Source organism: Canis lupus, chromosome 38, assembly GCF_003254725.2.
Source record: "Canis lupus dingo isolate Sandy chromosome 38, ASM325472v2, whole genome shotgun sequence".
NCBI classification, from domain to species: domain Eukaryota; kingdom Metazoa; phylum Chordata; class Mammalia; order Carnivora; family Canidae; genus Canis; species Canis lupus.
Window position 1 is genome coordinate 14,605,857 of NC_064280.1, and position 144,179 is coordinate 14,750,035.

The following is a 144,179-nucleotide window of genomic DNA, read 5'->3' on the forward strand; positions in this document are numbered from 1 at the left end:
ACAAGGATCTTAAATCTGGGAAGACACAAGTTTGAGGTGAAGCTCAGAATCTCAAGCTTCCGGGACTGCTCTTGTATCTGCTCAAAATGGTTTTCATTCAGGTAGAGGAACAAACCAGGAACTAATCCCAGGATACGTGGGGAAATCTGAAGTAACATAAGAACTCCTAATCAGTAAAGACTCCAAAGGGCTACAGTCCAAATCCCAGAAGTATTTGAGGGTTTGGGTTTTTTGTTTTGTTCTGTTTTTGAAATGAAATAGTTGGGACATGCCCTGTCTTATTTTTGTGAGCTAAAGTGCAAATGTGTAACAGTTAAGGACCGGGACTTTGGAGTCAGGCCCAATATGTGAGCCCAGGCTCTACAAATGGCTGGCAGTATGCTCTTGAGCCAAGTTCCTTACCGTTTTGAGCTCCACTGGCAAAACAGATAGCAATAGGACAGAGTTTTATGGGAATGTACTAATGACAGCGCTTGGCACCTACTAAGTCCCAATGAATTTCAGCTATGTAGTATCACTATTAGTATATATGATCTACATTACATCAGCATATTATTAGGCTTCTGATTTTCTGCTGTCTCAGAGCATGGCGTGATGTGCAGCCAGGTTCTCTGGCAATAATGGAGTTTTAACAGTAGAAGTCAAAGCCTTACCTGGCATTATCTCCAAGTGGCTTCTCCTAGTATAACACTGCCCTCTTCTCACCTGGCTCTTGAAAGTTATCGAGAGTTCGTATGTGGAAGGCAGGCCTAAAGATAAAAGTACTTCTTAAGAATTGGTTGTCAGAGGTCAGTCCACCCCAGTCCGTCCATCCTCTAGAATGACTTCATTCTCAGTACTCTCAGCTGACGATCTATAGGCTTTAGTGAAATGACTCAGAGTTCCTTTCGGATCTGGTGAACTAATGGCATGTAGGACCATTCCCATAGACAGCATTGGTACAACACTGCGATTGCATAGAGCTTGTCTTGGCAACTGACCCATGATGTTAAGCAACCTAGTCACTTGGGAGTAGGGTGAGTACCATGTACAAATAAAAGATAAGTTGGAATTGCTTAAACATGATGCAAACTACAATGAATGGAAGACTAGAGTTTAACAGCACTTAAAGTTCTCCTGGGTTGTTTGATGAATTTTACATGAGGAAAGAGCCATTTGAGGGGTCTACAGCCCTCGGCATTAAAAGATGTCTATGGTTAGGTCTTTATCAACAAGGTAATCCTACTTGTTTTCAGTAGTTTAAAACTTGTGATAAAATGTACATAGAATCTACCATTTTAATCATTTTTAAGTGTAGAGTTCAGTAACATTAAATACATCTGCAACGTCGTAAAACCATCATCACTATTTCCAGAAATTTTTTCATCATCCCAAACAGAAACTCTATGCCCATTAAACAACAGCTCCTCACCGATCCTTCTTCCCCTTTGCTTTTGGTAATCACTGCCCTCCTTTCTGTCTTTAGGAATTTGCTTCTTCTAGGAATCTCACCTAAGTGGGATCATTCAATATTTATCCTTTCGTGTCTGGCTTATTTCACTTGGTATAGTGTTTCCAAGGGTCATGGAAATTGTAGCATGTATCAGAATTCCTTTCCTTTTTAGGGCTGAATAATACTCCATTGCACATGTTTACATTTTGTTTTCCATCCATCCATTGATGGCCAGTTGGGTTGCTTCCACCTTTTGGCTACTGTGAATAAGGAACACTGGTATGCCAACATCTCTTTTGAGCTCCTGCTTTCATTTCTTCACGACCCAAAGTAGATTGCTAGATCATACGGTAACCCTTTAACTTTTTGTGGAGCAACTGAACTGCTTCCATGGCTGCTGCACCATTTCACCTCTCCATCAGCAATGCATGCACAAGAGTTCCAATTTCTCCACATCACCACCGACATTTATTTTGTTCTTGTTTTTCTGATAATAACCACCTTGGTGGGTGTGACATGGTCCCTCCTTAGAACTGCTGTGCGAACCATTTCTTTAAAACTACAGAGCAAAAAAATAAAATAATAAAATAAAATAATAAAATAAAATAATAAAATAAATAAAATAAAACTACAGAGCTATTACAACACTTGTCTTAGCTTGAATATAAAAGCCACAAACGTCCTGTGCAAGGCCCAAAAGTGGAAGGTCAAATATGATTATATCTGCTCAATTCTGAGCAGAATAACACCAATTATATCTGCTAAATTTTGAGCAAAATAACACCAATATCTCTCCACATAAAATATAAGCCAATCTTGAGGATCCCTGGCTGGCTCAGTGGTTGAGGGGCTCCTTCAGCCCCGGGCGTGATCCTGGAGACCCGGGATCGAGTCCCACGTCGGGCTCGGCACGGAGCCTGCTTCTCCCTCTGCCTGTGTCTCTCTCTCTCATGAATAAATAAATAAAATCTTAAAAAAAAAAAAGGCAATCCCGAATTCTGGGATTGCAGCTAAAAATCCTACAGTAAATAAACAGGCCGCTTAGGCTTACCGAAAAGCTGTCACCTGCACAAAACCACCCTCCGCATAACCAAAGCGTCAGGGCTGCAAGACCCGCCTCTGACTTGACCAGAGGGGCAGGACCGCAGCAGCTCCAGCGCGCATGCGCGGCGCGAGGAGCGCCCCCTGCGTCCCTACGTGCGCGGGCCCGCGCGGCGAAGGGGCGGGGCTACGGCGGAGGGCGGGGCTGCGGCGAAGGAGCGGGGCAGCGGCGAAGGGGCGGGGCCGCAGAGAAGGGGCGGGGCCAAGAAGGGGCGGGGCTGCGGCGGAGGGGCGGGGTTGCGGTGAAGGAGCGGGGCTGCAGCGAAGGGGCGGGGCCGCGGTGGAGGGGCGGGGCTACGAAGGGGCGGGGTTGCGGCGAAGGGGCGGGGCTGCGCCGGAGGGGCGGGGCCGCGGCGGAGGGGCGGGGCTACGAAGGGGCGGGGCTCCGCACTCCTGTGGCGGCAGCGATGGCGGCTGTGTCGGGTTCCGTCCGCTTGCAGCGCTGCGTGTCGTCGCCGGCCGGGAGGCACAGCGCCTCCCTGATCTTCCTGCACGGCTCAGGTGGATTACGCCCTAGTTTTCTCCTTGGGGAGCGTCCTGCCCTCGGGTCCCCCAGTGTTGCCGTCGTGGAAGAGTCGCCCCCCCCTTCAGGGCTCCGTGGACTCGGAGAGGGCGACCCTCCCCGCTCGCTGGCCCCGCGCGGGGGGACCCGCCGCCTTCCCCGCCGCGGGTTCCCTCTGCCTGGCGGTGCTCGGCCCGTCGTCCTGCTGGTGGCCCTCGTGCCCCCCCCCCGGGCCATCCCCCACCCACAACACTGTCTCCACTGCAGCCCTTGCTACCGTGCCCCCCTCCCCCCCCCGGGTTCTCCCTCAAGTCTAAACAGAGCGAGTTAGTAAGGTAAGTTTTCTGCAAGAGACACATAAATTACTTAGTACTCTCCAGGGCCAGCTAGTAGGGATTGGGGTTTTCAGCCGCCTTGGATTCTGTGCCACTTCCTTCCTCCAGCCTCGTACTCCTGTAGACGGGGGAGATGCTGGAGTGGTTTATGGATTATGTCCTTTGTGCGAGGCCCTGTGCCAGGGTCGGAGCGCTTTCTCCCAGTCCTGTCGCCCCTGCTGCTCCTTCTGCCTGTTCCTCTTTCCCCCTCTTGTCCTTACTTAAACCCCCGAGATGGAGCACAAGGTCACCCCCATCTGTAATTGCTTAACGCCTGTCCTCCCCACTTCGCCTGTCCTTCCTCAAGAGTAAGGACCCTTGTGTGTGTGTGTGTGTGTGTGTTTTAAAGGACCCTTGTTTTAATCTTTGCATCCCTAGTGCCCGGCCCAGGGTGAGTTCTTGGGAAATTTTTTTTTTTTTTTTTTTTTTTTTTTTTTGAGAAATGAGATGCAGCCGGTGTCCTCAGGGCGCCTACCTAAAGTCAAAAAACAAAAACAATTCAATTAGTTTGAGTCAGCAGTGGATGGGAGATCACAAGATGGTGCGTGATTTACTGCCAAGAGGATCGTAAGGAGAAAACTGTGGTTAGGCCTATTAAGCATTTGGAAGATGAAGAGCTTGTCGGATTTGAGCGAGAACGTGGGCTCTCAAGCCGGGACTTCTCCTGTAGGCCTAAAGAGGATGGTGGTTGGTTAGTGCGAGGGGATTGGGAAGGTACAAAGGGGAGGCCTCCAATGGGCCAGTTGTGGGAAGTATTTTCATTTTAAAAACAAGTCCAGAGAAGTTGAACAGCTTGCCCAAGGCCACTTGATGTTTCTGTGAGTGTAGTAGGTTTAGGATCTGCACCCAGATCTCTCTGACCCCCCCCCCCCCCCCAGAAGGGGTAAGGCGGAAAAACTCTGAGCTAGGCTGTATCATTTTGGAAATAGGGAAGAAATGGGCCAAAGATGTTGAAAGGGAAAGACTTGGCTGATGAAATATATTTAGAAGATGAAGCCAGATGTCTTAAGAGGACATCGATGCTTTACAATTAAGAGACTTATTCCTGGTACTGTTTGGGGCTCCAGGGGTGTTCATTTATAAGCATCCAGAAATGCCCCGATGCTGTAGTCTTTGTAATAAATAAGCTGATTATCTCATAATATCTTTTTTTTTTTTTTAGATTTTATTTATTTATTCATAGAGACAGAGAGAGAGAGAGAGGCAGAGACACAGGCAGAGGGAGAAGCAGGCTCCATGCATGGAGCCCAACGTGGGACTCGATCCCAGGTCTCCAGGATCCCAGCCTGGGCTGCCCGGCACTAGACCGCTGAGCCATCCCGGCTGCCTCCTATCTCATAATATCTTTAGGAAATACTCCTAGACTTTTCTTTGGTCCATGGCCACTTTGCTTAAAGTACTATCCTTACTCTTTTCAATTTCAAATTACTGACCTTTTTTATAGGTTGTAAGCCCAGACTTGTACAATATAAAAAATATATATATTTTTTCCCTTTGTACTTTGGAACAAAGAATTTATCCAAAGAATTCGCCAATTATGCAAATGAAATGCAATTCCTATATAGTTAGAGCTCCATTGCAGTAAATTGAAACCCTTACTGGAAGTCCGATTTTAACGTTTGACTTTATGTGGTTATGTTGTAGATGCTTGGGTTCTGCTTAATCCAAATACGGGCAGACCAGTTTTAACAGTCTTAGCAAAGCTCCTAGAATAAAGTGCTGGTTTTTTAAAAAGTGCACCTTGTGAATGGATGACTGGAGGTTACTTTGTAGCATTAAGTTTTGCTTTTCAAGGTTGAAAAAGTGTATTTAGAGGCAGATTTTTTTTTTTTTTAATCTTAAAAGGCTGAAGTTCTCTGCTAGGAGATAGCAGCCATAGAAAAACATATGGGAATGTAATATATAGCCAACTTAGTTTGAGCCTTTCCTACTCCTAAAATACCAAAGAAGTACTTTCTTTCAGGATGATAAAAACAATAGTTTAATTTAGCTTTGTTCAGCTTCCCAACTTAGATTAATTCATTCTATTGTATGCTACCTTAGAACACTATGGTTCTTCTTTTAATGGTATTTTCATGTGTAATTACCAAATTTAATGTCTATATTCCACACTACACCATAAGGTTAACACAGACCCGAACCATGGTATTTTGCTTTCTGCCCTTGTAGTCAGTCTCAGTGAACCAAGTTGACTGTCACTAAAGTTACTAGTAAACCTCTGTGTTGCTAAATGTGGTGAATGTTTTCCAGTCATCTTATTTGAACTGTCAGCAACATTCAGTGTTCTGGAAACACTTGATTCTTTCTACCTATTTATTTCTTTTGATTTATTTTGCAGACTCATCCTCTTCTTTCTGTCCATTAATGTTGGGGTTCCTCAGAATTTGGTCCTAGGACCTCTTTTTTCATTTTGCATTTTTCTCTCCAGGCTAATGTGCATATATACCTGAGGATTCTATTTTTTCCACCATACGATGACATAAATTTGTGTCTCTATTTTAGGTTTCCTTTGTGCTCTGGACATGTTTATCCACCTGCATAATAAGTGTTCATTCATTAATCTGTTCATTCAAGAAATATCTGTTATATGGCCAGCAGTGGCACTGTTCTAGGCTCTAGGCATGTATTGATGAATGAAACAAACAAAAATCCCTGTTCTTGTGGAACTTACATTCCAGTGGAGGAAGGAAATTTTATATAGTGGGTAGAGGTCCAATGGGGGGAAAAAAGTAGGACAAAGAGGATGGGAGGTGCCAGGGGTGATAGTTTTAGATAAGGTGGTCAGAGTAGGCCTCACTATGAGGGTGACACTTCAGCACCTAGACTTGAGTGAGGGAATCATGTGGATGTTGGGTTAGACTTATTGTGGACAAGGGAGAAGCCAGGACAAAGGCCCTGAAGTAGGTTCCCTAACATTCATGGAACAGCAGTCAGGCGTGTGTGTCTGGAGTGAGATGAGCAGGCCAGGATCTTCAAAAGGGTACTGGCACAGATGGTATGGGGCAGGGGTCAGTAAACTCTCCATAAAGGGTCAGATAGCAACTATTTTAGGTTTTGTGAGCCAGATAGGTTTCTTTGACATTTTTCTTTTCTGCTTACTTTCCCTTTTCAATCCTTGTTCTTTCTTTCTTTATTTATTTATTTTAGCAACTCTTTAAAAATGTAAAAACCATTCATAGTTTATGACGTTTGTCTTCCACCTGGCTATACTTTGCTCAACTCCGGGTAGAAGACCCTGTAGACAGTAGAGCAAGTATAGACCTACTGATTCATGTGTTTCCTGTCTCAATGTATAGTTCTATTGTTCATTCATTTGTCCTGGCCAGAAACCTCACGGTTATCCTTGTAACCTTCTACCACTGACCCATCATAATGAACCTATTACTAATCTCTATTAATTTTATCTTCTAAGTATCCTTGTACCTATTTCTGTACATTCCAGCAGCCCCGGTGGCTTAGTGGCGTAGCGCCACCTTCGGCCCGGGGCATGATCCTGGGGACCTGGGATGGAGTCCCACATCAGGCTCCCTGCATGGAGGCTGCTTCTCCCTCTGCCTGTGTCTCTGCCTCTCTCTGTGTGTGTCTCTCGCGAGTAAATAAAATCTTAAAAAATAAAGACTTAATTCTGTACATTCCATTGCTGGACCCCTAATATAAGCATCTGTCACCTGAACAGTAGGCTCCTAAATGAACTCCCCACACCCACTTTTGTCCCTCTCTCCTGTCCACACAGCTGCCAGAGTGACCCTTAGAAGATGGCATCCTTTCTGCCAAAAAGTAGCTCCACACTCTTAGGAATTGTCACATCCCCACAGTTTCTCTTGCCTCATCTTGCACTCCCTGCTCTTTCTCATTCTTTAGTGTCCTCCTCCCCCTTCCTATAAAGAATCTTAGCACTTGCCATATTCTGTCCAAGATACTCTTACCTTGTGCACTTCACTTTTCACCATCCTGTAGATCTGAAAACTGTGTCAGTTTGTGTCATTTGTGATCTAAGCATTAAATGAATAAAACTCAGTGGGTAAAATACAAAATGAACTTTGCTTCCCAGAGCTTTTATTCTAGTAATTGTATCCCCGAACTCCTTAGCTGGGTCAGTTCTGAATATAATAAACCCTGGCAGCACCAAGTGTCTCATCTTCGCAGTGGTTACATTTGTCTCTCATATTTATGTATGATTATTTAACTCATGTCTGTTTCTCATAATAAACTGTATCCTCAGTGAGATTAGGGACTCTTTCTTCCTCATCTTGCCATCATTGCCTCTCTAGTAGTGAGCACAGCACCTGACACATTATAATAGGTATTCAGTAGATATATTTTTAGTTGATGTCTTAATGAACTGATTTAAAAAATTAAAAGTTGTTACCTTTAAAATTTTCTCTTCAAGACCACATAACATGGACCTGTATTACCTTCCCTTTTTTTTTTTTTATGGAAATATCCATACATTAATTCTTACATGGATTTTGGTTATTTTTCAGCCTTGGGATGTATAATCAATATTTTACATGATGTAAACCTATTATCAAAATAAATTTAGATTTCTTCAAGTGAGGGGTGCCTGAGTGGCTCTGTGGTTGAGCATTGGCCTTTGGCTCAGGTCCTGATCCCGGGGTCTTGGAATCGAGTCCCTGTGGGGAGCCTGCTTCTCCCTCTGCCTATGTCTCTGCCTCTCTCTGTATGTCTCTCATGAATAAATAAATAAGTATTTTTTTAAATAAAAAAGAAAGATTTCTTCAAGTTAAAGTAAGCTGAATACCCCTTTTGAAAAATTTTGTTATTTTTACCAAAAAAATTGCTTTAGGTTGTTTAACTACAAAAGTTTATATGCACCTCAGAAATTTACTGTTTTTATGAATAAGATGAGAAATGACAGTATTTAAAATCAGATACAGAAATAATTTTTTTTTAGAAAAAAATAATTTACTTCATGTATTTGTGCCTGTTATACCCTTTAAACAAACAAGGAACTGAAAATTCAAACAAGGTCTTTATTTATTTATTTATTTATTTATTTATTTATTTATTTATTTATCTATTTATTTATTTTTTAAGATTTTATTTCTTTATCCATGAGAGACACAGAGAGAGAGAGGCCAAGACACAGGTAGAGGAGAAGCAGGCTCATGCAGGGAGCCTGACGCGGGACTTGATCTCGGATCTCCTGGACCATGCTCTGGGCTGAAGGCAGTTGCTAAACCGCTGCGCCACCCAGGGATCCCTCAAAACAAGGTCTTTAAGGTGATTGTGGTGTAATTATTTTTACATATGGAGATTTTTTTTGTATTCCTTGTTCCAGCCTCTGCGTGTTATGAAATTTACATAGACTGCTTTTAAATATGCTGTGTTATCAAAATGATTTCTCTTTATATTTTGTGATCCATCAGGTGATTCTGGACAAGGATTGAGAACATGGATCAAGCAGGTTTTAAATCAAGAGTTAACATTCCAACACATAAAAATTATTTATCCAACAGCTCCTCCCAGGTATGCAATAATTTATCTCACTGCTTAGTATAACTGTGGCATAAAATGTATATAAGTAGATGTACCAGCTAAATGTTCTTTAAACGTAATTCTGTATTTAAAATATTTTGAATTGGGGTACCTTTTGCCCAGAACTTTTTTTTTTCCAATTCCACAATTGGGCCAAGTTTTACGAGACGAAAAATTTCTTCACTCTTTGTAAAGCATTCCCTGAAGCTCTTAACTTAGACTTTGTCCTAAGCACAGCCTATAGAACTCTGCTTCCTTTGTCCCTAAGATTGCTCATCTTTCAAATTCTCTTTTCCCTTTGTTTACTCCTAAAAGAAACTGCTCTTAACAAATATAAGCTTTCTAATAATTTAGTTATGCCAGAGTCCATAATTTCTGGCAAAGGGTTTCATGGCATTCTTTCTATACTTAAAAAGATTTAGAAACAATGTTAAGCTTTTTGAATCAGTAAACCAGAATAGGAATGTGATATTGACTACTTAATAAAATATTTAGATTATATAGTCAGTAGATGTGTTTAATAAAAATACACGGTCAGGAGATTGGTATAGTTTTAAAGTCATACTGTTTTTTATAATTATTAGCATCTGCATAGGCTTTTTATCCTGAGCACATATTTTAAACTGGGGTTTGCAAATACTTTTTTTGGGTAAGCAAACTAATGTGCTGAGCTGTGCATCCCTATCTGATTTCCCATTATCTGTTCCTGATTTGTTCTTATTAATTATGCTGTGTGCTTATGCAAATCCATTTTGGTTTTTTGATTGTTGTGTGTTTTTTTTTTTTTTTTTCCTAAGTTGTATTGAGAATCAGAACCAGAACTTCAAGGACCTTCTTATGTGCAATTAAGATTTTACTTATCTCAATTGATAGACTCGAAAGAGGTAGAACAATAAAATAATTTTGTTGTAAAATTTAAGATTCAAAAAGTTATTTCAATATAATCTTAAACTGGTTTAGTAGTTTGGTAGTGCAAATAAAAGACTAATAACCAAGGGGTTATTTTTGTATTTTAACTCAGATGTTTTTGAAATGTCAAAAGAGCTTGTCATTTGCTATTGGTTTTCAGAGTAAGTGAAGTTTAGAAGGAGAAAGACTGTGATATTTCCTATGGAGATGGGAAAGATAAGTTCATTTCATCCTAAATGTAAATATAATTGATAAAATTGAATGGAAGATCATTAGAAACAGATTCTAGAATTAATACTTTCAGCTTATGAATTTTATATCATTACCAGCTTTGATAGGTGTTCCAGGCCAGTGTACCTCAAAATGTAGGCCAGAAATATTTCTGAGAATCCAAAAATCTTCATGTGCACTCAGTATTATTTGTGGATGCTGTTGTGTTTAAGTAAAATATAAAATCACTCAACTCTTTCACTGAATTCATGGTAACATTTTGATATTATATATTTTCATTGTCACCTGTTTGAACAGGCTGTCAAACATTTTGAACCATGCTGACCAATGAAATGTAATACGTGAATTTAAATTTTCTTGGCACCACATTAAAAAAAGGAAAAACAAGTAAATTGATTTTAATAATATATTTTACTTAACTTACTATATCCAAATTATTATCATATCAACATATAATCAATATAAAATTATTAAAGTAACAATTTACATTCTTTTATTCATTCTAAATCTTTGAAATCTGGTATATATATCTTACATGCGCAGTACATCTCAATTTGGATGCTGATCAATTAAATTTCTATTAAATAATTATTTACTCAAAACAAAAACACTAATTTGAAAAGAAATATGCCCACCCGTGGGTTTATTATTGCAGCATTATTTACAGTAATGAAGATATGGAAGCAGCCCAAGTGCCACCGAAAAATGAATGGATAAAGATTTGGCGTGTGTGTGTGTGTGTGTGTGTGTGTGTGTGTGTGTGTGACACTGGAGTATTACTCAGCCATAAAAATGAGTGAGATCTTGCCACTTGCAGCAAGATGGATGGACCTAAAGGGTATTATGCTAAGTGAAATAAGTCAGACAAATACCATATGATCTCATTTTCATGTGGAACATTAAAAAACAAATAGAAACAAAAAAACAGACTTAAATGCAGAGAACAAACTGATAGTTGCCAGAGAGGAGGTGAGTGGGGGGATCAGTGAAGCAGACAAAGGGGATTAAGAGGTAGAAATTTCCATTTATAAAGTAAATAAATCACATCATCTTCACAGAGATGAAGAGTACAGCATAGAGAATATAGTCAATAATGTAATAACATTTGGTGACAGATGGTGACTGCACTCATCATGGTGAACACCGAGCAATGTATAGAATTGTTGAATCACGTTGTATATCTGAAACTAATATAACACTGTATGTTACTTATACTTCAATTAAAAAATTACCTTAAATAAAAGTGAAAGTTCAGTGGCTGGTTAAATTACGTGCATTTTTAAATGCTATATAGCTCTATGTGGCTAGAAATTACCATTTGGGACAGTATAATTTGAGACTTTAAAGAGGAGGTCCCATATATTATAGTACATTAAAGATGACTATCCTAGATCAAATCATCATTTTTACTTAAATTTCTCATGGATTATAGTGCTTGGAGTTGTTAGATTTCTTTTGTTGAAATGATGAAGTGATTTAAATTGTTAGTTCTCAAGCACAGATGGTTCTCCCTCAGAGAACATTTGCAATGTTGGGAGACATTTTTGGTTCTCAGAACTGGCCGGAGAGGCAGCATAAGAGGCTACTGGCATCTTGGGTAGAAACCTGGGATGCTGCTAAACGTCCTACACAGCAAGAGACAGCCCCCACAACAGAGAATAATCCAGCCCCAAATCTCAGTAGTGCCCAGCCTGAGAAACCCTGCTTTAAATTACACCTTTCTCCCACACATACTAGATGATTAGTATCTTGATTCTCTGTTAGAGGGAAAAAAAAAAATGTTGCAGTGTGGTCAGCTGTTTATATTTTAGAAAAACAAATATATGAGGTAATTAAAATATGAATGGTATCATTGTCTTTGAATCAATACAAAAAGAAGTTGAGATTGCACCTAAGAACAGTTCTTTATGTACTAGGCTTTCTTTATTTTTAGATTTAATTACTCTAGGTCAGAAACGTTAAATACAAAATTCAACTTTCCTTCAAAATTTACTCTTGAGAGCATGGGATTGTGAAGCTTTGCTTCCTTGTTTTCACTGGTTATAAGATTCCTAAAAGGGAGAAATTAAAACCTCACAATTGAGTAAACTTTGCAGTTTTCCATTCAGAAACTTGAGAGCTTTTCAAAAATTTTCAGAAAGAGTGTGTTTATATGTTTTTAGTCCAAATAAGATCTACATTGTGGGTTATTACATCTCAGACCCCTATCCTTGGTTAGAGGCATCATATATGACAGTGAAATGAAACACATTATAATTGAGGATAGTAATGCCAGTTAATTTGCTATCAATATACAAATCAAGTAAGTTTGTAAAATGTTTGTTGCTTTCAAACATAAATACCAGAACCCTCAACTGACCTAGAAAAGTTATTTTGTGTCAGATATTCAGCAAGTTGTACATTCTGTAGCTCTGCTGTATTTCATTGGTCCTTTCCCACATTGGAAATCAAATGTCACTGATCAAGGATTACCAATGGCTCCAGACATTTCAACTTTATGATCTTCTAAATGTTGGAAGGGATCTTATAACGAGCCAGTATAACAAGCAAGAACTGGTTCAATGTTTTATTATATTAGAAAATCTATTTCAACATTGTGAAATAGTGTGAAATCATTTTTCTTTTGTTCTGTGAACAGTGAAGAAATCAGCAAATCTTCCAAATGTCTCAGACTCTCAGAGCAATTAGAAACTTTATTTAATATGTAATTTAAAGTTACAAGATCTGAACTATTTCACTTTCAAAAATGAACCACATCCTTATTGATTGAGGATTTTGCAGTCTTAGTTCATCTTACATCTCATTGAAGTTTTGGTACATGCTATTTCCTTTCTGTTTTAATGTGTTTCAAGATTATTTTGACTTAAGTACATGGGCCCAGAATCGAAGTAGTTAGGACACTAGATACTAGTGTTTAAATACTTCATTCTCTTGTCCTTTTTGAAATTGGTAACGATGCTTTCTTTAGTTTCATAGTGAATTAAGTGTAATACATTTTAAGCATTTTCGTATTTTTAGACCTAATTCTCTGTCTCACAAATAATCGTTTCTTATTTTTTTTCCCATTAAATCGTGTTTGGTAGTTATGTAGTATGACTCCTGTTCACAATCTGACCTCTTTTCCCTATGCTTTTTCCAGACTGTTCAATCAGTCCGGCTCTAGTGCCCTTAGATTTTAGCACTATTAGTGGTGATTTTATATAAATATAGTTAATAAAAATTTGTCCTAGAGGAACAATATTTTGGAGCCTTTTTACATTTTCCTAACTAAAAATAAAAACTTGAGTAAACCACAAGTATCGTAAAAAGTAAATGGCCACTATTAAGACTATCATCCTATCTTTAATATCTTTAATGTCTTAAGTGTTTATTTAGTTGTGCAAATGTGAGTTCATACTAAACATATGATTATAAATTCTGCCTTTTTTCACTTAAAACTGTATTTAATGATTTCTTCCTATAATGATTTCAATTCCTTTTGTTTAGGGAGTTAACTTTTCTAAATTGTTTTTCAAGAATGGACAGTTTACAGTATTACTAACAGTAATATTTAGCATTAATTTATTTTAAAAAACATTTTCTCATTTTATTACTGAAGCTCTCTGAGGTTTATCAGTTATCATATAAACAGTGCTTTCTATATCACTAATTCAACTTAGCAGTTTACTGAACTAATGTGTTTAGGTAAAAATATAGATAAGTGATTTTTTTTCCTTGTACACTCAAAATTCTTTAAATATTTTTTCTTGGTCACAAAATTGTTGCCTTTACAATGATATCTACCTTATAATTTAACAGCATCTGACACATAACAGACTGAGAATTAAAATACATAAAAATATCAAAACAGGAACAGAGTACTAATTTGTTGATTAATTCTAAGCTTAGTTAATGGATAAAAGCTTTGCAAATATGTGTAGTTATATTTACGTTTTATTCATTTTTGTGCCATTTATATTTAAGTTTATTATATATTAGTAAAAGTAAAAGTTATGTGGTACATATTCAGAGTAACAAATAATAGTAATATATAAGCAATAAATTCACTTGTTATTCTTCTGATTACTTTGAATCAGCAATCTGATATGTGCTGTACAATGTAGAACCTTTGAGAAACCAATACTTCAGTTAAGAAGGAAAAATGAAGACATTTAGAGATAGGTCATCTAATTCTCATTTAAAATAAAATTGTGAAGGCTATTAATGCAGAATTTATCAGTTTTAGGTCTTAAAATTTGCATGTCTAAAATGAACAGATTGGCCTGGATCTCCAAAATCCTTTACAGTCATTGACTTTTTGAATTTTAGGTCTCTTAAGATTTTATGCAGTATAAGAAAGAACCAGTAATGTAATACTCTTCTTTTGTGCCACAGTGTTAGACCAATAGGTCAGGGAAATATCCAAGATATACTATTGTTCAGCAGGCTATTGAAGATAGAATTATTGTAGTACAGTAGTTAAGAATATGATCTTTTGATTAGCCTGCCTGGGTCTGAATCAAGATTTTTCTACATAGGCTTTAAGATCTTGAGCAAGGTATTTCACCTCTCTAATGGTGTCACAACTTCCTGAAATGCAAAATAGAGGTGGTAATTGTATTTACCTCAAAGGGTTATCATGAGAATATATGATGTTATTGAGTATATATGTAAATTCTCCAACATGATGTCTGACATAAAACAAGCACTCAATAAATGTTAGTTATTAGTAGTAATCTATGGTATCCCTGTGAGCAGGATGTAGAAATATTATCCAAAGGATTAATCGCTGATAATTCTTGAAGAAATTTTCCAGACCTATGTGTGTGGGTTGTATTGTCAAGGACTATTTGGGTTAGCAGTTTTATTTTCACATACATGAGTTTTATCTTCATACTGTTCAAATTCCCAGATGACATAAAGCTGAGAAAAATAATGAATATATTGAATAATAAAATGGAAATCTGAAATGATCTGATAGTCTAGAATAGGATGAGCATACTATAGCCTGTGGGTTTAATATGGCCAAACACCTATTTTTGTAAATAAAGTTTTATTGGAATACAACCACACTCTCTCACTTACATATTATCTATGGTTGCTTTTGTGCTATAAAATGGAGATCAGTAGTTGTCAAAGAGACTATATGGTCCACAGAGCCTAAAAGTATTTACTCTGTGGCTTTTACAGAAAAGGTTTGCTGACCCCTGGCCTAATGCAGTAGCTTTCAGAATTTTTAAACTCCAGCTCACAATGGGTTATATATTTTACTTGCTGATCCTGTACATACATTTCAGTGATTAAAGTATTATAAATACTAGGGCATAGGGTTGCCAGCTCTATTTAGCAATGAAGAAACAATATTTGAGACATATTTATACTAAAATAGTATTTATTGTTTATCTGAAATTAAAATTTAACTGGTGTCCTGTATTTTATCTGCAACTCCATCTGGTTGTTACCCCCAGAGAGTTTGATTTAATTGGTTTGGGATGTGGCCAAGGCAGAAAGATTTTTAAAAGCTTCATTTCTTATTCTTATATGCAGCCAAAGGTGAGATCCACTGGTCTAGCAATCATAAAAGTTTGAACTAGGTCACTGTGGTGGAAATGCAATATAAGCAGTCAATTCAGTAGAGATTCACACAGCAGAAACTGGGAAAAATTGAAAATTAGGGGAAAGGAGAAGGTGGTGATGTTAATTTAGGGAATCTATGAGAAGATTATACATTCAATGACTTAATATGCAATGTGTTTTGTATGGGGCATTTTAAATTTAGCATTTGGCCTGATATTCATGAGGTAGCACCCATGGAATTTTTTTTTTTTTTTTTTTTTTTTTTTTTTTTTTTTTTACTCTACAGTTTATTGAAAAATTGGAGTTTTAAACTGGAAGACAAATGTTTTTAAAATATACTGTTCCCAGTAAGAATCATCTGGGAAATTATTCAGTCTCTCAAATTCTGATTGAGAATAGGTATGAGACAGAGCTCATAATTTGCGTCTTAAAGAGCACCACTTCTGATGTAGGTAGATTCAAAGGGTCTGTCAACCATTTGTACTCAAGTATACCAGCATGTTTATAAAAAAAAAAAAATTACAGAATCTTTCTTCCCACTTCTGAAAACTGAAATAGATTTTGAGAGTGATCTGGCTCCCTGTGTCGTTTTTCTGCATCAAAATTTGAGAGCTCTTACTTTGGAAAATATAGGTTAAATTGAAATAGAGTTTCAAAAACATTTTTGCAGGAGATAACTTTTTAAAATATCTCTATTACTTCTGTGCTTGAGATTGTTTGAGATATTTTAAGTTTGGAAAAAGATACTAATGAAAACAAAGTAAAAGAAGGGGAAAAGATATGTTATATAAACAGTAAACATAGGGAAGTTGACATACTATATTATTATTAAATAAAGTATACTACAAGGTGGTATTACCAGAGATAAAAATGAACATTTATAAGCTAAAAGTAGATGTTAAAGAGGAAGACCATGGGCAAGTCCTTAATAATATTGCTTATATGCACGTGCATAGAAAAAGGATAGAACTAAAGAGAGAAGCAGACTAATCTTTAATCATTGTTGAAGATTTTAATCCTCATTCTTCAGGATCTAATAAGATAGATCTAATAGACTAGAATAATAGAACAATTTAGGAAAAGAATGTGGCTAAGCAGATACAAAATTTGATTAGTACTATAACTATTTTGAACATTGACATTTATAGAACTCTATATAAAAAAAGCTTGTAGGACAGTCACCAAGAAATGACATAGAAAAAAGATCATAAGGATGGATGAGTATCAAAAGACGGAAATTGCACAGAATATTTTCTGTGATAAGAATGGGATGAAATTAGAAGTCAACAGCAATAGGATATTTAGAATACTTCCAAATATTTGGAAATTAACAACATTTCTAAATGTGAAAATAAATAAAGGATATCAACACAAATCCTAAAGGGAATAAAGGGAACTATCATGAACAGCTTTATACTAATAAATTTGAACAGTTACAAAAAAAGATAAAAATTCAATGAGAAATACAAATAACAAAAATAAAGTAAAAATCAAAATACCCTCATTATTATGAAAGAAATTAAATTTATTATCAGCACCTTCACACAAGAAACCTTCTGGTCCAAATAATTACACTAGTAAATATTATTGAACATTGAAGTAAGAAACAAACTCAGGAAACAGGAGCATTTCCTAAAACATCTTAAGAGACCAGTATAAACCTGATAACAAAACTTAACAGACATTCAAGAAAAGGAAACTACAAATCAATATCTCTCATGAACAAATATGTAAAATTCCTTAAAAAATACTAGCAAATCAAATTCAGCTACATATAAAATGGATAATACATTGTGACCAGATGGAGTTTATCCCAGGATTGAAGAGTTAGCTTTACATTTGAAAAGCCATCAATGTAATCACTGTGTTAATAAAATGAAAGATCAAAAATCATGTTTATTTCAAAGGATACAGAAAAGCATTTAACCAATTCATAAAGAAAACTCTGAGCTAATAAGGTAAAGAATGAAATTTCCTCAACATAATAAAAGGTGCATAGGAAAAAACTTGTAACTAACACCATATTTAATGATGAAGTACTGAATGCTTCCCCTCAAAGATTACGTAGGAGGAGTCCTTTAATTCTGTTCAACAATGTATGGAAGTTCAAACATAAGGCAAGACAATGAAATAAAAAGAAGAGAAAGTAACGGTGCCTTTATTCCCAGATAATATAACTGTTTACACAAAGATCATAAGGAATCTACTAAATAACTAGAAATAAGTGAATTTAGGAAGACATCAGGTTGCAAGAGTAAGATACTAAAATTAAATCCATTTTTATGTATTCACAACAAATAATAGTATGTCTTTTTTCATCTTTTTACTTTTAGCCAGTGTATCATTATATTTAAAGTGGGTTTCTTACAGACCTATATTTTTGAGCTTTGTTTTTTGTCTTTAACCAATGTGATAGCTTCTTTTAAGTGATTTGTTTAGACCATTTACATTTAATATAATTATTGATAATGTTTGGTTTAAGTCTACAGCTTTTTGTTCCTCTTTCTCCCTCTGCCATCTTCTTTATGGATAATTTGGATATTTTTAATACTCCATTTCACTTATCTATTTTAATTTTTTCCCAATTGCTCTAGGGATTACAAGAAATATAAACTTTTCACATAGTTAGATTTTTACCACTTTACATGAAATGTGGGAAGCATACAACCATATCGTTTCCTTTATCTCCTCCCTTGTTGTGCTTGTCATGTGTATTTCATTTATGTATGTTGAAAACTCTATCAAAACGCAGTTATAAATTTTGTTTTCAATAGTCATACATATTTTAAAGAGCTGAAGGGGAGAACAATAGTCTATTATATTTATCAAGTTGTAGTCTATTACAGCATGTCAGTATGTTTTGATTAAATTGTAAATTGCCATTATGACTATAAGGTATTCCTTTTCCTCAACCCTATTTAATAGATGTTTTTAATCAGCTAAGTTAGGGGAACGTTAAGTAAAAGTCAGCAATTAACTTGCCATGTTGATTTAAATGGAAAATATTGCTTCACTTTTTTCATTATTAATTTGGACTTCATTTAATTGAAGTGCTCAATAAAGATTTTTGTTTCTCTAACATACTTTAGTTGTATTTGTAATTAGAGGTTTTCTTGTTTTGGGCTTACTATTAGAATTTCCATTTTAAAAATAATAGCAATTTTTTAACAAGCCAATTAATAACTTATATGATGATATAAATTGCTCTGTGTTTTGAAAAATTCTAAAAGTAGTAAGATTTGCATAGTGCCTCTACCGTTTGATTACTATTTTTCCAGTGAAGTGAATATTTTTTATTAAATGTATTCCAAAATAGGGTTAGATACTTTTGATTTAGGTATAGATAACAATGGATTCATTTTTGTTCTCTCACTTGGGATTCAGTTCCTATCTGATGCTCAATATTAGGAGATTGCTGTCCTGATACCAATAAACCTGTACTTCCAAGTACACTTCACTGATAAGGAACCTACTAAAAACAGCTATTTTGAAGAAGTAATTTTGAAGAAATAATTTTACTTCTTTGGTAATTATTTTAAATAGCACACTTAAATACTCATAAGTAAAAACTTTTCTTAGAAACATGTGTATAGGGCAGCCCTGGTGGCTCAGCGGTTTGGCACCATCTTCAGCCCAGGGTGGGATCCTGGATACATGGGATCAAGTCCCATGTCGGGCTCCCTGCATGGAGCCTGCTTCTCCCTCTGCCTGTGTCGCTGCCTCTCTCTCTCTCTCTCTCTCTCTCTGTGTCTCTCATGCATAGATAAATAGAATCTTAAAAAAAAAAAAAAAAGAAAGAAACGTGTATGTTTGGGTTTTTTTAAACAACAAAAGAAAAATTTGACCTTTTCTTAGAAATTGCAGAATGGATTTTACAGAAATTAAAGTCAAAGGATATTCAGAGCAAAATAGGCCAATATTAGATACTCTCTTATTTCTTGCTGACCGAAATTATTCCCAGTGACATAAATGATTATTGATATTCATCATTTGACAAATACTTGTTCTTGGCACTGAGGGTATTGCTGTGGAAAAGAAATGGAAAATAAAAGAGCAACTAAATATATTCATTTCAAATAATGATAAATTCTATGAAGACAGTTAAATAGGGTAATGGAATAGAGTGTGTGTGTGTGTGTGTGTGTGTGTGTGTGTGTGTGTTTTAGGGTGGAGGAGAGGTACACTTTAAATCATAGGGTCAAAGAAGGCTTTCCTAAGGAAGAGACATTTGATCTGAGCCCTAAGTGATCCGTGGAAGCCCACCATGTGGAAGTGTGGTGCAGAGCATTCCAGGTAGAGAGAATATCAGATGCAAAGTCACTGGATCAATAATGAGGCAGTCCTGTTTGAAGAAAAACAAGAGGGAAATGGACCTGGACCTGGTAATTGCTGGGGAAGTTCTATGAAATGACACAGAGGAAGACTGGAGCCACATGATGTTATCTTAAAGGTTGTGAATGACCTTTTGATTTTATGACTTTTAGAAAATACAGATCAAAACAGAACTTGGTATCAAGCTGAATGTTCACTCTTGTTTTTCAGCCTTGGACATTTTATTCCAGCTTAATATTTTACCAGTATGTTTGATTGATTGATTGATTTAGGAGCCACACAGATGTTCTTTTGCCAAGCATATTTATTTATTGTGGTAATGTCTGAGCTATTTTATACTAGCTAATAAAGTGATTTATTTGAGGGAAAAGGTGAATGAGTATAACATATGTGCCAGTTTGTTTAGCTGTTTTGAGAATCAGTCTTATTTTTATGCTTTCTTTAAAGATTATTCTAACATATTAAGAGAATTATGCATTCTTGATTATGTTTTCTTAACAAAAAAGTTCTAAATTATTCTTTGCCTCATTAAATTTTCCCAATTATCTCCTTTGAACAAATTCTAATTCTGTTAGAGAATTGAGGGAACAAAAAACTACTATGTTCGTGAAATTTACATTGGGATTCCACCTCCGTGGAGTATCTATGACTGATTAAGGCACTGTCAAAGACAAAAAGTTAAGTGAGTGTCATTTTTTTCTGTTAATGGCTGAGTTCCCAGAATGATTCAGATTTTAGCCTATGATATCATCCTTATTTAAGTGTTTAGACAGACAAATAAATACTTAGAGAAATAGCAGAATAAAATGAGGGAAGTAGAAATCTAAAAGAGTAACAGTCTGATTCAAGTTTTTAAGTGAATGCTGTATATTCCGTTTTCATTCAGAACATTGTGATTTCGATGACAAATTGAATGCAGTTTGGGATTTCATTTTGTCTGACACTGACATTAATACTAGTGGAAAGCACCTGCTTTCATTTTCAGAGTACTTTAAGAAAGTTAATCCTGAGAAAGGGATTCTGGGAGATGGGAGGCTTGAATGCTTTCTGTGTTCTCTCCCCTTCTGATTCCAATTTATTTACCTCTCTTGAGCCAAGCAGCTTCTGAGGTCAGAAGGCCTGCGGGAATGAGGGAGAAAGCAGGTTCTGTGGAGTCCTAGTAAAAATCTGATGCAGAATTTTATCTTCTATGGACCCCTTGAAAGCCTGGAGAACAATGTAAGAGAATCCCCATATGAGTGTGGCAGATCGTAGGAAGAGCTCAATCTGCAAAAATATTCCCTCCTCTCACTTTTTTGTCATTAAATGTTAATTCACAGACAATAATGCAGTATTAATTAAAATTCCACAAGGACTGTCAAGGAGAATTATTTGAAATTATTTTTAAATTACTAAATATGTGATTAATTGCTTAAATAGAAACTGATGGATGCCTGAGAATAAACAGGACAAGTCTGAAAAAGAGACTGGTTTTGATGATGATAGGGAGAGAGTAACTAATATTACTCAACTTTAGAACACACTCTAAAGCCACTTCAGTACAATCAGTATGATCCTAACAGAAGGATAAATACTTCTTAGAACAAAATAGAACCTTTCTCAACTAGAGTTCTTCACCTGAATCACAGAGCTCAGGAAATGATTTATTATTGTTTTCTTGATTTCCTCATGAATAATATAGAGCTAGTATCATTCTAGATGCATTGGAGAGAAGTCCATTTATTATATATAGTGTATGTGTTAGACATCAGGACTTCATTCTTCCACAGAATCTAGGTTGAGAGAGACTAGATAACTCAGAACTATAAAATTAAATATGTAGTGAGGATGGAATTTCACCTTTGTGAAAGATTTTTTTTTCTTTTGGTAATAGTACAGACACAATTAACTATCCATATGGGAGAAAATGAACCCTTATGGCACTTCCATGTATGAAATAAAATTCCAGGAACTCTCGAGACTTAAATCTAAAAAAACAAAAATCTTAGAAGAAAATTTTGAATTCCATGTGTAAAAAAGTATGGATTAGGAAGAGTCTCTAAGATCAGGAGATCTAGAAATTTCAATCTTTTTCAAAGATTTTATTTATTTATTCATGAGAAACATAGAGAGAGAGAAGCAGAGACCAGGCAGAGGGCAAAGCAGGCTCCATGCAGGGAGCCTGACATGGGACTCAATCCTGGGTCTCCAGGGCCATGCCCTGGACTGAACGCGATGCTAAAAACCACTGAGCCACCAAGGCTGCCCTATTGTCTTTTTTTTTTTTTTAAGGACAAATTATATCAAATGCAATGGCTTTATCTGAATTTTTAAGAAGGCATTATAAATATGTAATGTCAATATGTAAAAAATAGATGTTAAAAATACTTGAAATATAAATGATTACTATTTAAGTGTCAATTATAAACCAAGTCTTCTTCTAAACTAGTAAGAGAGTTCTTCTTCTAAACTAGTAAGTAAGAGAGTTCTTCTTCTAAACTAGTAAGAGAGTTATGTAGAGTTCTAGAACAGTAAACAGTAATCTATAGTAATAAAAACCACACCATGGTTACCTGGGAAGTGAGTGGAAATTGCTGGCAAAGCGGCATAATGGAATTTTCTAAGAGGATATTCTGTGTCGTTGTGGAGATGATTACATTGGCAGGTCTTGGACCTGTGTACTTAAATGTGTACTTTAATGTATGTAAGTTATACTTCAGGAAAGTTGATTTAAAATATAATTGATACCCTTAAATGCTAATATTTTTAATGATCTGAACACCTGTTGTTAGGGCTGTGGACAAAAGAATTTTCTCTTTTCTTGCACAAAACTGAATTTTTATAGCCTAAATGGTAGCAACTTTGAAATATCTAAGAAGATAAAAATATATTTCAACCCAGCAGTCCTGTTTCTTGGACTTTTCCATGGGAATAAAAGTCTCCGTACATAAAAACACGTACACAAATATGTTCAATGCAGCACCGTTCTTAGTGCTAAAACCTGTGTAACCTGATGCATGTAAGAAAAGCAAATAGACCATTGCATTTTTGAAAACCAAATAGTGCTCTGAAAAAAAATATCCTATAAAGATGCATGTTTTAATGTATGTGCACAAAACAAAGCAAAAACATTCAAGGATATATTCTAGATCCTAAACATGGTTTGCCTAGCATAAAGGTTGGGGTGTAAGAGGGGTGGAAGGATAAAGCAGCAGTGAAGAAGAGGAGTGGTACACTGAAGAAGATTTGTACAAAAAACACCAAAACAGCACAAAGAATTTCTCATCTTTGCAAAATACCATGTATCTCATAAGCTAGAAGAAAATTTAGGTTTTTGTTCTATCTTAACAGGGATATTTAAAATAGATGTTCAGAGTTTAGAAAGATGTTGCAAAATGTTTATGACATTCTTCTAATTTAGTAAATTAACAAGATCCTCTGTAGGTGAGGTGTTTTCAGACTGCTTTCAGTTTCCCTGAGAAACTTTCCAAATACAATCCTCTTGATTTCCAGGCACCGAAAGTGGACGTCCATTTATTCTGGAGTCGTATGATCTATACAGAAAAAGGAGTTCTCCTGTTGGTCCCAAGGGCAGATCTGCACAGATTGGAGAGTCCTTTTGATACAGTGGATGAAAGAATGAGAATTGACTATTCCTAGCCCTTTAGATTTGTGGAGATTCTACTTGGTTTTTCACTAGAGAACATATGGGGAAGCACTGTCAGGTCTCTGTTGGTATCTTTCAGCCCTTCCCCCCCAACACCTGTACATATTTCATACTTTTATTTCACTGACTTTGGAGGGTGAGAGTCTATAACTAACTCTGACATGGGCAAGGTAGTAAATGTAGGAGGAATTCTACATCTGTGGTCATCACTGGTTTAGATTTCTTTGAAGTTATGATGGGTACTTTTAGCACTGGTTGTGTTTTCTAGGGCCTTCTTACATTAGACATAAATCCTATTTTCACTGTCATGGAAGGGAAAAGCACAGATTGCCATGTGGAAAAGTTTCCTTGTACCGTACTATCCTTCATCTTTGGAAAACTTTCATTTTCCATGTTTATCTTCTATATCCTGCTATACCTCTGTGTTTGCTTACAAGAACGTCTAAGATTGTTTTCCTTCCCCTTCATTTATTTACCTTTACCAACATAGGACCTGAACACAAGAACCCTTAACCCCATTGTAATTGTTGAAAACAGTACATTTAGAATACCTTGTCATACGCACACACTCACTCACTTTAGCAGAGAATTCCAGAGTAGAAATATACATTGAATAAGATTTACTAATACTATAACCATCCCACCTCATATGTAAATATAGAGCATCTTGTAAGATGAGTTTTGTTCAACAGAGCACAGCACCAAGTTCAGAGCATCTTATCACATAAAACATAAGTTCAAGGAGGCACCTGATTTGAGACCCAAATGATGCAAACAGTATGGAATATCTTTAAGATGAGGATTTCCAAAGATTATTTGTACCCCATTAAATTCTCATTTCGAGGTTCCAGAGGAGACCAAAAAAATAGAAGTTCCAACTCTTGATTAAAAAGAAAAATCAAGCCCGCATTCTAAGGATGATCTGGGTGTGTTTTAGAAAGCTCTTAAATCATTAACTCATCTTTCATACTTAAGTGCTACAAACTAGCCACTTTTTAAAAGCATTTTGGCGAATCATTTTTTTCCACTCTTGAGATATTAAACTTTTTGCAGGGACAAACATTATTCACGTGGCTCTGAATACTAAAATATTGATCCTACATTAAAGGGAGGGAAGGGACTAAAGTAAATCAAAACAAATTGAAATAAAAAATGGTAGACTTGATCAAGTAGTCATTTAAATTGAACAGAAAAAAATACACATATGCACATTATGTATAAATCACACATGTATAAATACATATATATACATATATATATATTTCTCTTTCTCATGGGGATTCTCTGGAGCATTTATGAATCTGAGAAGATAGAATAAAGAAAAGATGATGAGTTGGCCTTAGGAAATGTTGATGGGATCAGTGTAAGTATAGGCAAGTTAATGCAATATGCATGAGGCTGCTTTTAATATGAACTCTTTAACTTATAAAACTTAGAGGAAATTGAAATTATTCAACACACTAGTGTTTGAATTTGAAATTGAAAGATCCATTTAATAACATTCCCTTTTCCTTTATTTTCTTCTTTTTTTGTTTTGTTTTGTTTTGGTTTGGTTTTAAACAGGCCATATACTCCTATGAAAGGAGGAATCTCCAATGTATGGTTTGACAGACTTAAAATATCTAATGACTGTCCAGAACACCTTGAATCAATCAATGTAATGTGTCAAGTGCTTACAGATTTGATTGATGATGAAGTAAAAAGTGGCATCAAGAAGAATAGGATATTAGTAGGTAAGACCTTTAAATATTGGTGATTTAAATTTCTTTCACTCTTGTATATTTCTGTACATTGAAATTTACTTGAAATATTATTTAGAAACGCTCGTATATCACTTGACCTGTTCATAGTTTCAAACCAAGTTTACATATTAAGGGTTTTAAAAATGGTAAACAACAGCTCATGAAACTTTAATTTATTTTCTTTTTAATGATAACATAATTTGAGAATTCCATGCTTAATTTTCAATTAAGAGATAATTCATTTCAGTTTTTAAAATATTTTATTTAAATGAGCTTAAGTTTTATAAACATGTTTAAACTACTATGGCCATGATTGAGGTAGCATATACAGTCAAAATATAATATAAAATTCATGAAAAGTAAACTTCAGAGTTAGTAATAGGAATAGGGCATTTATAAACTCCTGTTAAATATATCTTCAGCAATTTCTGTTTCCAGGGGGATACAGTGTGCCTTTATATAAGCTGTTTATTCTACTTAATGCCCTTTTCTTTTTCTGTAATCATTAAATACATAAACTATAAAATCTCTATTTCTATAATGCATAAGAAAATGAGATTGGCTGGGTAGAATGGATGTTGCAGGACATATTTTGGTGAAGGAGTTTTATTTTCAAATATAACTTCAATTTATAATGAGTTGTATTTAATGATGAAATTATAAAGCAGATTGGCTATCTCTGTCATATTCTAAATAACATTAAAATACACATTGGAAAAAAAATAATAAAATACACATTGGGATCCAATATAGAAAAGATTTGGGTACATCAATAAACTTCCTTTGTGTTTATTGAAGTACTGAACAAGTCATTGAGTTGAGAGGCAGTATAATATAATCCGTAAAATCCATTCTCTTCTGCCTTGCCTTCAGCTTCCACTTTCGTTAGTTAAAAGCAGTGTGTATGGGATCCCTGGGTGGCGTAGCGGTTTAGCGCCTGCCTTTGGCCCAGGGCGCGATCCTGGAGACCCGGGATCGAATCCCACGTCGGGCTCCTGGTGCATGGAGCCTGCTTCTCCCTCTGCCTGTGTCTCTGCCTCTCTCTCTCTCACTGTGTGCCTATCATAAGTAAATAAAAATTAAAAAAAAAAAAAAGCAGTGTGCCATCCAGCCCAGCAACATCCCTTTTCTGGTCTTCTGTTTCAGCATCGAAATAGATAACAAAATGAGAGTGCTGGAGAGACCACGAGGAAGGGCACCCAGCTCAGTCTGGGGGTACATTATAAAACACTTAACAAGATAGAATTCAGAATGTGAGAATGTACAGCAGGGTTCGTCATTCATCATTTAGCAAATATTTTCTAAGTTCCTGTTGCGTGCCAAGCGATGTTAAATGCCCAAAGGGACACACAGATAAATAGAAAAGGATCTGTGTCACAACTGCTAACAACCTGGAAGAGCCCATGAGGTACTTAAGCGAAACTGTAATGCCAGCAAGCCTGTTGTGAGTGCCCTAAAGCAGTGTAACTGACATTCAAAGAGAATGATCACATATATTTATTATTATTTCCCAGGATGCATTGCAATTCCTGGCATAGAGCAGATGCTTAGGAAGTTTATATGAATGCCATGACCTGATCAGTAACTTGATTTAATTAAGTACCACAGGAATTCAGACGAAACAGAGATCGTACCTATTTGAGGCTATTCAATAATTGTTTAATAGTTGTTTAGTAGGAAGCTAGCAATGACATTTGAGATTCGAGATGTATGCATAAATAAAAGTTTAACTACCGTGGAGGTCTAGGCATAGAGAATAAGATGAAGTAAAAAAAAAAAAAAAAAAAGTAGTACTTGAAAACGTCTGGACATTAGATGGCTTTAGGGGAAAGTTCGTTGTCTGACCAAAATGCCTTGTTGACTCTGATAGCTGGGCTAAGAGACTACAGAGCATAATGGTAATAGTGACAAACGTGGGTTCGAACTTGACATCTGCCCTGTTACCACTACATTTCCTACACTGCTTTTCTGCTGCCTTGCCTGGAAAGTAGGAATACCAGCACAACATCTGTTTTACTGGGTGGTGATATTTGTCAAATACTTGGCTCATTCTAGGTTTCTCAAACTCTTTTTGGGTCCCCTTCTGTCCTTTCTTCTGTGGATGATGGGTGAGGGATGATTAAAGAAGGCCTTTGAGTCCTACAGCTCCTTAGAACTGTGCATCAGGAAAATTAATCTGGCAGAAAGGTTAAGTGAAGAGATGCAAAGTTGAGTGTGGGGAAATCCAGTCACTGAATTGATCATTGTAAGGTAAGGAGATCCTGAAGTAATGTGATAACAGTGGGAAAAGAAAAGAACAGTTTAAGGGATTATTTTCAAATAAAATTATAAAATATTCATACATAAAAAAAAGTAAAAAATAGGGATGCTTGGGTGGCTCAGTGGTTGAGCGTCTGTCTTTGGCTCAGGGCGTGATCCCGGGATTCTGAGATCGAGTCCTGCATTGGGCTCCCTGTGAAGAACCTGCTTCTCCTTCTGCCTGTGTCTCTGTCTCTCTTTCTGTCTCTCATGAATATATAAATAAAATCTTAAAAAAAAAAGTAAAAAATACTCTAATGGATTGAGGACTGTCACATTGATCTATAACTGTCATTCCCCAGATCCATCAGCTGCTTCATCTTATTCATCTTCAAAAAGAGACTGTGGGGACTGTTGTAAGATCAGACACTTAATAAGAATTTTGAATCAAGGTTTACTTCTCCTGTTGAGTTTAACTGAACATTTTTAAGACTTCTAATACATGTTGTCACATTCCTTTCACAAAAGAATTATACCTATTGATATTTCTACCACCCCTGTTAGAATGTCCATCTGACTACATCCTCACTGAATAATATTGCTGTAAAAAATGTTGCTGAAAATAAGGTCATTAATTTTACTTAATTTGTTATTTTCCTTCTAATGCTGTTTGTTATATTTTAACACAGGATAACTGTTCTTAATTGTCTGTTAGTCTTCCCTTTTATGATTTTTCTTTTCCAAGTAAGGTCTCAGTTTAAGACTCTCTAGAACTTGTGTAAATATTCAAATAGATTCTCTACTGGTTTTCTGTAATGCAATTTATTTTTTTTTCTACACATAATTCTATGATTCATCTGGAATTTATTCTGCTTTTTTTTTTTTTTTTTTACCATGTCTTGGGGGTTTTAATTATTTTCTGAAGTACCAAGAGAACCTAGTTAAAGGATAGTCTTATTTATAAAGTAATCAGTAATATAGTGAGTATTTCATCAAAATTCCACTGAATTTATAACAACATTTCATTTTGGAAGCTTTGTAGGTTACTACATTATAAAATGGTAACATCTGAAATTTATGACAAAGGCATATTAAAACATTAAAATATTTATATATTATATTATTTTACAAATATAAAATATAGCTGGGAAAGAAAAAAAAGTGGGTTTTTTTTGTTTTTTTGTTTTTTTTTTTTTTAGAATTTGTGAGATGAACTGATTAATTTTTTTTTTTTAATTTTTATTTATTTATGAGAGAGAGAGAGAGAGAGAGGCAAAGACACAGGCAGAGGGAGAAGCAGGCTCCATGCAGGGAGCCCGACGTGGGACTCGATCCCGGGTCTCCAGGATCGCGCCCTGGGCCAAAGGCAGGCACCGAACCGCTGCGCCACCCAGGGATCCCTGAACTGATTAATTTCTATCCAAATGCCTCCTTCCTAGTTTGAGATATGAAAGGGACCACAAAGTGCAGATGCAAGATGTTCTTGTTACTTGAATTGTTAGTTATTTAGCTAGTCAATGAACATAGATCTTCAGGAAGGATTCTTCAGCACTAAACATGTACCCCAAAATACACATGATCCTTGACCTCTTATGCTATGACCAAAAAATTTAGTTATATTACCTCCTTTTTGTGTGCTGGATTCTTTACATGGGTTAGTTCTTAATGCAGAGAAGAAATAGCATTCTATCCTGCAAGAAATTTTTTGTTGTGGTTGTTATTTGCTTGTCTTACTGCCCACTGAACCACTGATTTATTTTAAAACATGGCACAAGAAGCAGTATCATTGCTGTGTTTGAATATTAGTACATGCATTCCCTGAGTTACGAATATCATAATTACAGATGCACTGATGCATCCGATGGCAGTATAAAACAAGTAAGAACTTGGGCTCTGGCCTCAGCCTACAGATTTCCAACCTGGATTCACTACTCTGTGGTGATCTCCTTAACCTCTGTGCTTGGATGATAATAACAGTACTTGTCATACAGAGTTGTGGTAATTGAATTAGTCAATTCATATGAAATACTTGGAAATGTGTCTGGCATGCAATGTTGAGACCATTTTCTTGCTGTTATATAGTCTTTCTACCACTTATGCCACAGCCTCTCCAAACAGAAAGGCCCTGCCAACTAGGCTAGGCTTGCCACTGGGACACTCATAGGGTAGCTCACTACTTCTTCCCTACTAGCTGTCTTATTTTTGCTTAGTGTTAGGTATACATGCTGTGTTTCCCTCTTTCTTTTTCATAGGTTAAATATTTAAATATTAATATTAAATAATCTTATTTTTAATTTAATATTTAATAATTTGATTTTATATTTTTCTACTGGTTTTTATGCTTTTGTAGTGTCTGTTACAGAACATTTTAAGAGAAGTAAGTTTTAAGTGCTACTCATAACATTTTAATAAAGAAGAGATTCAATGGGAAGTCAAAGAAAAATGCACTTAAGATTCTGAGCAGTTTTTATTACACACATACACACATGCACCACAGCGAGGATGGGCTATTTTAAAAACTTGTAAAAGGGAAAACTAGAGAATTTTAAGATTGGAAAAGAAAAACATAGAGCTAATAGGTACAAAAATTGTTATCCTTATTGACTTAATATGTAGTAAAATTTCTGATATAATATCATACAGTATGTGCTCATGGAACCCTCATCTCAGATTATAACTGCAACCAGTATAACTTTGTAAAACAATACCTTTCTCTGTATTTGGGTAGGTGGGAGTCTGTTCGTTGTCTGGTTTTATTTTGATTAGTGATATTTTATTATATTAAACCTAGTTTTATAAAAACAATTGTTTTTGGGCAGCCCCAGTGGCGCAGCGGTTTAGCGCAGCCTGCAGCCCAGGGCGTGATCCTGGGGACCCTGGATCGAGTCCCACATCACGCTCTCTGTATGATGCCTGCTTCTCCCTCTGCCTGTGTCTCTGCCTCTCTCTCTCTGTCTCTATGAATAAATAAATAAAATCTTTAAAAAAATAAAAAAATAAAAACAATTGTTTTTATAATATATGTTTTCCAAACTGTTTTTGGATAGTCTACTTAGTTTGTTCAGGTCAAAGATGGTACTTCTCATACCAAATTTGATCTCCAAATTGTTCATAAAAGTGTTTAGTCTTGCAGTATCAAGAAAACTATCAAAAATTCTACAGCCTAATGAGGGAGATACAGAAGTAAGGTATTCTGATACAATGTATTATAAAAGTGTGTACAGGGTACAATGTGAGCAGTGAAGAAAGACAAGTAAATTCTGGGGGAGTTAGGGACTGCTTCTTAGAAGAGAGGACTCTCCAAGCAAGTTTTAAAGAATGAGTAAAAATATGACTGGTAAACAAAGAGGGGAACACATTTATAGAAGGAAGCAAGGAGCACATCAGAATCTCTCAGGATATACTAGTTGAGTATGCACTCAACCCCCGATAATTATCAAATTAGAAATAGAGAATGACTTGATCAAATGTGCATTTCAGAAAGCTTATGCTGTTAACTCTATGGAAGACAGGCCAGTCTGAAGGTCAAGAGAATAGCAAGGTGGCTAATGCAATAGATCCAAGAGAATGATGGCAACTGACACAGACACTGTTTTCAGATTTAAGGAACACAAAGATAAATAAGGTTATACTGAAGGACATGATACTCAGCTGCAAGCATTAGCTGTGTGAGAACAAACTCTTGGGTTTTTAGTCATAAGTGGAAATATATTGCTTTCTTAATGGAAAAAAATAAATTAACTTTGGTTAGATAGGAAGAACTAGACAAAAAGTTTACTACCTGTCCCAGTGTTTGAGTTGGATACAGAGGAGATGGTCAAGAAACACCAGTGTGTTCCTTGGAGAAATTTGTGACTCCTCACTCTGTATATTAAGAATAGACATAAGAGGGACACCTGGGTGGCTCAGCGGTTGAGCATCTGCCTTTGGCTCAGGGCATTATCCCACAGTCCTGGGATCACGCCCAACATTGGGCTTCCTGGATGGAACCTGCTTCTTCCTCTGCCTGTGTCTCTGCCTCTCTCTCTCTCTCTCTCTCTTTCTATCTCTCATGAATAAATAAATCTTAAAAAAAAAAATAGACATAAGAAAGCTTGTTTGATTTTATGTATTTATACCACACATGATTCTACAGAGGGTAAGATAAAAAGGGAGAAACATGGACAATAAAATAGTGACTTTAAATCACTTTCTGATTGCTGACAGTATAGTTACTAATAAACTGTTGGTTCAAATCTTGTAACCTGCGAAGATTGTTAATAATGCTAGATTATCTTGTCTTCTTGTTTTATTAACATATGGGGAGTGTCCATTGTGCAGAATGCAAGCAAATTCATAGTACTATATTAATGTCAGTCTTGAAACTCATTTCCTTTTAGTATGTTTCCATGTAATGTGAGAAATCAAAATGGAGAAAGGTATATAATTTTTCCCATGTGTACCGTTCTGCTTTAAAAGTATATATAGTAGTAGTACTATGAAAATAGGTGGCATTTGTATTACACTTGACAGTTTTTAAATTTTCATTATTATACATTATGTTTTCAGATAGCATCAAATTATAAGGTTGTTTTCATGTACAAAGTCTATTTTGAGCTTTGTGATAGTGAAAACAGGATATTTAAAAAAAAGAAAACTAAGATTCAAAGAGATTACTAGCTAACATAAAATGAGGGGGACTAGAACCCAGATCCTTGGACTTGGTCACCTTTGTACCAGGATGAGATTCCGTTTTTGGCCACTAGGTGGTGACAATTTGCTAAGACAAAACTGATAAAATTTAGGGTTTAACTTTGATCTAGGACGTATAGAACATGACAAGTGATACAACCAGATAATAAGAATTTTGATAATATGAGCATACTGTCAGAATTTTGAAGCAGGGAAAATCAAGTTCTCCTGGAATTACACCTGACTAATTTACATGGATGTTCTAAATACCCATCGTGAGAAATGGTTAAGGGAATTACTGTCTATTAATACAATTGAATATTATGTAACAGATACTGTATGTACACATAGAAGTAACTTTATGAATATGTGTTCAATGAATAAAATTATGGATTTCGTAATTCTTTTGAAAGACTTAAGTCAGTATGATTTGAAAGAAAAAGGTACAAAAATTACACATGTAGAGTGTCTAATAATTAAAATGAACTTCTGAAAACATGTCAGAATTACGTATGAATAGTTGAAACTTTGGATGGTCATTTTATTTCTGCCTATATGGTGAAAACGCTTTATATGTTAGATATATATCAATGTTTTTTATAATATTTAAAAATGAAGGGATAGTTAGAATGACCAAGATGAATTAGCACCAAAATTTCCAGGCTTCCTTTGTCCTGACCTTATACGAATTTCTTCTGAAGCTCTCTTGAGCTAAAACTTGAGAATGATAGCAAATTTCTACTTTATTTTAACATATATTTGCCTTCATTAAGCAACTTGTGTTTTTTCAACAATAATTAGAACTTTAAAAGCTTGGAACTCCTGTTCAAACAGCTTTTTCTGGAAGATGGATAAGTATTTTGTTTACCCTGTAAATTTTGTATCAGAGAACATAGACAAATAAATATATATTCCCAAACTTTTTGAGACTTTATCACGGTTCAGTCTGAATCATTATGATACATAAGTTAAATGAAATAATTGTTGAAATTTGAAGGAGGGTAGATTTTATTACATTCTAAAAATCCTATGCAATTGATGGTAAACTTGAGTTTTTAAGTATTTTTTTCCTCTGGATTTTGTTTTCAGATAGATTAGTTTTCCCAGTGTAGTTTTTTATACATTGTTTCTGTTTTATTTTATTTAAAGAGCTCATAAAAGTTAGGTTTATTATTTTTTTAACATGTTTTATTCAGCTTGTTAATCTTAAATGTATGTTGAAATGTTAACTCTTGACGTTTTAATACTTTGCCAGCAACTATAAATATATGTTATAACCATTACCTACAATGAGTTTACTATTTGGTATTTACTTATTGAACAGTATATTTTATATTGCATTTTAGATATTTTGATGGAAATTGGATTCAGATAACCAGTCTTTTGTGTTAAATTTCCTTCTATTAGAAAAAAATACACAAAGTCCCTTTTCATAGTAAGTTGTGATGCTAAAGGTAATTATATTATCAAAGATGACTGGTCAAAAATTGCAGATTACCTCACAAGATTATAATTAGGTAAGGGACTTAGATTAAATCTCTAATAAGATTTCAATGAGTACATTTATTTTCACTGTAAATTATGAGTACTGAACATGAGGTTAAAAGTCTGTAGGATGCATTTATGTTTGTTCATAATGACATCTCAGATGTGGAAAATGTTTTCTTTCTTACTTTTGGTTTTGTTCTTCATAGGCTGGTTTCGGCCAGGGGGCTCTGAAACCACAGAAAGTGATTAGGTTACCCTAGTCAATAAAAGGAAATGTTGGAGGGGGAAATTTGATCTGTAAAATTTTCTCAATATGTATGGTTTTAAAGTAATTTTTTAAGTTGTTTTTGCTTACTTATCTGTTTTGTTCATATTTTAAATCCTGTGATTCTTAAATCTCAATCATATTAAAAGATCACATTTAATGATCCTAGCCTCAGCATCTTTTTATTAAATGTTTTCTTTTTGCTCCATTTTATGAATTTTGAAGCTTTTTTCAATTATTGGTGCAGCTTAGATTACCTAGAACTTTATTGTCCAATATGATAGTCCTTAGCCACATGTGACTATTTAAACTTAAATTTAAACTAGCTAAAATTAAATAAAATTAAACATTTAGTTCCTTAGTCACATTGGTCACATTTGATACATTCCGTAGGTACGTTTGGCAAAAATATAATTCAAGCTCTTGAATTTCTCCAAAAAATAAAAACTTTGTTGCTACAGGCTTGGTATCTATAACATATGGATTTCTTTTAAATCATGACCATATTTTCACTTTCTGTTCTTACCCATAATACCTAATCCTGAATTGTCTGCCTTGCAGCCATTGATATTTTTCTAAGACTATGATTCTCATACATTTGATTTATAGGTAGAAGAGCTTTTAAAAATTAGACATATACTTTGAGATTGTGTTAGAGGGCCTGGGGCTGAGTCTAAGAATCTTTATTATTGAGCCAGATTTAGAAATTGTTAGCCTGGGGCACACTAACCATTCCCTCCTGCTTTTTCTAAGCTTCACTTTTACATCCAGTCAGATCACCAAAGAGCCACATTTCCTGAAGATATCAATTTGTCCCCTTATAGAAATACTCTTATAGAATCACAACTGATATTTATTCGATAAGATACTTATTAAATGCCTACTATGTGCCAGGCGCTGTTCTAAGCATAGGGAGGGAACATCAAATAAAACAGACAAAAATCCCTGTTCACGTAAACCTTACAGACTATTGAATGTTCGGTCTTTATGTCCTCGACTTATATAAAAGAGTCAAGAGCAGAAGAGGCTGTATGTAAAATGTCTTGTTTTGAGTTTTATGTTTAATAAAGAACTACTTGATGAATTCCACCCAGGAATTCAATGTTAGGAGAAGTTTCTGGTATGATTCGGCACATGATTCCTTCTGTTGGAGAATGTTGTCTTGCTACAGGGAAGCAATTGGAAGTCCAGTTGAACTCCTGATTGCTGCTGCCTCCCCGTATTGTGGTCTTGTGTCTCTCTCCTTCGTTCTTGATCTCTCGTTCTTCCAGCAACCCCATCTCTCCCTCCCTCACATTTTCCCCTCATCTTAGAGATGTAGTTTTGTTGTTAACAGTGTTTGGTTATAAGCAATGTAGAATTGATTTTGTAAGTAAATTTGAAAAAGGGGAAATCTAAAGCGATGAAGGAAGTAATAAGCATTTGCTAGGATTGGTTTTGTGAACTTTAAGGAGGGCTGAAATTGTATTCTGGGAGATACAGATTCTTATTCTTAAACTGAAAGGTTTCTGTATTTACAGTAACTGTAAACTTTGAAAGTCCTTGCTGTTTTGACTTTTACAAATGATTATTAAGCATTTGTATATATACTTGGTAGAAATCCTGGAGTGCCTGGGTGGCTTAGTTAAAAATCTGCCTTTGGGTCAGGTCATGATCCCAGGATCCCGGGATGGAGCCCCACATCGAGCTTCTTGCTCAGTAGGAAGTCTGCTTCTCCCTCTGCCTCTCCCTCCCCCCTGCTTCTGTGCTTGCTCTCTCTCTCTCTCTCTCTCTCTCTGTCTCTCTGTCAAATAAATAAATAAAATCTTAAAAAAAAAAAAAAAGAACTTGGTGGAAACCCTTAAGATCATCTAGTCCAACTATCTAATATTTTTTTTTCCAGCTATCTAATCTTAACTGGGACTGAGATCTTAGGTTTTAGATAATTTACTCCAAGACACGCAGTTAGAGTGTCACTAGCAGGATTAGAATTCAGTTTCTCTTTATTTCAGTATGTCCTCTTTCCACCAGACTTTAAATTAGAAAATGTTTCATGTGCCTTAAGTATGATAAATTTAAGAGATGTTTTACTACTTTCATCCTATAATATATGGTTTCTAAGACTAAACAGACTTATATTGCATTGTCGCTGTGTACCAGCAAGCATACTCCCCACTGGGCATGGACAATAAGGAAGCCAGTTCTTCTTCACATGGGCACCAGAGAGTGAGGACACTTTGCTGAGCTCCTCCTAAGCCTGCAACCAGTCTGATGGTGGAAGAAAGAACTGTTTCTTACCCTCAAGGATTTCAAAATCTAGAGAACTTAGTTACTGAATTAAAGCTTGACAAGAATTATACTTCAAGATGTTTGCTTTATAACCCACACACTATATTACATAGAAAACTTGAGGAAAAAAGAGAAGCCTGTAACTAGAACTGCAGCAAAACCCAGTAAGTTTCAAATTTTCTGCGCTTACTTACAATGAATGTTTACCAAAAACACTATCTTGTCTGCGGTAAACTCTGCATATCCAAATGGGGCATGTCATGCTTATCAGTGTACACATTCATAGGTAATGTAGTCCAGTAGTTTTTAACCTTTTTGAGAATCCGATGCACATACGCAACTCATATTCAATTTTAAGATGTGTATGATGCCTCCTCCGCTGCCAGTCCATTCATGATCTCTCTTCAGACGTTTCTGCTTCTGTGACTGGAGTGGGGGTTATTTTGAAAGAGCCTTTCAAGTAGTTCTCATCTACAGTGAACTTCTGCTACTGATGAGACCCTATTATTTCTTTCTGGTATGTTGAAAACCACAGATGTAATATTTATCATACACTGTAATTATTTACATATTATGTACTTCTTGAAAAGCTAAACTTCACAAGCCTAGTAATCTTCACTCATACATTTGTATCCTGCCAAATATTGGCAGGCCAATAATATTATTAAGCATTATTAAATAAATAAGTAAAATATAAAAATAAAGAAATTAAAAGTTCTATTTTAATAAATGCCAGAGGGTAGTAGAGTATATTAAAGTCCGTGGCAAGCAATCTGGACTCTGAAAGTCCTAGCTTTATAGCTAAAATTAAGGGTGCATCCTTAAGCAGATCACCTAATCTAGTGCCTTGGTTCACTTCATCTGTAAAAGGAGATTATAGTAAATTCAAATTTATATTCTACAAGGACTCAACTTTGCACTTTGTTAAGTGAAATAAAGCAGGAGACTAGAAATGAGATCTGGACTCTGTACCAATGTATATTTTTATATTTCCACAAATGTGTGGCTGTGTGATTTACTTTCTATATTTATTTCTCACAAAATGTAAATAAGACACCTTTTAACTCTCACTCAAGCTCAAGAACAGCATTTCAGGTCTCTAGCCTGCAGTTGGGCTACTGCATCACATACCCATCTTGTATTCTGTGATGTCTCATGAAGGGCCCATGTATAGGATACGTGCTGCTGAAGGGAGCATGGGGACCATGTATTTTAGTCTGCATATCTCCGGTGGCTAGCACAGTGTTTGGCACATACAAGACAATAAAAATTTGCTAAATGAGTAAATTATTTTTTAACTCTCTTGAAAAAGTTCATATAGGTACATACATTTTAATTATACCATTATAAGTCAGTTTCCAAAACAATATTATAATTCAGGATGTTTTAACTAGCTCACCAAAGTTTTGATCATCCTCCCTAGAAGATTACTGAACATCCATTATATGGCAGGCCCTAGAAATTTAACTCCTCGTGGGGCTTGGAGCTTGGCAAAGACGACAAAATGATGTGTGTTACTAATTCTGGTGGCAGTGTGAGGACTCCTATGCTACAAGTATAAGCAAAAGTTTAATTAGCACTTTTACTATGACTCATTTTGAATTATGATAACATGATAGTATATTTTTACTCAGAATAATTTCTTTAATTCCAGCTCTTTTTATAACAAATCTCTTTACCAGTGATGACATGGATAAACCAGTGTTATTTACTCAATTGCAAGTATTTTTTTAATGAGATTGAAAGTAGACTAAATTTATTTTTAGCACTATCTCTCTCAAAAGGTCTCCAAATATTTTAAAACATGCGTGGAGGCCTGACACAGATGTATCTTGTTCTAAATTATTGTCACAAATATTCTGCCTTTTTTTTTTTCTTTTTGGTAAGTGAATTTTTGCTTCTTTTAGGAGGATTTTCTATGGGAGGGTGCATGGCAATGCATTTAGCATATAGAAATCATCAAGATGTGGCAGGAGTATTTGCTCTTTCAAGTTTTCTGAACAAAACATCTGCTGTTTACCAGGTAAGTTCCAGATTTTAAAAACAAAACAAAAGAAACAAGCATGAAATTTCACACATTGGAACAAACAAAATCAAGCAGGAACAGTCAATGCATACAGCACTGCTGGGAATCCATCCCCAATTAGTTATATTAAATATTAATTCCAGCTGATATTAATGTCCAGGAAATCCCATAGAAAGAATATTGTTAAGCACAGTGTCAAAGGGGAAAGGATAAAAATAACCTATGTATGATACATATGTATCCCTTATACATATTAAAAATATGAATGATTATAGCAAGGTTTTTATTATGTCATGAATATCATCAAAACAAAGAATCCCTTACATTCCTGATACCTGTTTCATAGCAGCATGCTAATAATATGAATATAGAACGTTATAGCGTTGTAACTTCATACCAAAAATGGAAACAGCAGATACAGAAATGAAAGCTAGAATGTAGTTTTTCCGTTGATAGTGCCTTTCTCCATCCTTCCACTCTACATGAAGAGGTTTGTCTGATGGAGTCACGTTTTCTCCAGGAAATACTTTGACCATGTTCAAGGCAGTCCTCTATGGAGTCAGTGCTGGTCACATACAACTAACTGTAGCTCATGTGATGCCAGCAACAGGCTGAGCCCCCCCGCCAATAAAACAGTGTATGCCTTAGACTGTACCGCCACTGTACCACTCTTTTTTCCCTTGGAATATTGAAGCTTTGGTAACATTGCAGTTTTTCTGCCCTGTCTGATTTCCAAGTGATGTTCTTAAACGAATTTCTTAAGCATTTCCATTTTTATATCCTGTTCTCTAGGCTCTTCAGGAAAGTGATGGTGTACTCCCTGAATTATTTCAGTGCCATGGTACTGCAGATGAGTTAGTTCTTCATTCTTGGGGTGAAGAGACAAACTCGATGTTAAAATCTCTGGGAGTGAGCACGAAGTTTCATAGTTTCCCAGGTGTTTACCATGAGCTAAGCAAAGCTGAGCTAGAAAAACTGAAGTCATGGATTCTTGCAAAACTTCCAGGAGAAATGGACAGTTAAAGTTGAATGAATCAAGATTGATTTGGTAATCTACATGTAATGTCTTTGTGAAAAGTGTTTTTTACTGCCAAATTACAATTGATAAATGATAATTAAATATTAATAAATATCAAGTTTACTGATTTTTCTACTAGTTATTGAAATGCTTAGCACCACAGAGAGTAGCATCATCTTATTTAGACAAACATTTGTATATTATTTTTCAGATACATTTGTAAATATTTGGAGGCCTTTTGAATAAATATTTAAGTTTTAAAAATAACGTAAAGTTAGTTTAAGTATGGGCAATGGGAAAACATGAAAAGGCTTAACATGGCATTTTATTTCAAAGTGCCCTATTTTGTTTCCAAATATTTGGGAATATTTGATATGTTTGTTTAATGATTTCTAATTTAAATCCATTGTGGTCAGAGAGCATACTCTGTGTTACTATTTTGTCTATATTCATGAAGGCTATTGGTCTGTAGGTTTTGGGGGTTTTTTGTTTGTTGTTTGTTTTTTGGGTTTTTTTTTTTTTTTTTGGTTAATTTGTTTTGTACTATTTTTGTTCTGGTTTTGATATCAGGGGAAGACTGACCTCATAAAATATATTGGGACATGTTTTGTCTTCTTCTATTTCCTGGAAGAAATTGTGTAAAGTTGGTATTAATTTTTCTTTAATATTTGTAGGAATTCTCTAGTGAAACCATGTGGGCCTGAAGACTTCCATATATTATACCCTTTTAACTCGTCATGTTCTACCTTCAAGTTCATTATGCTACCTCACACTTGGTGTAAGGACCTTCTCTTTTTTCATTCTTGGTCTTCATACTATTTTTGCTATTTATATATATTCTATAAAGAGCATGTACCATACATCTCACAACCTATTACCACTATCTTATTTTAAGTCAGTTTTCCTTTAAATTATTTCCTTAAATAATGAGGAAAACATATATCTATCTACCTGTGTAGTTACCACCTCGGTGCTCTTCAGTTATTTTTGTGCTGCTGTGTGTTTGTGGTATCCTTTTCATTCTGCCTGAGGGGATGTCCTTTAAATAATTCCACTGTAAATCTGCTGTTAGTGAATTCTTTCAGCTTATATGTCTGAGGAAGTCTGTTTTTTACATTTATTTTGAAAAGACACTTTCACTGGGTATGATATTCTAGATTAACATTTTTTTTATTCAGTATTTTAAACATGGCATTCCACTCTCTTCTTGTTGACTTTATTTCACAGAGTAAATCTGTTATTATTATTATGTTTGTGCTTCTGTGTCTGATGTCGTTTTTACTCTTGATGTTTTTAAGAGTTTATCACCGATTTTGAGCATTTTGATTGCAATACATATTGGTCTGGGGTTTCATGGTTCTTATCCTGTGGTTCCCTCTAATCTTTTTGGGTGATTCTTTTCTCTGGTTTCAGATAGTCTACCCACACAAGTGTTGCATCAGTACTCCAGTACTCTGCTGAATAATCCAGGTAGACTGTGTCTAGGTCTCTGGAGTTCTCTTTCTTTCTTTTTTTTTTTTTTTTTTTTTTTAAGAGCATGTGCAAGAGAGAGAGCAGGGGCAGAGGGAGAGGGAGAAGCAGACTCCTCACTGAGCAGGAAGCCCACTGTGGGGCTCAATCCTAGGACCCTGAGATCATAATCTGAGCCAGAGACAGATGCTTAACTGACTGAGCACCCAGGTACTCCTGGAGTTCTCTTTCTGTGCAGCTTGCTCTTCCCTGCTATGCCATCCTACAAAGTCTAGCCACCCCAATCTACTCAGATTCTTAGTGCTGTTTCTCAACACAGGAAGCCTCCAAACTCTGCATGAAGTGCTTCTCTCAGTGGGAGAGAGAAAGAGACTGATAAAATTTAATAAAATCCAAAATCCTTTTACAGAAGACTGTGCAGGGTTTTAATTATCCCAAGCCTTTAATGACCTTCAACTCCTTGAACTTTTAAATACTTTGGCTTGAATATACTTGGTATTACTCGTATATAAAACCCTTCTGGCTGCAATTTGCCTTAAGAGTACCACCTATACATGGCATAAAGAAGGGTGTACAACCCAAATATAGTGCAAGGAAAGGAATCCAGATTTTTTTTTAGAATGCTTGTCCTCTCAACTTAATAATCACATATTCTAGCATAAATCTCAGCCTCTGCCATAGTATACTTTTCTGTGAAATTGTTGTGTAAAGATCAAACTATATAGCATATGTAAAAGTCTTTAATAAAAATGTAAGTCAAACAAATTTAAGCTACTTCTAGTATTGGTTAGTATGGTTATAAATCCATCTCAAGTAGATCCATGCATGGAGGATATATCTAAAATTCCATGTGGATAACCTTCAATCCAATTCTGGTCCCCTCTTCTGTGGGCTAGTAGGCTACTCATTGTGTTATGACGAGCAGTATGTTCTGAGGAGAGTCTCCAGCTTCCAGTTCTCCTCTCTAATCTTGAGATGCCTATTGTCCACATGTATGTGGTCTCTTAAAGCCGAAGTTTTGAGCCTGAAAAAATATGCTAAGGCTGGGAACATCAGGGTTTAAGGGATCCTCCTAAAGAAACCACTCAGTCATTCCTTTTTTGTCCCATCCCAAACCTTTCTGTTGCTTTACCAACAGAAACATTTCTGAAGGCAAGGAAATTGAAATAGCTGTGAAACTTTCTTATGTAGAAGAAGAAAAATGGCAAGAAGAAAATGTAAATAAGTATCACAGTAAATTACATATGTTTATGTTGGGAAGACTGGAATTTTGCAAAGGAAGAGAAAGAAAGCTAGGATATAAGTGAAGAGAGACTTGGACTTTTTACTCTATTTCTTCTGTTTGAATTTTTAGAGTGCACTTTAGTACATTTATGATCCGTAAGTGAAGCAAAATGTTTATTGATAGTATTTTGTCTCAACTGAAATCTGAATAAGAAAGAGCATTGTCAGTGGTAAGGAGCTTAAATATATTCTGTATAGGAAGTTGAATATTTCAACCGAAGCATAACAAAGTGAACTGAGAACAAAATCTAAAGCAGACTGACGGTTTGGCTATTGATAATTTGTGGCACTTTCATGTAAAAGAAAATGCCCTGATACCATTTAGCCAGAATGCATTTAAGCAAAAAGTCTTTATCATATAAAGGGGATTTCTTGATATAAGAGGACAGAATTACCAAAGCCAGACAAACATATCAATACCAAAAGCAAGCAGCTATTTCAAGAAAATTCATAAAGTCAGTTGGTTCATAAGACTTTGGCTCAGAGTAATTTTAACATGTGAAGAATTAGAATTGTATTTCCAAAGAAGAAATGTGCTGTTATATAAATTTTAATTTTACTTCCCAGTTTGCCCTTTAAAAATATGTTTCTGGGATCTCTGGGTGGCGCAGCGGTTTGGCGCCTGTCTTTGGCCCAGGGTGCGATCCTGGAGACCCGGGATCGAATCCCACGTTGGGCTCCCAGTGCATGGAGCCTGCTTCTCCCTCTGCCTGTGTATCTGCCTCTCTCTCTCTCTGTGTGCGACTATCATAAATAAATAAAAATTTTTTAAAAAAATAAAAAAATAAAAATATGTTTCTGTGGGCATACACATGTAAACTCCTCTGAAGAAGCCTTAGCATATCCCTATACTGAGGGTAAGATGCGTGTGATAGCTCTGTCATATTTGTTAAATTCTGCCATTTAGCTGTAACCACATCAAGCTTAATTTGTTCCATACAACATTGAATTAAGACTACCATGAACAGGACTTTACAAACCAGAATTAAGTCACCTTGTAGCACTGATCTCAGCTGTACCCACAAGGTTCTGGTCCCATCTAGCTGAACAGATCCCGTGGACCATTATGGGTTTACTTTGGAGGCCAGCTGTCCTTCTCCATAAATTTCTATATTGACCCCCCCCCACTTGGTCATTAGCATTAATCGAGGCATCATAGGATCTGTGAGCAATTACATGGACTCTGTCTTGGCCTACAAGGCTGTCACCTAGGACAGTGTGTCCTCCACAACACCATAGCCGTGATTTGAACTGCCGCTGAATGTTTCCAGAAACAAGAGGAGTAATCATTTATCATTTTAAATACCAGCACAAATTTCTTACCAAACCAACTTTTTAAACTGGATGATTCCCATTGTAGCAATCAGAGCCCTTAGGCCATACATAAATAACAAATTGGTTATCCTCTCTAGAAAACTTTCACAAATCCCAAAGGTAACTTCACTTTGGAGTGATCTCTATAGTCATGTGAGATCTATTTGAGATAGTCGTGTTATTTCCAGAGATAAGTTAACACCTACTTTACAATTGTTAGGCCCCTTAAAATGGAATCTACATCAGTCAAGGGCACAGGTGACAGTGTATCCAAAGTGAACTCCTGTCTAGCTGGTAAGCCTGATAGTTCTAAGTTCTGTTGAATAATTGAGTCTAGTCCTTGTTTTTGCAGAGAATGCCCAGGGGCAGTCACCATGTGCTGTTTATGCACATCATCAGCTTGGTAGCATTTGTCCATGCCACAGAATGAGTAAGTGACAGCTATGGGGATGGATCTGAAAGATGTATGGATAGGTGTGTTTTGTTTTTGTAAGGGAAGGGTTTGGAACCGGGGCCAACCTTCTATGGGCCCATAGACTTACTGTAACATTAGAAAAAATGGCAATCACATTTTGAGTCCTCTGTTGTGGGATGGTAGGCCCAGCAGTCATTTACATTTAAGATGTTTGTAACAGTTTGGGAAAACCATACCAGGGTATTCTCCATCCTGAGGAAAACTCCAGGGGTGGTTCTGAAACACAGTGAAGCTTCTGGGGTCTAAGATATTCTCAGTTTCCAGAATTACTGTTTTCCCTCCACTTAAATGTAACTGTGTCCTATCTAGTAGCTGTATGGCCACCACTTGCCAGTTATTCCCTCCTCATACCCAGACCTTTCATCTGGAAGAGTTGCATACAAGAGGGACAAGGGCATTTTTATAAAACTTACAGAGACCCATTATGCACCCCCCAACTTTGGCCCACATGGGTCATGGTAGGGAGGCTTGGCAAGTACTTATACTCAAAGTGTTACTGATTATCTTTTTGATCTAAGGCCATATTAGTGCAACAGATAAATCTGTATCTGTGAACCAGAATAAGTTTGAATCCCCTGCCTCGTTTTGGCTAAGCAGCCTCCCAGAAGGTGTACCAACCAAGGCAGCCTGGGATGGTCATTAGGAGAAAGAAGACTCATACTCAAGAATAAACAGGAGGAATCCTGAATTTCTTTCTTTTTTTTTTTTTTTTTTTTTTTTTGGTTAAGATTTTATTTATTTATTCATGAGAGACACACAGAGAGAGGAAGAGAGGCAGAGACATAGGCAGAGGGAGAAGCAGGCTCCATGCAGGGAGCCTGACATGGAACTTGATCTTGGGTCTCCAGGATCATGCCCTGTACCAAAGGCAGCACTAAACCACTGAGCCACAATCTCCCAACACTTTCATTCTGACTCTAATTCAGAAAACAGCTGAGAAGAGATGATCCCTTTCTGAAGACATTTGCATTCATTGAACAAACTGCCTTACTAAGATGTATGGAAGCAGAGGAAAGTGAGAGAAGTAGAGCCAGACATTTTTGAGTCAGTTCTTGAGGAGAATGGCCCAATGCTCAGTATTACTAGATTCCAGTGAATTGCGGGGAGCATGAAAAGCCCATTAAATACCTATCAGCCCATTGTTGAATTGTTTTGTGATAAAAGGCAAACCATTGTCAGGCTGGAAGTGATCCAGAAATATAAACCAAAAATATTACACAGATTACTTTCACAAGCCACAATAGTGTGGCCAGTATAAGCTTATCAGGCTGGAACAGCAACGCAACCTGAAAAAGTGTTAATAGCAACGAGGCACCACTTACAACCCCAAGAAGAGGTCCAAGATCAGATGTAATTAATGTGTTCGGAGCATGCTGTGTGGTTCCCTGCACTGCGAGCCAATTGGGTCAAGTTTTGTTAGGACTCAAAGTTTAGCATGGGATGGTAGCCTATGCTTCTCAAACAGGATCTTTTACTCTGTACCCAGTGTGATGGTTGGTGTGTTACCATGTCTGGTAGGATGATGGTTCAAATAAGCAACAGTGGCATCTGGGTAGTGCAGACTCAACCAGAAGCTTGAGTCCAGTCCGTTTCAACTGAAAATAGCTCCATCTACATGAGTGACCCAGAAGGTTCAATCAGCAGTCACTACTTGTTTCCTTAGTTAGCAGTGCCAAAGGGGGGTGTCTTTAGTCTTCCAGTCTGTAGTTTTCCAAGTGACGGTCCAAATAGACCATGGCAACAAATCCGGAGTCAGTAAAAATATAATGAGGTTTACCAAGGATAGTATTTGTCAGAGCTATAAGAGCAGGCTTGCGTTCTGCCCACCAAACAGACTGACCATGTCCATCTTCACTTCTGAATGGTTGGCTTTGAGGCCAAGTTGCAGCTGCCCAGTGGACACCATCAGATTTCAGTTTAGCCAAACCATCAGTGAAGCGAGCCCCAGCATTGTGGGGAAACTCTGTGAACCCAGGGCCCCACTGAGCCAGCAACTTAACCTGCAGGTGGTGGAGTGGAAGAGCTGCCATTTTTTTCATGTAGAGCCAGGATGCCTCTGAGGCCAGGCCAGCTGCATTCTTGAATGTACCGTTTCCATTACTGGAGCCTTTTCACTTTGTTAATCATTGAGTCTGAGTCCACCCACCCCAAAATAGAAACATCAGGTTATAGTCACAGTTCCCCCAGGGGTCAGGCACTCAGCTTCAACAGGAGCCCTAGTAAACTAATAGCTGCTTCTCAAAAGAGGTAAAACCAATAGCTATGCTGAGGAGGTAAGGAGTCCAAAACCCCAAGGGGCATCTCCTTTTGCCAGAAGCTCCAATTGGCAACATAGTCACCGAGACTTGCAGCTCAAAGGGATCGTTGAAGATGGAAGGCCCCAAGAATATGAGTACTCTCTATATCTGGCCCTTCCGAGTCAGGAGAAGCCCTCTTGGTACTTACGCATATTTGTGTCTAAGCATGTACAACACCAATACCAATTCTACATTCAGCACTGGGACCCAAAACAGCAACATATTCACATGGAGGACTCCACCCCCACGTTCATGTTAATTTCCTTCCCCACTGTGAACTCTGCCCCAACCCTATCGGTTGAATTGGGGTATAATCACCACAGGGGACCCAGTAAAATGGCAATTCAGTCCACAGTTTGAACCCCTGTCCTTCCCAATATTCCTCAACATACTAGATAGATAGTGGCCTTTTGGAAATAGGGAGATATCACCCTAGCCCTAACTTCTTTTCTCCTTAAACCAGCTGAGGTCAGTCAAAGGAGGAGGGATGGGTCACAGGGGTTCAGAGAGGGAGAGGACTCCACACAGTAAATGAATCACGTCTCAGTTTTGAGAGGCATGGCAGTTGGTTGCAAAAATTTATTTCAATTTTAGCGTCTCACTCTGTGGAATCAACCTCATCAGCATTGTAAGCCAAATCCAGGACAATAAGAGCTTTAATACCAGTCAATGCCCTCTCTGTGGGTTCCCATGGGAAATTATTTCAGGGAAATTTTCTGGGAGGCCCAAAGCTTCCTTAAAACAGGTAGGGCCCACTGCAGAAAAACAAAACAAAGTTCCGAGGCCTTTTATCACCATCTTCAAATAAATCTAGGATGGCATGATAGACTGCAGGAGAGGCTGAGCCATAGGTGGCCCAGTTGTTCCATTTCTCCTTAACAACCAACCTGCAGGATGCCCTGCATCTTCCAGGTGAACCAGTTAGATCTAATAATTTGCCTGGTCTCTGTCTCTGCTTGTAGGGATTGGGAATTTCCCTGCTTTCACACTCAATGTAGGTATGTGTCTCTGTAACTGTTTCTGAAAGAGGACAGAACCTTCTGCCCATTCAGAACAAATGTTAGCACTAGTTATTCCGAGGGAGTAGACCAAGGCTGCCCTCCCACTTGGAGGGGAATTAGCAACAAAGGCGGCACCATTTGGGTAGTTGTTCTGGCCCCTCTCCTCAGTCTATAATCACTTCCCTCAATTTTCCTCATTAAGAGGAAGTAAGATGGAAGAACAATGATTGCTCGACTGACCATACAATTTGGTCAACATGTTTGCAACTGTTTCCCATGGACTTCCTTCAAGTTCTGTTTAACCATCCTGCAGAGCCTTCATGCCTTTCTAGTACGCCAGTATTTCAGAGAATGAGTGAAGTTTCACTTGAAATAGAGGGGACTTTAACAAAAATGTTTAAGTATTATTTTAAAGTATATTTTCTTTGTGCTGTCCTCATGTTATTATGTGCATGACTTTTGTGACTTTATGTCAGACTTTCTTTTGGATTGGTTGTGAAAGCCACATAAGATTTTTATCTTGAGAATAGAAATAATGGTTCTATGACAGATAGTGCACATCTTAAAGAAATCATATTTTGGGCAGACTGTCCATAGAGACTTATGTATTTGCCGATAATTTAATTCCTTCCTTCTTTCCTTCCCTCCTTTCCTTCTCTTTCTTTCTTAAAAAGTGATGAGCAAATTTGATACCTTTGCATTTTATTTTAAATCCATTTTAGGGGTGATTTTAAGGTAGCTTGCTACTTCAGTGTTTGTTATTGTAACTAATTAATAATTGGGGTTTTGGTTTGGTTTGATTTGGTTTTTCACTACCTACTGTTACAGGCATATTAGTTAAAAATCACTCTGTTTTCATTTTCTATTTCCCTCTTTCTTCCCACCCCAATTTTTTCTAGTCAGTTGGCTTATCCAATTGTAACCAGAGATACACTTGACATATTAGTTACTTGACATATTAATTTTGGCCACTTCTGGTATGCTTTCTTTTGCCAATGAAATTATTGAAATTGAAAAATTGGGTGGGGGTGTCTATGAGAGACGGAAGTCTTTCCCCTGGGCATTAAGTATTAAGCCAGTTTCTCTATCACGTAACAAGAGAGAAGTGTTAAAACCAAAGTTCACGGCATGCAACTGGCAGAAGCAAATAAATGGTTCCCTTTAAAAATTTCACTTCAACGGCAATAAATCTCTAGTTAAGTCTAAAAACAGGATTTTAAAATGGCAAATGAAAAATATATCGATTTCAAGTAGTAGCTGAAATGCATTTCTTTTTTAGGTTTCTTAATTATCCTGTGAAATGTCAAGTGTGCTTCAGGGCAGCTGGTTAACATTGTCTTAGTTCTGCCATAGAATCAAAGGGTTTTTATTGCTGGAGGGAATTCAGAGATTATCATTTTACACATATGGAAACTGAGATCCAGAGAAGTGAAGAGACGGACTTATAGTCCTGAATAAGCAAGGCTAAAAAGTGATTCCTCTTTCTGATGGTCTTTCCACTCTGCTGCAATGCAATAGTGGTGGTGTTCTGAAGGTATAGCTACAAATTCACATACATTTCAAATGTTTTAGATTCAGAGCCATTTCCTTTCCTTTGCAGCTATTTTATATGCATGCTGCTTTTGGTTCCATTTTTCCCTGTTTTGCTAAAGAATGTAGTGGTCTCTCCCTCTGCCTCCATGTAATAGCTAGCCCAACCTAATCTTTAAGTCATGGTATAGACTTAAGGGTTAAGATTATCAATCTTTTTTTTTTTTTTTCAGAGTTCTAATTTCTGAATCCTGTAGCCTGATTCAGTCCTTATCTTATTGGATATTTTCATAGGATTTGACACTCTAATTAACCCTGATTCTGGAAACTCAAACCTTCCAGTCTGGTTTTTCAGGTGTCTGAGGATTATTTCTGCTTCCCCTTCAGTGGCTCCTTTACTATTAGTCCCTTAACATGGAGGCTAATTTTGGTTCTGTTCTTCCTTTTATTCTCTCCCCGGGTGATCTTCCTCCTCTACAGCTTCAGGCTGCTAGCTCCATAACTACACCTGTATACCTTTACGTCCTCCACACCGATGTTTTGAACATCCTCCTGGAGCTCTCCAGCTCCCCCTTTGTTGTCAGGCAGCCACTCTACCGTTTAATATCTTCAAAAACAATGCAAAATGTTCACATTTATCAAATGTGTGATTTGGGTTAAAAAAGAAACCTATTCTCTCGAAGTTTCTATTCTCTCACCTATAAAGTGGGTTAAAATGAAATTTAAATGCCAAGAACCCAGCACAGCAATTGAGAAGTTTTGCTTTGTTGTCCATTCTGGAATTTCTTCTCCTATTGTGATCGGTTTTAAAGGACTTTAATATCTTTGGGTTTCCTGCCTTGTTAATTTTCCCCATCCTCACTGGTGTGAGGTGGTATCTCATTGTGGTTTTGATTTGTATTTCCCTGATGGCAAGTGATGCAGAGCATTTTTTCATGTGCATGTTGGCCATGTCTATGTCTTCCTCTGTGAGATTTCTCTTCATGTCTTTTGCCCATTTCATGATTGGATTGTTTGTTTCTTTGGTATTGAGTTTAATAAGTTCTTTATAGATCTTGGAAACTAGCCCTTTATCTGATACGTCATTTGCAAATATCTTCTCCCATTCTGTAGGTTGTCTTTTAGTTTTGTTGACTGTATCCTTTGCTGTGCAAAAGCTTCTTATCTTGATGAAGTCCCAATAGTTCATTTTTGCTTTTGTTTCTTTTGCCTTCGTGGATGTATCTTGCAAGAAGTTACTGTGGCTGAGTTCAAAAAGGGTGTTGCCTGTGTTCTCCTCTAGGATTTTGATGGAATCTTGTCTCACATTTAGATCTTTCATCCATTTTGAGTTTATCTTTGTGTATGGTGAAAGAGAGTGGTCTAGTTTCATTCTTCTGCATGTGGATGTCCTATTTTCCCAGCACCATTTATTGAAGAGACTGTCTTTCTTCCAATGGATAGTCTTTCCTCCTTTATCGAATATTAGTTGACCATAAAGTTCAGAGTCCACTTCTGGGTTTTCTATTCTGTTCCATTGTTCTATGTGTCTGTTTTTGTGCCAGTACCACACTGTCTTGATGACCACAGCTTTGTAGTACAACCTGAAATCTGGCATTGTGATGCCCCCAGATATGGTTTTCTTTTTTAAAATTCCCCTGGCTATTCGGGGTCTTTTCTTGATGCGGAGAAAAGGGAACCCTCTTACACTGTTGGTGGGAATGTGAAATGGTGCAGCCACTCTGGAAAACTGTGTGGAGGTTCCTCAAAGAGTTAAAAATAGACCTGCCCTACGACCCAGCAATTGCACGGTTGGGGATTTACCCCAAAGATTTAGATGCAATGAAACACCGGGACACCTGCACCCCGATGTTTATAGCAGCAATGTCCACAATAGCCAAACTGTGGAAAGAGCCTCGGTGTCCATCAAAAGGTGAATGGATAAAGAAGATGTGGTCTATGTATACAATGGAATACTCCTCAGCCATTAGAAACGACAAATACCCACCATTTGCTTCGACCTGGATGGAACTGGAGGGCATTATGCTGAGTGAAGTAAGTCAATTGGAGAAGGACAAACATTGTATGTTCTCATTCATTTGGGGAATATAAATAATAGTGAAAGGGAATATAAGGGAAGGGAGAAGAAATGTGTGGGAAATACCAGAAAGAGAGACAGAACATAAAGACTCCTAACTCTGGGAAACAAACTAGGGGTGGTGGAAGGGGAGGGGGGAGGGGGGTGGGGGTGAATGGGTGCCAGGCACTGAGGGGGGCACTTGACGGGATGAGCACTGGGTGTTATTCTGTATGTTGGTAAATTGAACACCAATAAAAAATAAATTTATTATTAAAAAAAATATCTTTGGGTTATACTCTACTCTTCCCCACCTCTCATCTTTGCATCATGTCAGTTCACAAATCCGTTGATGTTCTGTCAAAGAAGCATCTTTCCATTTTGGCCTTCACCCATCCTCAAAGTCTCTATCTTAGTTCTGATCTCATCATGCCTTGGATGGGTCTACTTTCCTCTAGTTTCTTCTATCTATTCATTCTTCAGCATGGTATCAGAGGTATTGGCCTGCCCCACCACCTAACAACATCCTGCTGGCTTCCCAGTGTCTTCAGAATAAAATTATAATTATTATAATTTTCTAGCTAAGCAGTAAATCCCTTCATGATCTGGTACCTACCTACGATTTCAGCTTTATCTTTTGCCCCTCTTTTCTCTCATGCCACAGTGCACATGAATGGACACACACACACACACACACATGCACACATGCACACACAGACTCCCAATGCGTCTGCCACACCCAAATTCCCTTGATATGCCACTTTATCAAGACTACCTTCAGTATATTATTCCCTCCATTTGTAAGGCTCTCTACTCCAACTGACAAACGCCTAACATTTAAGACACAGGTTTTAAGCACCCATCTATCTTTGGCAGAAGAATTTGTGCTCTTTCCATATTTCTGTATGGACTCTACCCTTTCCAAATTTTGATCTCCAAGGCAAGGGCTATATATTAGTTTTCCTACTTGATACCTACTACTGTGATGGCCACACAATAGACATGTAATAAATAGACAACATAATTATCATTTCCTACTTACTTCTTAACGAAGGTTTCTTTGGATGTTATTTGGAATTTATTTTATAAAAATCCAGGACTGTGATCTGTCTTCCATGTTAGCTTTGAGATTAGATTTAATTTTTAGGAAGACAACATTTTGAGTCAAAATGTCGGGAATAAAACAAACAACAACAACAAAATCCCACCAGTACGCATTTTGCTCCCCACCCAACCTCAAGCAGATATGGATCATTAAGCAAGACATTCTTCCCTGAGAAGGCAGGTAGATTCTTTTTTCTCCACACAGCACTCCAAGAGCCACTATCAACTGAATGAAGTTGGCAGCTGATGTGGAACCTGCTTGGGATAACAAGTCATTAGAAAACACAGTGTGGATATCAGATGACCTGAAATTCTGGTCCAGCTTTGTTGCTGACAGCTCTAAGATGCATGTGAGATGGCATTTTATGTGATGTCTTCCATTACATAAATATTCAGCAGTTAATTGTCTATTAGTGAATGATGATTACTGAGCTATTTTTGCCTCATTTTCTCTACCCAAGCAATAGGGGAGGTAATTTCCAAGACATTTTTGATGGTTGGCATAAGAATAAATGTAACAAGGAATGTGAATTAACTAGGAGAAAGTTTAAAATCATATAGAAAAAATTGTTTCATTGAGTTAAAATATTATGTACATTGAAGTAGTTAACTTACAGCTGTGTTGTAACAACTAGAAAGGCAAAATATACTAATGTATATTTTCAAATGTATATAAAAAAACACTTGTAAGTATAGTACAAAGAACTTTTTTTCTGAACTAAAAAAATTACCAACAAAATGCGTCATCGTCCTGTAATACTTTGGTGTGTATTTCCTACAAACAAGAACATTCTAGTTCCATAGTACAACCATAATAAATCAAGAAATTCAAAATAATGCGTTACTGCTATCTCATCCTCATTAGATTAGATCCCCATTCAACTTTCACCAAATGTTCGATTATATCCTTTGTGGCAAAAGAGTCCACACTAGATCATACAATGTATTAAATTGTTATGTCTCTTCAGTTGCCTTTGGTCTGGAGGAATTCTACAGTGTTTCTTCAACTTGTATTACCTTGATGCTCAAAGCTTTTAGGCCAGTTATTTTTGTAAACTGGACTTATCTGATGTTTCCTTATGATTATATTTGAGTTAATTCCTCTCATGCAGAAATATAGAAGTGCTGGTATATAGTTTTCATTGTATCCTATCAAATGAGTCATGGTTTCAATTTATCTCATTACTAAAAATACTCATTTTGATCATTTTATCAGTATGGTGACCTCAGGATTATTCACTATAAAGTTATCCTTTTCCTTTTTGCAATTAATAAGTATTTTATGATGAGTTTCATTGAGACTATGACAGTATCTAATTCTTCATGAACATTTTAATTTGCTTATTTACTTATATCAGAATCAACTCGTGGTTTCCTCTTTTGTTTGGTGGATTGCAATATGTCACTGTAATATGTTGCAATTTTTTTGGGGGGGGGGGGAGGATACTGATATTATCCCCAAAATTGGCAATTTGGAGCCTCTTTGAGTTGGCTGGTATCATTTTATGCATATCTCATTTTTTGAAAATTGCATTATTTCACAGCTCAAAAAAAATGTGTCAGGCTTATCTTGTACTTTTGTTGCCCAAACACTGAATCAATCATTTCTCCAAGGACTTCTGGTTCCAATTAATAAGCACTAAGTAGACTTACTCTCTGGGGGTATTGTTGTTCCCAGGCTCTCAGTGGAAAACACTGGCCTTGAATGTATGAATATTCATACATACGCATTTACAGCTATATTTATGTATATTTATATATACTTTATATTGTGTATATATACTTATAAATATTAGCCCTGTATAGTCTATATTACATCCATATATTTATATTTTATGAATCCATACGTATATAAAATTTGTAATATACATGATATATAGAGAGAATATACACATACATATATATGTGTAATGAATTTGTACATATACCTCCAATTCTTTTTTTTTTTTTAATTTTATGTATTTATTCATGAGAGATACAGAGAGAGAGGCAGAGAGAGAGAAGCAGGCTCCATGTAGGGAGCCCGACCTGGTCCAAAGGCAGGCGCCAAACCGCTGAGCCACCCAGGCGTCCCTGTACCTCCAATTCTAACAATAGTGATTGTTCTACTCCTGACGTGTTTTACAGCCAGCTTTTATTGACTTCCAATTACAGCATTTTCAGAAATTTTGCAAATTGGTTGTTAAACCACTGGTAGCTTGAAAATGGCCATTTTGGTAATCTTCACACCACAGAAATTGACAAAGACTCCCATCTTTGGGTGGGTCTGATTCATGTATTTACAGCTGAGACACTCAATCTTGTTTTTGAATACCAGACCAAATTTTCCAGTGACTTGCTAGATATCTTCTCGCTGATATTGTTAATATCATTCCATGAGCACCAACTCTAGGATAGATAACCTGATCATCATTTCCCCTAATTCTGCTTCTCTTCCTAATGTTCATCTTATTATAGCTAAGAGGGCACCTTTCCTCCTAGTCCCACAAACAAGGAATAATAGAATCATTTTTTATTTCCCCTTCACCTTAATCTTCCTAAATTTAGCCCCCAGGTTCTGTTGAGTGCATCTCTGACCTGTTTCTTATGACCCTGTTATTCATCAGCACAGGCTTATTTTAGGCTTTTGCTTTTTTTTTCTTGCCTGGTCAGTTGAATGTTTATCTTTCCTAAATATCTTACCTTGACTGAGAGATAGATACAATAATGGAATGCTTTCTCACTTGTCTGAAACATATTCTAAGTGCAAGTTGTCAGTACAGGATGATGTGGTTCCAGAAAACCCGATCAACTATGACTTAAATGGTATAAAATAGTTGCTAAGTTCACAGAAGGCAGTTGGAGGAGAAGTGGTCTCAGGTTTGGTAGAGCTGTCCAATACCATCATTAAAGCCTTTTTTTTATCTGTTCACTCTGCCATCCCCAGTATATTGGCCTCTTTTCTGACACTTGTCATTCTATGGTCACAAAATGGCTGCCAGAGCACCAAACAGTGTATCCTCACACCACAGAGAAGGCATATCACAAGAAAGTATCCTCATTCATCTTTCTTTTTTTCAAGCAACATAGTCTTTCACAGGGGCCCAATTCTACCAAGATTACAAAACATGTATTTATTAATTCAATGAGCATTCATTGAATATTATTTTAAATTTTAGGGTAGGGTGGTTGACAACACAGACAGAAATCCCTGCCCTGAAGGAGCTTATATTCTAATGGTACATCTGTTCTCCATTAGAGGTAATCTAAATCTGAATCAGAGGAGGCCAGAAGACTTTCCAGAATTACCTTAACTTACTTCCTGCCACTCTCCTTTTTCAAAAACAGGAGCTGGGTGTTGATTCTGGTGTGTTTTGATTCTGACCTAAATTATATTTTTCCTGGCTAATATTTCTTAGTTTGTGAAATGAACTTGGGCTTTTTCCTATTTTTAAGTACTAACATTTGCAATACTATTTTTGCATTTTTTGGTTCATTTTGGTTGATTATAGTGTTGAGACTTTTGTAGCCTTGCACTTTGAACAGCCACTCTTCCTTAAATTTAGTGTGTCCCATTTGAAAAGAAACTTATACTTTAAATGGAAACTTTTGCTGTACAACATGGCTTTGGAAAAGTGCCACAGGAATGTTTTTAGATTGTATAGGACTTGGCAATGAAAATAATTGGTTGAAGAATGACATTAAAAAATAATCTTTGGATTTTGACACCTTATAGAAGAAAAGAAAAAAAATGTTATTGTATCACTCTTTCTCCATGATATGGTTTTCTTAAAGGAGAACAGTGTATGTTTAACTAAATAATAACTTACTCCTTAATGTCTATTTTAAAAGGACATTTTATCAGTTTGGATGCTTTGGAACAGCATGTAATAGAAAACACAGACTCTGTCTTAGTCCATTAGGACTGTAATAACAAAATACCACAGACTGGGTGGCTTATAAACAACAGAAATTTATTTCTCATAGTCCTGGAGACTGGAAGTTCAAGATCAATGTGCCAACGTGGTCAGGTTCTGGTGAAAATCCTCTTCCGGGTTGCAGACTGATGACTTCTTGCTGTGTCCTCACATGTGGGAGGGACGAAGGAATCTCTCTAGAGTTTCTTTTGGAAGAGCGCTAATCCCATTCATGAAGGTTCCTTCCTCATGACCTAATCACCTCCCATAGGTCCCATCTCCGAATACTATCACATTGGGCATTAGAATTTCCATATATGAATTTGACTGGGGAAGGGGCACAAATATTTAGCCAAAGCAGACCCAAAGTGCATTAAGAAATAAATGTATTACTTCACATAACAATAAATCCGCAGGTTGGGCAGGCCCTAAGCAAAGTGTTCTCCATAGTGTAGGCAGGCTGTTAGGGACCCAAGTCCCTTCCATCCCTTGGCACTGCCATCCCAAGACCTGGCTGTGGTGTCAGTCCTCATGGCCTCTCATGGCCTTGGTAGTTCCAGGCATTCTATTCAGATACAACATTGTCAAGGAAAAAAACATCTGTTTTTCTGGCTCTTTCTTATGAGTGCAAAACCTTCCTTAAAGGCTCCTAGGAGACCTCCCTTTCATGTGCTATTGGCCAGACTTGGTCACATGCCCATTGCTAAACCAGAGAAAAGAAGTGAGGTTACCATGATTTGCTCTGTCAAATAGGAGCCTACTCCCGAGAGCTGGAGATAAGATTACCTTCTCGTGATGCACATGGTTTTAAGGAGAGCAGATAACTGAATGAAACTGGGTTCTGCCAAGAAGAAAGAAGTTGGAAAAAAAGTGGATACCCAGGAGGCAAAAAAAGTTCTGGGACACCTGCAACAGTAGAAAACTTTCTTCTTAAAGAGTATGGTTACATTTCATCATCTAAGATGCATAGAATTGCTTTCCCCACATGATGTAATTTAATTTCTTATTTTGTTTACTAAAATTACATGAGTGTTCCCCAAGCTTCAAGAATAGGACACATACATCAGTGTATCTCTGTGATAAGTAGTTACCTGGCAGTGTTTTTTTTTTTTTTTCCAACTACATTTCTAAGCATTTTTACTCTTTTAATCTTCGCAGCAATCTTTTAAGGTAAGTTCCATTTTTATCCTCATTTTATATGTGAGTAAACTAAGGCACAAACTGAATAAATAGTTTGTCCACAGTGACCCAGCTAGTAAATGTATCTTTAACTATTTGGAATTCGGGCAGCAGAGGCATCTAGATATTGGTCAGATCCTTTGCCCTGAAACCAATATTATCAAAGTCTCCTAACTAGACAAACCGAGATTTTTGAAGAGTGCACAATTCCCTTTTGAAGGTTGGAAACATTTTTAAAAGGTGCAATTTAAATTTATTCTTAGGATGGTCTTATTATTAAGATACCCTAATGGCTTTTTAGCTATGAAAATAAAATGTGAAAGATTTTTCTCTGAAATAGAACTTTTCAGATAATTTAGCATCAAGGAGTTACAGTATTAAGTAACCATTGCATTCCATGCTGTAAATATTTGTCAAGTGAGTCCTCCGGGCCAGGGGCCACACCAGGTGTTAAGTATACAGAGCTAAACAACCAAGATGTGGTTCTTGCCCTTGTAGTGCTTACAGCCTAGTGGGAGAGAGAGAAAATAAACTAGTCAGGAAATGTTACAATATCTTAGATGAGACTTTCCTACTATCTAGGTATTTTGCCGGAAGTTCTAAGCCTGAGAAATCACACATTCTATAGAAAGGTGCTAATTTATTGTTCAGACAGGAGAAACAGGGGTTTAATTTAGTGGTGAGTACATATAATGCAAAACAATAAATCAAATAAGGTAATTATTAACTCCAGAGATACAAGTTATGTAAGAAAAGAAATGTGATCATAGAATATTACATGTCTTGGCTCTGTATAGAGTTTACATAATTAGAATACTATAAGCAGTAATCACTGAGAAAATACAAATGTTACTCAAAATACACACAAAAATAGAAAGACAGAACAAAACAGATGAGGAGAGGAAGGGAAGGAGATCAATAGATGGACGAAAGGCAGCCAGAGAGGTGAAAATAGGAGGATGAAAAGGGGAATTATAGTATCGTGGGGACAGCTACAGGGCAGAGCACATGTAAAAGAAAAGGAAAAATCCACTCTTCCCTACCGGGAAGATGATAAAATCTAAAACTGAAAATTTTTTTTAAAAAAATGGTTAAAAACATGCTATTTAGAGATGAGTAGGCAAATACCAAAATAATCAAAATAACTAAGCAGGGACCACTCTATGTAACAAGTCTTATAACCTAATTTAAACTAAATAAACATGAACTTAAAGCCAACAATATGTGACCGTATTTTATAGCTGCTAAGACATTTGAATCACATCAGGATTTTAAATCATTAGAATATTGGGGAGAAGTCATGTTTCATCATCAAAGAGAATCCTCTGTTGTTTTTCGTCTTGGCTAATATCTGAATCTGTGTTATAACCAAGTGTTCCAAGTTTGCTCTTATGAACTATCATGAACCACTGTGTAGGGAGGCCACTTTGAAAACAAGAATAGAAGACCTGAATTACTTAGTAATTCAGTCACTTAGTAACTGTGAAGTAGCTTTCTGCTGCTAGATGAATGGTTTAGCAATGTCAGTACATTGGTCAAAAGAAAATTAGGTTAGCTAGAATTGTATTGTTTTGACCATATATTTTCAACAGTGTCTAACAGCAAAACTTAAAGTAAATATATATGAAGCGAATTTCATGTCATCAAAAATCTGAAGTGTAATTGTGATTAAAGTTTAGCACATGACCTCCAACCCTCAACTGCAATAATCTGTCTCTGTGTCTCCTTTAACTTCATTCAATTACCTCAGTTGGCTTTTGTTGCCTGAAATGTTATCTAAGTGCTCAGCAGGGATCCACATTTGTTCAGTTTCAGTTCCCATGGATTGGTGCAAAGAAACTTTAGGGTGGTGGTGGGAAGTTGTTTTCACGAAGGGCTATTCTAGATGAAGAGCTGAATTCTGCAGGAGGATCATGCCAGGGCGAGTTTCAATCCAATACTTGTGCCATCCATACTCACAGAATCCCACTTGGCCACCCACCCAAGTGGACACTGTTTTGATTCAGAAGTCATTTTAGAGGCCCTTTTAAGAAATTACTTGTCAAAATGTAGTTATATAAATCCTTGAAAATAGCTAATAAAACCACTAACAATGACAGCTAACTTGTATAAGGCATTTCTGAAGAAATATAATTCTACTTTTAAATTAGTCCCTCTTGCCAGTATATTGAAATGCTTGGAATTTTAAGTAAATCATCCTTAGGATCCCTTAACAATTTTGTGCAGATGGAGGGCCACGTGGGTGAATATCTTGCATGCATGGGGATGAGATCCAGATGGTGAGAATGTAGAAAGGGTTGTTTGAAACATGTTAGAAGAGAGTCCTGAAACATCAAACACTGTGATTGTAAGCAATGGAAATAACTGTCCTAAACTCTAAAACAATGCAAAAATATGAGGATGTCAAAAACCCATGGTATCTTCATTTAGGTTTTCTGGATTGAAAATATTAGTATTTTCTATCAAGAAGAGACTGGCTTGAATATATAAATATATTCATAAAAACATGCATATTAAAAACATGCATGTAATATATTACATGTACACTATATGTTACACCTTTATGTTATTAAAATAAATATTACATATATTACATTATATATGTGCATATGTAGATTTGTGTGTATATTTATATGCAAATAGGTTTTTTGGAAGACAGATGTCACTATAAATTATAGAAAATGTTCATTATTAAAACTTTATTTCCTGATTCTTTTAATGCCACTACCAAAGCTACAAAATATAAAAATAAAAAGGATCATTATTTTTTAAACAGATGCAAAAAATATTCTCTGGGGAAATACAACCAGACTGATGTTTTGTCTGCACCAATTTTTTCGCAAACTCTCTGGCATTGCTTGACAAGCTTGGCTTGCTTCCCTTACATGTTCAACATCAATACCTATGGGCAACTACATATGTGTTCACATAAGGCTAAAGGCTATGTCAAACATCTGCAAATATGGATGTGTAATTATTTCTATGTGGCATATACCAGCTGCCTTATTTTCCCAAAATACGAAGTTCTTTCAGAAATAGAGATTTTTCTTATGTTCCCCATGATACACACATAGAAAATAGTACAGAATTTTCATGGTACTGTTTCATGACATTATATATATGTACATAAAACTGGACATTAGTTTTCAGGAGATGAGCTTTCTCTTGAGATTTTACATTTTAATTTCTTAGCTGTCATCATGCATTTGTTGCAGAAACAACTTTCCTCTTAAATAAACAAGTATTAGCTATGTCATCTTAGGTCTGTGAGGTTTTAGGAAGATATTTACTATGTAGATTTGGAATAAGGTGGTGTCCTTTATGTCAGATGACTTAGCACTTCTGTAACTCAACGGTAATACCCACTATTTAGACATAAGTTCATTTAGACATACTGTTAAGAAAAAGAGTGTAGCATGAAGTTGGACACTGTTGTTACATCATGGACAAAATGGAGCAAAGACTTAAACATAATAGCCAAACTATAAAATTCTAGAAGAAAATATAGGAGAAATATTCATGACACTTCTTTTTTTTTTTAATTTATTTATGAGAGACACAGAGAGACAGAGACATAAGCAGAGGGAGAAACAGGCTCCCTGTGGGGAGCCCCATGCGGGATTCAATCCCAGGACCCCAGGATCACAGCCTGAGCCAAAGGCAGATGCTCAACCACTGAGCCACTCAGGCATCCTTCTTCATGACATTTTATTTAGCAGTGGATTCTTGCACATCCAAAGAATAGGCAACAAAGCCAAATATAGATAAATTGGACTATATCAAAATGTAAAACTTCTGTACATCAAAGGACACAACAAAGTGAAAAGACAACATATGGAATAGGAGAAAATATCTGCAATTATATCTCAGAAGCAATTAATATCTACAACATATAAAGACCTATAACTCAACAACAAGAACAATAAAAATTGGAAAAAGAGCTTAAAGTAGACATTTCTCAGAGAAGATCTACAAATGGTCAACAAACACATGAAAAGTTATATAACATCACTAGTCATTCAGGATATAAATCAAAACAGTGACCAATCACTATATACCCATCAAGATGGCTCCTATCAGAAGGAAAGCTTGTGTTGTCAAAGATGTGAAGAAATTGGACCCTATGTGCATTGTTGGTGTAAATGTAAAATGGTGCAGCTGCTGTGGAAAACAGCATGACAGTTCCTCAGAAAACTAAAATAGAGTTACTCTGTGACCCAGTGATTCTCCTTCTGCATCAAGAGCAGGGTCTCAGATATTTGTACATCCCCATTCCTAGTGGCATTGTTTACAGTAGTCAACAGGTGAGGCAACTCAAATATCTCTTGATGGACGAATAGATAAACAAAATGTGGGATATATGTATGATGGGATATTAAAAGGAGGAAAAGTCTAACATATGCTACAACATGGATAAAGCTTGAGGACATTATACTAAGTAAAGTAGGTCAGTCATGAAACATAAAATAATTGTATCATTCCTCTGCAGTGAGGCATCTAGGATAATCAGACTCCCAGAAACGGACAATAGAATGGTGGTTTTCCCAGGGGTGGGAGGGAAGGTTATAGGGAGTTGTTAATGTATATATAGCTTCAATTTTGCAAGGTGAAAAAGTTCTGGAGATGGGTTGCACAACAGTGTGAATATGCTTAACACTGTTGAACACAGAAATGATTAAGATGGTAAATGTTACATTATTTTACCACTTTTTTGTAAACCAGTGTAACAAAATGCAATCAGATACAGTGAAAAAACGCTTTCCAAGGGAGTGATTATCTCTGCCTATAATTACTGCTGCATTTGCGGGGACAGAGGCTGTGATAAGCATTTCAAAGGAGAGATGTGGTGTGTTTCCAGGGAAAGCAGAAAAGAATACAATGGGGGAAAAAACTGTCATGTCACCTTGGGAGTCAGTTGAGCTAGGGTTTGACCATACTAAGTAAGAATTACCATGTTGAGCCAAGGTCGCTGAATGTTCTGGGTTCCTGGGTCCTTTATGTTAAGGAGAGGCAAATATGTAAACTATACCCATAAGATCTAAGATCATTTTGAAGCTGAATTGATGTGAGTTTGCCGAGTTCCCAATACACAGCCTAGAACAAAGAAAGTACTAATGTATGGATCCTAGTACTGCTCTTCAAACCAAAATGTTTTTGCTGCAAATAAAAATTGTTTTGAACTTTTGGACCCACCTGTGTGGCTCAGTTGGTTAAGCATTTGACTCTTGACTTCAGTTCAGGTCATGATCTCAGGGTCATGAGAGGGAGCCCCAGGCAGGCTCCCTGCTCAGCGGGGAGTCTGCTCCTCCCTCTCCCTCTGCCCCTCCCCTTGCTCACACCCATGCACTCCCCCTCTCGCCATGAGATAAATAAATAAATCTTTTTTAAAAATTGTTTTGAACTTTGGAAAATAAGGCAGTAATATACCAGAATTTATATTTAATAGAATTTTATGCATAAGCTATTGAATCAATAAATTAGTGATGAGTCTAAAAAAGTGTAAGTCCATCTCTATTAGATAACTTCCTTAAATAAGTTTCTTTCCCTAATCAAATAAACTACTCACAGAGAACGAAGTCTAAGGAGTTCCACATTTATTTATGCACAAAGGATAAACAAGAAATTCAGAAATGTTATAAATCTTAAATTAGTGCATACTGAAAGTTATAAAAGTTAATAATGAAAATCTGCACATTAAGCTAAAAAGAAAAATTGATCTCTCCTCTGTAACTGTTCAGAACTCAACTCCAAGGTCTTTGTTTCCTGCCCCCACTGTTATGAAAGAGCCAGAGACATCAGGCATCCTCTTCCTGTGAAATTCTTAATAATTATTGAAGTATCTTTTATTAGGTTCCTTGTAAAACATAACATTTGATTACTGAACTACTGTTTATATCACTTAGGGCCATTGGTTGGGTGCTTATTGTGGATTCTGTAAGAGAAGGTGTATTTGCAAACAGATCATAGATAATATCCAGCCTCTAGTTGGGAGGGAAAATGAGAGCTGTATCTTTTCTGTACATATTTAAGATTACTCATTTCTTTATCCTTGTACTTGATGAAAATAAGAATGTGATAAAGATCAAAGTCACTCAAAAGGAATTTTTAAAGATACCAATTTTTCACACTGGACTTTCTCTGTAGTTCTTATATAATGCAAGATTTCTCATTTGTATACATCACAATTCACTTTGACTAAGATGTCCTGGGGAAGAGATTAATTTAATTAAAATATTATCGGGGCATGACTGCTAAACATATGGTTTTAGTGGCTGACAAGACACTCTGCAGAGGCTGAAATAACCACACCATTAACACATGGACTGATATATTTGCTCATGGCTACATCTGTAAGCAAAAATGTAAACATCTGAAAACATAAAGGTGACATTCTTGAAACACAAAACTTCTTTCACTGAGAATGTACACTTTCCAAAGTTAATACTGAGGCATCTTTGATTACTACCAGACCACACTGAATGAGAAAGCGAAGTCGTCAAGCCAAGCCTTTGTTTACAGAGCATAATCTAATTACCTAAGGATCAGTGTGGGAAAATAGGCCAGGATCTGACTTGACATCAATGCACTTTTAATATTTCAGACAATCTATTTTACATTCTGCCTTGGAGTGTGTGACTTGACCAAAAAATGCTTTTGCATAGTAGCACAGAAATCAAGTTTGCCATCACTACTGTGAATGTATACACATAGCGCATTCACAAATAAAATTGCCTACTTCCTACATGGTTTTCTAAGACATATTCATTATGTGTGTGAGCCTCTGAATTCAAGTAGAGTCTTGGCATCAGGAAGACTTCTCAAAGCCAATATGGAGATTAAGTACACCATGCTTGTTTTATATATGAATTGCAAGCATTTAATAAAGTTCCTGCCTACCTTCTGCACATTTACGTAGGAAGCCAAGAGAATAGGTTGATATTGTGAAGTCCCATTATCAGGGAAAGGACCAAGGCATCGCTCTAGGGTTCAGCATTTGTTTGGACTTCCAACAATATTGTTGTCATTATAGTGAGCTTAAATCAGCATTAGCGGCCTTTCTATCAAAGAAATTAGTTCTTACGTGAATGGCCTATAAATAAAAATTGTTATATAGTGGAATAATAGGAGCATATAATGAAACTTGATTTCCAGCCAAACAAACATATGGACATTAAAAATTTTAAAAAAAGGAAAATGTGCACTATATGGGTCCCATGTGGGATGATTGAAGTCATCCACTAACATGTGTGTCTGGATTCTATCCATTTAGGAGCACAAGATCCTTTCAGGCAGGGGACTGCTCTTACTGTCTAGAGGTGTTGGATGTGAGAAGATGTGGTTTCCTGTGGGGAGAAAAAAGGGTGAGGCAAAGTTTTCAACAGTTACCACAGTTTTGTTCAACACATTCTATTGGATAATGGGATACTAAGATTCAAGACATAGGCAGTACTAACAATTACAACATTCACTGCTACCTCAAAGCAAGTAATGATGCCTCTGTTTTGTATGAAGGGTTATCCTGCAAATACCTGCATGATTTTAGTTATCTATATCAGGACTCCTCTTAATTTCATACATTGACTTATAGACATTCATTCATTCATTCAAAACCTTTATTGTACACCTACCATTAAGACAACCTCCTAATAAATAAAAAAAATGTCACTTCATATTATCTCCACTAAACTAGTCTATTCATTCATATAATCCTAGTAACAATACCTAGTAACATATACCTCCAAGCTTCCCTAGTTTTTTGTGATAGTATAAAGTCCCAAAATAATGAATTGAATTATAGTTGAATAACCCACTTGACCTTTCTATGAACTTTAAAATCAATGAAACTCTAGTTGAATATAATAAGAGAAAGCACTTTTTTAGTTTTTTTTTCTTTTAACACCTAAAGCTGTATCTATCTATATGGGTTCACAGAAAATGCTATAAAGAAAGTAATGCTGTGTTAACTGAATATTTTGAACATAGAGGAAATTAGTGGTTAAAATAACATAAAAAATCAGGTCAGCACAAATGAATATGTACACCCATCTGAAATTTCCAACTGCAACTGAGGTTAAGAAAATTTTGAGCGAGCTACTACATACTAAATAAATCATCAGTGGAATAAAATACATATTTTATAAGCTTCAAATTTCATTATTTTATATTTTCTTTCCAATATAACAGAAAATTATCTTTTTTTCAAGTAACATTATTTTGGGGATTTTATTGGCCATGCTGTAGCTCCCTTTTTTTTTCCCCTAAGCTGTAGCTCTTAACAAAGACTCAGACCTCGTGTGTGGGAGAAAAAAATTGGGTAGGGAAAAGCTTACTACAATTACTAAAGATTTTGTCAGCACGTTTCATTGGATAATAGAATACTGTGCTTCACAACATTGGCAGTATTAGTAATTACAACATATGGCTTTATCTCAGAACAGTGGTGTTGCCTCCATTTTATATAGTTATATTAGTTATCTTACTGCTGGGTCCAGTTTGACCATAAACTTTCTACTATTCTTTTCTCTGTCTTCTCTCTTCCCTTTAGTTTTGTTTTATATATATATATATTTTTTTGTCTCCCACCCTCTGCCAAGATTTCAATTTAGACTTCTCTTCCTACAGGGAGCTTGGCAGCACCAAGATTGAGCTTTCTGGGTTTTCTCATGACACCCTTTACTTCCTCCTTCTTTTCACCTGTGATGCAATTCCTTGCTTAATATTCTGTGCACCTGCCCAGCCTCCCCTCCCCACCCCCAATGTGTGCTGTATTAGGGGCAGAACTATCTCATCTATTACTTTCTCCCCAGAATCGATCACAATCCTTAATACAAAAGGTGCTCAACATGTATTTACTGAATGGATGAACTAATGACTGAATGAAAAATGAATGAATAGATGTATGAATGAGAATCTGTAGACCTAGCTTCTAGATAATGCTGTTTGTATGGCCTTTGGGAAATCACTCACATTTCTGCCTTAGCTTCCTCAAGTTCAAAATGAGAACGGTAGGCAAGACAATTTCTAAAATCTTGACAGACCTCCGTGTATTTGATTCTGTGATGAACCCTTCAGAGTAATCCTCCCTTCAGAATACCCTTTTTTTTTAACCGAAGGAATGTTCTGAATTTCATGTGTCATATTGAGAAAGAATTGCTTCCATAAGCAAATTTGTAGCTAATAACCCAAATATAGAGGTTTGGTTTATTTTTTTTAGCTTTTGAGGCAAAGTCTTGAACTGTTGCAGGCTTTGTACATACTATCTGCTATACAATATTGAGACTATCACAGAAAAATCAAATAGTAGTTAATTAAATAAAATAGGGTCCTATTTGACCTATATCCACACAGATAAGTAACAATGTAAACCTTATCTCATTTAATTTTTTCATTAAGCCATTTCAAAAATAAACTTAGTATAAAACAAGACAACTGGAATATAAAAATGAAAGTATAAGCTCATTACCATTATCTAAAATAATGTTAAATCTAAAAATGTTTTAGTCATTGCCTATATGAATTCAAACAGAAATTAAAGAAGGGAAAGAGATGAATATGGCAGATGTTATATTGAGTATAGAGTGAAGGACCTTTAGAAGGTGTTCAAATATGTGTGGATGATGTACTGATGAGGGTCTGGCCCAGGCAATTAGTCCATCAGAATTATTACCCTTTTTATTTGCATCTTAACTGCTCTGTTCCTGGTCCATCCAAGAAGACTGTCAGATAATAATAGCTAGCATTCATTCAGAGATTACTACGTGTCAGGAATCATGACATGAAATGTATTATTATTTCCAGTTTATACGTTAGGAAATTATAAAATAAATGGGAGCACAGAGAATCAAATACAGGCTGTCTGAATAAAACCCAAACAGGTGGTTACTGTGTGCATTGCCTCTGCTACCTGCTTGCTCTGATTATACTTCCAGCAGTCAACATAGTTTCTGGCACATAGTAAGTGCTCAGTTTATATTTGTTGAATTAATAAATGAGTAAATAGATGAAAAGATGGGATTCTAGAAGTATAAGAAGAGGCCAGAAATGTAAAGATGGTTTGGGTAATTGGTCAAGACACCAATGAAGTTATCTTTATCAGAGATATCAGAGAAGCACCATTTTTCAGTTTAGAAAAAGCGTATTGTGGGATGCCTGGGTGGCTCAGAGGTTAAGAGTCTGCCTTTGGCTCAGGGTGTGATCCTGGGGTCCTGGGATAGCGTCCCACATTGGGCTCCCTGCATGGAGCCTGCCTCTCCCTCTGCCTATGTCTCTGCCTCTCTCTGTGTCTCTCATGAATAAATAAATAAAATCTTAAAAAAAAAAATAAGGATATTGTCATGGAAGTGCATTTGTGACTTGCAGTATGGAGTGTGTGTTTTCTTGTGCTAGCACAAATAATCATCTTAAAATGATAAAGTCTAACCTTAAAAGTGAGATTTAGGTATTATATTCCAATTTATAGCCAAACTAAATGTGACGGAATATAAACTCCTGACAAGGTAGGATTATAATGGAAATCTTGGCAGTTCTTCAAGTATGCTTCTAGAATACATCATCATATTTTAACTCTTCATATTTAGGCCTGGAATAAAGTTAAATTACAGTATTTTCCCCACAGTCATTTAATCTAATAATTATAATTTAATCTGTTCAGTTGTTCATCTTGATATGATCACTGGGCTTTTCTTTACTCACCAGACAGTAATCAGTGGGTTGCAAAAGATTCATTAAGATAAAATATTTTTAATTGGGGGGAAAAAAAAAAGGTCACACTTTTTCCACTATCATTAAACACTTGTCAAACAATGACTCCAAATGGGAAAAGACAATTTGATGTACTAAGAAATCTTTAGGTCCTGGTTTGAAACATATGGAAAAATATAAACTGGACTCTGAAGCTTACTACACTATAGTTGTGTGTTTGTATGGTTTTCATAATGCAGTTGTAAAAGAATCACTGCTGGAAAACTCTGATATTACTAGTTCCTTTGTATATCTTTCTGGACCTAAGAATTGGCAATGTCAGTAAATTAGTGAAATGTGCCATGGAAATAGCCTAGAGGAAACAGAATTTATATATGCGTGCATATTGAAACTACGTGTTTTTAAACAAGTATAGAAAAATCCTTAGAATTATCAAGGCATAACTTTAAAATGAAACTGTTCATGATTAATGATAGACCTAGGGTTTTACACAATTTTGAAAGATTTCCTATGAAATGTATCAGAGTAAAAATTCATTGTATAGCAGCACAACTATGACCCAAATGCTTAAGTTGACACACGTTCAAATTCTTTAATGTATTTGCATATGAACTAATTATTGTTTTCATTTATTGTTATTTGAAAACATCATTAAAATATAAACAGAACTATAATATCAAGATGGAAATTAGGTGAAAATAACTTTTCACTCTCTCTGATTTCAAATTATAGAAGCCAAATTCCCTAAACTGTGTATTTCAGAAGTAAGTTCTCCTAAGTTTCATTGTTTTTCAATGATTTGTACTCAATATGAGTAATATTTACTTGATACAGAGAGAAAACTGAGTTGACCTTCAAGAACTTAAAAAAAAGTGGGTATTTTGTGGTAAGACTCCTAGATGTTTCAAATTCTGTTCTGTCTTCCTGTTCATAAAAGAAGGTTACATACCCTTCCCACAATGAAATGTGGATACTAATGATGTTCATCACTTATAGGCCTGGTCCTTGGAATGTGGCGTAAGATCTTTCATGATGTTTTCCCTGTTGACATGACAGGAAGTGAAGATATTCATAATGATAAAGCCACAAAGTTAGAAGAATCCTGAATCCCTGAATTTTTACTTAGAAGAATACCACCGAGGAGAACTCATTCAGCCTATATAAGACTATGGCATGAGTGGTAAGTATGATTTTTATCATATTATCCACTGAGATTTGGAGATGGCTGATAATAACAGCCTAGTTTTAATTACCTTAACATACAGAAAAGTTTGTATCGGGTGGGATTGATGGTGAAACAAAAACCTAAATTATAGGGCATTGGTATAGCAGTTGGGCATGAGCTTTGCAGAAACAAAGGACAGGATGGCTAGAAATTCTTAGCCTTCTTGAGCTATAAAATCCAGTTACATTTAGAACCCAAAGAATAAAGATGGGATTTTTGAGGCACATTGGTTCAGTAAAACTTTTCCATTTCAGAAAGTGACTAATAGCTGTCAAAGGAAGAGACCATCACTTACTACTGAAACAAAAAAGCAAACAAAGCCCTGAATTCATTGCTTATGAAGAAGAGGAGAGCTATGCTTGTAAGATATATATAGTCCATGAGCAGAGATTGGCTTCAGATACACAGGATTTGGGGAAGCCAGGACCTGAAAGTCTTTCAGAAACAGAAGTTGGAGGTTAATCTTCAGTTATAATATTGAGACTGTTGTTGCCTGGCTTTCAGAAGGGTGTTCACTGGAGTGAGGGTGTTGTTGATTGGTTTTCAAAGTATGATTACAGATGCAAAGTTGTCATTGATTACGTAGGATGGATTAAAACCAGTTCAAGTTTTTATTCCTTGCTATGGCCAGAAAACAATTCATCTTTTTCTAGGGGATTAAGGACTTTTCATTTTGGGGCTAAGATGAAATTTTTAAAATATATTTTTCTCACTCATGGTTTTCTGTAGTCCTAAAATAATCACTCTGGAGCTGAGAGACAAAGTCATCAGAAAGAAGAAGTGAAGTAAAACCATCTAAGGACTTTATCTGGAAAAGAACATTAGGTATGATTATTGACAAGTTTCACTAAATTAGAACCAACTGGATATAGGTCAAATAGGTCAAAAGCCTACTACTAAGTTTTTGAAGGAACTCTATTGCCAGAGATCCATGAACAAGGACTTTCATGAACCCTAGGCCTCCAACTTTTCATGACCACAATGTTGGCATGTACCCCAATGTCCACCTTCAATAAATTAAAGGAGAAAAATAGGCCACAAAGAACACGCTGGAGCAAGGGCCATGGAGAGGTTTAGATCTTGAGAGAGCTCTTCAGTATCACAATATGGCTTCAGAATTATAGGGTAGAAAGGGGCAATCAAGTTACAACTTGGAAGCATTTGAATTCACTGGGTAGAGAGGATTAACATCCCAGGATATTTTAGATTGCTCAACTTGGAGTCCTAAAGGAACTTCATCCATGTTCAGTTGTAGTTGCTGAAGGAATCCCAGTTCTACCCAGGCACTGGAGTGACAATAATAAATGGGGGTGTGAGTGGGGAGATGGCTTTCAGATTTAATGATTGTGAAGTTACATCGTACTGCATTTTAACTTAGAGCAAGGAAATTTGTACTACAATTATGCCCTGCAGATTTGATAACAAAATAAACAATATACTCAAATTTGAGGCATCTCTACATTGACTTACTATGTACAACCACAGAGAATCCATTATTATATCCTTTTGTTTTGTGCCTTTGCTCTGGTAAGCTATATTGAACTACAAATCTCAACATAATTTGAAATAAGGAATAGAGTAATGATAGTGTGCATCCCAGGAGAGAATCAAGTCTGGAGTTAGTTTGATTAGTACAAGCCTTGACCATGTCAGCACACTCTGGTAACAAAATCTAAACTACATGTTACAGAAAGAGGTGCATAAACAAGAGGGGTTAGGACGTCATGAGGACAGGAGCTGGGCTATCATGAGGAAATCTGTGTGTGTGTGTGTGTGTGTGTGTGTGTGTGTGTGTGTGTAGTGGTGGCTAGTCATACCTCTTTAGGTTTAATGGTTAAGAAATGAAAGTACCAGAGAATGTTCAGAAGGAACTGCTTTTCCCTTTGCATCCTGGTTCTGTAAAATACTTCTGCTAGCATAGCCATATGGGCAGCTTGCCCATCTCTTACTCACTCTGAAGGAGATTGAGTTATCTGATTGGTGGATGACAACCATGGATGGTATTTGTGAAATGAATGGAACTGATCCACTAATGGCGGTGAGCCCCAAATCAACTTGAGGCAGGAATTCTACTCTAGATCTGGATGTTCCCATAGGCAGGCTAGCCCAAGGACTCAGGTTGAAAAGGAAGAGCAAGTCTCTTTCATCAAGAGATCTAAAGTCATGTTATCCAATTGGCCTTATCAGAAATAAAGCTGAAATCCAATCATGAAATGGGCCAAAGACATGAACAGAAATCTCACAGAGGAAGACATACATATGGCCAACAAGCACATGAGCAAATGCTCTGCATCACTGGCCATCAGGGAAATAAAAATCAAAACCACAATGAGATACCACCTCACACCAGTGAGAATGGGGAAAATCAACAAGGCAGGAAACCACAAATGTTGGAGAGGATGTGGAGATAGGGGAACCCTCTTGCACTGTTGGTGGGAATGTGAACTGGTGCAGCCACTCCTGGAAAACTGTGTGGAGGTTCCTCAAAGAGTTAAAAACAGACCTGCCCTACGACCCAGCAATTGCACTGCTGGGGATTTACCTCAAAGATACAGATGCAACGAAACGCCGGGACACCTGCACCCCGATGTTTCTAGCAGCAATGTCCACAATAGCCAAACTGTGGAAGGAGCCTCGGTGTCCATCGGAAGATGAGTGGATAAAGAAGATGTGGTCTATGTATACAATGGAATATTCCTCAGCCTTTAGAAACAACAAATACCCACCATTTGCTTCGACGTGGATGGAACTGGAGGGTATTATGCTGAGTGAAATAAGTCAATCGGAGAAGGACAAACATTATATGGTCTCATTCATTTGGGGAATATAAAAAATAGTGACAGGGAATAAAGGGGAAAGGAGAAAAAATGAGTGGGAAATATCAGAAAGGGAGACAGAACATGAAAGACTCCTAACTCTGGGAAACGAACTAGGGGTGGTGGAAGGGGAGGTGGGCGGGGGGTGGGGGTGACTGGGTGACAGGCACTGAGGGGGGCATTTGATGGGACAAGCATTGGGTGTTATTCTATATGTTGGCAAATTGAGCACCAATAAAAAATAAATTAATATAAAAAAAAGAAAGAAAGCTGATATTTTCATCTCCATCTGGGTCTGATTTCTCAAATGTATCTGAACATGAGAGGGGAAGAAAAGAATATTATTTACTGCTTCTCTGAACATCAACCCTCCTCCCTATGAATCCCGTGTTACTGCCTTAGCTTGGGATGACTGACACCAAAAAGCCTTTCTTTTATGACAAACAAATCCCTGACTTACAAGTAGACTTAACCCTAATTTACATTTTCCATAAAGTGAGATACACCTAGGTGGTAACTCTGGGTCCATCGTGATCTGAGCATGGGCACAATAAGCCATCTTCCCTGAACTTGTTTTCTCTCTGGCAGGACTGTACTTAACCTCAAATGATACCTACTTTAAAAAGCAGCTAGTACCAGGCCCAGTACAATAGGTGTTCAACAATAGATTATTCTTTTTAGTATTAGTAAATAACTTCTTAAGCAAAAAGCAAATTTTTGAGATCATGTGTCACAGTGTCTAGGACATCATAGTTGGTAAATACTAATTCCTCTTAGTTCAGTCTTTGCCCCTGAAGAATGAGTAATAGAATCCAAACTAAAGAAGTTCTGCTTTATTTGTTAAATAAAAAAAAGTGCCATGTAAAAATCTTATAAAGGAACATCTGTCAAGTGAAAGTCATACATCTTTACTTGGGAAAGTTCTAGTTTGTGCTCCATTATTTATGGTACAGGTTTAAGATCATGTTGGGTGGCCCAGCTGTTCCTCCTGTGTTTTAAGAATGTCGGGCACTGCATACTTCCTAAATCCAAAAGCAATAGCTCTTTCCCTTATGATTCAGCTCAAGATGGAGTTAGAGTTGGTTGGACAAAAAGTTGAGTAGGGCCATAAACCAAAGCTGGGCTTTTCTTCTTCTAGTTTGCATGCTTTCTGTGGTTTACAATGTGATTGGTAACCAGGAAAGCTCCATATAACCAGTTCACTGCATCTGGGTTAAGATGTATGCAAAATTATAAACATTGGCAACAGCCTCAGTGGAGGAGAGGCACCATGTTTATTCAAGAATATGGCATGATAGTAATCCAACTTCTGGCATATGATTTATTTTTTAAGGCCAAAAATCAAATGACCCACGTTAGAAGGCTTTTATTGAAGCCTCAGGCATGTAGTGCTTATTTGATTTTTAGAAGAAATCGAGGAGATACGTAGGTGCGTAAAGGGGGAAGGGCAGAGAGGGTTAAAAAAAAACCCTCTTGTTAACACGAAATCCATTTTAGAGATTTTTTTCAATCTTTGAAAGAGTGATATTACTGGACCAAATGATAGTCTCTCCATAAAGAAAACACTATCCCACTTCTCAAAGTAATTCTTAATATGCATCTAAAGTTTCATTGTTAAAGAGTCAAATTTTCCAAATCAGAGAAAAGTATTACTTCATGGTTCCCAAGTTTCCAATCACTTACCATATGAAACATTGAAGTTTAAGAGTCAAATGCTCCAAGTGAAAAGCATCTGTTTGATGTCGGCGAGGTCTCTGACAAATTCAGTGTTAAAAGACTCTTTGTGCTGCTCTTTGAAAATATATCACTTTATAATAAATCTCTGGGTTTTGCCACACTTGGTGATGAGGTTTGCTTTATAGACTTACGCAGGAGGATCTGCTGGCCGCCCCTGGCTCTCCGTGAGATGAGAGTGGCAGATCTGAAAATCCAAATTAACAGATGGCTTCACGTTTAGGTGCTGACCGAGGTATCTGTATTTTCTTTACATTCAGGACACACATTTTCCTAAGAGGGGAGGCTCCTGGCCTATCCAGCTGCATGTTTCTTCTCCATTTCTGGGAAAGAAGATACCAAATTGTAAAAGATGCAAGGAATTAAAGCTGCTGAAACGTTAATGATGGAAGAAGCTGAGGCCACATCATTACGGTACATGGGTTCGGATGTTGGTGGTACCAATTATTTCAGCCACTGTGGGAGCTGGTTGATTTTTGCACAGAGAAGGAATTCAATGTATAATATTCGATTTTGTGGTTGCTTTGGCTCACAATGGCCACAGTAAAAGTGAGTGTTTTACTCAACATTGAAGAGTGTTGTGATTGTGAATTAAATACCTGAAAAGTGACACATTACTTTTTTAAAAAGATTTATTTATTCACTTATTTCAGAAAGAGAGAGAGAGAGAAAGAGAGAGGGAGGGAGAAAGTGCGCACATGTGCCACAGGAATGGAGGAGGGGGGCAAAGGGGCAAGGAGAGGAGGAGGGAAAGAATCCCAAGGAGACTCCCTGCTGAGCGTGGAGCCAGACATGGGGCTCCATCCCACAACCCTGAGATCATGACCTGAACCAAAATCAAGAGTCTGATGCAAATCAAGAATCAGGTGCCCCAAAAGTCGCATACTTCTTTAGGAAACTTGTATGATCACCATAGGACCATAGGATAGCACAGAAAAGCACAAAGGAAGTGGATCCCTCCACTATAAATAAACACTTTGGTGTGCACTGATTTCTCTTACACACACATACACACAAACACACACACACTTATGTGTGTCTTTAAAAAAAAATAACAGACTCCTTCGCATATTGTTCAACGTAGTAGTTTTGTCAGATAATATGTCAGGAACATCATTCAGTTTCCCTGTGTGAGGTATGTGTGTCTACGCACATGTATGTTAATTTTAATGGTTGCAGAATATTCCATTATATGGATATCTCACAATGAAACAATCACTCAGCCAAATAACTAGATTATCACCAATAACTTATGTATACCCTCAGGCCTCTGACATATTTTATTCCCTTTCCCTGCCACCAAAAGAAACCACTGTCTTGAGGTTCTCTGTTTATATTTATCCTTTTCTTGCTTAAAAAACAAAACAAAACAAAACAAAACAATGACACACTCTCAGACACATACGCTCATGAGCAGGTTCAACATGTGGCTTACTTTTTCTGTTATCTGGCCTTTATAAAAATCATCTTATCTGTGGTCTTTCTTGTATACCTAACATTACTAATGTTTTTAAGAGTCATCCATATTAGTGAGTGTAATTCATTCCTGTGTAATATATTCCATGGTGTTCAAATACCCCTATTTATATGCATTCTGCTGTTGACTGACGTTTGAGGTAAGGGATTTGTGTGTGTGTGTGTGTGCATGTGACGCTCTCATGAACACTACTGACATGAATATTCTTGTGCATGTCTCCTGATATATGTACAAAAATATCTATTGTGATCCAGAAAATACCAGATCATAAATTATGCTAACGTTTGGCTATACAATAAAATGTCATTTTTTTTTTTTCCTGAAGTGACTTGTACCCATTTCTACTCTCATGCAAAGTACACAAAAGTCACACACACTGGACTTTTTTTTTTTTTTAGATATTCTTATGTGGGTGTAGCAGTATGGCATCAGGCTTTTTTTTTTTTTTTTTTTTTGGCATCAGGCTTTGACTATTATTTATCTCTTGACTAGTGAAGCTGAACACCCATTCATATGTTTATTAGGCATTTGGATATTTCTTTTGTAAAATGTCTGCTCATATCTTTTACCCATTTTCTACTGGCTTCATAGCCTATTTATTTAACTGTGGGAATTTAATAACACATTCTGAGTTTGCTGTTGAATAAATGGGTGGCAAATATTTTTTCTCCCATCCTCTGATTTACCATCCCACTCTTTTTATGGTATCTTTTGATGAAGCGAAACTCATAATTTTAACTTAATCCAATTTGTTAAATATTCCTGTTATAGTTAGCATGTTTTGTGTAGCACCAATTGTGTTTAAGAAATATATTTGCCTCACCAGAGTCACAGATACCATCCTATGTTGACTTCTGAAAGTTTAGACGTATTACCCTTTATAGTTAGATCTACATTTTATCTAAAACTTATTTTTGTGTATGGTACAAGATTCAAGATTCACATCTTTTCCATATAAATATTCAATTTACATAGCATCATTAACTGAAGTCACTATGTTTTCCTACCAATCCCCTGTTACCCTTGTCATAATCTGGTAACCATATATATGTGAGTCTATTTCCCTCTGTTCTATTGGTCTATTCTCATATCAGTGGCTCAAAATATTAATATTATTTTATAATAGGTCTCAAGGTGTGGTAGCAGTAGACTTCCAGCTTTGTATTTATTCTTATAGTTAGACCTGACTATTGTAAGCCCTTTGAATTTCCTTATATATTTTAGAATCGTCATGTCAATAGCCACAAAAAAAAAAAAAAAAAAGACATTTTGACTGGAATTATATTGAAGTTATAGTTCAATTTGGGGACAATAGATACCATTGCAATAATGATGTTTGCTTTAATGAGCAAAATATATTCTTCCAACTATTTAGGATTACTTTAGTTTATCTTGATAATGTTTTGGATTTATTTTTTTTAGTTTTTAATGTAGAGATCATGTATATTTTTATATTTATTCAGAGATGTATGCTGTTTTTTAGTGTAAATGTAGTTTTCAAATTTAATTTTGTGTTTGTTGCAGTATACAGAAATATGATTTGTTTTTATTGATCCGGTATAAAGCAAACTTGCAAATTTCACTCATTTTAATAGTTTGGTTGTACACCACTTGGGTTTTCTATGTTTAAAATCATTTTATTTTCAAATATTGTGATTCTATTCCTTCTTCTTTTTTTTTTATTCTATTCCTTCTTCTTCAATTCTTATGCCTTTCATTTCTTTTCTTGCCTATTGCACTAAGCAGGACCTCTGGTTCAATTTGAATAGAATTGCCAAGAGTAGACAACCTGTGTCCATTCCCAATATCAAGGGGGAAATCTTTCAATAGATAACAAATAAATATGATGTAGATATTTTGTAGATATCTTTCATCAAATTAAAGAAGCTTCCTTCTATTCCTAGATTCTAAGAGTGTTTATCGTAAATGAATGTTAAACATTATTTTTCTATCTATAAAAATCCATGAGTTTTGAATTGAAACCCCACTTGATCATGATATGCTATTCTTTTTATGTGTAGTTAGATTTGGTTTGCTAATATTTTATTTAGGGGTTTTTTGCCTATTTTCATAAGATAAATTTGCCTGTAATTTTCCTCTTTGTAATGTTCTTATCAGGTTTTTCTATCAAAGTTTAATTGCATCATAAAATGAGTTAGGAAGTGTTCCTTTTTTCCTATTCTCTAGAAAAGTTTTTATAATATTGGTTTTATTACTTCCTTAAATGTTTGGGAGAATTCACAAGTGAAACCATCTGGGCTTAGAGTTTCTTGGGGAGGTTATTTAATAACTGATCCAATTCATTAATAGGTAAAAAACTAGTTTGATTTTGTACTTATTCTTCTGTTAGGTGTCAGTAGGTATATTTTTCAAGAAACGTGTACTTTTATATAAATTTTCAGATGTAAAAAAAATAAAAAAATTTTTCAGATGTATTGGTATATACCTTTATAATTTTCTCTTATACTTTTAATATCTTTACAAAATGTAGTAATGGCCACTTTTATCAAAAGGCTAATTTGAAGCACCTTGCTTTAATAATGTCTTATTAGTCTTGCTAATTTTCCTTTTGAAAGAACCATCTTGGTTTTGCTTTATTGATCCTTCTGACTTCATGTTTGTTTTCCTATTACACTAATTATTGCCCTAACCTTTATTATTTTTCATCCCCTTCTCTAATTTGATTTCATTTGCTGTATTTTATGTATTTATTTAAAATAGACATCTGATTGTTCCTTTCAACTTTCTTTCCAATATATGTATTTAAGGCTACATGCTTCTCTCTACCTATGGTTTTAGTTACATTCCAAAGGTTGTCATATTTTAATTACCATTTAATTCAAATTGTTTTTCAATTTCTATTGTGGTTGTTCTTTACAAACCCCATTTGGCCATAATGTACCATTCCTTTTTGTATTGCTAGATTTGCTTCACTACTATTTTATGTAGAATTTTTTCATCTATTTCTAAGATAGATTTGCCTGTCATTTTCCTTTTTGTAATGTTCTTATCAGTTTTTTCTAACCAAAGTTTAATTCCATCATAAAGTGAGTTAGAAAGTGTTCAAGTTGGTCAACGGGTGACAGTTTCTTACTTGGGAGGGGAGTGTGGTGGATGATCTGAAAATGTCCTTATTTTGCATTTAAGACTATATATACTGCATAGGGGAAGGTGGGAAAAATAAGATAAAAACAGAGAAGGAGGCAAACCATAAGAAACTATTAACAAACTGAAGGTTGCTGGAGGAGAGGTGGGTCGGGTGAGGGATGATAGGCTGATAAGTAATGGGGATTAAGGAGGGCACCTGTTGTGATGAGTGCTGGGTGTTGTATGTAAGTGATGAATCACTAAATCCTACACCTGAAACCAATACTACATTATATGTTAACTACCTTGAATTTAAATTTTTAAAAAGACTATATACACTACATAATGAATTCTACTTTGGCATTTATTTTCTTTCAGCACTTTGAAGATGTCAGTGCACTGACTTGTATAATCAGTTATTTCCAGTTGTCTTACTGTTGCTTCTTTACAAATTATGTGTATTTTCTCCCCTAGCTTCTAAGATTTTTCTCTTTGTATTTTATTTGTAGCAGTTTTAATATGATGTCCCTGGTTATGAATTTCTCTCTTTTTTTCCTTGGTGTTCATGGTGATTCTTGAAGTTGTGGACTTATGTTCTTCTCAACTCTTACCTATTTTAGTATTATTTCTGTCCCATTGTCTAATTTTTCTTCTGGAACTCCAGTTCACAGATTAATCCTTTTCACTGTGCCATATATATATTTTTGCCCTCTTTTCCATGCTTTTATTTTTTTTATTTTTCTATTTTTGCTTCAGTGTGGATATTTCCCTCCATCTTCTGGCTTACAAATCTTCTTCAGCTGCATGAAGCCTAATATTAAACCCATTTATTAAATTCTTAAATGGGGTTCCTGAGTTTTTACTTTTGGAGTTTAAATTTGCTTCTTTTATATATTGATTCCAATTTTCTTTTTTTATTATTGATTTATTTTAGAGAGAGTATGTGCATGAACAGGGCGGGGTGGGGAAGGCAGAGGGAGAGGGAGAATCTCAAGTAGACTCTCTGCTGAGCACGGAGCCCTACTCCCAATTCCATCCAATGACTGTGAGATCATGACCTGAGCTGAAATCAAGAGCTGGATGCTTAACCAACCGAGCCACCCAGGTGCCCCTAGAGATTCTAGTTTTTTGCTAGTATTCTTGATCTTTAATTACAACTATTTTGATATCCACATTTGAAGACTCTAATTTTCCAATCTCTTGTGCATCCATTTCTCTTTTTTTAAGATGTTTTAAATTTTTAGTTATCTCTACAGTCAACAGGGGCTCAAACTCATGACCCCAAGATCAAGGTTTGCACACTACACTGGCTGAGCCAGCCAGGTGCCCCTGCATCTTTTTCTATTATCTATTTTTTTTCCTTGATTTTCATTTGGTCTTGTCCCATGGAATGCCAGATATTTCATAGGAAAACATGAGAAATAATTTGATGCTTTGAATGATGTTATCTTTCTCCAGAGGGTTAACTCTATTTTATTAGGCAGTGAGCCTAGGAAAGATTATTGTAATCCAATCATACACTAAGCAGATTTGATCAGTTTTCAGTCTTTGTGAGATTTTGTCTATATACAGTTGATTGCTAACACTAGAATGAATCCCTTCAAGGACCTAAGAAAAAGTGTTATATGTTTAATAAAGCCCGCCCCCTTGATAGTTTCCAAATTAAAATTTTTATCCCCCCCAAAAAAAATAAAAATAAAATAAAGTAAAATAAAATAAAATTTTTATTCCCCACCCTAGTAAGATTGAAAGATTTGCTCACCTCAGTGACTTCTTCAATTATGGTTTGCAAACTAGCAAATATCTTGAGGAGAAAAGTGGAGATGAATGTTGCATACTCACCTCTCTGTTCTTCCCCTCTGTATCATATCTTGTTCCCTCAAGTTCATGCTGCCTTGCTAGTTCTCTAGTGCTTTAGAACTGATGTTTATATCTGTCCAGTGTTTTTAGCTGTACTCCATCGGATGATTGTGCTAAAAGTATTGCTGAATTTTTAAATATGAGGGAGTTAATGGAATACTTCAATGCAAAGACAAAGAGTAAAAATATTAAAAGAATGATATCATGAGGTAAAATATCCAAGACCTGAAGAATAGATCAAGGAAGCTAACATGAGAATACATTCCAGAGTAAGAAATAAAACCCATGAAAAAGGGAAAGTAATTTACCATGGGAAATTCATCAAGGATAAAATGATTTTTTTTTTCTATATTGAAGAAAGAGCTGAATCTAATCCTTAGACTCCATGTGTTCCAGGATGGGGTGACACAAGACACATTTTGTCATAACTTGAACAAAACTTCCTTTTTTAAAAAAAGATTTTATTTATTTATTCATGAGAGACACACAAAGAGAGCCAGCAACATAGGCAAAGGGAGAAACAAGCTCCCTGCAGAGAGCCCAATGCAGGATTCAATCCCGGGAGCCTGGGGTCATGCCCTGAACCAAAGGCAGACGCTCAACTACTGAGCCACCCAGGCGTACCCTGAACAAACCTTCTGATCTCATAGGCTAATAAAGAAAAATCTTCCAAGCTTCCAAGCAAAAGGAACTTACCAGACATCAGGGAATATAAATTAAAATCACAAAGCGATGTCACTTCACACTTACTAGAATGGTTATAATAAAAAGCACAGATAATAGGAAGTGTTGGAAGAGAGGTAGAAAAATTAGAACCTTCAGATACTCTTGGCGGGAATGTAAAATAATGTGGCTGTTTTGAAAAATAATTTGGTAGTTCCTCAAAAATTAAACATACAGTTAACTATTAGCAGTTTTGCTCCTAGCTGTGTTCTAAAGAGAAATGAAAACTTTTGTCCATATAACTTATATGTGAATGTTCACATATTTCAATGTTTAAATGAAAACAATCATTTTTGCATATCAGTTACTTTGTTTCTTTTTTTAAAAAGTTTATTTATTTATTTGAGGGAGAGAAAGAGTTGGGGGGAGGAGCAGAGAGAGAGGAAAAGAGAAATGTTAAGAAACTCTAAGCAGACTCCTCACTAAGTGTGGAGCCCTACGTGGGACTCGATCTCACAACCCTGAGGAAACGTCAGACTCTTAACCAACTGTGCCACCCAGGAGCCCTGTGGCTACATTGTTTCACTGAGTGGTCTCTCACCTTTTTCTTTTTTTCTTAATCACTGCTCTCCGTATCCTCAGAATCGGAATCTTCCAAGAGGCAGCCTCTATCTAGGTCTGCATCCCACATTATTGACAAAAGAGTCAACTCTGTTCTAACAGGTGGATATTAATTATTGGTGATGGTGTCAGAGAAATAAAGATAAATTGGTTTTTCACAACACAGGTTGGAAGGATACAGATTTAGATACAATATTTTGTTTTGTTTTGTTTTGATTACCCTTTGGCACATCTGACAATTTCCAGTTATCTGAGAATATATTTTTTCCTGCAAAGCCCTTTGTAAAAAGACAGAAAAAGTTCTTGTTAGTTAGGCCTTTTTATTTAACATAGATTTACAGTGCAAAGGGAAACATTAAGTACCAACTTGAGCAAAATAACTTCGTAGACTCTCCAAAGTAGAGTCGATGGCTTTATACCTGATGACTTTATACCTATGACTCCAGGCTGACCCCGTTATCTTGGAGTCTGTCTCCATGTGACACCTGGAGAGGAATGTTTGCTTGGGCAAACCCAGATAGGCAGTCTGGAGTCCTGTGGGTGGGATTCTGGGCTAACCTGGTCTTTAGATGGTCTTTTCTCCTATTTGGTTTTTAAAAGGTCAGTGTGTGAACCACTTCAATGTCTCCCACTGTTTTCCTTTGCATTTTACAATGCCTGTGTGAGCTCCAGAAAGGATCACATTTATTGTGCATGCCATTCAATTTAGATCCTACTAGAGCAAATAATTATAACAACTCAGAGGAAAAAACTGGAAAATAAGTCCCTGATGTAAAACCAGTCACAGGGCCAAAACGGTAGTGCCAATTATGATTTCAGTGCCTTACACACATTACACTGCCAACAGCCTTTTAAGAAATATATAATTTATTGTTGGTCTGGATGGGCATATTAATATTTGTTCTCAAGCAGCCAACTGTCTTTGTATTAAAGGTTAATATTGAAATTTTCAATTCACTTTTGCTAATTTTACTTTTTTTGTTGCTCTTAAATGAAGAATGTTAATGGCAATACATTGGCCAGGAGAGAAAGGATGCCCAAAGGCTGACTCAGCATGTGTGTGAACCTGGGGCACATACAGCACGTCCCATAATTTTCTAGCTAATGTTCTTTCCTTGATTACACGTATAAAAAGCAGCAAGCCAATCACTCAAACAACAAAAGCTTATCACATTCTCCTTTTGTTGAAGTCAGGGATCCAGGTCTCGTGAAAGTCTTAAAATTAAGACTATGATACCTGCCTCTTATATGAGTTTCTGCAGAGATGAATCATAAGCAAGTAAATGTTAGTCATGATACAACAGATATCCAATAGTCCGCCCTATAATGACAAAAATAAAATTGCAAAGAAATGCATCATTGTTAAACAAATTGCTTGTGCCAGTGTTAGAATAAAACTGAAAGGATATGAAAGATAAATAAAGGGGAAAGGAGAAAAAAATGAGTGGGTAATATCAGAAAGGGAGACAGAACATGAAAGACTCCTAACTCTGGGAAACGAACTAGGGGTGGTGGAAGGGGAGGTGGGCGGGGGTTGGGGGTCACTGGGTGCCAGGCACTGAGGGGGGCGCTTGACGGGATGAGCACTGGGTGTTATTCTATATGTTGGCAAATTGAACACCAATAAAAAATAAATTTATAAAAAGAAAAAAAAGAAAGATAAATAATCCTGTAAAAATGGTCCCTGTTATTGGCTATGTCAGAGAAGGATCAAAGTAAACTTACGGATGAATTAGTTAATGCTGGAAAAGACCACTCCAATTATTCTTTGAAAATAAACTTCAAAGTTGCAGGAAAACTACTTTTTGTATGAGCATTCATAAACCCTGGCATTTCTTCTTAAACAGTGCATGAATTCTCTTTTTGTGTTTCCCAAACCCTAAGAGGAATCCTCTGGAGTGACACAATCAGAGTCCAGAGAACACAGGATCATTTCAAACACAACCATTCATTAATACCCCTGGCAACATACCACTTACGTATTTATATCAAAATGTACCCATCACATAAACTTAGGACATTTTCCAAAGAACTAATGACGTGGAAACTTTGGCCAAAGTCAATAACAACAACAAAATAACCTGCCAGCTTTAGCCAACCCTTATCTACTTCAAGTACAAAGATTAAATAGTTCAAGTCTGGATGAAGCCCCAGTAAGCTCAAGTTCTGCCAAACCAAGAAAACTGAAATGTGGACAGGATATGCCTCTGCTTATCTGTGAGATGTAGTCATGCCTAGGGGGAACTAGGACATGACTATCCCTTCAATAAATGCCTCCTTATGCTTCAGCCCTGGGCTACCTCCTTTACTTATGGCATGTCATTTATAGACTATCCCCTTGAGGACCTCTGATTTATTCATTCATTCGATCACTGATTCACTAAATATTTATTCCTATTTTGCAGTTGGGGAAAATCTCCTAGAGAATAAATGTCAACAAGTAATTTACTCAAGATCACCCAGTCAGCTAGTAAACTGCAGAGAAGAGATTGAAGCAAGATAGATACGACTCGAAAGTCATGTTCTTTCCTCCATTTGGGGGCTCTCCAACAGGGGCTCCATCACAGTCATCTGGGGCTCTCACATGTACTTCTGAGTCTGATTCTGGTTTATCTGAGCGGAGTGTTCTGTGGTGGGGCCCAGGAATCTATTTTAACCAGGGCTTCCTGTGATTCTGATACGTGGTCAAGTGTAGGAACAATTAAAACGCAACATACTAGTTTTCTAACTCCTTTTTTTTAAGTTTTTTTTTTTAAGATTTTATTTATTTATTCATGAGAGACACAGAGGGAGACACACACACACATACACACAGAGAGAGAGAGAGAGGCAGAGACGCAGGCAGAGGGAGAAGCAGGCTCCATGCAGGGAGCCTGTCGTGGGACTCAATCCTGGGTCTCCAGGATCAGGCCCTGGGCTGATGGTGGCGCTAAGCCACTGAGCCACCCGGGCCGCTCTCTAACTCCTAATACAATTACTGACCCCAAACACTTACTCAATAACTAATCATTTGGGGCGCCTGGGTGGCTCAGTCAGTTAGGCATCTACATTTGGCTCAGGTTATGATCTCAGGGTCCCGGGATCAGGGCCTGCAACAGGCTCCCTCTCTCTCTGTCCCCCTGCCCCCCACTTGTGCACCTGCCTGCACATGCTCTCTCTCTTTCTTTCAAATGAATAAATACAGTCTTTTAAAAAATAACTAGTACTTTATTTGACAAATATTTATTAAGCACCCAGTGTGTCCCTGGCATTGCTATTGGCATGGCAGTGAGCAAAAATTCCTGCCCTCTCTCTAGTTTAAGGCTAGAGGTGGGGACACAGGAGAGAAAGGAAAACATGAATAATAAGCAAGTTATACATCATGTTAGAAGATGGTTTAAGTGTTAAGAAACAAAAAAGAGAAGAGCTTAAGGGATCCATGACGGTGGGTATTAAACAGGCCATCAGTGATGTCTTCTTCCCTGCAGAGGCGACATTTAAAGGAGATGAGGAATGAGCCATGTGCATCTCTCAGAAGAATAGCCGGGCAGATGGAGCAGCTAGCACAGAGGCACCAAGGCAAGTATGTGTCCGGTGCATCCAAGAAATATCCAAAAGGCCAAGATGGGTGCAAGAAGGAAGCAAGAAAGAGCTGTGAAAGTTGAAGTCAGAAAGATAAAGAAGGGAAGAATCAGGAACCAGGTGAGCTCATGGTGGGTCTTACAGGCTACCGTGCTTTTACTTTTGCTCGAAATCAAATGAGAAACAGTTGTTAGGCTTTGATTTAAAAAGTCATGCTGAGCTGCTTTATGAAAAACAAAGAATTCCCTTTACAAAGGCCAGAAGAAGATTCTGAAAGAGCTCTAGTCCAGACTTCTCTGAAAAGGCAGGTGTTTTCCTAGATTATTCCAGGGAAATGGTTACAATCTCACATGAAAGGAGGCTTCATTACTCTTTAGTCACCCATCTACTTCATTCAACTATTCATTAACCAAATATTTATTAAATCCACAACCTACCCTGTGTTAGGTGCTGTGCTAAGTGCAGAGGGCTTTATACGATTTATGACTTGGCCCCCAAAGTGCTCAGCAGCAGTGTATATGGTTCGGGTTGCCTGTGAAGTAATTGTTTATCTCCAACCTAATTACTTCCATTGTAATTAAGCCCCCTTTCCTTTGGCTGATTGTCAATAGGTGATGTAGTCAGCCAACGTGGCCACCAGGTTTATGTCTGTGACAGGCTAGGGCTGGCAGTGTCTTCTAAAGGTTTATTGGAAACGAAAGCTGTTGTATGCATAGGTTTACCTGAAGGGGAATAAGGGAGATTATTGGCAGAGAAGAAGGGGTGCCAGAACGGAGGGCAGGAGCACTAGAAAGTGAGAAAGTTCTCTGGTTTCCTGAAGTTGAGGGCAGGGAAAAGGGAAAAAGGTGCTGCTTACTGTTTGGGGGAATAAGAAAGAAACATGAGTCAAACTAGCTGCTTTTTCTTATATAGTATATATTTTGAACTTATTTTATTGCCATTGAAGAGGGAAATGCTTTAGAGTAAGAGCAAAACATGGAATGGACCCAGGCCAAGGAAAAAAACCTTAACATAGTGACTAATTCTTTTAAGATGATTCAGTTTGCAGACTTCACAGGTAGTGGAAATAGTGTAGTAATGCACAACATAACAGAATAATAGTCACCTCAGTTTTCTTACTCAGAGGGATAAATAGTCAAGGACCAAAAATGTGATTAATATCTTGATTATGCTTTACTACAGGGACCTTTTAGTGGCCACATTTAAAAGATTTTTCTTTGTGCTTTACCTCTAAGCCAATAAATCTATGCTAACTTTATGGCATAATGGTTTTGTTTTATAAATATGTCAGCTTAAGGAATGATTGGAGCACATCCTACCTTCCCCATCCAATTTTTTATTCCTAAAGATTTAAACTGATAATCTGAATTTTTACTTTGTGCAGGGCATCTTGATTATAAATATATCATAAATCATAATTATAAACATATCATACTGTGAAGAAACAGAAAATCTCTCCGATACAGAAGACAACACTTTCTAAATATTTTCTTGCCATTTTAATTTCAAGAGTAAAGAAAAATACAAATGCAACTAGAAATCACAAAGGTACTGTTATCTCCCTGAAGTGGCAAAATATACATGATTTTTAAAATTACTGACATGAGATATAATGCGTGGTTGATAGTTCAAGTCTGATAGAGTATAAATTTCAAGCTTAGATATTGCTGATGGAAAATTAAATATAAAGGCTAAATTCAGACCTCTCCCAAGTCAGTAGCAGAGTCCTGATGGAGGAACAGTGGTGTAAAACCAAAGTATTATGCTTCACTCTGCCGGAGAAGCTGAGTGGTACCATGATAAGAGAAAACAAAAGAAAACAAAAGACAAGCTTGGAGATGCTCTTTGTTCATTTATTAATTTTTAAATTTTTTTTTTTTTATGATAGTCACAGAGAGAGAGAGAGGCACAGAGACATAGGCAGAGGGAGAAGCAGGCTCCATGCACCGGGAGCCTGACGTGGGATTCGATCCCGGGTCTCCAGGATCGCGCCCTGGGCCAAAGGCAGGCGCCAAACCGCTGGGCCACCCAGGGATCCCTATTAATTTATTTTTAAACAACATTTTGTAAAGATTATGTTGTCTTTTCAAAAAAAATAGTGGGACTGGAGGAGTTGTGTCTTGGGGGCTCACCTGTGCTAATCCCCACAGCATGAGCGGAGTTGAAGATGTGTTCACTGGTTTATGTTTGTTAAAGTGTTTCCTTCTTAAGGCATTTTTCTTTAGGCATTTTCTATATTCCTGACTAGGAGGCCAGCTCCTAGTCTTGGACTTTCTGGTTGTGCATTGAAAAGAATTTTAAAAATATTATCAATTAAAAGACCATGCAGGTAATATAGGTATATGGAACTGGTAAGCTAATGTTTGTGTTTAATTTCCTATAAAACTGAAATGCTAGTCCCTTTTGTTCCTTACTGGACTCTTTTTAAGATCACACTGGCCTGATAGCTGACTGTTTTTCCCAGTGCAGTGTAGGTGACCACCAGGTGCCAAGGAAGGATACCCAGTACCACAGGTAAATCTTTAAAATCTCTTGAAAAGAGCACGATTCTTACTATCAGGAATGACGTAGTACTTCAGGTATAGAGGAATGGAGAGATCAGCAAATCCTATCTCCCTAAAACAACTTTAAAGCTGGACAGATTTGACAAAAATAATGTGAATCAGAAATATACCAAAGCAGTCTGTGAAAAACAGTAGCTTTGCTGTTGAAGAGGGCTAGCTTTATTTGGAGTGGAAAAAGGAAAACCCATACCCAGCAGCAACAGAGAAAAGACAAGACTGTGGCTCTCCTAGCCCGAGTTTGCAGTTTCTGTTGTGATGTAGTGAAATACCAGAGGGCTAGACAGGGAGGTTCTGGAAATGAGGTAGCCATTGAAGGCCTTGATAAGCATTCCATGCATCCTTGGCTGTCTGGAAGCCCGTACTCATGAAGTACAGACTTCAGAGGGCCCAGCAAAAAGTAAGAATGGAGGCAGAATTGAAAAGTGCCCAGACTTGGAATGTATTCCCCAAACCAAATACAGATCCACTAACAGAGAATGGAAGCTGTATAGACATGAGGTGTTTGAGCACAGTGTGCACCAATCATTGACTGACCACTAAACTGTGCAGACTTGCCTCTGGGAAGACAGATCACAAAAGGAAAATAAGATTAAAAAAAAAAACAAAAAAAAACTGAGCAGAGACATCAGTAGCCATACACTGTAGGGGTAATAGTTTCTACAGATTAAGTCTAGGTTATTAATTTTTTTTACTTTTTTAATTTAAATTCACTTTGCCAAGATATAGTATAACACCCAGTGCTCATCCCATCAAGTGCCCTCCTTAGTGCCTGTCACCCAGTCACCCCATCCCCCCACCCACCTCCCCTTCCCCTTCCACAACCCTTTGTTTCCCAGAGTTAGGAGTCTCTCATGGTTTGTCTCCCTCTCTAATTTTTCCCACTCAGTTCCCCTCCTTTCTCATATAGTCCCTTTCACTATCTCTTATATTCCACATATTGAGTGAAACCATATGATGATTGTCCTTCTTTGATTGACTAATTTCACTCCAGTTCCATCCACGTCAAAGCAAATGGTGGGTTTTTTTAAATAAAATAAAAAAGAAAGTAAACAAAAAAACCCATCAACAACAAAAACCCCCAGGATAAAAATAAAATGAGAACAAGAGTTGTTATAATATATTATCTAAAATGTCCAATTTTCAATAAAAAAATAATGAAACATGCAAAAAAAAAAAAAAACACACAGAAAAATATGACCCATACTCAGGGAGAAAAAGAAGTAGCCAATGGAAATAGACTCTGGTTCTATAAGTTGGATTTAACAGGTAAAGACTTCAAAGCATCTATTGCAAAATGTTCAGAAAACATTTTATTTTTATTTTTTAAAGATTTTATTTATTCATGAGAGACAGAGAGAGAGAGGCAGAGACATAGGCAGAGGGAGAAGCAGGCTCCCCTCAGGGAGCCCCATATAGAACTCGATCCCTGAACTCCAGGATCAGGCCCTGAGCCGAAAGCAGAGCTTAACTGCTGAGCCATCAAGGCATCCCCCCAAAACATTTTAAAGAACCAACAGAGAACGTGCTAACAATGATTCAGTACAGAGGAAACACTGATAAGGAAATCAAATCTATTAAAAAGTACCAGATGAAAATTCTAGAGTTGAAAAATACAACCACCAAAATGAAATATTCACCAGATGAGCTCCACAGTAGATTTGACATGAAGAGTTAGTGAACCAGAAAATGGATCAGTAGAATTTATCCAATCTGAAAAACAGAAGAACAATTGCAGACACATTAAACAAATCCTCTGAGACCCATGTGTTACCACCAAGCGTATCAATCCTGTATGTAATGGGGAATCCCAGTGGGAGAGGATAGAAAGGGACAGAACAAATATTTGAAGAAACAATTGGCTGAAAATATCCCAAACTTTGTTAAAAGCCTTCATCAACAGATCTGAGGACCTAAATGAATCTCCCAAAGAGATTCTCACCTAAACATGCTATAGTTGAATTATTTTTTAAAAAGATTTTATTTATTTATTTAATTGAGAGGGAGAGAAAGAGCTTGAGGGAGCCCATGGTTGGGGGAGGAGAAGGGGAGGGAGAGGGACTCTCAAGCACACTCCATCCTGAGCACTGAGCCTAGCACAGGGCTCCATCCAGGACACTGAGATCATGACCTGAGCTGAAACCAAGAGTTGTGCTTAACAGACTGAGCCATCCAGGTGCCCCCGCCCACCCCCACCCCCCATAGTAGAACTATTGGCAGCCAAAGAAAAAGAGAATATCTTGAAAATTTCAAGAGAAAACTCTAGTATCAGGAATTTAGATGCCTAGCATATGCAGCAATGATCAAGGAGGCTGGAATGGATCTCTCTGCATGAACCCAGATTCCCAGATCTTACAGTAAATACAAATAAAGACCTAGAGCCCTCTTTCATCCTGCATGATGCTACAATGCATATCTTTGAATAGGAGGTTCTATTATTTTTTAAAAAGAGATCAATAAAACAAGATCCATAAGTGAGTCTGTATCCAACTTCACCTTGATCAAGTAGTGTTGATCAATAACAGCAGTACTGATTATGTTAGCAATGTTCTAAGGAATGAAAATTCTATCAAGAGCGATGACAGAATCCTATGGAGAATGCCTTGGTGACCGCAGGCAGCCCATTCTCTCAGGAACGAAAACAAACAGACAAAATCAACTCAGGAGAACCTAAACATGTGAAAACAGTAGAGCCATGCTTTTTACCCAGGTTTCTAGACTTTAATGACCGTGACATTTGAAAAACCAGCATTTAAATGGGTGGATGGATTATGAGAGCAAAGTGTACGGCTGGTTTCAAATAAAAGAAGAAACTGTGATTAACAAAATGCTCAAGGTCAAGTCTGTGCCTCCTTATTAAATATTAATTAACAAGCAAACAAACAAAAACCAAAGTTCTCCTATTTTTAATACCATGTGTGTTCAGATCATTTAGAGTGTTTTGCTGTCCATATGAGCTCACTTTCTGGATAATTGGAAAGTTAAGTAACTGCCTAGAAAAGGTAAACATTTGTTAAAGTCCTTAAGAGGAGGCTTAACTTATTTGATACGACTGCAATAAAATAGTAGTTTGTGTCAACATAAAATCCTTCTTGTATCTATCATATGATGTCATGTGGAACTGCCAACACACAGTTTTTGATGTAAGACTTTTTCAATATACTTCATTCATAATCAGAACCCACATTGTGATATCATTTTTTCCCTAAACTCTGAATAAATAAATAGAAGTGTGTTGACTTTGATTTATTTGTGTTTTCCTTAGGTACCTGATGACGACAACAGCTTAAGAAGATTCAATTGGCTGGTGTGACTGATAGAATTAAGTGGCTAATGACTGAGGAGGTGGGACATTTTCAATTCCAAACGAATAAGCTAATTCCTTTGCTTTTCCTCTGGGCTCATGATGGAGCACTACACATGTGTTCCAAAGTGTTCTTCCCTTTGTAAGTTTTTTTTCAGTTCAAACAATTGTTTCTCCATAAGCAAGAGCTCAACATCCCCCTTCCCACTTTCTGTATCTCTCATGGGGCTTTTTGAATGTGTTTTGTAAGTATTGCTGCCTAACTGGCTGAAAAGGGGTTTGGAAGAATTTGGATACAAAATTTTAGCCAGATATTGAAAATGGAAGGATTTTGAACAAAAATGCAATGAAGTGGGGTGGTAGTGTCAATTATCTCAAGCAATGAACACAGCATGCCCAGATATATAAAGGAAGGAAAATTCACATGCTGACAAAGAGGAGCAACAGCCTGGGGTATGATTGGGACACAGGAGGAGACCCAGAAATTATAGAATAGAAAATGTGGCCTTTGCCACTTACCTGAAGAAAACCTAAGTTTTTCATGGTAGCATGAAAAACTTAGTTTTGTACCTTTTAGGATCTAAGTGGAATTAGTTGGCATGTTTCAGGAGGTGGGTTCTGTCTCCCATATTTCATTTCAAGGATTCCTAGTCTTCAAGAACCATCAAAAGGATGTATTTTCCTGACATTATCACGTAAGATGGTCCATAAAGACCCTCTAAAAGTTCACATGCCTTCCTCTTATATCAGGCTTTGAAAAATGATTTTATTACTATGAGTTTTATATACTAGTCTTCAAAGGGTGACTCTTTTTTCATCTTTATTGTTTCATCAATAAAAGATATTTCTTCTAAGTAATTCTCACCACCCCTTCAATCTTCTGAAAGGAAGATATTGGGATTTTCAAAGATGGTATTCAGCATATTTTCAGTTTTCCTCTCCTTTCCTGCTTCCATCCACTCATCTCTTCCCTGCTTTGGGAAAGAAATGCAAGACTTTCCTGACTGTTCTTGGCCCCCAGCAAACATTTTCTTATTTCAAATGTCTCTGGCTCCAGTGTCTATAACTCTACCACACTGGCCCTGTGTGCTGCCTGGTAATTCTTCTCCAGATGCTTCAGGGATACCCCTCCTGCCTCCCACTGGTGTCCCAAGTTCCTTAAGGGCAAAAGATGTGACTTCACCTCTTCAGCATCTCCTATGTAATCTCATCTAATTTAGAAATGATTATCAACTAAATGCTCAAACAGGGGAAATACATCCATAACTTTCTATGTATTTGGAAACATGGACTACATTGTACTAACTCTAATCCATATTATTATCATCAAATTTTAAGTAGATTTTCCATTATCCATTTCCCATTATTTCAGTAAATAAAAATAGCAAAGTCAATTTCAGAGAACACTTTCTTGTAAAATCAAATTATTAACCTACGTAAAACTTAAGGGTATTTCCATAGAGTAGGTCAAGAATATACTACCTGTTAAGGGACCTATACATGAAAAAAAAATGCATGTTTCCTCTCATTATTAACCATCATAAACATTGAGGTATTTTAGAAAATTAAGTATAATATGAAATATAATATAGAATTAAATATAAATTCAAAGAATTAAACTCACCTCAAAGCTCCAGTTTCCAGACTCTAGCTTTACTCTTTGTCTCCAAAACACTACTCCAATGAAAACAAAGTCTTGAACCCTTGAACTTTATCTTTTTGCTGCTGCTTGTTCAAAAAAGAAATTTAGGTTTTTTCTACAGAGAACAGGAGCAAGCAAATCCAAGGTATCGTCAATGATTTTTCATCTTGACTAGTAGAAAAGGGCAATCTATATAAGCAATTGTTTAAAATACTTTTAATACGGAATATATGAAATTAAATACTGCCTACTGCAGTACTCTCCCCGACTTTGGACCTGGGTGATTTCCTATCCAATTTTCCTCTCATTCAGTCGATTCATTTTTCAGCTGGGTCCTCTTGAAGAAACAAAACATTAATTGGACTTGCCATTGTGTCTTGGACTATTTTGGTGACAATTTTCTGTGACAGGGAAAAGAGTTGCTAATTCATTGCTTCAGGAAATGAAGGCCTAATAGCCTCACATCTGGTAAATTATGGTCTTCCTGCTTCTTGAGGCAGCAGCAGTACACACAGCATTATTTGGAATTAAGAAAAAGCAGTGAAGGAAATCAAATTTTACATTGCAGTGGACTCACACACACAAAAAGCTCATAACATATCCTTTATAAAAGCATCCATTGTCTAAGACATAGAATTGAGTCGGCCACAAGGTAAATTGAGCAAAAACCCTTCCAATATCCTAATGGAAACCCCAAGTGGTCTGTGGACTTAGATCACATGGGATAGCTCCTTGCCCCCCCGCCCAGGGTGGAGCCCCATCTTGACTCTGGGGGTGGGGCTATCTGTAAATTACCATATTTGCACACATGTAATAATATAGTCTTAAAGACCTCTAGGGGAAATGACAAATAAAGATTGATTTTGCTTTGAGTGGGGGATCATGTTGCATATTGGATAGGAGAATCAGTTGGTCTCACTTCTGCATAACACCTGGACATCAATTTGCAAAAGAAGTAAAGAAGTAGGTACGGGGGGAAATCTGCCAAAGGACACATACAGGAGGCAGCAGCAGTCTTCCCTATGAATTGCAAGAGTTCAGAGATAGAAATGAAAGTATCTTACCCCACTTACCTCCCAGTGGTGGGGTTGGGGGTGAATAGCTTTTATCACATTAATACCAACTTGCATCATGGACTTGTGAAATCACCCTAATGACTATCACATTTGTTTCTGTCCAGGTCCAAGGGAAAATGAACGACGATGACCAAAGAAGCAAACTGGAGGACTTCAACAGTAGATATAAGCAGTTAGTGAAAATAAACCCAATATCTGGGAAGGGCACCAGTGCTTGAAAATGGGGCTCTCTCTGCCTTGACAGAGCAGTGACAGCATAGCACAGCATAGCTTACTCCCACCTAATCCTCTGTAATCCCCAATTGGAACAATTAATTACCCAAGGGGTCATGCTCTATTCCTGTGGTATTTCTACTGAGAGCTTTACGAGGTGGACATGTGTCCATTATGATGCATTTTGACGGCTCCTTTCACTTAGAGCTGAGAATATTCGTTGATTGTGGTCAGTACATTTTCGTGTTGTAAATGGAGTGTGGCTGAAGCGTTCCCTTGATCACAGATCACAGAAAACAGCATGTGTTTAGAGAGGGAAAGAGAAAGGGAGAACAAGCCTGTGGATTTAGAAATCATTTTGCTTGTCTAAAGCTGGGCCTCGTTCCATCCAGATGACACAAACAGGAAGTGAGATGAGAAGCAGAGCGGGTTCAAGTCAGGATGTCACACGAAGAACAGCCAGTTGCCTTCAGAACTAAGAGATTTAGGGAAGCACCATATTATAATAGGTTCAGAAACTGGAAAACAAAATACAGCCCGCCTAGGGCTTCAAACACCTGCTGTGTCTGATGCTCTTCCTTTCTTGGTTTGACTGTCACTCACACAATGACTCATGTTCAGATGACTGCTCACCTGAAGGCATTTAACTAATTGGCTTAAATAATTGATATATCTAACCTCATCTCTTAAAATCAGAGGATTTATCATTGTGACTTTTAAAAATACCCAAGCAAAGCTTTGAAAATCTATTCAATTCATTGGCTCATGCCCAGAAACAAATTTGAGGACTTCACATCAGTTAAACTTTTCCAGTTTGACTGTTTTTAAGGAAACGGAAAATTCTTTTTTTAAGTTTTGGAAAGAATGTGGAAATGCAGGAAGATGTAAAATATGTAACAATAAATATCATCCTCAAAGTTCAAATCTGTGATAGTTTTCACATTTATTTCTCATTTTATCCTTCTGGCAACTTTATGATTTTGCAGGTGCCAATGTCCCCATTCTGCATGTAAGAGAATAGAGGCCAGGACTGGGGAAGTCATCTTGCTAAGGCTCCTGACAAGGTCAGAACTAGAATATAACATAACCCTAGGATCTTTTCCATTAACCCCATTGCTGCTGGGCTCCATCCCTTTGTAGGGAAACCAGGACTTTTTTTTGTATGAGAGACTTGTAATGTGTCCCAAACACCTTCACCTTAAGTGAAGAGGGAGGTGAGGGGACGGGGAGGAGAGAGAACTTACTATATTCAGTCCTATTCAGAGCACTGCTATATATAATTTATTTAATCATCACTACAAGTTTATAATGTATGCATTATTGTTTGTGGGTATTTTACAGATAATAAAATGATGCTCAAAGAGGAATTTGTCAAATTCCACACAGCTCCTAAGTGACAGAGCTGGGGTTTGAACCCAAGGAGTCTGGTGGTACCTGAATCAGGGCTTTTGCCCCCACCATTCTCTATTCCCTCTCTAACTTATGAAATTCCTTTTTATCTCCTTTGGTCTTGAGCACAGTCTTTGCCACATAAAAAGCACTTAATAAATGATTTGTGGATTGAGAAATAAGAGATGACGCCTTGACATTTTGTCTACTTGCCTCTGGACCTACAACTGGGTTTTTCAACCACTGAACCACTGATATTTGGGGCCAAAAAATTCATTGTTGTGGAAACTGTTCTGTGTATCATAGGATATTGAGCAGCATCCCTAGCCTCTACCCACTAAATACCAGTATTGCCTCCACCCACTCCTGCCTGTTACGACTATCAAATAGTCTTCAGACATTACCAAATGTCGCAGAAGTGGTGGGGATCAGAAGTCCTCAGGTTGAGCCAAGAGAAGGAGCATGAGAAGGAGATACAGTCTTGAAAGGGGGGATGGCTGGTAAGGATTTTCCAGCAATCCCATGTCAAGAGTGTTCTCACTTGACTGCCTTTTCTCCATACAGCCTTGGGAAGGGAATGAAGGGCTTGTGTGTTTTGCCTCGCCTCAAAGCAGTGGGGAGACGCTACTTGTTGGGATAACATCCTTGAATCTGGGCAATACTCCAACTGTAGTCAGGAGAGGATAATGATGGGATGGGGAGGCGGAGATCCCTGATGGGACAAGGTTGCATAGCATTACCGATGCTCCTATATGACTACATGCTGACACAGGTAACATATTTCTGAAAAGAAAAGAAAGGAATAGGAAGTAAGAGGTCTAATGCCCAGATGAACTGAGAGGCACCCACTAGGGAGTCAGGACCTGACTTGGAGATGATATTGCTTTGACGTATAGCTGTAAGAGACGCTAGATGGAGAAAATCCAGAACCTGCTTATCTTTCAGCATGGGAGACATTTGTGTGTTTTCTGAGTCATCTGACACACAGAGTGTAGGACTTTCCTGATGGATAAGGAAACCTGATGTACTCATTTGTTATAACAATGAGGTCATTGGAAGACCCATAAAACTCAAGTTTGCTATCCAAGTTCGGATCTAGTTTGTTATTCAGATAGCGGTTCCAAGCCTATTTAACAAGCCAGTTTTGACAAGTTGAATTTCTTTATAGGATGTTGGTTGAATTGTAGCATAGCCATCCTGTCATGAACAGTATTTTCAACTGTGTAGAGAAAATCAAAGTCGAGAGGATTTTTCGGGGTGAGATTTATACTTTCTTAAAATGGAGACTTTCTAAATCAGATTTTCATCAGAGATGTAGGAAAGGACTCCAGAATCTCCCTAGACATTTCTAAAAAAATGCACCAGGAAAAAAAAAATGAGAGAGAAGAAATTGCAGATAAGCTTGCACCTTAAAGAGAGCTCACGGTATTTGAAAATCTGGTTACAAAGACGCCAAATATCTTCACTTTGTCCCCTGAGGTGAAGTGGCAGGACAGAATGAATACTATGGAGACAGATGATGCCCAAGGGAAGTCACCAACGATTTTTCAAAAGTTGTTGAATGAATGTCCTTTTCATCACTCCCTACTGCAATATGGAGTATGTAGGATTTAGGGAAGTTCAGACTGTCGTCCAAATCCCTTCTGGATCTTCACTGAGCCTCATAATTTTTCTGCGCCTCATTTCCACATGTAAACATGTAGATAATACCTATTACATAAGGCTTTTCAATGCCTAAAAAAAGATATTTTTGAAACTTAGCAAAATACTTGAATTGGTCACCCAATAAATAGAACTTATTATCATAATATTACTATCCCTAATATTGTTTTGACAGCTTGTTTAGACAAGTGGACATCTTCTTTTCCAAGATTTGAAGCTGCATTTTATTCTTCCTGTGAAACTACAATTTTTCCTATTTTCCTGAGATGTATACAGAAGGAGGGTGAAGGGGAAATGACTGATTTTTTACTGTTATTGGAATCATGTTAAGAAGTTGCTAATTACTACATTACACATTCTGGACAATGGATATGTTTAATCTCAGAACAGCACATAAGTTGGTTTCCATAGCATTAAACCACAAATAATGACTGAACACAATCTTTTTTTTTTTTTAATTTTTATTTATTATTTATGATAGGCACACAGTGAGAGAGAGAGAGAGAGGCAGAGACACAGGCAGAGGGAGAAGCAGGCTCCATGCACCGGGAGCCTGACGTGGGATTTGATCCTGGGTCTCCAGGATCGCGCCCTGGGCCAAAGGCAGGCGCTAAACCGCTATGCCACCCAGGGATCCCGACTGAACACAATCTATTCTCATATTCATCAACTTCTTGCCAAGTTGACAAAATCTCACCATTTTGAGTACCCTCTGCAAAGCGACTCCAATGTTTAAAAAAAGTCAAATAGTTACAAAGCGTATGAGAGTTTATTACATTATTTTGCAGGAACTACTCAGGGTGGTTGAGGTGATACTCCATTGGCATCCCCTGATCAGGATAGGCCTGGCAGTTTGACTCATTAGGACAAAAAGCACATCCAGCATCTTTTCCTTTTGTCATGCAGCCAGATAACTAGCATCTAGTCACATGCATTTAACACCATTTTTCCCCCTCCCCCATCTAGGTCCTCAGTGTCAGAAGAGGAAGAAGGAGGAGGAGAAAAAGAGAAGAGGAGGAGGAAATTATTTCATTAAAAGGATGAAGAGGAAAGACAACAGCAGATAAAAGTTTTTGATGCACTTTTGAAAATTGGTAAACAGTAGATGAAAAAAGAGTAGGATAATGGAAAAATCTAAACACCTGTTATCCAGGGGAATGACCAATATGAGCCAATTCACTCTGCAAAGCCTCAGAAAGTTCAGTATTTGAAGGATCTAGGTTGAACAGAGGATGGAGCTCAGGGGAAGGTTTGGATCCCACTTTCTGCCCGTAGCCCATACAATCATGTAGCCACTATTAAACTACCCTTCCAAAAAATAATAATAATAATAAACTACCCTTCCTATCCTTCGTATAACACACACACACACACACACACACACACACACACACAGGATGGATGGATGGATGGTACCAGAGAATTATACTCTGGAGAAACCAAACATGAAAGGCTTTTAATAGGGGGCACCAGAAAAACAGGGGTCTAGGAATGGCCTTCCCTCAGTTTCTCTTTCTCTACCCACTTCTAGGGTTTATAGGTTTCTCAGTTGTCAAACTCATGCTGTTCCCTCCACACCGACCCTCTCACCTCATTTCTGGCAGAAGTTGATTTTTTTTCTGAACGCCCACAGAAAAAAAAGTCTCTAGATAAACATTCTGGGCTCCTCAATGGAAAGGATAGATCATCCCCCCACCAAGGACGTACAGTGACCCTGTCAGTCACCACCTCTCCTCATGCAGTCCATCACTGTTAGATTTACATGAAAAGACAAGAGGCACTTGAGAAAAATGTGCACCATAGACATAGAGACCAAAACCAACAAAATAAACAAATAAAACTCAAATAGACCTAGATGGATCAGAGTCAATGCAGAAATTCAAAGTAAACTTTAAAAAATCTGTAATAAATCATTGACGATGTAAAAAAAATGAGTCCATAATACATACAGGTCACTATGGAAAAGATGTCAAAGAACAAGAAAGAATTCTCATTGATTAAATACAAAAACTGAAATTAAAAAATTAAGTAGAACATTGTAAGGGTGAAGGAAGTCTCAAAGTAGAACAAAAATTTTCTTTTAAAAGGGAAAGGGAGAGAAAAGATAAAAAATACTCATGTCCAGAGTTTAGCAGCTAATAATTAAGAGTTCCATAAAGAGAAAAGAAAAAACTGAAGGGAAGATACTATCAAAGAAGCAATTTTTTAAATTTCTACAACTGAAACTTAAGAGTCTCCCTATTGAAAAGGCACATGGAAGTAGCTTGTGAAATGAGTGAAAAAAAAGACAAAACCTCAGGTAAGGTCATAGTAAAATTGAGAACACTTAAAATCTAAAAGAGGGAACCCTGGGTGGCGCAGCGGTTTAGCGCCTGCCTTTGGCCCAGGGCCCGATCCTGGAGACCCAGGATCGAATCCCACGTCGGGCTCCTGGTGCATGGAGCCTGCTTCTCCCTCTGCCTGTGTCTCTGCCTCTCTCTCTCTCTCTCTCTCTCTCTGTGCCTATCATAAATAAATAAAATTTAAAAAAATTTTTTTTAAAAATCTAAAAGAGATCTACAAGCTTCCACAAGAGAGGAGGAAACAGTCAAATATGTAGTAATGATCTTTAGCTTCATAACGGCAACTGAACCTCAGAAGACAGTGAAACAAAGCCTGTGAAGTTCTGAGTGACAATATTTTTCAACTTAGAATTCTATTTCCTTCCAAACTATCTCTCATAAGGATAAAACATTTGCTATTTAAAATAATTTTGTCAAGCAGGAAATGTGAAAAAAAAAAAAAAAAAGACTTTCCATTGTATTCTTTCTTAGGAAACTATCAGTAAAAATGCTCCAGCCAAACAGCAGAGTAAACCAAGAAAGAAGCTGATGAAATTACTCCCTAGCATAGAAGAAGCTGGAAAGAAGCTCCTAGATGCCTACAGAGCACGTCCAGCAAGTGACCTGCCTGTAGCACAAGGAGAGCAAGTGAGGCACCAAGGAAGAGGTGAGCAGCGAGGAAATGGCATGGATCATTTTGAGCAAATCCATTATTGATAGGCTTGCAGCAGAGGTGTTAGGATGTTTGGAAAATCGTTAATACAGGGTAGCAAAAGATGAGTTATTTGCCCAATGTTACCCATCTGGTAAATGACAGAGCTGAGATTACAACCTCAGGCACCTGGCAGTCTAGTTCCTGAGTCTGGTTCCAGGACCCAGGAAGGGACAACAGTGCATACTCTTTGCCAGTCATTTGTGAGGAGTAACTCTAACTGTTGATAAAGGTAATACTTATACCAAAGCACAACTTGGTTAGGAGATAGTGTTGAGGAAAGCTAAAAGACAGATCTAGATCCTCAAAATCCGTATCTAAAATGATCAGTGGAAAAACAGCATTGCATGCACATTATTTTATTTTATTTTATTTTATTTTCATTATTTTAAATCATGGAGTTAAAGGCAAAGAAGAAACAGAGCAGTGGTTTTTGCTTCCATGAGCCGGACTCAGGTATAGAAAAGGATGAGAAGTGGAAACATCCATTTTTCGTTATTAGTTGTCTGGTGCTATTTGAGTTTTAAATTCTACATTGATTACTCTGATTAAAATAAGATTAATGATCCAATAGTTCAAAATCAAAACACAACTTTTTAAGAAAGACTTTTTGTAGTGATTGAATAAATAATAGTGAAAAGGAATAGAAGGGAAGGGAGAAGAAATGGGTAGGAAATATCAGAAAGGGAGACAGAACATGAAGACTCCTAGCTCTGGGAAACGAACTAGGGGTGGTGGAAGGGGAGGAGGGCGGGGGGTGGGGGTGAATGGGTGACGGGCACTGAGGGGGGCACTTGACAGGATGAGCACTGGGTGTTATTCTGTATGTTGGCAAATTGAACACCAATAAAAAATAAATTTATTATTAAAAAAAGAAAATTGCCTTTATAGCTTCTGGGCAGAGGAGAGGGAAAAATGTTTATTGGGAATGGTGGGATAGTATAAGCGTCAACTTACCTTGTACATCCCTGTATATTTTCTTTAAAAAAAAAAAAGATTTTATTTATTTACTCATGAGAGACACAGGCAGAGGGAGAAGCAGGCTCCATGCAGGGAGCCCGACATGGGACTCGATCCCAGGACTCCAGGATCATACCCTGGGCTGAAGGCATGAGCTTAACTGCTAAGCCACCCAGGGATCCCCCCAGAAGAGTGACAGTGCAGTGAGTAACATACACGCTCTGTGTCTGGGCACTTGTCAGATAATGGAGACTCAGAATAAAATTGCTCTCATGGCTTAGCGAGCAGGAGGCTTGGTTATCAGAGCCCCTGGAGAGGAGACAATTCCAAAGGACATGCTATCTCTTTCATCCTGTTCACAGGAATGAATAATAACAAGCAATTATCACATGTACTAAAATACGTGTTCAGCACTGTTCTGAATGCTTCTTATATTTTAACTGATTTAGTTTCACAACAATCCATGGGGTAAGGACTATTCTAGTCTCTATTTTATAGATGGGAATTGATTTCAAAGACCTAACCTTGGCCCACAGTTGGTACATAAGGGAGTGGATGTTGGAATCCAGACACCTTGGTCTGGATTGGAAACCAGACAGCTTGGTTACTGGATTTATTCAGCAACAAAAAGGAATGGAGTGTTAATACCTGCTACAACATGGATGAGCCTTGAAAACATGCTAAGTGAAAGGAGTCAGACAAAAAGGCCACAGATTGTATAATTCCATTTATCTGAAATATCTGGAACAGGCAAGTCCACATGGACAGGAAATGGATTGGTGGCTTCTAGGTAATGGGGAGAGAATGTAATGGGCAGTGACTACTGACTGGATATGGGTTTTCCTTGGGTGAAGAATTATTTTGGAGCTAGATAGATCTGGTGATTGCATAACACTGAATGATTGCACTAAATATCACTGATGTATGCACTTTAAAATGGCCAATTTGGGGGGTGCCTGGATGGCTCAGTTGATTAAGCATCCAACTCTTGATTTCCACTCAGGTTATGATGTCAGGACCATAAGATCAAGACCCATGCCTTAAGATTCTCTCTATTTCTCTCTCCTCTTAAAAAAAGATAACTAAAAATTCAATAAAATGGCCAATGTTATGGTATGTGAATTTCCTCTCTTTCTCTTGATAGAGAGGTAGATAGATTGATTATAGATAGATAAGATAGACAAATAGGTAGCAAATACAGATAGATCCACACAAATAGAAACCAACCAACAGAATGCACTTGGAAGACTCCTGTTCTCACAAGTGGTCAGGCAGTGGAAGCTCAAGGGGCTAGGTGTCCACTGGGGATTTGCCCACTAGGCTGTCTATACTCCTCCCTGAGTTGCTTCTCTTGCACTAAAGAGCAGGTAAGGGTAGCTGATGTATGAGACCTCTAGCTAATGGCCTCACTTGAAATGACACACTGAGGATCATAAGGCCTGGAAGTCATTTGAGGCACTAGAGATGGGAGCTATATACCAATTGGCAAGGACGTATTTTAATGTCTTAACAAGCTAACACCAGCTGAACTTCAGCTCTAATTAGAACCAAACTCAGTGTAAACTTTCCAAACAAGCGACATCTTCTTTTTGTTCAAATTATATGTAAACAATCGGTTTCATATTCCTGGCTTGCTAAAGTCCATCAAAGAGGCTAAGAAAAAAAAATTGAAAGGTGTTATTTGCTTAAAACGCCCTCTCTGACTTTCACAGCTTCCTTCTGCACAATGTACTGTACCTGAGGAGTTTCTCTCTGTCTGAGTGAAAACAAAGTTGCCAGACCTTCATACAACACAGACTGGGCAGTGTCACCTCTGCTGCATGGATCAGAACAAGTCATGCAACAACCCCCCCACACACACCCCGCCATCAAAAAGTAGAGCTCCATTGTGACTTCAGAAAAACTTAACGTTACTTTCTCTGCTCAGGCAACATTCAGCTCCAGGAAAACAGCTGATGTCTTTTGCTCTGAGAGGCTTTGCTGTCCTCTGTGTAGCACTTCTGGCTTTTCATCTAGATCTTCACGGCCCACCCCTCTCTGCTTTTGGACCCTGCCCTGTAATGGTTTCCTTCCACCTTTTCCCCATTCATCTGCTTTACTGAATAAATCTGCAAAAGAATTGAAGTTAGGAGATGGTAAGGAAGGAGGACACAAAACGAGAGAAAAACACACCTTATCATCTTTTCAGTTTAATGGCAGGACACAACAGCAAAACACCTACCACGGGTTTGCTCAGTGAATTTTGCTCGCTGATTGATGTGTGGGGCTGGGATGTCTGACTTCAGAACTTCTACAGACAGGCTGCTGGCCTCAGCTTTTGTACCTAAGAACACCAGGAATCTTGGATGCAGGGATAAAGATGAAGAAGAATAAGCACCTGCTTCCCAGACCTTCCGGTCTCCCCTGGACATAAATGACTATTTTAACAGAGCTAACTGGCATACAGAAGAGTTTTTCGGAATTACTTCCCATGCTAAGCAGATGCCAGTGCAATTGGTTTCCAGATAAGACTTTAAAAATCAGATTCACTTTCATTTGTGAGAATTTTGGTAGAATTAAGCTTTAAAATCAACATAGGCTTTTAAAATATTGCAATTATCATGAAATGCCATTAAGCACACCCTCATTTAAACCATTCTGCTTATATTGGTTGGAAAATGTTAATGCCTAAAAGAGTCTGGGTGATAAAGGTAAACTCCCTCCTTCCAGAGAGGGAGCATGAGACTGCTGGCACATGCTAGCCCTTCATTTTCCTTGGCTGTTTGAACCCTCTTTTGGAGGTACAGGACCCGAGGGTGTGAAATTGAGATCCATTTCTGAGGGCATAAGGTTAGAGACAAGAAGGAGGTGGCAAAGAAAAACCGATAAGTATCAGAGTCCATGCTTAATGCTGACACCTGATCCTAACTTGGTCTGTCCACTGCCTGCCCAGTCACAGAAATCCAAGAGGGAAGAAAGCCCAGGAGAGGTATGGTGAGATCAAATAAAGTGATACATGTAAAATTATTCTGTAAATTGTAACACACAGCGTTTAGGGCTATGAATTGTTGAGTGCCAGGCATTTACGTCTTTATCACAAAATGCAGGCTCTGTAGGGAGAGATTTTATTAGGTACGGGGGGAAGAGAAAATAAAAGAAATAGAATGCACAATCCTTGTGCGTAAGGACCTTGCAGATTAATAGCATAGAATACAGAGCAAAGAAGCTAGTTCCAGAAAATAATGTATCACATGCAAAAAAAAAAAAATCTATTAGCCTTAGTCTAATAGTCTAATAGTCTGTAGAATGTAGGAAATGGTCGGCAAGAAGTACTGTGTCACATGAAGTCTTTGGTTCAAGTGAAGAAGCACTCTCAGTCCTCCTTCCCATTCTGTCCTTGCTGTTTTTCTTTTTCTCAAGTTCTTGGTGTTGTCAAGAGCTTTCGAGTGCATTGTTTTCCTTACATCCCACAGTAACTCATGTCATAATCACTTTATGAATGAAAAACTGTGGTTCAGAAAAGTTAAATAAATATTCCTAAGATGACACAATTAAGGGACCAATCTGGGGTTTAAAGCCAAGCGAGTCCCTCTGATCCCGAAGTCACTTCGCCAACCTACTTCACTTTAAAGGAATATGTCTACTTATCAACTCTTCTTTAATGGAAGGAGAAATAGCATCTTGTGGCCAATCTCACTGATCCAGAATCCTCCGTGCCTGAGAACTCTGAGGCTCAGGAAGAGCTGCAGGTAAGTTTGGCTCTGCTTCTCAAATGTCAAATGGTTCAGAGACATCTACCAAGGAGAAACAACAAGTCACCTTGCTTTCTTGCTAAAACTCATCAAAATACTCAAATGTGGTGCACTGGTTCTTATGCTCAAAAAAAAAAAAAAAAAGGAGGAGAAGGAAAGGAAGAAAAAAAAAGAAAAAAGGAGGTGGAGGAGAAGAAGCAGAAGAAAAAGAAGAAAGGAGAGGAGAAGGAGAAGAAGAAGAAGAAGAAAAAGAGGATGGAGGAGGAGGAGAAGAAGAAAAAAAAGGAGTTGAAAAGAAGAGGAAGAGGAAGAAGACAAATTATTGCACATTTGGTTCTCTGTTGTACCATGTCATTTGTACATATATTTTATTCCTCTTTCCAGAATGTTTGCTTCTAGAGCTTGCATCTTACCTGTGACCATAACTGTGAGTTATTTTTGTATTCTCCAAAGCATCTTGCACGTGGTAGGTGCTGACAAAGTTTTGCTGGATTTGCTCTATTCGCAGGGCATTATGGTATAGGAGTTAAGCACACAGTCTATGGTAGAAAACATGACATCAAATTCCACCTACAATACTCACTGGCTATAGAATAAAGCTGCTTAAGATCATTTTCTTTGTTACCTTATCTGTAATCTGGAGAGTTAAATAGCACCTACTTTATAGAGTTGTTTGCCAACTAAGTAAAGATGTATAAAATGCTCAAAACGGTCCTGGCATATAGTAAGTACTAGATAATTGTATCTAATATATTATTAATGTATCATTAATAAATCATCAGATTTATTAATAAATATCTCATCAGAAAAAATGTGAAAAAGGAAAATACTCAAATAATCTTTATGTATTTAATAGATTCTCAGTACCTTATACAAGGCCAAAATATCTCTAATCCAGATATTGCCATTTTGTATTTCAGTCTTCTGGATTCTATTAAATGCGGAGGAAAATATTTATTTTTGTTTATTTGTTTGGATTCTTTGGAGGTGCAAGAAGCAAGCAGCATACAAATATGTCAAAACGAGTGCCAGGTCTCAATCTTCTCTACATTGTACAGTCAGGAACATTTATCATTTGACTTCCCTAGTGAGTCTTCTCTGAGGATATTAATAATTCCTATTATGTTTCATGGGTTAAGCATTAACCTGTTTCTTCCCTAATACCTAATATCCAGGCTTCATCAAGTCTCCCAACCCTTGGTAGCACTAGAGGTGATGATGTTAAATTATCATCGTACCTCTACTCAAAGATAAGAGTTTCCTCCTAGCCGCTTAACTCTATTTAGGTTCCAACTTCAGCCAAGTCTTTTTTCTTTTATATAATTAGATTAAAAATTAAACATATCTGTTGCAGAGTTGAAATGTCCTCCCATTCCACTTATATGTGTAGGGAAAATGCAGCTTCTTTCTACTGTAGTAAAATGTTCTCACTGCCATCGAAAGGCTCCATCCACTGTTAGCAGGGTTAGAGAATAAAGCCTTCCCTCAAAATAAGTTTGCTTGTTTTTTTTTTTTTCCCAGGAATGGTTATAGTTGAATATAATAATTGAAATAGTTTTTATAGCTCAGATACTTCTGAACACATTTCTTCCCATTCTCCTGGCTCTAGGTAAGAAGGTGTGTGGGTGTGTGCTGGAAGCCTGCATGGGCTCAGGAACTGGCCTCTTGCTCCTTAGGTACTATGGCAACACCCTTGTCTCTCCTGACACCATCTTCTGCTGCTGCTCCCTGACCTCCAAATCTGAGCTAAATGGGATGCAGGCTCCTCTTTACTGACCTCTTCACCTGTCCCAGCAATGCAGGCCTCCTGAAGTCTTGGTGTGACTTCATTTTGTCCCCAGTCCAACTAGTCTGCCCTCAAGTCTCCCATCAGGGAAGACTTTTCTACTAACCACCCTCCTGGTGGTCCCAGATTCTTAACAATGGCACGTGTCCCATTGGGACCAAGTAGGAATCACTAAGCCCTACTCACACTACTTGAAAGCCAGTGAAGTGGTTTAGGAATTGCTGAACTTGAGCACTCCTTCTGCCTGTCTGAGCAACACCCCTGGGGCACTGTCTCTACCTTCCCCGTGCTGGTGCCCTGGGAGCCTGGAGGGCATCCTTCTCTCATATCCCCAAGCCTGAAATTCAGAGTAGACCCCTCTGCCCTCTTCATTTCCCCAGCATTCACACCTTCCAACTCTCTTCTAGCTGCATCCAGCTCGATTTAAAAACTGCATCTTTAGGATATTCACTGAGCACTTTAAACGTGCTGTACACAGCCAGACAGAGTGGCTGCAATGCTGAATAAGGTACATCCTCTCTCCTCATCTACTGAGGGATGGGGATTACATAAGGAAGTTATTATAAAAATATGTATTTTATAATTGCATGCTGGGGAAAAGAAGCGAGGTTTCCTGGGCACCCATCGTTTGATCTAGAGCTGCAGATGGGGTTTCAAAGGAGGCTTCCAGGGGTGAGGGTCACCCAGTCTTCTCTGACTCCACCCAGAAGTCCTGAGTTGTTAATATCTTGTTAAATCCCAGGGGCCCAGTGCAAAGGGACTCCTTGAGCTCTGGCTCCCAATAATTTCTGTAAGTTCAGTGATGAAGGTATTTAGGCCCATTGCCTCTGACCATTTATTTCTCAGACTATAAAAAAAAGTCAGTCTCCTAGTTCACATCTGATAGTTTACAGCTCATAGGAGACAGTGCCTTTAGGAGAATCTGAGCGTTTCCTCAACAGAGGAGCCAGAGATGAGAACAGCTGTTCTCCGCAGAGTTTTGACATTTCTGATCTTAGCAAACTGCATGAAAGTTGAAAAGAAAGAAACAGATGAGGTGGAAGAGAGCAAAAATAGGAAGGTAGAGGGTCTCCCAAACTATGGGTTGATTATGATATTACATAAAAGAGATTGGGAAAAAAACAATCCTGCTATCCAAACTTACAATTTTAATTATTACACCCTGGCTCATAGTTGAAAATAGAGTCTCTTTCCCCCCATCTCTTTCCTTTCCCCCAATTCTGCAATTTAGTGGGATCACATCCTTGGAGCCATTGTTTTCCTCATCTGTCACATGTTTTGCTATTTTATTTAAATATAGAATCAGGAATTCACATTGAAATAAAACATCTTGTTTCCTATGGCTGAAAGCCAGAAAGAACTTGTCTTTGAAAGGCTGATGACAAAACACAAAACAGTGTTTTTGTATATTTGTCCTATTTGATTTCCCCAAGTGAATTGTAACTGCTCATGCCTGAGCCACTAGACGTGTGCATACATAGAAACTAATATCTTGGGTGTCTTAACATACCATACTTCAGAATAAAACTATACCTATTGAAGAAGATTGCATTTTAAATACGACATCTGTGTGGTTCATAAGAACCTAAGGTTTATTTTTTTTTAAAGATTTTATTTATTTATTCATGAGACAGAGAGAGAGAGAGAGAGAGAGAGAGGCAGAGATACAGGCAGAGGGAGAAGCAGGCTCCATGCAGGGAGCCTGACGTGGGACTCAATCCTGGGTCTCCAGGATCACACCCTGGGCTGAAGGCGGCACCAAACCACTGAGCCACCCAGGCTACCCAGAACCTAAGGCTTAAAGCACAGAAAAGATGCCCTTGGACAAAGGGATCAAAACTTGCTTTGCAATTCCTGAAGTCACCACCACTTTTCTGTCTTGTCCTCTGAGCCTATTCAATCTTCACATATCCCGTGCCTGGCACGGAGCAGTGTGCTCTGTAACACTAATTCTTGGGGAAATACCCAAACTGCAGATTATTCCCTAAACAGCTCAACTATTTTCTCAACGTCTTCCTTTTATCGGCCACCACTAAAATGGAGAATTTGCTGGAAAAGGTTAATCAAATAACATTTCATGAAAGAGAAGAATTCTGGTGAACCATTTGATAGGAGGAAGATGTTCCTCGAACTCAGCCATTTACATCTATATTAACTCTACCACTAATGTCCCAGAGAGGGCAAACATGTAACATTTCTCTAGAAGGACACCTGTTTCTCTCTCTTTCACCCAGATGTGAAGCTTCCAAGTCTCCATGACTTTTACTTCTCCCTAGCTTACCTTATCGAGTTAGCCAAGAACCCTTATGGATTTCTAACATAAAATGTCACCTGTATCTGGTCCTACCATTCTAGTCCATCTGTCCCCAGATGCTTGACTTATTTCCTTAAAATAGTGTTTTCATCATACTAATCTCCTGCTCTTCATCAAGAAGAGAACAAGAAAGAAGCTCCCAATGAGAAGCAGCCTGAGCACAATCCTCCACTGCTTACTCCTAATAACTACCTGAACCCCCTACTCTTAGACTCATCTAGTCATTGTTCCTCAAGTATACTTTCCTTTCTTCCCATTATTCCTTGTGCCTGAAACACCTAATCTTTGTCTTCCAAATTCTCGTTCAAATACCCTCCTTCACATCTGGTTGAAATTTTTTGTAAGGTCTTCTACTCTATGGCTTGGTACTTAAGCGCACAGACACTGGAGCCAAGCTCTCTCCCAGTTCAGGTTCTCAGGGCACAAAGAAGTGTTTTGAAGACTGCTCATCAGATCAATATCTTTAAAGAAGGGAAAAAAGGAATATTGTATGAAGGGAGACATTGAACTGCAATGCAGTCATTATAGAGGCTTCAGCCAATCCTTCTGGAAGCTCTGAAGTAGGGATGATTTTTCTAGTTTTTCAATCGAGGCGATTGTACACCCCCCCCCACCACCACCAGGCTACCTCTTAGGTGAGGCAGCTTCTTGCAGCCTAGGACAACTCCTGAAGAGACAAGGAATCATGAGCACCCAACTTTCCTTCCCTACTTTCAGAGAAATGAGTGCCTTCATTGGTCCTAAAGGAAGTTCTGGGCAGCACATTACAGTGTTCGCCACAGATCTGTGAGTTCACACTCATCCTTTCACTTACAGCTCTGTGATTGCAGCTCATTTTCTTAAGTTATCCATCCCCCCCCCCATAGCTTATTTAATAAGAGTGAAGGAAATAGCTCCTTTTCCTAAAGAAGGTGCTCAAAATGTGTTAACTCTCATTATAAAGTTTATCATCATTGCTACTAAAAGCATACGCTGCCTTACATTATCCTTCAAAAAATTTAATTATGGCTCATTTCACAGTTGTTCACAGCAAGTAACCACTGAGAATCATTGAACTAGTTTATGAAATCTCTAAGGGCAAGGATTATATCTTTTCATCTTTACACTCCTGCCCCCTTCTCCCACACAAGAATAGCATTGTGAATTTTTTGATTTGGTACTATTTGGATTTAGCTTTGATGCCATACATTAGTAAAGAGAGTTACCATACAAATCCCCACCCACAGTTATAAATTCGGGATTTAAAAGAGATTCACAACCTCCCAGGTTTGAGACATTCGGTTTTAATCAACATTCATTAGCAGAAAATATGGCTGCACCCAAAGAGGCAGCTGTATTTATCTCCTTTAAGTTCCATTGTCTTCACCTTGTCTTCACTGTTTTAATTCAGAGCCTCCCCACTGCCAGAGCCTTTCTACTAGCTTCTTTGCCTTTGGTCTATCCCTCATCCCTAGTTATCCTCTAAACTGCACATGACACTGTAATTGCATATCACAAATCTTATCATGTACTTCTTTTAGTTCTCTTTTGGTTTACAGAATCAGCCCCAAACCCATGGCATTTGGAAGATCTTTGCAATGGGTCTTCTCGGGACCTCCCCCAAAATTCCTGTTTGCCAGTCCCCAGTGATAATTCTTTTTCTCTGGTAAATGGATACTGAGCTCCAGCCACACAGACAGACTCATTTTCTGCACATTTTCTGCACTCTATCAGAGTGCTTTTAAAATTGCTTTCACCTCTTTTTTAGTGTGCCCTTTCCCTCATTACTCAAATTGGCATATAGGTGTTGAAGTCAATATCTGATAAATAATAGATTAATGCGACTCATGGTGAAAATTTGCTAATTTCTAAAGTAGCTTTGTGTCCTTGAAATGCAAAGAAATTGGCCTCTGGCATTCAGAAAACACACGAATAGGTAAATGAGCCTGTCATGAAGAAATAATAACTTCTAAGAATTCACTCCACACAGATAGCTTTTTCCAGATCAGCTGAGCTTCTGTAGCTTGGGCCAGGAGGATGCCTTTTGTGGCTAGGAGACACGTAGGTTTCTGGTTCATGTCCCAGTCCTGAGTCTGTGAAGAGCCCCTGGGAGTCTGCACGTGGGTAAAGTCTTCAATCTTGTCATGATTGGGCATCCAGTTGGCAGTCATGACTGAGGTTAAGGGGCAGCAAGGTGAATGCCTTGGTGCACGGCAGTTGGTTACTTAACCAAAGGGTTAAGTACTCAGGATCTTAGAGGCACCTGCAGAGGGAATTATCCATCAACCAGGCACATAAGTGAAGGGGACAAGCTCATGAAAGAAAAACATCAGTCTGAAGACGGGTAGCTTGGAGGAGGTGAGGGAAGCAAACCAAACACCCTTCCTTTATGAGTCACTTTTGAAGGTCTTACTTAATTTTTTTGTTTTAAAAAATTATGATTTAAAAGGTTCAAACAGCCTAGGGAAGTAAATCCATGCATACTTCTAACATTAGCTAATATTTACTAAGAAATCATAGGTTACAACAAATTAAACTTTTTGGCTCTCTTACTGAGCTTTTCTGGCCAACCATGTTAGTGACTGTTCCTACAGATAGTTTATAACTCTATTTTTTACCCCTCTAGAGCAACAAAAGTGCAAGGAGTTAGAAGAACTCTGGGTTCATGTGGTTCTTAAGCCAGGGTCTTAGGAAAATGGATTTGAGGTTGGGGAGTGGATCAGCGTGAACAGGCAGACATTAGACGTGCCCACTAATAACTGGGAAAAGTGAGTTAAATTTCTCCTTGTTTGAGGTGGAATTCCTTCATATAAACCTGGGTACCCTCAGAGAGAAATGCTTTATAGTCCAAACTGATGTTTATTTTGGACTCTGTTTCTCTTTCGGCTTTCAGTTGTGACCTTAGGAATGAGCTCACAATTGGAAGCAAATCTGTCTTCTGTTTCTACTGTTAAAGAATTACCTACCCACCGAAAAACCACATAGGATTAACAATGGCCTTGTCCCAAATATATGCTTTTTGGAATTGTACAAATTGTATTTATGATGCTAGCAGATTTCAGTTCAACTGCTGAAATATTTCAATAAGAGTGATTGAATTCTTAGTAAATGGAATGCTTCCTCTGTTCATTTTTGGTCTGTTGAATGCTGGAAGGTGGGTGGGTCTGACCCATTCATTACACGTATCTAGGGTGATAGCAAAGGCAGACCTTTTTGGTTTTGAGGCCCTGTATGTTTTTGGCAGTATCTCAGATTGAAATTTTATGAATAAAAAATGGCCTTTAAAAGTTATTCTTAGCCTCCTAGGGATAGGCTCCTCATCTTGAGAAATGGTTGGGGCTTCTGAAGGCTTACTCTATTCATATAAATCACGATTTGGCATATCTCTTTTATGGATTGTAGTTGACAGTGATTCAAAAATATCTGGTGGCTTCAATTTTCAGAACCACCAAAGAGAGTGGTAGTGTTTTTGTACTTCGTTGATCAAATTGTTGAGTAGACTCCAGGCTATCCACATTGGGTTAATAACCCAAGGATAGAAAGGGTAAAGGAACTAATATTTATTCATTTGTTTTCTCAGCAAAATTCTGTTTGGTACTGACTAAGTGCCAAGCTAAAGGATTTTACATATGACATTTAGTTGACTCCTAAACATTCTATGAGTTTTATAGGTGTGGAGACCGAAGCTTAGAGAGTTTAAACAACATGTAAATGGAGAAGGTAGTAAGTGAAGGACCTGAGGTTTAAATTTAGGTCTGTCATTAAAAATAGCCAAGGCTTTTCCATGAAGCATGCTCCGCCATGAATGTGTCATGTATATGAAAACACAAACAGCTAAAGGAGGAGCGAAGAGTCTGATGGGGGCAAAACTAATCCCTCTAGCTACTGAGGGAGTGAGAATATACTGCCATATAAAAAACACCTTCCTCCTCTTGGTCCAGTTGCTGAAGGGCTCTCTCCCCCACATTTCCTGCTTCTGTCCTCCTTTTCCCACCACCCAAGACGTGTCATGAACTCCCACGGCAGGCAAATTAGGGAACATCATTTCGAGAGTTCTCCTCAAGCATGCCTCTGACATACTCTTTCTTTGAATAGCCTCAAAACATTTCAAAAGAGAGGATTAAAAAGGGAGTTTTAAAAAGAAGCAGACCTGGAGTTGCACAGAGGCAGCAAAGACATCTTTGAGGTCATTCTTTCTTTTTTCTACACTGATGTATTCTCTCCAGAGTGATAATAATCTTTTTTGAAATGCAGGTCTAAGACGGAAGGAATTTTTATCTGGAAGAGTAATATAAATTAGCTTTGACTGCCAGTTTCCACTGATTATTACTTTCCAGGCGGAATTCCTACAAATTCTTGAGGCATGACCTCCAATGAAAAAATAAAACCCCTTTAAAAACTTGTTGAGAAATTCCAGATAACTTTCACAAGAGATTTAATTTTAGAGCATTAACACAATCTTGGTTGGAAAGATAAAACTACAATGCAGTTATTTGGTAAAAGTCATTACTTCACAATGAAGTCATTGGAGATTATTTTACTGTGCTTATCTGTCCCCTCTTTTTTTTTTTTTCTTTTAAACTTGGTTCCTTTCTCCCAAAACTAATTTTATTATGCATTACTCAGTGCGCTCTGGATTCACCCTTAGAAAAGCATAAAGTGTTTCAACAGATAGCCAGTTGGAGGCAGCCAACGTGAGATTCAACCTACCAGAATGAGCAAATGCTGTGATCAGTCATTACATATTAATAATATGGACTATGCCTTGTCATGTATGTATGGTTTTGGAACCTGTAAGGGAAGGTTTTTTGTTTGATTGGTTGATTGGTTGGGTTTTTGTTTGTTTGTTGGTTGGTCTGTTTGTTTTTTAAAGCATGATATGAAGTAATGGATTCGAAGAGATTTCTGTATATTGTTGGAGATTTGGGTGTGAGAATGTGAGAGCGTGCATACTAGTATTCCTGAGATTCATTGCAAGCATAATAGGCAACTCAGGTGAAGATGTGGGTGGAGCATTATCGGCGTTGGACCCATGGCGAGGGTGCAAATCAAAAAAGTGAAGTGATTTGTCCAAGGACTCATAACCTCTAAGCAGTGGGGTGCGAGCACCTCAAGCCCAGGAACATCTGACTGCAAGGTTGGCTCCCTACCCACAGCAGGGTGTTGCTCTTTCTTGAGCTAGACTACATGTGGATGGGAAAACATGAAGACAAGAACACATGTGCAAAATGTATCAATGGTCCAAAGTGGCCAAAGGGAAAAAGATGTCCCTACCCACCATTTTCCCCAAAATATTCATTTACTTCAGTTCAAAGTGTCATTTAAATTATATTATATAATGTTATTATATACATAGTCAAGATAAATCAGTATGTAGTAAAAAAAAACTATATACATATGAAACTATACATAGATATGCACTACTGGGTGGATAGATAGAATTTCATATATATATAAACCTTTATCCTCTAGTATATATGAATATAATCATAGGGGAAATGTGAGTTATCTTTTATCATTCAGGGCACTTAACATGAAGGAGTATGACTATCCTGTGAATATAATGGTTATTATTACCATAAAATTCCCCTCTCCAGTTTTAACATTTTAAAACCAAAATGGTAACTTGTTGCCAATGAAGAGATGGAAAAGAGATTTATAGAATAACAAAGAAGGGATTTCATGAACCTATGAGATTCTTTATTCGAAAATATTCTAATTTCCCTGAGAATAAGCCAGTGGTCAAATTATCTTTGAGATATTCAATGTTTTCTTCTTTCAAGAACATTCACATTTTACCAGTTCTTATATAAGAAATAAAAATGAATTTTCTTTCCAAAAGTAATTCAACATTATTAATCCTTTATAAAAAAGATTTTATTTATTTATTCATGAGAGATACAGAGAGAGGCAGAGACACACACAGAGCGAGAAGCAGGCTCCCTGCTGGGAGCCCTATGTGGGAATCAATCCCAGCACCCTGGGATTATGACCTGAGCCAAAGTCAGACGCTCAACCACTGAACCACCCAGGTGCCCCGACATTATTAATTCTTAAGCAATAAAATCTCACAGCATGATTTATATTACATAAATCTATTAGTTCATTAACCTCATTGATTGAGCATCTTATTTATTCAAGGCATCAGGGACACAAACACACTCTCTTTTCCAATATCCACAGTATTCTAGGTAAACAGGTACAAAAACACATTATTATGGTGCAAAATGGTGAGGATTATGTCTGATATATAAACATATGAGTGAGTATAGCTGGCCTTTCTAAATCCCCAGATATCCAAAAATCAGAACAATATGGAATGAAAATTATGCCAGACTATGTAGGAAAGTTGTGAAGATGGAGTATGAGAAAAAAAAATGCAAGTTTGTTTTTGTTCCATTTAAACAGTCTCCTTTCTTTTAAAAGATACTTCAGTAAATATTTCTAAAAAAAAAAAATCTAAAGCATTTTACATGCATATGTCTCTTAGTCTTGGAGTATTTCAAAGATGTAGAAAAAAGGCAGGTACTTATATTATTTCTAATTCCTACATGAATGTCTATCATAACTTCAGTTACTTCCCAGTCAAGATAACAGAACCTTGTTCAGGAGAATTCCTTAAAGTTTTAAAACTCTCCAAAAAGTTCTCTTGTACCCTTCATATATATATATATATATATATCTTAGATATACAACTTAACTCTTTTTCATTTCTCTTCTTGATATATTGCAAATGCCTCTTTACTTTTCATCATTTGCAAAAAAGTGACCAGCAAAAAATTCTCCCTTTTAAGTTTGCTTTTTTATTTCACAATCATTCATATTTGTTTTGAAGAGAAAAACTACAAAATACAAATAAGCAAAAAGCCATGTATGTGTGTGTGTGAAGTGAATGTGTTGAGAATAGGGACTCTAATCAGAAGAAGCTACCACAGGCGTGACAAAAGGGAACTGGGCACGCCAGGGGACAGTGGCCAGCAGCATTAGGGTTGTTCATTCTTCTTGACTTCACCTTATGACAATCCAATAATTCTCCCATTTTTAAACTCAGAGCACCATTATTCCTGTTCCTTCTCACTTCATTTCCATGAACCTCAGCTCAGAGATGTTATAGTAACTGCTACACAATCTCCTTGTTTCTATCTTTCTTTTCAATCTATTCAGATTAAACTTTCTAAATGAATACTTTCAAAGAGTCCCTCCCCTGGAAACAGTTTTTAATATCTTCACCTGTCTTATAGTATAGAGTACCGTCTGAGGTCCTCAGCATATTCTAACAACAAATTAACTTCATCTTTATTTTTTTTCATCTTTATTTTTTACCATACCCCCCCCACACACACACACACATCTCTGCTTTCCACAGATCAGAGGCTTCGCCTTGTCAGTGGTGAGGGGTAGGAGGAACATGATCCTGGGAATTAAACTGATTTGGGTCCAAATCCTGGCTCTGTCCCTAACGTTTGGCAATCTGGACAAGTTGATTCATCCATGGAATAAAGATAATATTCTTTCAGGATTGTGCTAGAAGATAAACGAGAAAGATATTTGAAAACATATTAGTTTCCCCTTCTGTCCAGTCAGATTGTCCTTTGCTCTTTCCCATCAGGGATCTTGGCCCAGGATACCCCCTGATTCACATCTCTCTATTCTAACCTGTTGTTTTTCTCCTTTGAAGATCCCTAGGTCACTTCAGCTCATAAGAATTTCTCTCCTTCCTCTGAATGCCTAACGCATTATGTGGTTTCCTGCTTAACAATTCACCATTTGTTGGTGAGATCTCTGAACTCTTCTTTGACATGTCATCCTGTTCTATTCTTTTCTTCCTGTATATACTGTCTCATGCATTCCTGCTTTGTTTCCCTGAATAGACTGTAAGTTCACCAAAGATAGGTCCTTTTGCTGTCCACTCTCAGTGCCTTGCACAATACCAAAGCATAGGAGGTGCTCAGCTATATCTTTACTGAATTTATATCATTTTCCATAGACCTGCCCCCTAAATCCTTATCCATAAAAAAGAATTAATCAATTGACTCATTTGCTCACTCATTTGTTTTCCACAAAGACATATTGAGTGTTTACTACGTACATGACACTGATTTAGTTACCCAACATATAGCCATTAACAAAAGAGACAAGTTGTTTGTAAGGATCGTCTTCTATTCTAGTGGGAAAAGCACATAATTCAAAGGTAAGCAAATAAGTAATTTAAAAGTCATGAATACTGTGAAGGAAATAAAATAGGGTGTCAGGAGGGACAGTGACAGAAAAGTAGGGCTCTGCCTGGGGTCTTGGAATCCCCAGGACTTTTTGGTCATGGGACAAATGATCCACACCTGGCAATTAGTTGTCTTCTGACACCCAATGACATTCAAATGTGTGGAGAATGCAGAATGTGTGCAAAGGGGCTTCAGCAGTTATAAAGTCCAGCAATTCTCAAATATCTTTTCATTGCCATGAATTGTTCATTCAAGTGACATCTCATAGGAAGGTCCATAACCTCTGGATATTTTCACAGACCCATTGGAAACCTTGGATCTGGTCTATGTTATTGACTTCTACAAATAAGGGAATAGAGGTACAGATGAGGTATAGGGATGAATGGTTGAGAATTAGATAACAGGTAGGTATACATCTTTTGATATCTGTTTGGCTCATCTGGCCTCCCTTTCTTCTGAAGCTGTGGCCTTAAAACCATTTCTTATGAATATGATCTATTCCCCTACTTCAGGTTTTGAAGATGGGATTGCCTAGTGCATTCAGTTAGTTTATTCCCTACACTTCATTCCAAGTAGTTTTTAGTTGGTGTCCTAAGAGCAAACCAATGATAGAATAAGGATATACAGCCATTGGAGATTGCACAAGACCCTATAGCCTCAGCTCTAAATTACTTCCTCTTCTTCTCTGATCCTCACTAATCCTTTGTATCTCACTTACAGGCCTTAACACATTTTGCCTTGTCTCATCACTGTTTGTAGCTTTTCTTCTCTGTGAGCAGAAATTGTATTTTAATCTTTGTGGTAGCCACTGAAAACAGTGTCTTGCATTAGAGTAGGTGCTAAATACTAAACAGTAAATGTCATACCCTGACACACAAGCAGAGAGAGGTATTGAAATATTATTTTGAGAATTGATAACATCATTGGCATAGGCGGGTAGCCTTCCCAGGTGGCAGACTTGCCAAGGAAAGCGTTCATTTGAATGTGTAAGATCCGGAAGGTCATCAAAAGCAATTAATATGACTTCATCATCATGGCACCTATTTAGTGAGTGACTGTGAAGTTATTCAGACAGAAAAGAAGGTGCTTTGAGTGGGATTCAGAAGAAGCACAAAACGCAGCCCATATCTTTAGCAAATTAGCAGTTTAGATTAGGAAATAAGAATCCAAAAATGTAAAGTCATATATAATTAAATTCTAAATTGTGTAGTGAAAGTAAGTGAGGCAGAAACCCAAGAAGCCATCATAAGTGATGACTGTGGAGCATAGGGAAAGCACCAGACCCTGGATTGCCACGAATGCACTCTGAGGCTCTGAGGTACCAGGTCATCTACACAGACCTCTAGGGCAAGCAAAGGCTAGTCCACATGAGCTCCCAACACAATGAACCAGTCAGAAGAATGAAGAGCAAAACTGCCTTTCATCTTTCCTATCGGGAAGAGCCTTGGCTTGACACAGTACCTCAGATTTCAGGAATTCCAGTGTCAGACGTTGTTCCTAAAGGAGAAACATTCTGAGCACTTGTGAGAATGCAAAATTGTCCTTGAACAGGAGGAAGTCAGCCAAAGAGTTCCCAGACATTACTCACTGGTTCGGCATATCCCACAACCTACAAGGCTGACTTGTGCCATGTCACCGAGGGGACCGCAATTTGTTCTTACATGGACTCTGGCCTGGTAAATTTGGAATGGGGAAGGGGCATCTGATATGCAGATGCAAGATGCATGCATGCCTTGTAAGGAGAGATTACAAAAGAAAAAAATGTTAGAGAACCAGGAATGCCAGGTGATAGCATTTGACATGCATCAGAGGTAATGAAACAAGCCACCGGGAGCTCTAGACACAAATATGCAAATATGCTCCTCTCTCCTGGGGAGTACAGTGATTTCTAATTGGGGTAAAAAAAAACATATGAAGTGCTGTTCTCATGAACTGTTAGCATGAGGCATGAAATTACGTAGAGCTTAGAAAAGAGATACATGGATGAAATAGGACAGTTAAAGACACCTCTTCCCCAGTCCTCTCCATTTATCATGAAAAGATAATTTGGCCACGAAATTGTGTGGCACCTGCAGAGACTTGCCAAAATTACTGTGAAGCCCATAATTGCTGATGTGAAACTCTAAATAACTGTGCATGTCTTAAATTAATGCGCACAACTCAGTCATACAGAATAACAGTACAATGCAGAATGTGGTGTTCAGTGCATTAGATATTTGTTGAAAAACCTAAAGTTTACAGAGATATTTATTGATCACTTATCGTATGTGGGGCTTTGCAAAAGATGCTATCAGAATATAAAAGAAACCACAAGGCTGATTCTTAAGCTGGGGAGATGCTATAATTGGGGGTGAAATGAGAATTACTCTATGTTCTTGATAAAAACAAGCTCTTATCTGCAGCATCACTACCTCCACCATCACTGCACACTACCATAAAGTATTGTTTACAAAGTATTTTCTGACTTAACCCAAGGTTGGTGGTGGTTTCTTCCTCTAATTTCCAACTCAACCTGTGTTGAGTCAGGTTATCTTTGTACACGAAGAGTAACTTAATCTTGGACACTTTTTTTTTAAGATTTTATTTATTCGTTCATGAAAGACACAGAGAGAGAAAGGCAGAGACACAGGCAGAGGGAGACCTGAATTCATGACAGTCATACGGACATATAGATGCATACGTATGAATGTTACCATCTTTAGTGTAGATCTCGAGAGTCCAAAATCCAAAAACTTCGTGGAAAATCTCTTTGGAAATTGTTTTCAGCAAATACATTTCATTCTGCGGATTCCTTAGCTCTGATAAATATTTATCTTATAAAAATAAACTTTATAAATAGCTGAAAGTTTAGGGGGGCTGCAATGGGTAAATTCAATGTGTCAACTTGACTAGGCCACAAGGTACCTATTGGTCAAATATTATTCCGGGTATGCTTGTTCTGGTGTTTCTGGATGAGATTAACATTTGACTCAGTAGACTCAGTAAAGAAGATTGCCTTCCCTAATGTGGGTGAGCCTCATCCAATCAGCTGAAGGCCTGAATAGAGAGCAGAGTCTGAGTAAAAGAGAACTCCTTTTGCCTGGTTTGTTTTCGTTTTTGTTTGTTTTTCTTTCTTTGGACTTGAGTAGAAACATCAGCTCTTCCTGGATCTTGACTCTATTGCACTTGGATTGGAGCTACAACATTGGCTGTCCTAGTTCTTAGGAGTCTGGACGGGGACTGAGACTACCATCAACCCTGCTAGGTCTTCAGCTGCCAAGTGCAGAGCTCTGGACTTGTCAGCCTCCTTAATTGTATGAGACAATTACTTGTAATAAATCTTTCTCTCTTTTCTCTCTCTCCTTATTTATATGTATATACACATACACACAATTTTATATATATAAAACATATATATATGTATCTTATAAATATCTCTTTATATATATGGAATATAGGAGATAGGTAGGTCCTATTGGATCTGTTTCTCTGGAGAACCTTATTAATATAGGGCCAAGCTGGAGGAATATGATATACTGGGAATGAAATTTTGGTGACATACACCTCACATACACCCCAATATTTGTTATATTATTTATATTTAATATAATATTTAATAAATATATATTTATATATTTTATATATATATAAATATAACAAAAACCCTTTATTTTTCTTATGGGCTCAAAAACTGGTTTTGAAATCCCTAGTAGGGATTCCCAGTAGATCTTGAACAATGGAAGTCTGTAACAGAGACCACTACCTGACCACCAAATCCAATTCTTCCTCTTCAAGAGACTACAGCTTGACTACTTTTTCTGTGTGACTGAGTTCCAATGTATACTACTTTCAGTTATGGCCCATAAACACTCCTACACAAGATTCCTGTTTTCTATTCAGTGGTGACTTTAGTCACGTATTGAAGACGGTGGAACATGAGATGGAAGGAACCTGAGTCCCTCCTTCCAACTGGAAGACACTTGATCAGGGATATCCATTTTTGATTTTACATGATTGAAAAATAAACTTCTATCTTGTTAAGCCACTGAGATTTCTCACATGTGGCTGTTTTTTGTTTGTTTGTTTTGGGTTTTTTGTTTGTTTTTAGTTTTTAGTTTTTTATTTTAATTCCAGTACAGTTAAAAAATAATAATAATAATTCCAGTACAGTTAATATATAGTATTATATTAGTTTCAGGCATGCCATATAGACTCAACTGGAATATGGCTGTTCTGTACTGTTGGCTAATAGCTGATATAACTGAAGTAATACACAGTACCACGGGAATAAGGGCAGAGGTGATAATGTTGAAGGACAAGATCCTATGAACTTACAACTGCTGGTATATATGTTTAAAATATCCATCTTGGGGCCCCTGAGTGGCTCAGTTGGCTGACGGTCCAACTCTTGATTTCCACTCAGGTCATGATCTCAGGGTCCTGAGATTGAGCCCCATGTCAGGCTCCATACTCAGTGGAGGAGTCTAATTGAAGATTCTCTCCCTCTGTCCTTCCCACACTGAGTGCATGCTCGCTTGCTCTCTCAAATAAGTAAATAAATCTTTAATGAAAATCCATGGAATTCTACTTAATTAATTCTACTTAAGCTTGTTATTTCCATCCATTGTGTGCCATGTAGCAACTAACAGACGCCAAACAACAACAATTAATAATAAAAAATAAGATACGATTTGGAAACCTAGTCTTAGATTTGATCTACTTAAGTTGCCCTGCTAACACTAAACCAATTACATCACCAGTATAATTCAAAAAATTTGATTTTTTTCAAAAGTAGTTATAGTGTGCTTAATTGGAAAAAAAAAAAAAAACATTATTTGTGATTAGAAAAGCAGAATTTGAGTCCCTGCTTTACCGTTTGCTGGTGGAGTAAGCTCTCCAAGTCTGTTATCTCCTCTCTAAGTCAGAATGGGATAATTAGACCCCTCAGTGCATTGTTGAGAAGATCAAAGTGCCACACTTTGGAAGGGAGTAATTACTTTTGTCTGTTTTCAAGGTAACACAAATACCACTCCTTTGGGGTTGCTGAACAGTAAATCCAGCAGTTTCCCCTCACTCATTTCCTGTTCCCTACCTGAGTCCCAATGTTTCCAAGAGGCTGTGAATCTGCTTGCGGGTCTGATAGCTGATTTGAGTTGGAAGGCTTGTTACAAGCAAGCACTTATGTGTCCTGGGAGCAGGAACAAAGAGACCAAAAGACCAAGGCCTCTGAATAAAGTAAACACGACGGGAATGCTTTGAGGGTGATGGAGCCTGCGCTTATCTTGCTTCGTCCAAGCCTGGACTTCAAAGTACATCTTGTGACTCACATCCACTAAATGACTAGAAGCAAAGGCCAAGTTATGAATTATGGAGTGGAGAAAAAAATGAAATGATGGCAAAATCTTGAGAAAAAAAATATGAAGTGAAATCAAACTCATCTTCATGATTTTCATATTTCTGTGCATGGCCATTCCTTTTGCCCCCATTGGGAAATATAAGGCTGATGTAGGAAAGTGGTTAAGAGATTGGATTTGGAGTCAGAAAATGCTGAGTCAGCCTCCCAGTCCAGCCACCTATTCTCTGTGTTCTCTTGGGAAAGTTACTTACCTCTTAGCTGGGTCCATTTCCTTATTAGAGGAAAAATAACAGTTCTTATCTCTAAAGACTGCTGAGAAATAAGAAACACATTGATGAAGATAGAGCATTTAGCACTGTCCCTGGCACACAGTGAGAGGGATTAAGCACTAGCTCTGATCATTTGTGGCTTGTCCTAAAATATAATTTTGGTGTATACATTATGCACCACTCATCCTGCAGTTTTATTCATCAGATCGAATTATTGCAGAGAATGCCCCTTCTTCGTTTTCTGCTGGAGGAGTTGTTGCTTCCTCCCTGGTGCTGGACATGGCATTGCCACTAAGGCTTTTGTGATTAACCATAATCTTTCTCTGTCAGTCAGAGAATTGGAGAGAAGGAGGGGAAACAGTAATATATTTCTCTAAATTTAAAAAATTGTGAGAGGTAGCATTGCCACCTGAAAAAATATTAAAGTGTGAACACACATGAGCTGTGTTTGGTGCTAGAATCTATAAATCCCAGATGGACCATCAATCTACTCTTCTGGAATAACATGTATGAGTGGCTCCGACATTCTGGTTGGAAATAGGAGCCTGGCACATCCCAAATTCAGCATGCTGTCCCCATTTCTGCCTCCTCCCATACACCAGTCCCAATCTTTGATGGCACTGACACATTTGACTTCCCTGCTATATCAGAAGGTCCCTTGACTGTGGGCACCGTGCCTGTTTCCATTTTCCCAGTAGTCTCCTCCACTCAGAACCTACCACAATATTTTGGACGTGGCGGACACTTACTACAGACGTTCAATAGGATAAAAGGGCTCAAATAAATTTGATCTGACTCCTAGTTGAGGAGATGTATTGCGATCGCACCCCAGACAATTAGACGTTAAAGGTGAGAGTTTGAATAAACACATGACCCAGTAAACATTTCTTGAGTGCCTATTTTGTGCCTAATATTGTGTATTTTTCCTTTATCATATTTCGTCCAATCTTCAGCTTAAAATAGAACTGCTTAAATAAATATTTAATCACAGGCAATGTTGCCACTCAGAAACATTGCACACACAATATCCTTCAGCAATATTTTGAATGGTATACAATAAAAATATATATTTTGTGAACCAGGAAAACTTGGAAGATTTATCATGGACTCATCAATTGTTCTTACTTTAGCACAAATTAGTCTCATCATCTCTTTCTTTCTTTCTTTCTTTCTTTCTTTCTTTCTTTCTTTCTTTCTTTCTTTCTTTCTTTCTTTCTTAGATTTTATTTATTTATTCATGAGAGACCCAGTGTGAGAGAGGCAGAGACATAGAGGCAGAGTGAGAAGCAGGCTCCCTGCAGGAGCCCGATGCGGGACTTGATCCCAGAACCCCAGGATCACTCCCTGAGCTGAAGGCAGACGCTCAACCACTAAGCCACCCAGGCATCTCTCATCTTGCTTTTGGAACAACTTGTCGAGCTTCTGTAAAGGCGAAGGCTTGTGATGAGAGAGGAGAGACGAAGAATTGATGTTAGTGCTTTGAAAAATTTGGGACCACGTTTGGTGGTCCATGTTTGGTGACTTGGGGGGTTGAGGAGAAAGACACATTTCAGTGGTCCTGGGAGGAGGTCCTGGGAGGGGCTCCTGAGGGAAGTAATGGCAGGCAAGGACTGTTGAGGAAAAGAGTCAGGGGTGCCGAAGAATGAGTGGGAGGGCCACATGGATGAGCCTTACTTCGAGATTTTGCCTAGGACTTAAAGTATTCCTTTCCCTGCTTCTTTCATACCCCTCACCTCAGACTGTTCATGCTTCTCCTTACTTCTTCCCACCTCGATGGAATAACCACAACAAAATAATTACTACATCATTTTGGGGAGTCGGGGAAGCAGTGAAGTCCCAGTGAAGGCTGTTTCTGGTAGCAACTGCAACTGTACCCAGGGGCAGACCCCTGGGGAGGCCACACACAGGCAGGCCTGGGGCTACATGTGTCCACGGGAAACATGTTCTGTGACATGTCTCCTGGCACATCTTTGAGATAACTGTCATGAAGGAGAAGCAACAGGGTTTCCCACATCTTTCTTCTAAAGTTCTTTTATGACACTCTTTTCTATCTTTTCAGAACTCCTGGGGCTTTTACTCCCATCTCTGAGAGCAGGCAAAGTACATGATTTCAGGTGGCAATGGGTTGAATTTATGCCTGAAATGAATAAGCTGAGTTAAGGAAGAGAGCAGGTCTTCTCATGGCTTCCTGTGTACCCTCCAGAACTCTAGGAAGGAAATCATGAAGTAACAGTGTCCTAACCCAAAATTTAAACTGTGACTATGAAACTGTTGATCATATCTTTAAATGATTATTAAGAATAATAATAATACAATCTGACTTGACTGATCTGTCTGTTTATTCCAGAATCTTATTTTCTATTCAGTATTTCAGGTGACCGTGTCCATGCCTCATCTTGCCTGCTTGTCTGTAAGTTTTTAGAAGGCAGAGCTCACTGCCCTGTCTTGTTGGTGGTTACATACCATCTAGTGTAAAGCCTTGCACTCTGATCCTTGAAAATGGTGGCACATTAAAACAATATATCACAAGTGAAAGAAGCTGGGCTTTGGATTCATGGAAAGGCATTCCCTTTCTATCTCCACAACTAAGTTGTGAGTTTCCAAGGACAAGCTACTAATCTCAGTGTATTGGTTAGGATTGTGTTGGACTTTGTCTTAAATAAGGGGTTTAGTCTTCTCACCTGACAAAAGCCATCTTTAATGTATGCCTTCCATCCTCACGTTGGTTGGCATGCAATCCCAAGATGGAAGCACCACTTCCAAATTCAATCAAGAAGAGGGAAGGCCAAGTGAGAAATGCTAGAGCTAAAGAGAAAAGCATTCTCTTAGCTTTCCCAGAAGTCCCATGTGGGATGTCCTTACAGCCATCATCATTTGGCAAGAATCATGTAACAGGGCCATGCTGACCAACAAGAAAGGCTAGGAAAGATCACCATTGGAAAGAGGCATCACTACTGTAGAGAAAACCCATGCTTTGTCTGTTAAGAAAAAGAGTGGATACCAAGGGGGCCACTAATTCCCTTTGCCACACTTTCCCCATTTGTAAAATTTAAAAAAAATAAGACCTACACTAGAGTGATTTGGAAATTTAAGTAAGATAATGCATTTGTATAATGCCTGACTTATAACAAGCATTCAGCAACCTGTGCTTCCTCCACTTCCTTGTTTGGGTTTCCCCTGATATCTGAAAGGAGAGTGTTTCTGTGAAAGCCTTCACACCAAAATGGCATAAAGCAAAAAACCAATTACCATTTAGTTACATGGAAACATTTTTTAATGTGCCCAGGCTGTCCTGATACCTTAGGATGTATCTTGCTAACAGATGCACAAAATAAATATAGATAAAACACAGATGCTCACAGACACAGGTGAAGCTTGATGCTGAGATGGTACGAGTGGATACAGGGAAGGAGGTAGGCAGTGCCACTTTCACTCCTCAGAGCACACTGGCTCCCTAGCTCGCTGCAAAATCAATGCTGAAGGCTATTTTCTCACCTCTTGCTTTTTTTTTCCATGAAAGTGAATGCTCCTCAGATATCTTTTGGATAGCAAAAACACATATTCATGTAGATTCTTGTGTTTTTTTTTTAAGATTTTATTTATTTATTCACAAGAGACACAGAGAGAGGCAGAGACACAAGGCAGAGGGAGAAGCAGTTTCCCTGCAGGGAGCCTGATGTGGGACTGGAGCCCAGGACTCTGGGATCATGACCTGAGTCAAAGGTAGATGCTCAACCACTGAGCCATGTAGGTCCTTTTAATAGTAAAGTGGTGTAACAACAATTTGTGAAGAGTGGGAGATACTTATATATAGTAGATACTCAAGAAATGTTAGCTAACAGGATGAACTTTTACAGCATCTGATGGTTTTCAGATGATATGTTATCAACCTTGGAATATATATATTCATATATATATCTAATATATATATATTGATCCATGGAAGTAGATATCTGGCCTCAGTGGACCTCGAAAGAAGTTTTGGACTCTTCATGTGTAAGATACTATACTATAGGTCATTCTGATGCAGGTGACTTACTGAAAACTGTCTAAAGCACAGGGCCTTAAAAAAAGTATCTGAATAGAAGAAAGAATAGTTTACTACATTTTTGATAACTTATTTTGTTTTGAGGAGGATGGATCCTTTTAGCTATATTGGTGGTAACATAAGTAAATGTTAGCATAATGAGAAATGTAAAATTTTTGAATATCATTGGGAATCTCAAATTTAAATTACAGTGGAGAATTTTTATCTGTTTAAAAAGTATGGCAATATTATTATAGAAAGTGGTACCTTGCAAGTAGTTAAGATGATGTACAAAAACAAGGAGAAAAATATTAATGCTAACATCACTAGGATTTATGTAAATTTTGGCAAGTCAAAGTTTTGTATAAAATTCAGGGCTGATTAGGCAATTGACAGTTGGCAAAAGGTGTACTTGAGTCAATCTTCACCTGGCAAATTTGACTTCCTGTTCCTAAGAAAAAATTCCTCTTTAAAAAAGTCTCATAAAATAACTCCCAAGGCTTTTTGCACATCAAATAGCTCTCACAGAACCAAATTTTGATGAGGTAAGTGTAAGGAGTTTAGTAACATATGGATTAAATTTCCCTTAAAATAGACATCATTTTAAAATTGAGGACAAAAAAAGTTCTTGGTAAAATATGAAAATATGTTTTGGTTTTCCTTGAACCCCAAACACAATTTGAAAAATAGTTCAAGATGTTCACCAAACCCCCGATACAGCTGGTTTCATCCATCTCGAGTTCCAAGATATAAACTATTGGGAGTGCTGATAATTACAAATATTACAAAAGTATTGGAAAATATTGGCAAATAGAGAGAAATGAAAAAAGAGCAAAAATTTAGAAATAAACAAATTCAAACTTAGTGATTCTGTTACCAGAAGCTTAGCGGTGGGCAATCCTGATCCCAAATAGCTGATGAAATAATTTAAGTTTCTTCTTACATTTCAGAAGAAAAATATTTATTGATAAATGTGGATGTATAAATACTTTAAGAACACTTCTGATAAAAATAAAATGACCCCCCCAAAAGAGCTCCACTGCAGAAGACAATTTGATAACAGGCTATATCCAAAGTACCCACAAGGACAAGACTATCGCAAAAAGCCAGTGAGACCAGTCTTTAAAGGCAGATGCTCTAACCAATTTTGATCAGAAACAGTTAGCTCAGTTGACAAAGTCTTGTACTAACAAAATTAAGGTCATGATTCAATTTATTCTTAAATTTTTACAAGCTAGCCCTCCACAATCAGTCCTTCTTGTTAGGGGTGGGGAAACCTTTCTAAAATTCAAATACTTCAAGTCACTTTCTTAAATCCTTCATGGGTTCTCCACTGCCTTCAGAAGTAAGTTCATATTCATGGCACCAACAACCTTCCGTGTACTGATTATGACTCATTTTTCACTGACTCATGTTTTACTATTACCCCCTAGATAACTCTATATTCTAATTATATGAACTATTTACAGCCCCTACAGTGTTTCTGTAGTGGAATGTCCTGCTGATGATGTAACTTGACTTTCTTTTCCTTTTTCTTGCTGAAAGAGATGCTATTAGGTCAGTTTTATCCTCTTCAGAAGAGTAAACAAGAGTGTCAACAAGTAAACAAGAGTGTCTTGAGGCACCGAATGTGGTGCTCCCAATCCAAAGAGGAAATTATATCTATATCTATATCATCAATATCTATATCTATATCATCTATATCTATCTATCTATATCTATATCTATATCTATATCTATATCTATATCTATATCTATCTATATCTATATCTATCTGTGAAAGACAAAGTGGCCATCAGCAATTAGGCAATTGTCCTGATTGTTCAGGAAAGGATGAGTAAAAAGAATCTATATCCAGGACTGAAAAAGAAAAGCTGCCTGACCTCAGGTGGTAGGAATCCTTGGGGAGAAAGGACCCAGAAACCCAAGGATTAAGAGCTTGGGGTCTGGGCACTCTCATTCCACTGAGGCTGGTTCTGAGAGTAGATCCTCCAGCCCCTGGGATTCATAGCAGCAGGTCTCTGGTCCTCTGGTCTGTCACCATCTTTTGTGGACTGTGTGGGTCCAATTGTCAACAGTGTCACCAAGTGGCAGCAAGAGGCACAAGCAACAGTGAACTGACCAAACCCCAGACTCTTCATTGTTGGGTGTTAAAAACAGAGTGATGACCTCCTCTTGGGCTATATAAATCTTTGGAGTTTGAGCAAACTCAGAAAAATGAGGAACTAAGAGGCAGAGAGCTGAATGTTTGACTAGTCTGATGTGGATGGACTGAGCTAGTTTTCTTTTGAGTATATAAAAGAAGTATATCCCCTCCCCCCCAGTTTTGCCCAATTCTGTGGAGCAATTGCTACCTTTCATACTTCTCTGACTTCCCATCATCTGGAATTTTCCTCATCCCCCTTGTCTTGTTGTCATCTTATGTGCTACTACTTCACTCAGAAGTCCTCCCTGCCTCACTGAGCCTGAAGTGTTCCCTTAGACCATACAGATATTCATATCACCTTCCCTCTCCCCAAGCTACGTATTCTCTTCACGTTGCAGCCAGAACTCCCTAAGTGAAAACACTCAATTTGCTCCACTCAGCTGTAAGATTGTCTAAAGCAAGGACTGCATGTTATTCACCGACGCATTTTTCACTACCCAGGATATACTAACCAATAATAAGAGAACCAAGTCTTTGGTTAGGAAAGAGAGATGTCCATGCCAAATATCAGGCTCAAAAACTATGACCAACAATAGCCCTGGTTTTGTTTACCAGCCCTCGAACCGAGTGAATAAAATAGATAGAAATTGGACCAAGGTCATCAGGGAATTGTGTGTTTAGAGAAACACAAAGCTAATGAAGAAAGTCTTTGGGATTGTTCATTCCCTAATGAAATCATCGTGTCCTCAAACACTCACCAAGAGGAAGTGGAGAACTCCCAAAGCTTCCCTGGGACACTGGGCAGGGAAATATTCTCAGAGGGCTGACTTGAAGGCTGACAGGTGGATTGGCCAAGGAACTCACTCCGTTGCCAATGTAGGAAGCCTTGTTTTCCTACAGGGGAAATGACGTGCTTTGAACCAGTGACCCCTTGAGGTTGCTTCCCGAAGTGTCCTTTCTCAAATAGAAGATTTCATAATATCTCTCTCTCTCTCTCTCTCTCTCTCTCTCTCTCTCTCTCTCTCTCTCCTTTCCAAGTAAGTTCTAATCAAAAAACAGAAGTGCAGAGATGATATAATACAGGGAATTGGTTAAACATATGTTGGAGAAAAAAGGTAACACAGAGACAGTGACAGGGAAGTAGGGCCTGGGGAAACAAAGGGTGAGGTCTGAGAAGGGGTTGTGAAGACTCTTCAGGAACACAGAAGAAAGACCTCATGAAGCTGGGGTGTAGACCTTGAAGATGGAGTGCCAGGCATCTGGTCGTGGGGAAGAACCCCCATGGAACCGGAATTCAGATCTGTGAGGTCGGAGGGGTTTGACTGGGACTATTGAGAGGACTCCATGAGACTGGCTCTGAGAGTGTGCTGCCTGCAGCAAAAGGCCAATTCCGAGAGACATTTCAGGAAGAGGAAGGAGCAAATGTCTCCTCCCCGGTCCTGTCTTCCAGGTTTCCTCTGGCATCCCTTACTGGCAGAAGCCAGGTGATGAAGGAGAAATGTGTTCTGCAGAGTGTCAGCCCCAGCATCACAGAGCAGAGCACAGAATGGTGGGTTGGAAAGAGAGGCAGGAGCTCAGCAAGCGCCACCTTCCAACCCTTTGCTCGCTCACCCTGACACATACCCTACCACATGGAGTTGAACTTTCAGAAAGGAAGAACATCTTTATACCTTTCTCTGATAAGATTCAACCATCTGTCACACAAACAAAAATTCTACTGTCATGTCCCCAGGAAGAAGAGACACAAAGCCCCAAAGCCAATGTTTCCGTCTCTGGGCAAGGGGCATGGTATCCATCCCTGAGCAATGTTAACTATTCTTATAATTCAATCACAATCCCACCAGGATATTTTGCAACATAAACACTAAACTTGAAAATGATCCAACAGTACAACAATCTTGACATAAAATAACAGGAAGAGAAGAGAAAGGAAAATAACTAGTACATATGCCACACGACATGGTAAGCAAGGGAGAAAATCGGCACGGCAACTGCAGCCTGTGTTTCTGCAAGTGTTATGAAGCCATAGCAGACGTTTATAATTTCTTCCCTCCACCCCCCCCCCCCATTCTGTGTTTTCTTTCCCCTTAGCTCCTTGGCTAATTTGGTTCTTTATTTTCTATGGTAACAGAAACCTTCAATCTTCACAGACTCTGCCTCTTTCTGGGTGCTTCCATTAACTTTTGCTCTTTCTGGGTGCTTTCATTAACTTTTGTTATTGGTTGTGAAAGCATGAGAAGGTACCCAAAGAATCCCCTAAAATCTAGACAGCATCCTTCCTGTCCCCACTGGACAGCAGCAATCCAATTCCCTGTGGGTCATTGGGATCAATCACCCAAGCGAATAGCAAGTTCCTTTTCTGCATGTTGGTTCAGTACCATGAGGACCCCAGAATGGTCAATGATAGTTTTGAAATGTTGGGGTAGTGAGACGAGACTCATTCAAGAAGTTTTGGAAATTGGCAATTGGGCTACTCCTTGGAGTAGTAGTCTACCAACGGCAAGTTAGGCTCCGTTTAAAGAAATGAGGAAGAGTAAAAGAGAAACTATAATGGTTTGAAAATATTTGACATTTTGGAAGCTAAGAGCACTACATCTTGACAACTGGAGTCCTAATACCTTGAATAAAATTACACAGATCACATTGTCCCTGTAACACATTCATCATTAAAACACACCTTGTCTGAAACCCAACCTCTTAGCTCCCTCATTAGTTCAGGTGATAAATGTATCCATGCTGATTTAAAAAGGACAAGGGGCTGTGGCAACATGATGAATATACTGGCTGGTTAGATAAACAGGTGTTTGGAGCAGTAGAAAGCCAATTTATTCTTGAAGATAGTGAGAAGACAATGAGGTGAATCTAAGCGAGGTGTAAAAAACCTTGGGCAGTGATTTTAGAACAGATAGCAGTAGGAGACAAGTGATGGAATGTATTTTTCCTTTCGTGGGAATTAATTTTGTCTTTCACACTTTCAAGTATTCTTTCAAATGTCAAGCAAACAGGAAAACTGTTCACTTGGAACTTCCAAGAAGCAAAGAAGGTGATAGCTTACAGAGGTCTTCTTCAGGCTTCAACATTATAGTATCTGAGAAGAACCAAGTCAAAAGCTTTAAGGCTCCTGTTGGTTATTTTTCTGTCCCAATTATTCAGAACTCTCTTGCTTCTGATCTTTTTCTGAGCATGGATGCATGTTCAATTTTAAAAAATCAAATGCATAAATACTGCAGTAAGGGAAAAAGAGAAAATCTGAAGTTAGCCCCAGTTTTAGATTTAAGGCCCCATTCTAAAGGCTGGTTTGTCTGAGCATTGCTTTTTCTTTTTTTGATCCTGGATGTTAAAACAGGAAAGTTCTGCGTGAAATTGGCTTCCTCGTGTGAATTGCAAGACTCGAAGTTCAAAGATCCTTGTGATCCAGACCTCGTTTTATTCATTAATTCCTATAAGAAAGCACAACTCTGTAGCTAAACAATCTTAGACCAAGCTTGACCATTTAAGATATATAAACAGAAGCCATTGTCCTCTCCTGAAATGCAGCAAAATTCAGGGGGGAAAGCCACAAAGTGTACTGTCAAAAGCTACAGGTGAAAGCACCAGGATTAAGGCTGGGTCCGTCTTGGAATTGGAGGTGTTGGGGAAAAAAATCTAGGGTAGAAGACATTGTGGGGAGGAAAGAAATAGGAGATGCGTGATTGAGATTCAGGCCCTTGTACTGATTGCCTGACGATAGTCCTGCTCCGGAGCAGCCCTATTCACCTCTACCAAAAAGGTGGCGTGGGACGGTGGGACAGAAAGGGACTGAGCCAAATAGGCAAGCAGTGAAGTGTCCCCTTGCCATCTGTCTGTGCCCCATGGAGCCTGCGATAGTCAAAACGGGCAGATCCCCACCTGTGACAGGTGGTGTAATTAAATCCCTGCAACCTCTCTCTTTGTACGCTACCTTGACTCTGGACTCTGCTACTATCGCTCCAAATAAAACAGGTGCCCAAGTGACCCGTGGACAGGGAGGACTGCAGTTGCCACAGGACTGGCATTCACTCAACAATGTATAACATAAGCCTCAATAATAACCGGGACATTTTAGGAAAGAGCAAAAGCAAAAACAATACTGAGAGAGAAGGACAGTAGATCCCTGCAGTTGCTTTTGCCTCTCCCATATAACAGTGTTTATGGAAATGCGTTTCAACTTTGGGGAAGAAATATACATACCCACGTGCACACACAAACACACATCCACGCACATTCACACAATCATTTTTCAAAGGCTGCGACTTAAGCCTCCTCAGCTCTCTGAACATCAGTCACATTTTGACAAATCAGCAGAACGCCCAAGAACACGGTAACTGGCCAGCGAGACCTTGATCGCTTTACCACAGACCCTAAATGCATGTTTCTCTGGGAATACACATTTATTCCTTACCCTGCAAGAAAACAGAATGTGGCCATCTGGTTGCTACTAGGAAATAATTATCCTGTAGGGGAAATGGACACCGGTTTCTACTCCTTAATCCTCGCTCTGTAACTTGTGGGTTAAGGGCCCTGCTTCCTGATACCTTTCTCTCTGGGAGGGATGAGCATTATTGTGGTTTCTCTTTCTTCCCTAAGACACATGTATGGCTCTTCAATAGAATGTTCCGAGATGCCTTGGTGAAGTGGGTCAGCTCTGGGAGCAAAATCGATTGTTTCAATCCACAGGAAGCTTGCCTTACCTTAACAATTCCACATCTACTCAAATAAAAAGAACAGTAGGTAGAGACTCAGAATCTGTCATCCCCCCACCCCACTCCTGTTTTCCTGCATTTAATAAAGGCAGCAGCTAAAATTTAATAGCATTTGGAAAAGCATGAAGCCATCTCCTGGAGTTACATGGCATGTTTTATATTATAGTGGCAGGATTAAGAAAGGAGGGAGGGAATCTGCCTCTTGCTCCAAAAATTAGTGTCTTGACATCAGACTCACCTAGGTGGTGCCTGAAATACACGATGAAGCCAAAAATGTCAGTAAATATAATTTTTTAATTTTTTTAGTAAATATATTTTTTTAATAACAGTGAAAGTATTGGTTTAACCGACATTTTACTGAGCTGTCTAAAGGTACACGCAAGTAAGCTTCCTAAATACAAGAGGATTCATGCTAGCAAAAGTGCTTACAGCAGAGCTCCTTCTTGCCTTTTTCAAATGAGGTGTTTTCGAACTGACATGTTGTTCAGTTGTTGTGTACACAGGAGATCTGTTCCCAAATACCCCAACCTTATTAACCATCGCTGGGCTCAGGCTATTTCCTGTGGGAACCACACACACACACACACACAAAAAAAAAAAAAAAAAAAAAAAAAAAAAACAAACCTTTTTTGTTGTTTTCAATACAACATTTGGGCCAAATTAGAAAGTAAATAAATGAATACTTCTCAAGAATCCATGATAACACTTGCTGAGCAGTGGGTCAGGCCAGATTTAATCTAAAATCTTTCTGCTGCGTGTAAATGATTATGTCATAGCATTTGTCTTTAATTACTCACCTCTTTCCAGAGGCTTGACTCATAATGTGTTTCTCGGTTAACCACAAACACTTGTACTACAAGATTTGTCATATAGATTCACTAACCCCCCTCCCCATCCCTCTGTTTTTGCTCTTTGCAACAACATTGTTAAGTCATAGCTCCTGAAAAAGAAATTTTGAGACATTGTCTAAACAACCCCCTCCTTGATATTTTGAAGATTTCCCTGCTAAGAAAAATAACCCCATCTTCGCTTGACTCATGAAGATCATTATTGCAGGCTTAATAGTAATGGAAATAGCAATCCTGTATCATCATGGTTTTGTACTCTATGGCGCTGTTCCTGTGAGAATTTCTAGGAGTTCAAGAACATATGAAAAGAATAAAAACAAAGGGTTGTAGCTTGTAATTGAGTACAAGTCAATTAGGCAACCACATACATATTCTTTCCTTCACCACTTCACTTCTCACCTCACCTGCCCCTATGAGAAACAGAGTGAATTATAATTTAATTCGGAATAAATTAAATCGCCCACCTCCTCAGCCCACTTAGCACATATTGTTAATCCTCGAAGTTTTAGCAGAGGTGTTGGCTCCCAGTGGTGCTTATTGCCATCTCTTCAGACTAATCCTGTATGAAGTTTGGGATTATAGAATTTGGGGGAAATGTGGGAAGTGATGCAATCCTAAAAATATGTTCATCCAGGACGGGGTTTTTGGTAGGTAAACTAGGAAGCACCTAAATGATGTAATTTGGTAGTTTTAAAGGCATTCTGACTCCTACATCTCCATCCCACTGACCTAAAATCCTTTGCTAGTTCAGTTTGTTTTGTTTTTTTTTTTGAAGGGGGGAGTTATTAAAATAAAAAGGACCTTATTAAAAACAGAAGTAGGCACATGAATTTTGGGGGGAGTAATGAAAATTCTCCAGTTAAAATGCCAATATTGGAAAGAATTGGTGACACATGAGTTATGCTTCAGGAAGAAGATCTGGAGAGATGGCTAGGACCATTTTTTAGCTGCCTGTTGTAATCCCAGTAGTGGTTACTACTGCAGGGTCTTGTCCCCAACTCCTTTCTTTCTTTTTTTTTCTTTTGAGAGAGAGAGAGAGTGCTCATGAGTTGGGGGGACAGGGACATAGGCAGAGGGAGAAGGAGAGAGAGAGAGAATCTCAAGGAGACTCCATGCTCAGAATAGAGCCCCAGGTGGGGCTCAACCTCACGATCCTGACCTAAGAAAATGACCTGAGCCAAAAGAGCCAAAATCAGGAGTTGGATGCTCAACCAATTGCACCACCCAGGGACCCCTCCTCAGCTCCCTTCTGTGATTCTTTTTTTTCTTTATCCACAGATATAGATGTATGTAGATACCACCAAGCCTTCGTAGCTGACTTACCTCTGCTGAAAGATTTTCTATCTAGCTGATGGCTGTCCTTTGACCTGGACCTAAGCCTCCTGCCTTCTGATTCTGAGCTTCAGTAAGCCTTCCTTTCTCTTTATGCTTCCATTGTCCTTACCCCTTTGACTAAGTACTGGGAAGAATTGTCATTTTCTCCTCATTGACACTTTTGGTTTCTTTTTTTCTCTTGCCTGGTAGAGTCACCATTCAGAACATAACTGACATGTCAAAAATCCTCTTTTCTGTTTGATAAGGAAATAAATGATATAACATACACACCTTCAAAAATGGAACCAACCTTAACTGGGGCACAATTCCTATGCCATCAAGCCACATTAAGAAACTGCAATCAAAATTGCACCCCACATGGGCTCCAATTCCTAATGGCATCATTTGCCAATACCAGAAGTATTCTATTGCTTGTGATGGATGACCTTCTTTCCATCACCCCAAGTTTGAGCACTTGGATTTACTAAAATTGCAAAAACATTTCTGTGCCTTATGTTTTTATTCATCAATAAGCATCTACTTTTCTATCCTTATTTATAATCAATTTTCTTTCTTCCAATACATTGACTTTATTTCCTTATATGCATTTTCAAGTTACTTTAAATCCTTTTTGGAACAATACAGAAGTTATTTGGTAAACTTATTAGAGTAAATACATATATAATTTTATGTTCCTATCTTTTGTTCCTTTTCTCTTTCTATGGCTCAACATTTCCTTGGTCTTGATTTCATGATCTGATCATCACTATAACCTGTAATTGGAGTAAAAAAACAAAACAAATCAAAACTAGGTACTGGTCCCAATTCTATACTTAGTAGCTATAACACCATTAAGTTCCTTAACTAAACTTGCTTTAAATGAAGACTATCCTTACAACAGAGACAGTGTGACAGATAGATAAAATCATAAATATGACAGATCTCAACATAATACCTCATATATACAATGTACTCAGTAAATACTCCTTGATTCATAAATTATAAAATATAATGGTCACTATGCTGACTTGATTTTTTGTTAAGCATATAGATAGCAATGGCAATGCACTTCTTACATAGCAGGATTTCTGAGGAAGCTCTTCTCTCTGGGTTAAACATTTCCCCATGATATCACTAATCAAATAGATCAATAAAAAATTTTAGATGGGGACAAATAATGACTTAATCAAAATCTTTTGGGGGACACCTGGATGGCTCAGTTGGCTAAGCAGCCAAATCTTGATTTCGTCTCAGATCATGATCTCAGGATCCTGGGATTGAGCCCCATATGGGGCTCTACACTGAACAAGAAGTCTACTTGAGGATTCTCTCTCCCTCTCCTCCTACCCCTCCCCCAATTTGCACACATGAGCTATCCCTCTCTCTCTCAAGTAAATAAATCTTTAAAAAAAGAAATTCTTTTCTTCTTGAGTTAGTGAAGCGTCCTAAACAACCACCTCTATTTTGTCTTTTTGTGATATATTTTCCCAAGGACATGCCTTGGTTTTCTTTCGAATGTTCAGCCAGCCATTATTGCTGAAGCCAGCATGCCACCCATTTTTTTTCCTCAGCCAACTCTGATACTGCCTAGTAGAGTAGGAGAAAGAGATTAGCGTCAGAGGGAAATTTAGTGTCCAATTTTCCTTCTCAGCTACCATAGCAGAAAACAAGAACTTGAGGTTCAAGTGATTTGAATGCCTCAGAAAATCATAGAACCTGTGGCATTCAAGTGAGTTAACTGCCTCCCCTGAAAGCATTCCAGTAATCTTTTTCCCCTCACCCCCTCTAATACATTATTATATCTTTTGACCTTCTTTCTCTCTTTATAAAATTCATTAAGTTGCCAATTTATAGAGCAGAGGCTAGCAGATAAGTGTTAAAATTTACCATAGGCCCCTTCTTGGGAATAGACTTACAGATCTCTCAGGCACAAAATGCCATGAAAGCATGAGGGTTTTGGTATCCTCTGGTTGTGTGAAGAGGAATAATGAAAGGACAGAATCCTAAGAGGAAAATTAAACTTTCCAAGGACAGAACATAGCTGCATTTTAAGTAACCACTTTAAAGACATGACTGCTGTTTTGGCAAAAGCCAGTAAGCCACACAAAATTAATTTCATGTTTCATTGACATTACTTTCAGGAATTTCATGTTGACATAACCTATAGAGTAAGGGTGAGATAGTGCAGACAATATATTTAATGCTGCTACGCCAACACAAAATATTTTAAATCTGAACAGAGACCTGACGTTGTAAAATAATCATGTTCTGTATTAAAAAAAAAAAAGAACGAAACCTTGATTTTTATGTCTGCTGTCTAAATGTTAATTGCTTCTAGCGCAAAAGTTTAAATCAAATTGTGAACTCTCCATGGCTCCTGTATTGAACCGAAGATACGTTTCAACCTATTTCTGATTTTGTCTTCCGTATAGTGACCCTTTTATATGATTGCTATGTGAAAAAATATCAGTGAATGAGGGATTGCAAGTTGTACATCAAGTTAACAAGAAGGCATCTTTGAAAGCTCCCTTTTAAATACATTCAATGAAATAGTTGCCTTTCTACAAAACAAAATGTTTTCATCTACTCACCAGTCGAGGGGAAGGGAAGTTGTTGGTTTGTCCACTGATATGTTTGTTTGTCCCATAGTAGCCATATGTCCCATTCTTTACATTAGCATCTGTCACCATGGATCCCTGATCCAAATGCTAAGGAAAACCATTGCATGACCAAGGTTCTCTCTGGCTCTGAGGCAACAGGCATTGTTTTTTATAATGCAGTTGCTGCTTCTACCTCTTGCCTTCCAAAGTCACATATTAGCAATTGGCAGGAGTAAGGCCAGAATTGCTGCTATTGTAAAGGCTTCTCAGCTAGTTTCCATCTTCTAAAGGTATGTATTAGCACATTCGTTTAAGAGTTATTTTCATCCACTTCGCTTGTAATTTGTACCCTTTCAAGTATACCATAAAGTCTGGCGGAATCTGGAGACCACTTGGTAATACAGGAATCTCAGTGTTGGCGAGCTGGTTAGATTTCTTAGACTTTATGATTTCCAAATTTCAGAGTGACAACCATTGCTTGAAGTCATGGGAAATTTTTCCTCTTGTGATTTAGTTTTGCCATGTGTATTAGCCAATTGTTGCCAAAAGAATGCTGCATAATATGCCACCCCAAACGACATGATTACTCTCACACATCTGTTGATCAGCTGGGGGTCAGCTGATCTAAGTTAGCCTCCACTGAGCACTGCTCCAATTTCCAGGTTGGATCTGGGGCAGCTTCATATGTTTCTCATCATCTTTGGACTGTGGACTAGCTGGGACATGTTTATCTCATGGCGATGGCAGAGGCATAAAGAGGAACAAGTGGAAACACACAATGTCTCGTAAGGCCTGTTCCCAGAACTGGCAACTGTCACTTCTGCCCATATTCCACTGGCTAAATCAAGTCAATTGGCTGAATCCAAAGTCAAGGACTGGGGAAGTACATAATTCTTCTAGTGAGAAGATCTACAAAGTCATATGCCAAAGGGCAGGACAAGGAGTTATGCACTGGGACCGAACTTTCCTTCTTCCACGTTGTCAATGTCAAGGATGGCATACTAGTCAGTCTGTAGCCATAATTCAAGGGATTAATTGTGGCACATCTGAGAAGTGCAATTCCCTCAGTGAGGAGGAAGGTCATGCAGCATCTTGCACTTGAATTTTATCTTTAGCTTCTTGTCGTGCTGAAGTCTCACACCCTCTAAGGGCATAATGAGGGACTACTAATTCTTTATTAGTCAATGCAAGTTACATATAATATTGATGGTTATAGTCAGTGGTATCTCTAGCTCAAGGTTGACTAAAACAAAAAAGAGAGAATATTGCAGACATTTGTAAAGTTTCTTAGGGGAAAGACTTTAAGGCAGAAGTGATGCTGTGTCAGTAAGAAAACTGGCAACCTCTGCTTTTTCTCCCACAGAGCCCAGCTCCTCATGAAGCAGTCCGGGTATCCTGCTGCTCTAGAGACCACATGGGAAGACCAAACTGGCCGGGGGAGAAGGAGAGAATTGGGAGGTGAGATGAAGGAGAGGCTACGTGGAGGAGAGGCAAAGAACCTAGCCAACAGCAAGGGCCTAGCTCCTAGACCTGTGAACCCAGCTGAGTTGTCTCAGCCAGGTCCCAGGTGTTCCAACTATCCTAGCTGACTTGCCATATATATGAGTAAAGAGACCATTTTGGATGGTCCAGCCACAGCAGATCTTACATGAAGCAGAGACGAGCCATCTTTGCTGTGTCTCCTCTGAATTCCTGATCCAAAGAATTGTAATAAATAATAAACTTGTTGGGGATCCCTGGGTGGCGCAGCGGTTTGGCGGCTGCCTTTGGCCCAGGGCGTGATCCTGGAGACCCGGGATCGAATCCCACGTCAGGCTCCCGGTGCATGGAGCCTGCTTCTCCCTCTGCCTATGTCTCTGCCTCTCTCTCTCTCTCTCTGTGTGACTACCATAAATAAATGAAAAAAAAAATTTAAAAAAAAAATAAATAAATAATAAACTTGTTATCGTTTTAATGCATTGTATTTCAGGGTAGTTTGTTAGTGTAAGATAATTGAAACAATAACTTTTCTGAGAATTTCTCCAAAAGGAAGAATTCTTAAAATATAAATATAAATGTATATATATATTTTAGAGAGAGAGAGAAAGAGGGCACGCTCAGTGGGGAGAAGCAGAGGGAGAAGGAGAGAGTCTGAAGCAGACTCTGCCATGTGCAGGTTTCAATCTCACAACTCTGAGGTCACGACCTGAGCTGAAACCAAGAGCCAGGTGCTCAACTGGCTGCACCACCCAAGTGCCTCCTAAAAAGGTAAAATTCTTATTTGGTCTATATCATTATGCCATTTTGGACATTCTTTCCAGAGAACAAGGCATTTTTATCATAAAGAATGACAGTGATTAAAAAAAAAAGAATGACAGTGATGAGATATGATATTCTTGTTATTTGATGAATTCAGGGAGGGAAGAGCTAATTATTCTTTTTAACTAAGTATTGTTTAATTTTGAGGCCTAGAGTTTACAACTGAATAACCTAAAAGAGAGATTCAATAAATTAAGGTATCAGCTGGTTTTCTATTCGAAAATTAACTAGCTTAGGGCAGCCCCGGTGGCGCAGCGGTTTAGCGCCGCCTGCAGCCCAGGGCGTGATCCTGGGGACCCGGGATCGAGTCCCACATCGGGCTTCTTGCATGGAGCCTGCTTCACCCTCTGCCTTCACCTCTGCCTCTCTCTCGCTCTCTCTGACTGAATAAATAAATAAATCTAAAAAAAAAGAAAAAAGAAAAAAAAGAAAATTAACTAGCTTAAAGGACCACCACCTATTGGAGGCTCTAGGGGAGAGTCTATTTCCTGCTCATTTGGGTTGTTGACAGAATTCAGTATTTTGTTGTTGTAAGATCAAGATCCAGATATTATTTTTTAAGAGTTTATTCATTTATTTGATAGAGTGTAAGCAGGGGGAGCAGGGAGCCCAATGTGAGGCTCCATCCCAGGACCCTGGGATCATCACCTGAGCCGAAGGGAGATGCTTAACTGCCTGAGCCACCCAGGTGCCCCGAGATCCAGATTTTCCTGTTGGCTGTAAGCTAAGCACTGTTCTCAGCTTCTAGAGGTCATTTGAATCCTTTGGTTCCTGAAGCAACAGCAGTTCATATCCTCCTGTCTCTCCTTCTGTTTTTAAGAGCTCATATGATTAGATTGCACCCATCTGGGTAAGCCAGCCTAACCTCCCTATGTTAAGGCCAGCTGATTAGTAACCTTAATTCCATCTGCAACTTTAATTTTCCTTTACAACGTAAGATAGTCATGGCTTCTGGGAACTAAGATATAGATGTATTCGGGGGCCCATTATTCTGTATACTATAGCAAGATCTGCCTTCTTCAACTGCATGAAGCTCTTTTACTTCACAGTATATACAAATATCACTCCCAGGAGTTGGGCAGTGTGTGTCCTGTGCAACTGGATAGATGTGACAGCTTTTAGAACAGACTAGAACAGAAGGGAGGCAGGTTACATGCCCACAGCTCCATTTTGGTGTCACTGATCCTCCCAATCAAACTGGCAAGTCACTAACCCCCTCTCAGTTCAGAGCAGAACTTCTCTTTCCACCTTCTCTTGCTCTTATCCCAAGAGGAAGATTTTCTCTTAGACCCAAACGTAAGAGATTTTTAAAGGAAATATTTATAATGAGAACATTTTTATTCAGAAAGAACAATTGTAGGATAGATTTTTTTTTTCAAAGAAAGGGCTCTTGGACATCTGCACAGAAGCTTGAGCTCATTCTCAAGCTGAGCTATTCCTCCCTCAGGATCCTGAATGCTTCCTAGTTCTGCTCACTAAGCTATCCCTGTGTCCAGCTGACTCAGCCTTCCTCATGTGTCACCAGCTATTACCTCGCTGGGAGTCAGCTACCACCTTGTCCTCCCAGTTTATGTTAACGTTACTCATGACTATTAATTACCTCACAATCTAATTAGGAAGCCCTGAGCTTGACCATGGGATGATTGATAGGGTGCAATGTTTCTCAACTTTATTTATGTAGTGGGGAACAGTGTTCAAAGATATCCAATGTAAAAAGTCCATTATTTAAAAAGCTCAAGTGGAGCCTTCATGGTTGTTAATTCACATTCCCCTTTCCCTGTCTGTATAATTCCTGAAACTCTATCATGGTGTCCTAAGGCTTCTCTGGGCATTGAAAACATTAGTGTGGTGGAAAGAACCTTCTACTCTGCAGTGGGAGACATACTACACTTCCCAATTTTTTGTCTGTGACTTTGAACAACCCTCTAGACTCTGGGATTCTTTTCTCATTGTAGTAAGAAATAATACCTTTTCCCACCAATTTCACTGGACTGTTATGAACATCAGTCTCACGTCTGCTAAGACTCTCCCCATTTCTACCCTAGTATTCACATGACGCAGGATTGTTTGCTCCTTCCGAACATTCCACCTATTTTCACCACCCTAGGCCACTGGCCAAGTTTTCTCCCATACTCTAGCATGAATTTTCCTTTTTTTTCTTTCAGTGAAATTTCTGTTCTTCCAGCATAAATGACAGTTCATCTGTGAAGCATGCATCAGGCCCAGTCATAATCAAAGGCTTGCAAGTGTGTATGTTCTTTTTAATCTGGGTTTGCATAGTATTTTGTTTAAAAACCTATTATACCATGTCTGAATTTCTATAAACCAAAGGAAATGTGGATTTTTTTATTTTATGTCTGATATCTAATACAGTCCTTGGCACAAAATAGGTTCCCAGTAATTGTTTTCTGAATGAATGAATCAAAAACCAAACATGTAGAGTATTTATTATTATTATGCTGACTATCTCTATATGAAGACTTGTATTTTCTCCTCTTAAATACCTTGCCTTAGGCTCCCCAGCCTGTTACCACAATAACCTACCAATACTCCACTATGCCAGAAGCACTGATGATAATCTGGAAGACACAATGTTAATAAAGGGAGAAGGGAAATTGTACAATTTCATAGTAAACTTTGGGATTTCCACTACACTCATCTGTTCTTCCAAATCCCCTCTTTCCTATATTCTTGCCAGTGGTTCTGCTTCAACATATCTGCCCTATATCCAAACCTACTTGTCAAAATATTTCTTCTGTATATAGAAAACTCTCAAGTCAAGTCTAATTTTCTCCATCAAACTACATTTTTACATTTACAGAAAACTAATTCACAATAATATTTTTTTAGCTTAGTTCATGTATTTTGTTTCTTCTTCAACTATATTTTCGGTTACCACCTATACCTCTCTTTGTGAATGTATACTCTAGAATATTCTGAGTTAATTTCCATTGAAACTATCCCCTCTATTTATACCCATTGATTCAAGCTATTAGGCCTGTGCACTTCATACTTCTCAGGGTGATAAGTACTGAATTCCTTTTACGGTAACTATAAAAATGAAGGATCCAGGGAACACTTCAAAAGGCAGCATATTCCAAATCTTAGAATATTAGAACACAACTTTCCCCATTTACCTACAAGTAATTTTTCTGGGGAATAGCTTTCCTTTTAATTGGTCTGAGAAAAGAAATGCCAGGATTTATAAGAAATACAAAATGTGTTATTTAACTGGAAGCAGTAATTTTGGTAATAGAAACAAAGTTATTTGTATCATAGGTCAGTTCATTTTTTTTTTTTTGGTATCAGCTTATAAATGGATTGTTTCCTTATTATGCTTTGAACACATATAAAACATTTAGTTATTTGTTCTGCAGTGTAAGATTTTAAAATAAACCTCACTAAGAACTGAGAACCTTTCACTTTTCTCTGGAGTGGGAACTGCCCCCTCGTCTGTGCAAAAATCATTCATTCATTTGTCAATTTACATTTTTAGGGATCCCTGGGTGGCACAGCGGTTTGACGCCTGCCTTTGGCCCAGGGCGCGATCCTGGAGACCCGGGATCGAATCCCACATCGGGGCTCCCGGTGCATGGAGCCTGCTTCTCCCTCTGCCTGTGTCTCTGCCAGTCTCTCTCTCTCTCTCTCTGTGACTATCATAAATAAATTAAAAAAATTTTTTTTAAAAATTTACATTTTTACCCATTCATTTTGTCCTTTTACAACTAAATATCCACTGAACATTTTGATGTGCCCAGGGGTGTGCTCCAGTTGCTATACAGTTGCCAATAAGCAGATTTCGTAGTATCTGGAAAGCTTATGTTCTAGTGAGGGAGACCGATGCCCACTGAATAAGCACAGACTTGTGCTTATGGTAAGCTGTGGACTCTACCATAGAAAAATATCTAGAGTAGTGACACAAAAGCGTGAACTCAGGAAGAAGTGGTGATGTCAAAAAAGGCTTCACAGAGAAGGTGATTTGTGATCATAACCTTGCAAGATGCCTGGGTATTCTCTAGGCAGAGGAACTAAAGTATATTCTTAGCAGAGGAAACTATGTTAGCAAAGGAATACCAGCTCTTGGCACAAGAGATACATCAGTA

The 144,179-nt window shown here is 37.8% G+C and overlaps 1 protein-coding gene and 2 long non-coding RNA genes across 6 annotated transcripts; all 3 read left to right on the plus strand.

Annotated features, from left to right (window-relative positions):
* Positions 1-2,898: 2,898 nt before the first annotated feature.
* LYPLAL1 (lysophospholipase like 1) lies at positions 2,899-41,538 on the plus strand. Of its 2 annotated transcripts, XM_049106927.1 has the most exons (6): positions 2,899-3,034; positions 8,800-8,899; positions 25,146-25,315; positions 38,162-38,277; positions 39,073-39,328; positions 39,973-41,538. In XM_049106927.1, the coding sequence occupies exons 1-5, from the start codon at positions 2,941-2,943 to the stop codon at positions 39,301-39,303; spliced, it is 711 nt and encodes a 236-aa protein (XP_048962884.1). In that variant the 5' UTR covers positions 2,899-2,940; the 3' UTR covers positions 39,304-39,328; positions 39,973-41,538. The 2 variants fall into 2 exon arrangements, with proteins under 2 accessions (XP_048962884.1, XP_025276766.1); XM_025420981.3 differs by lacking the exon at positions 39,973-41,538 and having other exon boundaries at positions 39,073-39,425.
* A 26,844-nt stretch (positions 41,539-68,382) lies between these two features.
* Positions 68,383-84,835, plus strand: LOC112642897 (uncharacterized). Its single transcript, XR_003125490.3, has 3 exons — positions 68,383-68,785; positions 73,641-73,794; positions 84,556-84,835. It is a non-coding gene; the product is annotated as an uncharacterized LOC112642897 (long non-coding RNA).
* A 4,884-nt stretch (positions 84,836-89,719) lies between these two features.
* LOC112643129 (uncharacterized) lies at positions 89,720-105,679 on the plus strand. 3 transcript variants are annotated; one of them, XR_003125645.3, is made up of 7 exons: positions 89,720-90,353; positions 90,476-90,555; positions 93,337-93,404; positions 94,432-94,509; positions 97,463-97,590; positions 99,310-99,484; positions 102,202-105,679. It is a non-coding gene; the product is annotated as an uncharacterized LOC112643129 (long non-coding RNA). The 3 variants fall into 3 exon arrangements; XR_003125646.3 differs by lacking the exon at positions 94,432-94,509 and having other exon boundaries at positions 89,724-90,353; XR_004812779.2 differs by lacking the exons at positions 94,432-94,509; positions 97,463-97,590; positions 99,310-99,484; positions 102,202-105,679 and having other exon boundaries at positions 89,777-90,353; positions 93,337-94,369.
* The last annotated feature ends 38,500 nt before the right edge of the window (positions 105,680-144,179 follow it).

Coding starts and splice junctions, on each gene's coding strand:
- LYPLAL1 (XM_049106927.1), top strand. CDS start 2,941: ATGGCGGCTGTGTCGGGTTCCGTCCGCTTGCAGCGCTGCGTGTCGTCG. Junction 8,900..25,145: donor TATCCAACAGCTCCTCCCAG/GTATGCAATAAT, acceptor GGTTTTAAACAG/GCCATATACTCCTATGAAAG. Junction 38,278..39,072: donor AAACATCTGCTGTTTACCAG/GTAAGTTCCAGA, acceptor CCTGTTCTCTAG/GCTCTTCAGGAAAGTGATGG.